This window comes from Doryrhamphus excisus, chromosome 4, assembly GCF_030265055.1.
Source record: "Doryrhamphus excisus isolate RoL2022-K1 chromosome 4, RoL_Dexc_1.0, whole genome shotgun sequence".
NCBI classification, from domain to species: domain Eukaryota; kingdom Metazoa; phylum Chordata; class Actinopteri; order Syngnathiformes; family Syngnathidae; genus Doryrhamphus; species Doryrhamphus excisus.
Genome location: NC_080469.1, coordinates 20,885,202 through 21,026,905, shown reverse-complemented (window position 1 = coordinate 21,026,905; position 141,704 = coordinate 20,885,202). Strand labels below are relative to the sequence as shown.

General features: G+C 41.7%; 9 protein-coding genes across 28 annotated transcripts in view; 4 read left to right on the top strand and 5 right to left on the bottom strand.

Annotated features, from left to right (window-relative positions):
* Positions 1-45,794, bottom strand: part of pcsk5b (proprotein convertase subtilisin/kexin type 5b) — a 114,686-nt gene extending 68,892 nt beyond the window's left edge. For 2 of the 3 annotated variants that reach the window (XM_058069530.1, XM_058069531.1), the window contains exons 1-7: positions 45,262-45,778; positions 29,130-29,234; positions 16,842-16,997; positions 12,939-13,082; positions 11,144-11,220; positions 6,734-6,822; positions 6,481-6,653 (exon numbers count right to left, since the gene is read on the bottom strand). In XM_058069530.1, the coding sequence (XP_057925513.1) occupies positions 6,481-6,653; positions 6,734-6,822; positions 11,144-11,220; positions 12,939-13,082; positions 16,842-16,997; positions 29,130-29,234; positions 45,262-45,435 (918 nt within the window). In that variant the 5' untranslated portion in view covers positions 45,436-45,778. Of the gene's footprint in view, positions 1-6,480; positions 6,654-6,733; positions 6,823-11,143; positions 11,221-12,938; positions 13,083-16,841; positions 16,998-29,129; positions 29,235-45,261 lie in introns of all 3 variants that reach the window. The other variant, XM_058069532.1, reaches the window with a different exon arrangement.
* A 6,209-nt stretch (positions 45,795-52,003) lies between these two features.
* Positions 52,004-72,124, bottom strand: LOC131127665 (ubiquitin-associated protein 2-like). Of its 4 annotated transcripts, none has more exons than XM_058069768.1 (29): positions 71,997-72,124; positions 70,729-70,867; positions 70,123-70,200; positions 69,921-70,034; positions 69,670-69,829; positions 67,804-67,881; positions 66,398-66,461; positions 66,159-66,247; positions 65,360-65,412; positions 63,650-63,714; positions 63,354-63,561; positions 63,018-63,276; positions 62,813-62,953; positions 62,598-62,734; positions 61,790-61,998; positions 61,386-61,635; positions 61,273-61,312; positions 59,516-59,642; positions 59,377-59,434; positions 59,091-59,310; positions 58,912-59,003; positions 58,784-58,834; positions 58,085-58,163; positions 57,300-57,500; positions 57,043-57,213; positions 54,892-54,996; positions 54,504-54,574; positions 53,053-53,241; positions 52,004-52,811 (listed from the first exon to the last, which is right to left on the bottom strand). In XM_058069768.1, exons 2-29 carry the CDS (start codon positions 70,822-70,824, stop codon positions 52,716-52,718), a joined length of 3,501 nt encoding a protein of 1,166 aa, XP_057925751.1. In that variant the 5' UTR covers positions 70,825-70,867; positions 71,997-72,124; the 3' UTR covers positions 52,004-52,715. The 4 variants fall into 4 exon arrangements, with proteins under 4 accessions (XP_057925751.1, XP_057925753.1, XP_057925752.1 ...); XM_058069770.1 differs by having other exon boundaries at positions 58,784-58,831; XM_058069769.1 differs by having other exon boundaries at positions 62,813-62,950.
* Positions 72,125-72,551: 427 nt separating this feature from the next.
* Positions 72,552-85,027, bottom strand: LOC131127667 (kinesin-like protein KIF24). Of its 3 annotated transcripts, XM_058069773.1 has the most exons (16): positions 83,423-85,027; positions 83,312-83,328; positions 82,178-82,265; positions 82,004-82,107; positions 81,358-81,939; positions 80,359-80,521; positions 80,192-80,289; positions 79,170-79,382; positions 79,002-79,089; positions 77,955-78,076; positions 77,780-77,885; positions 77,624-77,695; positions 77,441-77,550; positions 74,579-75,868; positions 72,905-72,998; positions 72,552-72,829 (listed from the first exon to the last, which is right to left on the bottom strand). In XM_058069773.1, exons 3-16 carry the CDS (start codon positions 82,184-82,186, stop codon positions 72,674-72,676), a joined length of 3,207 nt encoding a protein of 1,068 aa, XP_057925756.1. In that variant the 5' UTR covers positions 82,187-82,265; positions 83,312-83,328; positions 83,423-85,027; the 3' UTR covers positions 72,552-72,673. The 3 variants fall into 3 exon arrangements, with proteins under 3 accessions (XP_057925756.1, XP_057925755.1, XP_057925758.1); XM_058069772.1 differs by having other exon boundaries at positions 83,312-85,027; XM_058069775.1 differs by lacking the exon at positions 83,312-83,328 and having other exon boundaries at positions 84,514-85,027.
* Positions 83,476-86,364, top strand: LOC131127673 (Rieske domain-containing protein). 3 transcript variants are annotated; one of them, XM_058069786.1, is made up of 4 exons: positions 83,476-84,118; positions 84,855-85,067; positions 85,136-85,170; positions 85,247-86,364. In XM_058069786.1, the coding sequence occupies exons 2-4, from the start codon at positions 84,872-84,874 to the stop codon at positions 85,529-85,531; spliced, it is 516 nt and encodes a 171-aa protein (XP_057925769.1). In that variant the 5' UTR covers positions 83,476-84,118; positions 84,855-84,871; the 3' UTR covers positions 85,532-86,364. The 3 variants fall into 3 exon arrangements, with proteins under 3 accessions (XP_057925769.1, XP_057925768.1, XP_057925770.1); XM_058069785.1 differs by having other exon boundaries at positions 83,480-84,118; positions 84,852-85,067; XM_058069787.1 differs by having other exon boundaries at positions 83,961-83,967; positions 84,852-85,067.
* A 235-nt stretch (positions 86,365-86,599) lies between these two features.
* Positions 86,600-93,733, top strand: gtf2h3 (general transcription factor IIH, polypeptide 3). The gene is made up of 13 exons (XM_058069783.1): positions 86,600-86,832; positions 86,903-86,982; positions 87,059-87,165; positions 87,240-87,379; positions 87,492-87,554; positions 89,670-89,699; positions 89,802-89,830; positions 89,918-89,992; positions 90,078-90,131; positions 90,210-90,278; positions 90,399-90,534; positions 91,502-91,538; positions 92,881-93,733. The coding sequence occupies exons 1-13, from the start codon at positions 86,823-86,825 to the stop codon at positions 92,945-92,947; spliced, it is 897 nt and encodes a 298-aa protein (XP_057925766.1). The 5' UTR covers positions 86,600-86,822; the 3' UTR covers positions 92,948-93,733.
* psmd9 (proteasome 26S subunit, non-ATPase 9) lies at positions 89,859-96,502 on the bottom strand. Its single transcript, XM_058069784.1, has 6 exons — positions 96,334-96,502; positions 96,169-96,268; positions 94,427-94,620; positions 94,246-94,347; positions 93,525-93,613; positions 89,859-93,436 (listed from the first exon to the last, which is right to left on the bottom strand). Exons 1-6 carry the CDS (start codon positions 96,457-96,459, stop codon positions 93,409-93,411), a joined length of 639 nt encoding a protein of 212 aa, XP_057925767.1. The 5' UTR covers positions 96,460-96,502; the 3' UTR covers positions 89,859-93,408.
* A 1,415-nt stretch (positions 96,503-97,917) lies between these two features.
* Positions 97,918-103,493, bottom strand: LOC131127669 (rab5 GDP/GTP exchange factor-like). Of its 3 annotated transcripts, none has more exons than XM_058069782.1 (9): positions 103,176-103,274; positions 102,486-102,667; positions 102,282-102,406; positions 101,225-101,376; positions 101,056-101,125; positions 100,830-100,965; positions 100,645-100,739; positions 100,316-100,572; positions 97,918-99,147 (listed from the first exon to the last, which is right to left on the bottom strand). In XM_058069782.1, exons 2-9 carry the CDS (start codon positions 102,641-102,643, stop codon positions 98,752-98,754), a joined length of 1,389 nt encoding a protein of 462 aa, XP_057925765.1. In that variant the 5' UTR covers positions 102,644-102,667; positions 103,176-103,274; the 3' UTR covers positions 97,918-98,751. The 3 variants fall into 3 exon arrangements, with proteins under 3 accessions (XP_057925765.1, XP_057925764.1, XP_057925763.1); XM_058069781.1 differs by having other exon boundaries at positions 103,060-103,208; XM_058069780.1 differs by lacking the exon at positions 103,176-103,274 and adding an exon at positions 103,276-103,493 and having other exon boundaries at positions 97,921-99,147.
* Positions 103,494-103,781: 288 nt separating this feature from the next.
* On the top strand, positions 103,782-117,973 carry cfap251 (cilia and flagella associated protein 251). 4 transcript variants are annotated; one of them, XM_058069777.1, is made up of 22 exons: positions 103,782-103,991; positions 104,267-104,346; positions 104,504-104,674; positions 104,745-104,885; positions 104,960-105,069; positions 106,276-106,384; positions 106,462-106,542; positions 106,607-106,684; positions 106,759-106,800; positions 107,879-108,150; positions 108,222-108,398; positions 111,339-111,589; positions 111,668-111,819; positions 112,871-113,047; positions 113,181-113,365; positions 114,247-114,361; positions 114,605-114,768; positions 116,622-116,712; positions 116,802-116,945; positions 117,013-117,241; positions 117,452-117,559; positions 117,633-117,973. In XM_058069777.1, the coding sequence occupies exons 3-22, from the start codon at positions 104,516-104,518 to the stop codon at positions 117,761-117,763; spliced, it is 2,916 nt and encodes a 971-aa protein (XP_057925760.1). In that variant the 5' UTR covers positions 103,782-103,991; positions 104,267-104,346; positions 104,504-104,515; the 3' UTR covers positions 117,764-117,973. The 4 variants fall into 4 exon arrangements, with proteins under 4 accessions (XP_057925760.1, XP_057925761.1, XP_057925759.1 ...); XM_058069778.1 differs by lacking the exon at positions 104,267-104,346 and having other exon boundaries at positions 111,668-111,816; XM_058069776.1 differs by lacking the exon at positions 104,267-104,346.
* Positions 117,974-118,140: 167 nt separating this feature from the next.
* Positions 118,141-140,834, top strand: mlxip (MLX interacting protein). Of its 6 annotated transcripts, none has more exons than XM_058070995.1 (17): positions 118,142-118,757; positions 121,974-122,080; positions 122,151-122,233; positions 124,949-125,038; positions 125,174-125,215; positions 126,456-126,579; positions 127,518-127,610; positions 130,247-130,347; positions 130,952-131,465; positions 131,533-131,588; positions 131,685-131,778; positions 134,322-134,416; positions 134,526-134,627; positions 135,907-136,031; positions 136,135-136,258; positions 137,651-137,780; positions 140,188-140,834. In XM_058070995.1, exons 1-17 carry the CDS (start codon positions 118,441-118,443, stop codon positions 140,313-140,315), a joined length of 2,325 nt encoding a protein of 774 aa, XP_057926978.1. In that variant the 5' UTR covers positions 118,142-118,440; the 3' UTR covers positions 140,316-140,834. The 6 variants fall into 6 exon arrangements, 5 of the variants coding, with proteins under 5 accessions (XP_057926978.1, XP_057926975.1, XP_057926976.1 ...); XM_058070992.1 differs by having other exon boundaries at positions 126,387-126,579; XM_058070993.1 differs by having other exon boundaries at positions 124,949-125,056.
* Positions 140,835-141,704: the final 870 nt, after the last annotated feature.

The following is a 141,704-nucleotide window of genomic DNA, read 5'->3' as shown; positions in this document are numbered from 1 at the left end:
GACTTTGTTTTGACATTGCCGAGACATCAGAGAGGAAGACAAGGACGGATCAATAGCGATGAAAGGGAAGGAGATCAGAAGAGCTCTCTGCAGGGTTTGGCAGCACATTCGGAAGGAGGCACAAACGATTGAATTTTCCCTTTGAAAAAAACGCTGTGCGCTACGTTGTATCCCTGATGTGCATTTTTCATCTCCTGGCCGCCACTGACATCTCGAACTAACAATGACAAGTCTTAACTTTTACAAATAACATGAATGTTTGCTTTGGTGTCGCGTTTTATGTAGTCACCTCCGGCAGACTCCGCTGCTTATGACATTCCCAATTTCACCAGACAAAATCAAGACAGCTTAACAAGGCAGGATTTTCCAAACCTTTTCCAGTGAGGGCTACATAGTGGGAAAATTATGGAAATTTGCCAAATATTCATTCATTTTCTACCGCTTTTTCCTCACGAGGGTCGCAGGGGGTGCTGGAGCCTATCCCAGCTGTCTTCGGGCGAGAGGCGGGGTACACCCTGGACTGGTGGCCAGCCAATCACAGGGCACATATAGACAAACAACCATTCACACTCACATTCAGTAAAGTGTTTAAAGTTTTTTAATTCTAATACTATGAGCTTTGCCTCTGTGGCACGGGGGGTGGCCAAGTTTCGCCCGGAACTCCTGTGGATGTTGAGGGACTGTCTTGTTTGACATGTCTCTTCAACATTGCGTGGAAGTCGGCAACCTTTGGATTGGCAGGTGGTGGTCCCCTTCTTTAAGAAGGGTGACCAGAGGGTTGTGTTCCAACTCTATGGGGGATCACACTCAACCTCCCTGGGAGAGTCTATTCCACTGTGAGAAGGACATGACTGTTGGTTGAACCTCTGCTACAAGTGGTTCAATGCGGTTTCAGTCCCGGTCGTGGAAGACTGGACCAGCTCTACACCGTTTGTCCAACCGGTCTACATGTGATGTAAGGAGTTATCACATACTACAGTATTAATTGTCCCTGTACCCTAGAAAGCGCCCATGAATGATACGGGAAAAGGCCCAAATGATACTGTGTCAAAGCCCAGGGCAGTGATACTGATAAAATATAGAGTTTAACCATGTCCAGTATCAGCCCCCGTAGCTGTCCACTGGTATCGTGCCTGTGAAACAACCAATCAGAGAACAGCTCACGAGTGCTTAGTGCCTAGTGCTTCTCCAGTCACCAAAAAACCCAAACTTGATTAATGGAACTTTAATTGTCAGACATTGATAAGATAAGACTGTTGATAAAATATTATTGTTGAAATATTTTTGCAATTATTGTATTTACACTGTTTAGATATAATACATGTAATAAACTGAACATTTTCTGGAAACAAAATGGTCTTTTGATTAAATAGTACGTGATAATAAGCTCATGATTAAATAGTATGTGATAATAAGATCATAACATGGTTTGTTACACATATCGCTATCGGAAATTGTCTAATGATTATACAATTTAAGGATGGTATTTCTTCAAGACCTCAACCCGCACGGAAGGCTCCACAATGACAGTATAGAGTTTTTAACATTTTGGAGTGAATAATGAATGAACCTTAATAACAATCATTTGCATCTATTTTGCATGAATTATGCAAATACTACATTCAGTCTGTGTGGGTTTTATGTTACTTTTATCTGCTCAGACAGTCGCAAATGCTGACAGATGAGAGCAATGGCGAGTGCCCTAGTGAGCAATTAGCAAAAGAAGAAAAGACTAAAAGGGAAGTTAAAGTTTTGACAGGAAGTGAAATGTTCCACTGAGGCAGCGATAGATGATCTAATATGTACGGTGGAACCTTGGTTAGCAAGGTTTTTGGTTAAGGTCGGATTTTTTATTTTTTTTTGAAAAGAAACTTTAAACTTTAAACTCAGTTTGTTTCTATGGTGACTGATTTTGGGTTTTAGTGACATCCCAAACATCTGAACAGTTGTTTACTTCGATGAAACAAAATATTTTGATGACAAAATAACTACATTTAGAACATAACATGTTTGAACATAACACATGTTTGAACTATTTACAGATGTGTGCGCGTGCAAACTATTTCGAGACAAACAACAACAACGGCGTCATATCCTTCGCTATGGCGAGAGATCCACAGCCAGGCAAATTCTGTCCCAGTGGAAGCTGTGTATTTTTGGCTCTGCCGGATTTGTCACCATTTCCCTCTGTCTGCCCGCATTTCAGCAACAACTGCCTTCATCATATCCAAGCTGTTGCTGCCCATGCGAGAAAAAATAGAAGCGTCGCCCCCTACTGGTACGGAAATACATTACTTGGTATGCATCTCTCCCCTAGAAATCCATGCTCCGCAGCAACCAGGAAGTGAAAAGGCATCTCAGCGTGTAGCACACAGGAGGTAACTCACAAGCAGTTCAGTTGCAAATGTGAAAATTGTAAAATTGTAAATAGCTCCCAATTTTTAAGAAAAAAAAAAGGTTATTTTCATCCCAAACTTTACCAACTCAGGGCCCACTTGAAAATCTAAAAAAAATGTCCGCAGCCGACCTTTGTCCTATAAACAGTACATAGACGAAATGCTGCGTTCTCAGAGCACTTAATAATAATAAGTTATTATTATTATTATTATTATTATTATTATTATTATTAGAAGATTCAGGATTGAAATGAAAGCAGTGGGATAAACGAAGCCCTAACTTTTAAGACAGAATTTATTCTCATACTTTTCATAACTGCATAACTGCATTCAAGGCATGATGACCAGAGAGCCACGTTCCAATCATAAACTGTATAAGGTTCCTAAAATATTGTGACAGGTAAATAACACTATTACAGGTTATTACTTAGGCCTATAAATATTTTTTAAATTGTGCAATAAATATTTTCCACAAAAAATAATTTTTAAAATAATATTTGCAAAAATTTATCATATTTTTAATTACCAATACTTTGGGAATCACTGATCTAAAACGGGCGGCACGGCATTCGAGTGGTTAGCGCGCAGACCAAACATGCGTGGGTTTTCTCCGGGTACTCCGGTTTCCTCCCACATTCCAAAAACATGCTAGGTTAATTGGCGACTCCAAATTGTCCATAGGTATGAATGTGAGTGTGAATGGTTGTTTGTCTATATGTGCCCTGTGATTGGCTGGCCACCAGTCCAGGGTGTACCCCGCCTCTCGCCCGAAGACAGCTGGGATAGGCTCCAGCACCCCCGCGACCCTCGTGAGGAAAAAGCGGTAGAAAATGAATGAATGAATGATCTAAAACGACTTTTTTTTGTGGCATTGTTTTTTTTTGGACATTTTGGTATATAGTATATATATATATACATATATACCGTATTTTTGGACTATAAGTCGCTCCGGAGTATAAGCCGCACAAGGCCAAAAATGCATCGTTAGGTAGAAAAAGTCGCACTGGAGTATAAGTGGCATTTTTTGCGGGTAATTTATTTTCCAAACTACTTGACCAAAACATTACGTCCTCTTGGAAGGCAAGTTCTAACAATAAAAGAATAGAGAACACGCTGAATAGGTGTAAGATATGCTAACACAATGCTTATTCAGCTACACCAAAAATAAACATGAACAGAAAAGGTGTCCAGTTTTTTCATTTAAAAGTCGCTCTGGAGTATAAGTGGCAGGAACAGCCAACCTACGAAAAAAGTGCTACTTATAGTCCAGAAAATACTTAGTATATAAGTATATATGGCTAAATTTGTTAAGTTTGCTAAGTTATCTTATAGAGTATGACCAACCACAGCAGAGTGGGCATGCCTGGGGGTGGGCCGTGGGTGGAATACATTAAAACAGACCGTTTTTACGGGAGTCACAAAATCTAAAAAAATACAGTGGAATAGGTGCAGATTCTTGAAGAACTAGAAAGCTTTCAATACAAATGAGCATAATAGGACCCCTTTAACATTTTGGGCTTTCTGGAACCGATTCATTGATTCACATTCGGTTGGAGTCAGACCACCTGGAGGGAATCAACGACTCTAATCAGGGTTCCGCTGTAGTCAGTTCAGCTAAAAGTCGTTTTCACAAAGAACACTGAAGAGGAAACTCCAGTTTGAGTCACACCGGCAGCTGCAAAGTCCAAAGATTGCACGCCCTTGTCCACAAACGTCAACGTTGTTGTGTGTACCCAACAGGACAGTTCCCTCTGCAGTGAAGTGTTTCTTTGGATTGTCGCTACGCTACGAGCAAGCCTCGTCAGATCAGCCTCAAACAAACAGGAAACAAACAAACAAAGGTCCCGTCTCCTCGCCTCACACGTCCTGCGAGGTCCGACCTTTTTGACTCTCGCTCGTCTCCCGGCCTAACTCTGTGCAAGTGTGACATGTGACCACAAGTCCAAGTCAACTTTTCTTTCAAAGTGGCACAAAAAGACCGATTCCGAGGTTCTGTTGTGCGTTACGTCACACGGGACTTCAGCTCAGCGAGTAATTAAAGCAGGCATGTCCAAAGAAGATTTTTTTGGTTGAATTGATCCACAGCATACAGCCGATTCCTGCACATTCTCACATTTTTGGTCAAAAAGATTTTTTTTGTTCCGTCCCAAAAGTGGCTGTTTGATCCCCTAGAAGTTGGCTGTACCAATTACTGGTGTTGTTTGGACTTAATTCTTGTAATGTAACTTTTTCCCCATCCTAATTTTCCCAGAATTCCAATTTTATTATTTGTTGTTTGTTAATAAAAATAAAATATAATATAAATAATATGAAATATACACTGTATATATATTTTTCCCCAATTTCAACATCTATATTTATGTTTATTACAGTTTTATTAGTAAAATTACAACCTTCTTTTGGGTAATATATATTATGGCTTTAGCGGCACGGTGGGCGAGTGGTTAGCACGCAGACCTCACAGCTAGGACACCAGGGTTCAATTCCACCCTCGGCCATCTCTGTGTGGAGTTTGCATGTTCTCCCCGTGCATGCGTGGGTTTTTTCCGTGTACTCCGGTTTCCTCCCACATTCCAAAAACATGCTAGGTTAATTGGCGACTCCAAATTGTCCATAGGTATGAATGTGAGTGTGAATGGTTGTTTGTCTATATGTGCCCTGTGATTGGCTGGCGACTAGTCCAGGGTGTACCCCGCCTCTCGCCCGAAGACGGCTGGGATAGGCTCCAGCACCCCTTGTGAGGAAAAGCGTTAGAAAATGAATGAATGATATTATGGCTTTATTCTACGGATGCTCCAATCAGGGTTTTATGCTGCCAATTCCGATACCGATCATTCCTTCATTTTCTACCGCTTATCCTCACGAGGGTCACTGGAGCCTATCCCAGCTGTCCTCAGGCGAGAGGTGGGGATACCGATCATAAAGGACTGAAATTGCCTGATATTAATTATTATAATTGCCTGGATTAATCATACATTTTTCAATGTGTGCTATGAGTGCTATTGACCGCTTTAAGGAGGAAAAACCAGAACAATTCCCATATCCCTTGACTGCCAAGGGACCAAGGTAATTACTAATAAAATGTATACATTTACTACCAAACATGTATTTAAACTTGTTTTTTCCTATGCAAACACTCGCTGCCAAAGACGTATTTTATGTTTTTTTGGTGCGTCATGTGCTGGCAGCGAGGTACCACACGGCAAGACATGAGTGTTATTGTTTTAAAAGGAAAGTGGGAGGACGGCGCCACCAAAGACGTGAGAGCCTACATTACACGAAAGGATCGCTGCGGCCTGTAATAAGATGAGCCACGGGTTCGGGCATTTATCTGCATATACTGATCACATGATTTTTCACCTGCTCTACAATTGGCTGGCGACCAGTCCAGGGTGTACCCCGCCTCTCACCCGAAGTCAGCTGGGATAGGCTCCAGCATACCCTAATGAGGATAAGCAGCATAGAAAATGAATGGATGATTTTTTAACAGAATTGGTACATTCGAGCATCCTTATTTCATTCTCATATTTTAACTTTCTTTTAGTAAAATTACTGGTGCTTTTTAAATTTGAACACTTTCTTGATGAATTGTTCGTTCATTTTCTACCGCTGCTTCCTCACGATGGTCGCGGGGGTGCTGGAGCCTATCCCAGCTGTCTTCGGGCGTGAGGGGGGGTACCCCCTGGTACACCCTAGACTGGTCGCCAGCCAATCACAGGGCACATATAGACAAACAACCATTCACACTCACATTCATACCTATGGACAATTTGGAGTGGCCAATTAACCTAGCATGTTTTTAGAATGTGGGAGGAAACCGGAGTACCCGGAGAAAACCCACGCATGCACGGGGAGAACATGCAAACTCCACACAGAGATGGCTGAGGGTGGAATTGAACCCTGGTCTCCTAGCTGCCGTGCCGCCTCTTGATGAATTGGATTTTTAGAATGTGCCACGGCCGTTGGATACCCCCGCCCAATGGGAAAAGTTGTTTCCAAATTCCGTTTGTGGCTCCAATATACAGATGTGCTGTTCAATTTCCACATTGTTTTTGTCTTTCAATGTTTAGCTGCATTGTCTCACCATACGGATGCCATTCTCAAACGCCTGTCTGGCCAGAGACGCCGGTCCATCCACCGTCTTGCCGTCGTCATCCGGCCCCCAGCTGGCGCTGTAGATGTCGATGTGCTGCGGCTGCAGGCTGAGAGATTTGGCTTCAACCATGTCCGTGACGTCGCCGTCCAGCATGCGCACACCTGACACACAAAAGAGCTCGAATGTAATCACGCCAACATCCATCTGCTGAATAAACATCATGCACAAAAAACACGGATACCTCCAATTCTGGCGTTGTAGGCAATTCCCACAATGCAGTGGGAGTTGTTTGCAGACGCAGCAACTTCTCCCGCACACCGTGTCCCGTGTCTGAACAGGGAGGGGGGCGGGGGGCAAACGCACAAGTTATTACACAAATCTACACACACACTACACAACACAGCATGTCACGGGAGGTCAACGCTGGCGGACACAAGAAGGACCTCTACCAGATAAACATGTAAACATCAACACATGCATTTTTTTGTTTTTGTATCTCTCTCACACTCACACACACACTCACACACTCACACACACACTCACACACACACACACACACACACACACACACAACAGGGTAACATTCCACCAGTAAATGCAGTGGTGACAATGGGCTCGGGTCAGCGACCTCAAGTGCATTTGCGTCCTCCTCCTCCTCAAAAACATCACTTCCTAGATCGGCACAAATGCACACTCCTACACACACACACACACACACACATACACAAAGTCACACACTTCCTGCAGAGAACATCTGCATCTCCTGCTCTCACCCCTGCTATGGCGACGCACAATCTTGCTAACAAAAACCTCCCTTCTGGGGCCGTGGGGGGGACCAGGGTGTTTAAAAGCGCAAGATAATACTGAGCAAATCTGTTTGATTACTCTTGAAAGTACGACTGAAGACACTTGAAAGAACTGCTGGGGGGGGGACACATTTTGTCTTGTATACGACGCACTCGCTTTCAACTTTGACTTCAGCAAATAGTCAGAAAAATGACAAATTCAGTCAGAAGCACTCTGCTGTTTTTAAAGGAGCTACTGTTTTTTTCTTTTGCACAACAAAGAAGACTGAAGAGGAAACTCCTGTTTGAGTCACTCAAAGATCCTCACTATGACAGAAGCAGTCCTATTCTTTAAGGATGTGCTGCAAAAAAGCTGGTCAAAGATCTACTACAATATGACAGAACCACTCCACTGTTTTAATAATGAATTGCAGAAACGCTGGTCAAAGATCCTCTACGGTGTACAGTCCAGGACAGGAGCGTTCTGCTGGTTTTAAATACTGACGGTAAAGAAGGAAAACCCTTCTCTACACACTGGAATAGGAACATTTACTCCTTACTGTTTAGAAGGAGCAAAAAATGTTAGCCAAAGATCCTTAATATGAAAGAAGCACTTGTTTTAAGGACCTACTGCAAAAGCACTCATCAAAGATTCACCAAATAGCAGGAACACTTTGCTCTTTTGCAGGACTTGTTGTGAAAATGCTAGCCAAAGATCCTCTAAATGACGGGAACACATGACCTCCCCCTCCCCCCAAAAATAATGCTAGTCAAGGATCCTCTATATGACAGGAACACAAGACCTACCCCCCCCCCCCCCAAAAAAAAACTAATGCTAGTCAAAGATCCTCTATATAACAGGAACACAAGACCTACTCCTGCCCCCAAAAATAATGCTAGTCAAAGATCCTCTATATGACAGGAACACAAGACCTACCCCCCCCCAAAAAAAATAATGCTAGTCAAAGATCCTCTATATGACAGGAACACATGACTTACATCTCCCGCCAAAAATAATGCTAGTCAAAGATCCTCTATATGACAGGAACACAAGACCTACCCCCCCCCCCAAAAAAACTAATGCTAGTCAAAGATCCTCTATATGACAGGAACACAAGACCTACTCCTGCCCCCAAAAATAATGCTTGTCAAAGATCCTCTATATGACAGGAACACAAGACCTACTCCTCCCCCCAAAAATAATGCTAGTCAAAGATCTTCTATATGACAGGAACACAATACCTACTTCTCCCCCCTAACAATAATGCTATTCAAAGATCATCTATATGACAGGAACACAAGACCTACACCTCCTCCCAAAAATAATGCTAGTCAAAGATCCTCTATATGACAGGAACACTCTGCTGTTTAAAGGACATTCTGCAAAAGACATTAGTCAATTAGACATTAGATCTCTGAATGTCAGAAGTGCATTGCTGTTTTCCAGGACCTCTTGTAAAAATGCTAGTCAAAGATCATCTATATGACAGGAGCACATTGTCGTTAGTAAGGACCTACTGCTAAATAAAATTGATAATCACAAATCCTCATAATTCTGTTTTAAAGGATCTGGTGTAAAAATGCTAGTCAAAGATCCTCTATATAGCAGGAAAGCTGCGTTAATTTTGAAGCTAATTTTGAAGCTTTAAAATGTGTGATATACAGCATATCCTGTTCCAGGCTGCGGCAGCGGTGTACAGTACGTGTGTGGCCTCGGTATTCAAGGTGCCACACATGTCGCCATTCGGGCATCTGGAGTGGAAGAGTTGGTGCTCGAAGCCAGCAGATGTCGCTTCGTTTACAAAAAGGCAGCCACGCATCCTCTCCACTGTGTCATCGTCCCATGTCCACAAAGTTAACACAAAGCATATTTTGAGTAAAGTAAAACAAAAAAAAGTTCAACTTTGCAAATCGCTAGTGTTCCCCTTTAACGGTGCTTAATGAGCCAACTGGGCACCCCCCCACCCCGTACACCCCCCACCTCAAATGCTTCAACAGTCTTCCCTCAGTTCATTTCACTTTACTAATCCATAAAATCTCCAGCCTGGCTGTCATTCCACTCTTTGTACTTGCCTGGATTTTCCATTTTCTACACATCTGTGTCTGGCTTACTCGGTGATTACGCCAGAAGAGAATCTTGTGCCGTAGATTACAGTCAGCGGAACAACAGGCTCACACGCGGCACTCAAATCCAACACCTCGCGCTAGATTTTTTTCCATTTATGCCTTTTTCTGATGCTTTTATTCCTTTCTAGCTCCCCAGGGGGGATGAGAGCGTATTGTTCTGTTTAAACTCATGTCATCTCCAGTCTCTGGTCCCATAAAATAATCATAAAAAAAAGTTAAAACACTTGCAGTAACACTACCAAGTACATTTCTGTCGATGCACATAAAACACGGAAGACATCCATGAAATCGGCGAATGAAGCGACATCTGTCAGCCTCGTGTGTCATCTTAAAGTCTTACGGAGACGAAGTAAGACATTGCGTTTGATTTCTGAAATAGTGGCATTCGCCTATGCTTATGTATAAACAAGGAATGATCATCTTAGTCTTAGTCTTTCGGTGGAACAGGGCAGAGATAGTAATCTGCCACTGAAACTGCTCTTGAATGATGTCGACCATTTTTACCGTATTTTACTAAAAAAAAAAAAGATTAATGACAGAACACAATGATCTGTATCCCTATAGTAGGGGTCTCAAACTCAATTTACCTGGGGGCCACCGGAGCTAGGTTCTGGGTGAAGCCGGGCCGCATCAGGTTTTCAAAAAAAAAAAAACGCATTTATTAAAAACTGGGAAAAAATAAATTAAAAAAACCTATCTTCAATGCTTTTGCTTCTGCTATACCCTACACTTTTTCAGTACTTTGGTTACGGTTTTCCACACCAAAATATCTGATAAAACTAAAAAAGATTAAAAAAATAAATAAATAAAAAATTAAGAATACAGTAGACAATAAATCAATCAATCAGTAATATATAAGTAACATAATAATAAAACAGCAAATAAGAAAAACGTAAGAAACCACATACAGTAGGTAGAGAAATTATTTTTTTCAGATTCAAATGTACAGTATTAACAGTTATTTAACCTTTAACATGAACATTAATGAAACTTAATAATTTGACCCAATTAGCAAGTTAGCATCGTACTCAGTTCCATCTGGGAGCAGCGTCGTAACTTTAACAACATGTTTGATGAGATGCTTTATCTCGACGTGTATTTTCCGTTTTATTCCAAAATCATTTCCTGCATTTATTTGTACCCAGCGTCATAAGCCTTTAGCTTCATTGCTAATCCAAAGCAAAACAGGGCGGGGGTAACAGGGTAGGGTAACAGTATGGGCGGGGCAAAATCATGTTAATTGTGTCCGGTGTGCACACAGCTTTAAGCTGTCATTTCAACATTAAACTTTGGTATCAAGGTGGGGGCCTCAAACTAGCGTCTTGCGGGCCGCATTTGGCCTGCGGGCCGCGAGTTTGAGACCCCTGCCCTATAGTGTCCTTACTAATAACACAACATCTGAATCACACTTTATGAGAAATACATAGTTGCGTTCAAAGGCATCACGCTACATTTGACGCCATCTGCCATCATAACTTGGCTTGCCAGAACGTCACACAAAGAATTTGAATGTGCTAGCAATGAAATACATGACTTTCTGCCATTTTTGACAGCCCCGATTATTTTTAAAATGCATTTCTACAAAATGGGTCGCCGCCCGAATAAACGCCGTGCCACCCATGCTCCAATAGAAGCCTGGTATTCTCTGCAGTTGAGTAAATAAACACCCAAGACATGCGGTCAACATGTAACGCAGGAAAGAGCAGACGTACTGATTGGAAAGTTCTGTACACACTTACTTGTTCTCGTTGGTTGCGTCATATCGCGGCATGGGATCGTTGTCATTGCCGTTGACGTCAAAGCTGGCTTGGTGGTCCTGGAGGAGGCACAGTGGTTAGAAGAAAGGAAAGAAAATCCAAAACATCAGAGTAGATGAGAAAAAGCTGCAAGTTAAAAAAAAAAAAAAAAGTGGATCCTGGAATCATCAGCATGTGTGTGCTCCCGGCACGTGTACGAGAAAAGAAGAGAAGCCGCTTGAACCCGATCAAAGTGCTCACATCAGCATGAAACCTAATGCAAACGGCACTGACGAAAGCTCGCCCTTCAGCGTACACAAATTCAGGCGCTAAAAGGTGCCGGCGCTGTCAAAAGGGGAGAAGGGGGGGTTGTGAATTGCTTTATCGGCGTGCTTGATTGATGGCCTCGCCGGCAGCCTCAGGCCGTGAAGTTCCAACCGGGCCTCTGTGGGAGGCTGGCATACCTAAACATGCACGTACAGCGTAACCACAGACAAATGAGGACGTACGCGCGGCATACCTGCGTGCTCGCAACTAGGAGGAATGTGATGTCGTTTATGAGCGAGTAATCCAAGCTTAGACCTTATCCGCTGGAGTCCCCTCGTGTCACTCCTCACCTTTCATTTTATCTTCTTGAGGGACAGGACAATAGAAAAACTTTAGAGTAGTCAGTGTGCGGCTTGCATAGCAGTATAGATTTAAGAGTCAACACATTATTGTGTAATAATTGGCAAAACAAGTGAGTACCAAGAAGGTAGTTGTGTTTTGCCTACAGTTAAGCATGATGCAGGGTTGCACGAGTGCTGCCAGGCACTGGGGAGCTGTGGTTCTTCATTTAGGGGAAACATTCCAACATGTACGGTGTTCCATTTCGCTATCGTGGTTCACTTTTTGCAGATTTGCTTTAAATTTTTGTGCTTTTTATAACAATTTTACAGTGCAACAACAAGCCAGGCCTGGCCCTTTAAGACGAATTGCACTCTGGGAAATGTTGCAGTCTTCTGCTTCCTGTTAGCTACTATTGTTTACTGTATTGGCAGCCAGCTGTTGCTCGCCGCTAATACAGTAAACAATAACCAACCGTGCCGCTATCAAGGCTGCACGGCTGCAAGCCCTCCCTCTGACAAACGCCACAATACCGAAACGAACTACATAAGAAGCCAGCCAGACCCCCGGACCGAAGGAAGGCAGAAGCTACGCAGCCGGTGTCTGGACCTTCGGACCGAAGCAAAGAAAACCACACAGCTGGAACAAGGGATTATGGCGAGGGGGAAATCGTTACATAATTGCAGATGCGACACGCTTCAACAAGGACACAAAAACGCCACAGCCGTTTGGCTGTCAGTGAGTCAATCATTTCTTGTGTCTAATTAATTAGGTCGTTCATTAAAATTCAAAGAAAATGTAAACAAAACAAAAGAAAATGTAAACAAAAGAGAAAAGTGAGGACATGTTAATGCTTAATAATAATATAAAATAATAATAATAATAATGCCAGTAGGAAGGCAGAAGCTACGCAGCCGGTGTCTGGACCTTCGGACCGAAGCAAAGAAAACCACACAGCTGGAACAAGGGAGTATGGCGAGGGGGGGATTGTTACATAATTGCGGATGCAACACGCTTCAACAAGGACACAAAAACGCCACAGCCAGTGTCAGTGAGTCAATCACAGTGAGGACATGTTAATGCTTAATAATAATATAAAATAATAATAATAATGCCGGTAAATTGTCATCTATTACCCCCCTCACGCTACACCCCCCCCCACACACACACACACGCATACATACACACTCACGTAGTTCTGAGCAAGGTCAGGGTGGTTGCGCTCAATGCCGTCATCCAGTATGGTCACCACCACGTCTTTGCCCGTGTAGCCTCTCTTCCACGCCCCCATGATGTTCATGTCCGACTGGCAGTTGTGGGCGTCGTCTTTGCAGTGCTGCGGAGACGGTGAGACAAGGCGACGGTCATCAAGGAGATCCAGAAGACGGACAAAAAGGAGGAAGAAACACTCTTACAAGTGGAAAAATACGTTTTACGCTCCTGGTTGTAGCATTATGAATCATACAAAAACAACTGTTTAGCGACAATGATAGTTAAACCTCGACAAATCGCTATTATTAGCTGACACCAAACATAATTAATGCGCATGCATGTGTTAATGTGGGGCGTGGAATATGATGTTCGAAAAACGTTATTGCCCTCAAAGCGTGGTTTCAACAGTGCCTTTATGTTTGATTTTAAACAATGCAGTTGTTTGACGACTTTTATGCAAACCATATTTTTCTCTTAAATTATAGTGGAATTCTGAATTGACGTCGACTTTAAATGTTCCTATAGCTCATCAATGTTTTCAGTAGTTTATGTCTAAAAATAGATTATGTGATCATTTATCGACTTCATTTTGAAAACCTGCAAGGCAACGATGTAGCAAGGGACGACTGTATATAACAAGTTATGTTGTTTACTTTGATAATGATTTGGACGGCATGAGAAAGTGGGAAGGAAAACAACTCTCTTTGGTCGATGCATGACCAACAGCAGGAGTCTCAAACTCCCGGCCCGCGGGCCAAATGCGGCCCGCAGGACGCTAGTTTGAGGCCCCCGCCTTGATATGAAAGTTTAATTTTTTTTGGATTTGCTTATTTATTTTTCCATCTTATTTTGTGTTGAAAAATAAAAATTAACATTAAACATTTATTTAATAATTTAATAATAAATAAAAATTAATTTGTTTCACTTGTTTTTTGATTTGCTTATTTATTTTTCCATCTTATTTTGTGTCGAAAAATAAAAATTGACATTAAACATTTATTTAATAATTTAATAATAAATAAAAATTAATTTATAATAATTTATTATAATTTTATGTTTCATCAGAGCTTTTGCAAAGAACCAAAGCACTGAAAAAGTGGAGGGTATAGCAGAAGCATTGAAGACTATATATATATATATATATTTAATATAATTAATATTTTGTATTATATTTTTATTTGTATTTCTTTTTTTAATATATATATTTTTTTTTTTTTTACCTGATGCGGCCCAGCCTCACCCAGACCCTAGCTCCAGTGGCCCCCAGGTAAATTGAGTTTGAGACCCCTGACCAACAGTGTAGCACCAACCTCCGTTTTAAAGCACATGTAGCGGTAGACTAAGCTGCTGGACGCTGACCACTTTGGTAGAATCACGTCGGGTGATTCATCAAACAGAGGCGTTTACGGTATAGTATATGAATGTGTTCACCACTTAATGGTGTCTGGAATCACATACATTATGTATATGTATATTATGTACATGATAGCAAGGTGTTAGGGCAACGTATCCTGATCATAAAAGGATAGCAACATGCAATGTTTAACAAAAGCCAACCCAATTAGATTGACGTTGGGGAATAACTTCTAACCCAATACTTCCTCACACACTCATAGTTCAAGAGTTACGTTCAAAAGCCAAAAAAATCGTAAAAGCGGCGGTCAAAGTATTAGGACTTATCTACAACTAGTTAACGATTGACAGCGCTGAGGACGCGCCACAGCTACTAAACAGCAGAAAGAGCAATGATCTAAAGGTGTATGCAAACAACCTGCGATAAACCCCGCATATCACCGCTGTACTCTTTCACTATGTCCTGTACCACAGATAGACGTAGGGGATGCTTGGGGGGGTGTTTGGGTGTCTGCTACCACTGGTCTCTATACTCTGCTGCATCGCTTTCCTTGTCTTTGCCCGTCCCCGGTCTGTCTTAGGGCTCATCCGGGATGGTTCTCCGGAACATGGGTGGTGCTCTGCTGGTTGTGGGGGCGCGGGGGAGATCAGGCCTCTCGGTGGATGGTGAGGTCCGTTGGTGGACTAGCGCTGGTCATGACTCCTCGGCTCTGGTGCTTGGCCTCCCCGTGGCACTTCCTCTCCGGGAGTTGAGCTGCCCGGCGGGTGTCGGCCGGCGCGGTGGGGTGCCTTGCTGCTCGCCTGCGCGCCCCCCTCCGCTTTCTCATGCGCAGGACTCCCTCCCTCGCCCGCTCCTTTGTCTGCCTCACAGCTGTAGCCCCGATGCCCGGGTAGAGGGGGGGGCTGGGGTGCTATCCCTTGACGGTCCGTGTCTCCCTGAGCTCGAGTCCTGGTTGTGGATCTGAGACCCCTGGGTCCCCCGCCCTATAACGCCCCGGACACCCCACCCGGGGACATCCACGGTGTGTGCTTGCGTGTGTGCGTATTCAGTGGATGGGGTGTGTGTGCGTGTGTCTGAGCTATTTTTATGTATTTATTGTTTTAAATACTAATTATTAGTTTTATTATGGTTTTATATATATGTGTGTGTGTGTGTGTGTGTGTGTGTGTGTGTGTGTATAGCTATATAGATATGCGAGGGGTGGGCTTTGCGAGGGTCTGGCGCTGGGTGTCCCATCTCTGCCGCCTGGTCCTCCATGGGGTAGTGGGTCCGAGCCAAGGCGGTCCTGTGTCGGTGGTCCGGCCTGGGGTTACCTAGGCCGGGCCGGGTTCCGCTTCCTGGAGGTGTGTGAGGGGGCCGGGGGGTGGCGCCTCCAGCCGTGGGCGGGTTCCCTTCCGGTTGGCGGGGGCGCCCTTGTGCCCACAGGTGTGTGGCCCTCAATGCCCTTCTGGGGTATGGTCTCCCGCCGGTCTCGGGGGTGTGGCTGTCCTCCGGCCTGCTGGCGCCCTGTTGCTGGTTGGCATTGCTCCTCCATGGCCCCTCCCTTGCTGGTCTCTTTGGTGGGATGCTTTGGGGGCGGGTCTTGGGGAGTCAGCCCTGGCTTTGCCCGCACCCACGGGGCCGGTGGATCTCTGGCGGTGAGAGCTTGACCTGGCTGCGCGGGGCGGAGTTTACTGGGTGGTAGAAGGCAGTCCCTCCCCTTTTGTCATTCTCGGTGACAATTACACATTCACACATATATGAATATGCACACCAACAGAAGTACACACCTCCATATGCGCACTCACAGCACATGGGTGCTTCTCTACACAATCTACCGTCTTATCCCTGATGTCGTTATGCTATTGGTATGCTACTATTACAGTAATAATGATGTCAAGCAGTGAGATTTTAAATTACTGCAACTGTATGGCTGTAATTGTGTTTACTATCTTCATTGTTACTATTGCCACTGGTAAGTTGGACTGTTTCATTTCACTGATATCATCTCCATTGTGACCCTTAGCCATCATTGACATTTAACTCATGCAGTCCTGTTTGTCACTGTTGTTGTTATGGGATTTGTTTTTGATGCTGTTTTTGTCTCCCCAACCCAGTTTCTCTTCTTCTTCTTGTCTGTATTTCTTCTTGTTCCGGTCGGGCCGCTCCAAATTCGCATTAAAAAAACATCAAATAATTGCAAATAAAATTTCATAGTACCGGGATTTATATCAGCATTTAGATCAACAATACTATCTGCCCCAATGGCTGGATGGGACACAAAAAAAAACCCCCAAAAACACAACAAAAAAGAAGTAAGGGATGTCTTCCATATGTGTCTATTTCCTTTAGTTTCAGTCTGAAAAAACAAACAAATCCCTCCGTGCCTCTGACCCCCCCCCCGCCACTGATCAGGGCCACAGAAGGACCTGAGCTGACCTTTCACCTACAAACTACATAAATACTGGAAAAGGGTGTCATGGAAACGCTCCTAGAAAACCAAACACTGCCAGGCGTTGCGTTGCGTTGGTACTACGCGCATATACTCACAATATACCACATACTGCCCCACTTGGCGTCGTTATAGAATATGTTGTTCTGGGCCGTCGTGCTGCTGTGGGCGTGGCTCGACAGGGAGAGGGGCGGGACCGGTTTGTAATCCCGCTTGATCCTCCTCTTGACCACCTGCTGCTGTATCCATTCCACCTGAAACGCACACAGAACGGCTGCCCCTTAGAACCAAAGTTGAATATTCAGACACAAAGCAATGCGAGGAACGTCGACTTAACGCTAGCTTAAGTAACAATCTGGCATCAAAACACATCATCATCAACATGGTGCAATGGCGTCAAATGTTTTTGCTGTCACATGACCTCAGTGCTGGACTAGCTAGGACACCTCATGTTGAAGGACTCCTCATTTCAAGATATTATATCTTATTATGTCTTTTGTAGGGGCGGCACGGCGGTCCAGTGGTTAGCACGCAGACCTCACAGCTTGGAGACCAGGGTTCAATTCCACCCTCGGCCATCTCTGTGTGGAGTTTGCATGTTCTCCCCGTGCATGCGTGGGTTTTCTCCGGGTACTCCGGTTTCCTCCCAGGTGGCCGAATCATGCGCTCCATGCTCAGCCTCATCATCTGTGCAGGAGGACACACTAGCGCCCACCGTAACACAATCACGTAACAAGTTTTCACGCTGGTGGAAGCGAATAATTCAACAGTACTGACACTGACGGGCGTCATCTGCCAGTTTTGCCAGCTTTAGAGGTTCTATCAGAGGTGTAACAGAGGCAGGACAGCAGCTGTGTGAAAGGGTACAGTTCTGCATTCGCTCCTCAAACAGCACAACTCCGCAGCATCTAATGATGGAGCAGGCGTTATAAAGAGACCACAAAGGGAATCATTTCCAGACAAGCATGAGTGATTTTCTTCTGCATGAACACTGTCCGTCTGGGAGGGGGGGGGGAGAAAAATATCTCTGTCGATACGACTTGAGCAGACAGTGAAAGGAAGCGCGTAGCTGACGACTGTAATGACTGCAGTGTGATTATCTGCTCTCGTGCACAGAAACAATTTGCCAGGTTCTTTGGAGACTCGGAAGGCAGCGAGACTCTAAGTCGAGAGAAGAAGAGGTTTGAAGAGAATGAGTCCCCGGAGAATCAATAAAATATATATATATTTTTTTAAGACTCAGCTGGAGGAAGAAAAGCGAAAACAAATAGCTGTAGAGAGCATGTAATGGCAGGAGAATTGAATTGAATAAATAAGGCTGATGTAATAACTCGAGTGAGTGACATTTCAGGGTCTTCCATAGGAGGCTGCAAAGACAAAAGAAGAAGTGAAAGAGAGTTTAGCGCTCCTGGGTGTCCGTCACGTCAGCCTCAAAAACAATGGCGTCATCAGAACGAGCACGTCTACTTAAAACCACTGGTGTATGATTACAATTTGCATACATTAGCATTTCAATTTCACCCCCTTGTCCACAATTCCGAGGGAGACAAGTGAAGGCATCGCCGCCTTTCATGCCTTATCTCTGATGGGCCTGTGTGTTTTGGTTTGTTTTCCTCGAGTTGGATCTCACTTTAGAGGCACGTTTCACTCTGAAGGGACAAAACCGCGGAATGTGAAGGACTTGAAAGCATTTTTGAGACGTTATAATGAGCAAGGATGGCTGCTAATAGCGGATTTTATACACCGTATAAAAGCTCCGACCCATATTCAATGAAATGCAGGTGCGTGGTCTACAAAAGAAAATAATATCTTGGGTTTTCTAATTAGCGTCCGGTCAAAAAAACACATTAACATTAACAGTTGTGGCTGTAGGCAACCTCATGGTGTTGTTTGTCGGTAACACTACTTAGCTATTAACGTGAAACAGCTGCATCCAGGCTGAACACGAGTGATATTCCGCCAAAATGCTACGGGCAATTTGTCCCGGGAGTCAATTCGGCGAGCAGCCATGACAACTTGTTGTGTATTCGCTTCCTTTGTGATGGGCAAACAAGGGCAGAGTCACTTTTATTGCAAATGTTGATCTGAAATCAGAGGAGAAGGTGTTTGCCAAGGCAGGCTACACACCGTTTGAACGAGTAGTACACAGGCAGGAAATATAATGAACTGAATGTTGACCAAAAACATTGGTTCTGTTGCTAATTAACGATGGCTGTTTCATAGTTGAATACTACCCGTTAAAAATATTAATTGCATATCCAAGCAAATTAAATTTTAGAATATTTAAATATTTTATATATAATAATTATTATTATAATAATTATTATTTATTTATGTATTATTTACGGATTTACAGTCCACCTGGTATTATTGTATCTGTAAAAGTGTCATGCAATCTGCTATTATTATTTATTATTTTATATTTAAATATTTTATATATAGTAATTATTATTATAATAATTATTATTTATTTATTATTTACGCATAACAGTCCATCTGGTATTATTGTATCTGTAAATGTGTCATGCAATCTGCTATTATTATTTATTATTTTACATTTATATTTAAAGATTTTATATATTATTATTATTATTATTAATTATAAGTATTATTATTATTATTTATTCATTATTTACGCATAACAGTCCACCTGGTATGATTGTATCTGTAAAAGTGTCATGCAATCTGCTATTATTTATTATATTTAAATATTTTATATAATAATAATATTTTATATAATAATAATAATAATAATAACAATTATTATTATTATTATTATTTATTATTATTGGAAAGAAAGAACGGGTGGGCCATATTCAAACACTTGGCGTGCCGGATGTGGTCCCCGGGCCGTAGTTTGCCCACCCCTGCTATATAGGGTAATACGAGTGTAAAGCCATTTAAAGCTGCCATTACAATACAATGATGAGACAATAAGCAAGCTTAGAAGCTTAACCTCAACTCTGAATCGTAGACATCACTTCCTGTCCACCACCCATTCTGCTACCTTACGAACACCACGACATATTTACTGGGACACACATCCAAGCACTTGAGTTTTCCTCTACACTTTTTCATGCACTCCAAATCCTTACTATATGTCATGAGTTTTGACATTTGTAAATAAGACCACGTCTCTAATTATCACCGGCTTCCGTCCTATCTGGCAAATAACCACGCCAGCTATAATTGGAGCCGTTGCGGTACATTGAAGCTCCACTGAAGTCCAATGCCCTCTATATGTTGGTACGAATCAGAACTGGATGTCTCCAAAGTCGCACCACCTTCAGACTTTGAACCGGCCTCTCGGGTTGTGATAGTTCCTTAACTATTAAACGATGTACACAGTGATTAAGACTAAATGTGTAGAGCAGGGGTCTCAAACACGCGGGACACTAGTTTGAGGCCCCCACCTCGATATGAAAGTTTAATGTTAGTGCGGCCCGCGCAAGTTTGATATGGATGCTGTATGGTATCATGTACCCAGAAAAAATGATTATGTTTGATTAATGTTCATGTCTGTTTCAGGTTAAATAACTGTTATTAGTTATCCTCCCTATCCGTGTGGAAGTGGTAAGTTTTTGGCTATTTAAGTTTAAAGGAAATAACTTGAAGGCTACCGTTTAGGTCGCTGGCTCTCTAGTTTGCGAGTTAGCATGTGTCTCAAGACCCTGCAGTTGCGCAATATGTTGTAAATAAAAAGAGTATAAATGTGACTATAGTCGTGTTTTGTCATGTCTACAGGGCTCTAATAATGCTTTGTTAATTTTAATCTGAAAAAAATAATTTGTCTACCCACCAACTATATGTGGTTTCTTAAGTTTTTATTTGCCGTTTTATTATTATTATTATATTTATTTATTTATTACTGATCGATTGTTTTTCTTTATTCTTGATTTGTTTATTTATTTTTCATCTTATTTTGTGCAGAAAAATAAAAAGTAAGATATTTGAGTGGAATGTTTTATCAGAGCTTTTCTTGTAGAAAATTGGAACCAAAGTGAAGTTTTTTAATTTTTTTTGTTTTCAATAATTGCGGTGTTTTTGTTTTTTTTTTGAAAACCTGATGCGGCCCAGTCTCACCCAGATCCTAGCTCCAGTTGCCCCCAAGTAAATTGAGTTTGAGACCCCTGGTGTAGAACATGTACATATGTATGTCTATTGTTGCTAGTTCGAGGCCCTTTTTTTAACCGATTTTCAGGATGACCCACTGCAGTCAACGCGTTCTTTCCCCCAAAGTGATGACACGCTTTACTCCCACAATAAGCGCCTACACTAACCACATGGCTCGAGCCCCGTTAGCCAATCCATACACGCACAAAGACAATATTGCCCTCAAACTCCTGCACAAGCATCAGCGCCTTTGTTGCTCTGCCAGGGGTGCGAGGCACGGCCATTGGATGCGCTCCATTCCGTTTTATTTACTCGCTGCTTGGTGGAGCACGGGAATGACTTTCTGCCTCGCCAAGCCACATTCCTCCAATCTCCCTGATCTCGTGCTGTCGATGCCCATTTGGTTGGAAACTTATCTGTGAGCTGGCCCGGCCTCTGCGGATCACATCCACCCTCCCCACTCCTGCTCTCTTGGAGGGCTTGCAGGTGGCCCTCGCCGCCTGGGTCAGTAACCAGGGGAAAAACTGGGGAAGAGTTCACTTCAGTGGAACAAATTGCCACAAATTGATCCCCTTTCGCTGATGTTTTTGTGATGGCGTTTTAGTTGAACACTAAAGAAAAAGTCAAAGGTTGGATGCAGAAGCTTTTTAGGACCTGCTGTCAAAAACGTTTGTCAAAGATAGGATGGCACCATACGGTTTGTTTCTTTTAGAAACAAGCGTTCTGTTTTCAAAGATCCTATATGTGACACAACCACTCTGTTTTTAAAAAGAGACTGCAAAGAAAGCAAGTCTATAATATGTTTCCCGAACTTTTTTTTAGGTATAACCATGGTTTTTATTAAGATGACCACAGACACTGTAAAAGATGGCGACCAGCAATACGCATCCGGCATTAAAAGCTAAATGTCTCATAAAAGGTAGCTTCCGACTACATCAAATCACAGCCAACAAAAAGGGATTACCGAGCCTGGAGTTTGTTTTCCACATGCGGGTGACGTCCAGTGTAACATAAATGCGATATAATAACATCATCAAAGCTTACCTTTATACATCCGCACACAGCATCAGCATTTGGAAACAACAATGAGATGAAAGAACGGGGGGAATAGACTCTCCCCGCAAACAACTATGGCCCGTTCATAGACAAAGTGGGAATACACGTGAATGACAATGAAACATAAGAATACAAAAGAAATATTTGAGTATACAGTATATTATTTTTCCAATAAAATAATTGCTGTTATTTACACGGACTGCCAGTTGAGTAGTAAAATAAAAAGGCTGTGGCATCATTGTTTAGACCAGGGGTCTCAAACACGCGGCCCGTGGGCCAAATGTGGCCCGCAGGACACTAGTTTGAGGCCCCCGCCTTGATATGAAAGTTTAATGTTAGTGCGGCCCGCGCAAGTTTGGATGCTGTATGGTATCATGTACCCAGAAAAAATTATTACGTTTGATTAATGTTCATGTTAAAGGTTAAATAACTGTTAATAGTTATCCTCCCTATCCGTGTGGAAGTGGTAAGTTTTTGGCTATTTAAGTTGAAAGGAAATAACTTGAAGGCTACCGTTTAGGTCGCTAGCTCTCTAGTTTGCGAGTTAGCATGTGTCTCAAGACCCTGCAGTTGCGCAATATGTTGTAAATAAAAAAAAGTATAAATGTGACTATAGTCGTGTTTTGTCATGTCTACAGGGCTCTAATAATGCTTTGTTCATTTTAATCTGAAAAAAATAATTTGTCTACCCACCAACTATATGTGGTTTCTTAAGTTTTTATTATTTGCCGTTTTCATTCATTCGTTCATTCATTCATTCATTTTCTACCGCTTTTTCCTCAAGAGGGTCGCGGGGGTGCTGGAGCCTATCCCAGCTGTCTTCGGGCGAGAGGCGGGGTACACCCTGGACTGGTCGCCAGCCAATCACAGGGCACATATGTTTTATTATTATTATATTTATTTATTCATTACTGATTGATTAATTTTCTTTATTCTTGATTTGTTTATTTCTTTTTCATCTTATTTTGTGCAGAAAAATAAAAATTAAGATATCTGAGAACAGTGGAATGTTTTATCAGAGCTTTTATTGTAGAAAATCGGAACCAAAGCACTGAAAAAGTTTGTATATTTTTCTATAAAAACCTGATGCGGACCAGCCTTGCCCAGACCCTAACACAACTATAGTCACATTTATACTTTTTTATTTACAACATATTGCGCAACTGCAGGGTCTTGAGACACATGCTAACTCGCAAACTAGAGAGCTAGCGACCTAAACGGTAGCCTTCAAGTTATTTCCTTTAAACTTAAATAGCCAAAAACTTACCACTTCCACACGGATAGGGAGGATAACTATTAACAGTTATTTAACCTTTAACATGAACATTAATCAAACGTAATATTTTTTTCTGGGTACATGATACCATACAGCATCCATATCAAACTTGCGCGGGCCGCACTAACATTAAACTTTCATATCAAGGCGGGGGCCTCAAACTAGTGTCCTGCGGGCCACATTTGGCCCACGGGCCGCGTGTTTGAGACCCCTGCTTTTCACTGATGAAAGATGAGAGTCTAGTTTTACTTTTGGTATAAACCATGGCAGTGTAGCCCGTGGACACAACATTCTGTGTGCCTTGAAAAGTCAAAATGATCAAAAATGGCCGTCTGGGATTGAATGAGTGACGTATGTCGCCTTTAAGATGATTTTATGCTTCCTTATTTCAGATCATTATCATGTAATAATTACTATGGCTGTCCGATATTGTCCTACTCTCAATTTTCGATACCAATATGACTGTGGTGGAATGAACACGTATGTGTTGGGAAAATGAGCAGTTAAGCCATGTGATTGGTCGAAGTTGATCTCAGTGATAAATGACCGGTATTGGAATCAACAGCACAGAACCCCGATCGATGTAGCATGGCGATAATAGACTAATCTAACCTTCGATTTAGTGCACCTTCTGGTTAGCATGCTAAGCATTTAGTACTCAGAAATCCAGACTACATTTCTTTGGGAAGATGTTTTTAAATCCTTATTTCACTTCCATGTACACCCAATCAATGTAATTGTGTTTATTATTACCTCCGCCAGGGACAAACACAAGGCAAGAAGCTGTTTTTTGTTTTTTTTTAGTCTGTAAGTGTGTTTGTATGCATGCGTCGTCGTCACTGCGGCGGATCCACAAACGTTATCTATCATTTATTATTGTGAAAACGTCCGATCCGCAGAACGATGCGCTAAGTAACGCCTACAGTCACAAGCGCATTCAATCAACATGCTTTTCACATCCCATAATCAGATTCAGGTTGATTACATTTAAATGAAAGTAGTTAGCATTCACTATTGCTATGCTACACTTGTTATGACCTGAGAGGGAACAGGAAGGATCAGCTTTCTAACATACGTAGCAGCCTACACTAGACGAGGCGACTTTCGTTCCCGGCGTCTGAGACCCTTTGAGACGCAAATGCCTCCGGCAACAATTTTTTTTCCTTCTGCAAATCTGTGCCCTTTTTTTTTTTTAAAAGGAACTGTTGGTTAGAATGAACCTGAAATGAATGCATAAGTGGCAGATTATTGCAGTTTCCCGTTCTGATAATTAGGGGTGTACATCATGGTACACCGTAGTCACCGTATGGTAGGTACCTCAGTTTTAAGATCACGGTTCGGTTTATTTTTGGTACAATAAGGCAGTGATTTTCAACCACTGTGCCACGGCACACTAGTGTACCCTGAGAAACCGTCAGGTGTGCCGTGAGGAATTATCCAATATCACTTTTTATAATTAATGATTAATCATCATTTGCAAATATTATGTCAATAGCCATGAATATATGGAACCAAATATTCCAATTGGTTTATTTGGAAAGAATTGAACAGGGATGGAATATTCCTTTAACCAATCCGATTGAGGGATCTTGTAACGGAAAGTTGTCAGGGTGCGTTCTTCTTCGTGGTGTTTTTCTTCTTCTCTTGTTTATTGGCGGTTGGCAAGCAGCTTTCGTGTGCATTAGCGCCATCTGTGGAACAGAATCTAAACCCTTCTATACTTTATTCACAAGTGCAGTTTTATTCAAAAAGAAAATATATATCTATATAAAACATGTCCTGAGTTTAATTATAAAATATTAGCAAGATTGAATTTGATCTTTTCCTGTTTAAATTTATCCCGGGTGCGTTCTTTCAGCGCATGCTCAGATATGACGTAACACGCAGATCCAGACGTTCTTCACTTTTAAAAATGGAGGCCAGCAATCGGCACTGGACTAAGCAAAGTTTGTTTTTGATTCAAACTAAATTTCAAGACTGGACAGATGAAAAACTGTCAATACGGAGTTATTCCAACAAGTGAAAGAATAACTTGGGGAAGTCGGTATCACGTGATGTTGATGTTTACGTTTTACTGGGCATGCCCTATTGACTATTCTGGTTGATTTTCACGGCGCATGTAGACAAGAGATTGGAATATTCCTTTCTATGGATACCATTGTTTCCCAAAAGGTCATTCGGAAAGAGAAAAACTGGTCATGTAAAAACATGGCTACTGTCGAGTGTCTGTGGTGTAAAGACTGGCAGAGCAATGTAATATTGGTCCGTGTGGCAACACCTAGCTTGTTCCTCCGATAGACTTATTGATGCACGTGTGAGGTCGTGGTGACATTTTGTAACATTTTTGGTTAGTGGTGTGCCACAAGATTTTTTCCAATGTAAAAAACGTGCCGTGGCTCAAAAAAGGTTGAAAAACACTGCAATAAAGGGATGAAAACTAACAAAACTGCTTATAAGCTTATAAATGACTATAATCTACGTCACAGTGTTACTTTGTTCAGCAAGTCAACGCCACTAAATGCTCTTTGACCTGACAGGTAAGCAACGCCACCGCACTTAAGACGCCATAAAGTGACACGTCTCTACGGTAACCCGCTCGAATGCGCTAGGACAAGTTCACGGCACCGCTACACGCCCGTCTGACTCACTGCCGCAGACTAACTAGCCCTCACGTTGATCCCACAGACAAGCCCCGCAGATTACACAGCCTAAATTCCTCCGCACGCAACCTTTCCTTCTTTCGTCTCGCCCCCCTTTGTATTTTTTTTAAGCTCTCAATTTCTAATCAGGCCAGAGTCTCTATGCTAGCTAGTACCGGGATATGAACCTCGCTCCACAAGGGCACATTGTCGGGGCCAGGAAAGCCAATATGTTGGCGGAAAGACTTGGAAAGCTGGTGGAGATGGTCTCTGAGGAAGCTTGTGGAAGATGGCCCACTGAAGAATCTGACTTAACCTACCGTAAATTCCGGACTATAAGCCGCTACTTTTTTCCCCAAACTTTCAACCCAGCGGCTTATTCAGTGATGCGGCCAATTTATGTAATTTTTCTAATGACCGCCAGGGGCTCTCGAGTAGAAAAGGTAAAATTAAGACCGGTGGAATATATGCGTCGAGAAAAGACTGTAACTTCTTGTCTTGTGCATAAATTAAATTAGCGTGAACATACCCTCATCATGGAAAATGCAAAAAGAAAGGCATATGATGCAGCTTTCAAGATAAAAGCAATCGAGCTGTCCGATAAAGAAGGAAACAGAGCTGCTGCACGTAAACTTGGCATAAACGAAATCGATGGTGAGACGCTGGAAACGGCAGCGGGATGAAATGGAGCAATGTAAAAAGACCGCGGCGTGTTGTTACCGTTTTACTGCCGCGTCACAGGCACCGTTTGTGAAGAAAGTTATATTATTATTATTGTTAAGTTATATGATTAAAACTTTGAAAACTCTCTCTGTGTACCGTCTTTCTTTGTAAATATGTTTACATGTTTTAATGTGGGCACATGCTGCTTATATACAGGTGCGGCTTGTGTATGTACAAAATCGGTTTTCCTCTAAAAATGTAGTGGGTGAGGCTTATAATCAGGTGCGCTCAATAGTCCGGAAATTAAGGTAATATAAAAAAGGTGGAGGAAAATAAAGGCACACACATCCAACTCGAGAGCGCTACGGGTGTCACAAGACGAGACGGACCGAACCATGAGGTTTAGTCCAGTAGAACAAGGCAACATTTGAAAAAAAAAATGTTTTTTAGCCCGTCACAAAGTGTGTTATTGTCCCACAAATTGACGCTCAACATTTTTTGAGACCAAATAAACCATTAATGTTATTTATTCATTCATTCATTTTCTACCGCTTATCCTCACGAGGATCACAAGGGGTGCTGGAGCCTATCCCAGCTGTCTTCGGGCGAGAGGCGGGGTACACCCTGGACTGGTCGCCAGCCAATCACAGGGCACATATAGACAAACAACCATTCACACTCACATTCATACCTATGGACAATTTGGAGTCGCCAATTAACCTAGCATGTTTTTGGAATGTGGGAGGAAACCGGAGTACCCGGAGAAAACCCACACATGCACGGGGAGAACATGTAAACTCCACACAGAGATGCCCGAGGGTGGAATTGAACCCTGGTCTCCTAGCTGTGAGGTCTATGCGCTAACCACTCGACCGCCGTGCTGCCCCCATGTTATGATAATATATAATAATTAAAGGTGCCTCCATCGTTCGCCCATTGGCCGACCCCTTCAGCGTATCAGCTCCGCCCCCCTGCAGCATCCAGAACAAGCATGTCTGCCATGTGTGGGACTTCCTGTCTTTGTGACAATGATGTATGAATAACAAATAATGATGTTTTTCACTTTTGGAAATGCTGGCCCGGTCTTAACTGTATCGTAAAAGCATTGGTTGGTATCGTAGTTTACGTCTCTTAGGTCATACACAGGACTTAAAAAAAAAATATTAAAAAAAGGATAACATCTATTAATAATAAGTAGAAGTTTGGACAAACGCAAATGAAAGTTTACTGGCAGAGGTCTGAGGGTTTTTTTCTTTACATTTGTCACAGTGTTGTGTGCATTTCAATGAAGTGGATGGTAGACTCTGGTTAATCAGCCTTGTATAACGTATTGTCTATTGTGTCTGGGTTGGAGCAGTGTGGGGGGGGGTTCAGGCGGCATCAATAATGGAGTCAGGGTCTGATGCATGACCTGCTGTTGTGGACGAGGACTGGGGAGGGTTTATCTCGGGTAAATCTGCTCTTTTTGAAAGGATTAGCTGGACCCAAAGGGAATAAATGACACCTGAGAAGGTAAGCGTGTAAACAGGAAGTAAACAGGAAGTAAATTAAGCTAAAACATACCGCAGTGGAAGTCTGGGGTTCTTTTTCAGATTCTAACGTCGCTGTTTGATGTGCATGGTAACAGGCAGTGTGTTAGCATGAATTAGCGTGAGTTTGTGCACTGAACAAATATGCACATGTGCACTGAATAACGTCATCAAATCTTACCTTTGTGCATTCCCGCACAGTATCAGCGTTTAGGAGCAAATATGAGTTGAAAGAAAAAAATGAAAAATACACTAAACCTCGGATATATCTTATTCAATTGTTCCCACTGGTTTTGTCCGATATAAGCGAAATCCGTTATATGCGTATAACGGAAAATGTCCGTTTTCGGACATTTTTTTTATCCGTTATAAAAAGGCACTTCCTTGACTATGTTTCCAATGTACCTGGACGCGCAGGCAACGCTGCAAACGCTGCAAATGACGTCGTATAGCGGCCTGTCACGATTCGGCGAATCGGAGCGCCACGATGCGGCCATCCGATATATGCGAGGGAAATTTAATGGAAATGCATTGGAACGGGACTGGAGATTTTGTCCGAAATAGGCGAAATCCGTTATAAAAAATCCGATATATGCAATGAATTTTTATTGGAAATGCATTACAGAAAAATTGGTTCTTTTTTATCTGTCCGTTGTGAGCGAATTTCCGATATATCCGAGTCCGATATATCCGAGGTTTACTGTACATTATAGTATAGTCTATCTGTGTAGCGAGGGAGAATGTTAGCACATGCATATAGCGCATGCAAGGACTGTTGAACAAAGTGTGATGGGTCTGCGTGTATGTAATTCAATGTATTTATTTCAAAATGTTTTTTTAATAATCATTTGCTGAAACTTACCAATGTTCTACTGCTGATGACTACAGAACAGAAAAAGATTGAAAGAAATATTTTCGATGTAGCCTTGAAAAATCGGTCAACAATGGCCGGTAGCATGAGGGACGGCTATTTGAAAAGTGGCTGGGATCGAATGAGTTAAGAGGAGTCAAAAGGATAGTCACATGACCTGGGTCGAATCGGAGAAAATAAAACTAAAGCAAACGACAACCATGATCGTGGAACATCTCCAAAGCGGACAACGTGCTTACCTTGGGCTCCATGGAGATGAAACTATGGCGGCCGCGACTGGACAAAGTTGACCTCTTAATGGTCCGACTGTGGAAGAAGTGATAGTGGTCTTTCAAGTCTCCAATCTGTGAAAGCATAAACATGTTGCATTGTTATTAATTATGCCCCATAAGCAGCAGTCTATGGGGCTTGCATTACTGAGCAAGCCCATATTGTTATTCCTTGTGATGTTTAGCTATTATATCTTAATCTTCCCATTTTTGTACGCGTAATGCGGCCAAAACCGCAAGAAGGACCCCCACACATGTTACACCGCCAGAATCCTGACGCTCAGGACTACAGCAGTATTTATTTTTTGGAACGTTTTGTGTAACCATGGCGACGCTAGTCACCAAAACATTAAAAAATGGGCCACTAGATTAGATACACCTGTTCTATTTTTAGAACAGCCACATTCCAGGGAAAACGAGAATTTACAGACTTTTCACAGCCTTGTAGCTCAGCCATACGGCCACGTAGAAACGTGATTAACGGCTCATTTTTGAGATAGACTTCTCAACTTTCCCTGTGGCTAAATGCTAATTGCTAGCATGTTAGCATTTAAGCTAATTCACTCATGTCTAAAGGCAAATACACACATGGCATGATGTAGGAAGGTTATAGGACAACCTTGGCACTTTCTAAACTTGAGGCCATCTTGCGAGGTGCTAGCATGATGACTGTTAGCATTTTAGCTAATTTACTCATAGACACATAGACACATGACATGATGTGGGGACACTATGGGACTGCATCAACCTTTTCGGTACTTGAGGCCCTCTTGCTAGGTGCTAGCTTGATGACTGTTAGCATTTTAGCTAATTTACTCATAGACACATGACATGATGTGGGGACACTATGGGACTGCATCAACCTTTTCGTTACTTGAGGCTGTCTTGCTAGGTGCTAGCACAGTAGCCGTTGGCGCACAGGTGGCAAGCCCATCAAAATTTCTGCGGGAATTTTCTAGTTTATTGTTATTATTTTTATTAGTAGTCAGTAGCAGTAGTGTCACTATTGAAGACACTCGGTGTGTGCAAACCACTCCACATCCCCCTCCCCAAGAAAAAGATAAAAGGTTAAAACACAGCAAATGCACACTAGTGACAGACGAGTGAGGACCTGAATAGAAGGGCAGCTGCTTGGCGGCGATTAGTATTAATAATTGATAAAGACCATACAATCCCTCACATGACCAGAGCGTCATGGCTTCCAAGGCCCCTGCGGTCGCATCACTGATCCGTGGCTGAGCTCCAAAGCCACACAGCCCCCATTAGATCAGCTTTCAGCTCATGAAGCAATCCGCACGCACCCACATGGGTGTGTGGGGGGGCGGAATGGCAAAGTCACCACAAGGGGATGCTTTCATTAATTAACAGGCAAACAAACCAAACTGCAGTGTTTCTCCTACCAATACATTATAAGGGGGTGCATGAAGCCCTGGGGTTTGATTTTGTGGCTTATTATTTAGTCTTCCCATTGATTGTTGTTATAAAAGGTGACAGTTGCAGAGGAATCGTATTTAAGAATCAAACATAAGCAGCATGTGAATGACATAACGTCAAAGTCCGGAGAAGGAATGTTTGTGTGGGGGAAATATTTCCCTGGCGCAATCTCATCACAAATGCTAACCCGCCCCTTTTCACGAACTAAACAAGAGTTTACATACCTGAAGCACCATCAAAAATTGGCGAAAAAAAACTTTGAAACGTCTCTCTTAGGGAGCGTCAATGAAAGCTAGCTGGGTTAGCTTAGTTTAGCAGAGCATGCTAGGGCGGCTGTGTGTGTGTATGAGACTAGGGTGTGTATTGGCAAGAATCTGGCGATACGATACGTATCACGAAACGATATTAAGATTAAGATCAAGATCAAGATCAAGATCAAGATCAAGATCAAGATCAAGATATGCCTTTATTCGTCCCTCAGTGGGGAAATTTGTATTGCACAGCAGCAAGAGTACAGAATCAGTTAAGCAGTACAAAATAATACACAGCAGTACACAATATAGAAAAATAAACAAAATAAACAACCCAAGTATTAACAAAATCAACAGTTTTTCCCAGAGTTATATACAATACAGTATGTAGATAATATGAAACGAGATGAGATATATGACCAGTCTATACACTGAGATCTTGTTAGAGAGTTAATATGAGGCATTATGGAAATACTTCACATAGAATATTGCATTTAGAGCCCTTAATATTGCACATGGAGGTTGATCAGATATTGCACAGTGAATGGGGTCTGGAGTAACTATACTGACTATAAAAGCAAGTATTGCACAGATGTACATATATCACGATACTGGGTTTTTTTGTAGTTAAAGATTATTTCCTGGAAAAACTGAATTACACCAGCAATATGCACTTACTAAACACATTTTTATTCAATTAGAACAGTATGTTATGCTGTATCACAAACTTTCCTCTGTAAAAACTTAAAGTGTAGCATTTGGATAAATAAAGCTTTAACATCCAGCTTTAAATTTACAAAAAAAAAAAACATAAAAAACAAATAAATTAAATTATGCCTCAAAATCCTGCTCAAATGTTCACATTCTATTAGCTGTGAAAAACTGCAGAGTATACAGTCCCTGACTTATCCACCATCAGAACAGTATTTTTGTGGAACAAAGTAACTAACATCAGTAAAAAGTCCTTTTAGGATGCTTGAAATAAGCATTATTTAACAAAATAGTGATATCAATTTGAAAAACAAAATACCTGCAATATCACAGTACTACTTTTGTATTATACAAAAGGACCTTGGCATTGCTTGCTAGCGGCAGGTCCTCATGGTGTCTCGCTAAGTGGACTCGCAGATTTGTCGTGTTTTCCGAATACTTTATTCGAGAGAAACGACACATTTTCCAAACGGCATGGGTTTTGTCAATTTCTGCACACCCTACTTTGTGTAGAAATCCAAAATGTGTCCACACTTCAGCCTTTGTACGCCGCAGGGACCGCTGTTATGTGCCGGCATTCTGCCATGTTGAACTGTGTTTATGTGTGAGGACGTTTCACTCGTCAATCTCGTTCAACGTCCTTGCCTAATTGACTACGTAAGTGCTGTCACCTAACCATCGGAGGTTTCAATTCAAATCAGAAATGAACCTTGAATAAATACCATATACAGTCTATGATAAATGTCTAAAAATATCTATATCATACTTTTTAATATCGATACAGTATCGCGATATATCGCCGAAACGATATTTTCTTACACCCCTATATGAGACTCGGCCTGCATCCAACGTGTTGCACACTGACGCCATGCAGGTTCTGAGAAAAATAGGGCCGAGTTCGCTACATTACAATGGTGATGATGCAACTGCACAATAGAAAGATCATGTTTGGTGCAGTTTTAAGCTGTAAAAATGGCCACAAGGTGGCAAAATTGCACATGATAAGAGTTTCCACATTACTCTTTTTTAAGTATTAAAGCGCTCCACTGCGAGCAGGAAGTGGAGGAGTATAGCGTGCAAAAAAAGTTAAAAGTAATTTTAACGCATGCACACGCACACATGTTCATACACATACACAGTTAAGTTCCAAATGTGAAAACTGTACATGGTTTACGTGGTATATTTGCAAATAAACTGTTATTTTCATCTAAAACAACCGTTTAGATATTTTAGCTAAATATGTATATATTTTTTAAAGGAAAGTTATGCTGGAAATGGGTATTAAAATGCATGAAAAAACTGTACAGCCATAAATATGAACGGTACAGCCCAAGGACTTTATTGTCCCCAAATGTCAACATTTCGATGTTTATCTCGCCAAGTGGTGATCTTATACGCTTAGCTACAGTTGCAACTCGGAAGCTTTGGTTCCTTGGCATCGCTGCAACAACACCGCCTGGAAAAGTCATGGCCATATACCGGCTTATGTGTCGCTTTCTTCGTGAATGGCATAGCTAACAACCATCAATAAATAAACAGAAGGGTCCATATAGTGGATATTTAAAAGATGCTTTATGTCATAGCCAGTACAACCAGTTCAGGATATGCCTGGACAAGTGTGCTGCTACATTCAACAACAGGCTGCCTGGCCGTTAAATGCAGTGCTTTGTGTGTGTGTGTGTGTGTGTGTGTGTGTGTAGGTGTGTGTGTGTGTGTGTGTGTGTGTGTGAATGACAAAAATGAGAAAACAGCAGCATTACAGAATTCCATTACAAAAATAGCACTCGCATTCCAAACAACTTACATTTAACGCCATTTCTGTGCCGTCTATGGCTTATTCCACCAAGAAAGTAATAACCAATTAGCTAAAAATGTCATCCAATACTTCTCTACAAGAGAGAAGAAAAAATGATCTCAGGGAAGAACTAACTCTGAGACACTTATACTACGTTAAATGTGTATGTATGTGGAAATGTATGTGGAATATATGTATGTATAATTAATACGATACGTATGTGGAATCAAACTATGGAGCGGATTGAGTAAGACCCTCAAACAATGCACAACGATGAGCCAATTCAAGAAACAATACAAGCAGTCTTGAACCAGTCATGATGTGCTATATATATCACTATATTGACACTTACTATGGTACCCATTATGTCATTGGATGGTCATATCACCTAGTACTTCGGTACGTGACAAAAAAATAATAATAAAATTAAATAAAAATAAATAAATAACAAATAAGTTAAAAAAATAAGTAATAAAAAAACATAAAAAAATAATAATAAATAAATGATAAATGATAAATAAGAAATAAGAAATAAGAAATGAGAAATGAGAAATGAGAAATGAGAAATAAGAAATCATAAATCATAAATCATAAATCATAAACAACTTAAACTATATTAGGAAAGCAGGAAGTGAACAAATCTAACAGTTACTGATTGTTAAACTATATATATCACTATATTGACACTTACTATGGTACCCATTATGTCATTGGATGGTCATATCACCTAGTACTTCGGTACAAGACAAAAATAAAATAAAATAAATAAAATGAAAAAATAAAATAATAATAATTAAATAAATAATAAACAATAAACAAAAATAAATAAATAAAAAATAATTTAAAAAAATAAGTAATAAAAAAACATAAAAAATAATAATAAATAATAAATGAGAAATAAGAAATGAGAAATAAGAAATAAATCATAAATAATAAATCATAAACAACTTAAACTATATTAGGAAAGCAGGAAGTGAACAAATGTAACAGTTACTGATTGTTAAACTATATATATCACTATATTGACACTTACTATGGTACCCATTATGTCATTGGATGGTCATATCACCTAGTACTTCGGTACGTGACAAAAAAATAATAATAAAATAAAATAAAAATAAATAAATAACAAATAATTTAAAAAAATAAGTAATAAAAAAACATAAAAAATAATAATAAATAATAAATGATAAATAAGAAATAAGAAATAAGAAATAAGAAATAAGAAATAAGAAATGAGAAATGAGAAATAATAAATCATAAATAATAAATCATAAATAATAAATCATAAACAACTTAAACTATATTAGGAAAGCAGGAAGTGAACAAATGTAACAGTTACTGATTGTTAAACAATATATATCACTATATTGAACTTACTATGGTACCCATTATGTCATTGGATGGTCATATCACCTAGTATTTCGGTACAAGACAAAAATAAAATAAAAAAAATAAAATGAAAAAATAAAATAATAATAATTAAATAAACAATAAACAATAAACAATAAATAATTTAAACTATTAGGAAAGCAGGAAGTGAAAGTAAAGTAAAGTAAAATAATAATAATTAAATAAATAATAAACAATAAATAATTTAAACTATATTAGGAAAGCAGGAAGTGAACAAATGTAATAGTTACTGATTGTAAAAGTACCAGATGGAGGGGTAGGATTTAATAAGCATTGCTTCTTCCTACTCCTTTAGGACATGTGGAACTGGGAACTGATTATGTGATGCATTCAATTGTAATCTGATGCATGTTCAAATGAAATTAAACCATTACCAAAGTTGTGTTTCTCACCTACGTATGTCAGGGCTCGACAATAACGATGTACCGATGGCCCGGGGCAAGTTAAAACAAAATTGGGGCAAGTAAATCCAATCAGTGATATTCCAAGTGTACTTTGGCATGCCATACTGCCAAGAGTTTTTTTTTTTTCTTGTTGGGTGTTGGTAAAACACGGACTGCGTAATTTCGGTGGTAATTTGCAAACCAATCCTTGCAAATCTTGAAATGGACCAATCAGAATCGTTTATTTAGACCGCGGTCTCAAGTCCACAGTCCGCGTTTTGTTCGCGATCAACCAATCAGTGATCATTTGACTAGGAAAACATCTATCATGGCGTCCTTGCCAACATTGTCTAATTCTTCAACAACTTGTGAAGGAAAACAGCAAAAACTGATGAACCAGTGCCTCCTAAACAAGTATTTTATTAGCGGCAGCAAATCAAATGATGGCACAGGTGAGTGAATCACATTGCTGTGACAATTTTAATCGGTCACAATGAAACACCACCCATTAGATCCGATACCAAATGCTGATTTTGCACAAGCTACAAAATATAGCGCTTCCATTTCTCTGTGGATTTTTCTCACCTTTGCTTCACAAATTATTGTTTGACCATTGAGCATTTTTTTCTGGATTAAAAACACTTAACTAGTACACAAATGTGTCTATTCAATAATGTTTCATTGTGGTGCACAACTTATAAATATCACTGCTTACTACAACTACGATGTGTAAGGTAGTATGGCATGCCATGTTAACATACATCACAATTTTTCAGACATTCCTCCAAATTAAATGTGTCAGTGCTATTATCTGATGAATTATCTATGATGATCTATGTAGGAAAACAACCACAAGAAATGATAATCATTTCATCTTTATTTGAAATTCTTATGTGACGCCGCAAAAATTAGATGATATCATTATATTATTTTCATTTTACATGGGGCAAGTTCGGGCAAGTCGTTCTCACCTTAAGGATTCCCCATGGGCAAGTCATTTTTGTTTTTAATGTAGAGCCCTGACATCACTATTGACAGTTACTATGGTAGCCATTATGTCATTGTATGGTCATATCACCGCGTACTTCGGTATGTGACAAAAATAGAATTAAAAAAAGAAGGAAGTGAACAAATGTAACGTGACAAAAATAAAAATAAAAAACTATATTAACTATTATATTATATTAACTATTATATATAATATTACTATAATAATAATAATTATTATTATTATTATTATTATTATTATTATTATTATTATTATTATTATTATTATTATTATTATTATTATTATTATTATTATTATTATTATTATTATTATGAAAGCAGGTGAACAAATGTAACAGTTACTGATTGTAAAAGTACCAGATGGAGGGGTAGGATTTAATAAGCTTAGCTTCTTCCTACTCCTTTTGGACATGTGGAACCGGGAACTGATTATGTGATGCATTCAATTGTAATCTGATGCATGTTCAGATGGAATAAAACCATTAGTTGTGTTTCTCACCTATGTATGTATCTGTGACCTCCACCAAGGCTAATCAGTAACCCCTCTGATGTCTTCACTGCTGTGTTCTGTACCATTTATCTGCGCCTACTAGTTTGTTTGTTTTTATTACCTCCAACAAGTTCTGATTTCTGATGTGTTATTTCTCCCAGAAAATGTTTTATGTGCTTATGACATAATTTCCTACTGCTCTTGTTTGTTAACCACCACGGCCTTGTTGTGTTTTCATGGCTGTTATTTTGTGTGTCGCCTCAGCCAAGAAAGTTATGGTTTGTAGTTGCTTTTGTTTGTTACATTGACCAGGGTTATTTTCTCATCAATGTTTTGTTTTGACATTTGTTCAGTGCTACAGCGGCAACAACCTTTTTTTTTTCTCCAGGCTCTACAACTGCGTTCCACCAAGCTCCACCAAGCTCCACCAAGAAAGTTACCATAAATTCCTCCACCCCGCCCCCTTTGCTACGAATCTCTCCCCGTGCATGCGTGGGTTTTCTCCGGGTACTCCGGTTTCCTCCCACATTCCAAAAACATGCTAGGTTAATTAGCGACTCCAAATTGTCCATAGGTATGAATGTGAGTGTGAATGGTTGTTTGTCTATATGTGCCCTGTGATTGGCTGGCGACCAGTGCAGGGTGTACCCCGCCTCTCGCCCGAAGACAGCTGGGATAGGCTCCAGCACCCCCCGAAAATGAATGATTAATCCCCAAAATAATAATAATCATTAGTTGTAGCCCAATAGAAACATGTACCAATACAAGTTTAACCCCTGAGAGCCCTTAAGACAAAACATTGGTTGATTTGAATTTTAGGGGGATGAAACTCAGCCACACGTTTTCCCCGTTTTCCTACACTTCTCCTGTTTGGAGTCTGAAAAAGCTAACCTACCAGGACCCTAGCGGCCCATTTGGGACGCAATATACTCTAATTATAAATGCACATTTTTCATATGTAATAATCCTGATATTTTTTCTGAATCGTGCGCAAAAAGCAGATATTTTCGATGCTTGGGCTCCCTCTGGTGATGTCGTGCTCTATGAAGTACTTTGTTGTAATTTTACTTTGAAATTTTATTTGGAAACATTGCACATTTTGTGATTTAGCAACTTAAAAAGTGTGGGGGAGGGGTTTGGACAGAGAGAATCATAAAAATGAGATCTGAATTGATCGAGTGATGTAAAAAAAAAAGAATATATGACTTACTTATACACTCTTTATGGGCGTGGCACTTATACACTCTTTATGGGCGTGGCCCAAACAATCCAACAGAAACTTGGTGTGATTGAAAAGAAGTATCACATTTTTTAATATTAAAATGTTCCCATAATGCATTTTGTTTGAGAAAACCATTTCAGGAGCACAGAAAGCATGGAAATGATGTTGCGATGCTGCTTCTGTCCACCAGAGGGACCCAGAGCCCAAAGCCAAGAGGGCAGCTGACGTCAATGTAGCGCCCGACTGAATGCATTGCTCAGACGCAATGCCTTATGGGAGAACTTTAAAATGTTGGGGGGGGGGGGTTCGTATTGGGGCATGTTTTCATATTTGTATATACGCCCAGTGTTAGCAAAAATTGTTCTTTGAAAGATGACACTGTCAGTCAGGGTGTTATGCTCGTGATTGGCTCCTGTCAAAGAAAGAGGTATCATTTCCTCGCCGACTCGCGAGCAGCACATTGTTTAAACCAGTGATTTTCAACCTTTTTTGAGCCACGGCACGTTTTTTACATTGGAAAAATCTTGTGGCACACCACTAACCAAAAATGTTACAAAATGTCACCACGACCTCACACGTGCATCAATAAGTCTATCGGAGGAACAAGGTAGGTGTTGCCACACGGACCAATATTACATTGCTCTGACAGTCTTTACACCACAGACACTCGACAGTAGCCACGTTTTTACATGACGACTTTTTCTCTTTCCGAATGACCTTTCGGGAAACAATGGTATCCATAGAAAGGAATATTCCAATCTCTTGTCTACATGCGCCGTGAAAATCCAACAGAATAGTCAATAGGGCATGCGCGGTAAAACGTAAACATCAACATCACGTGATACCGGCTTCCCCGAGTTTTTCTTTCACTTGTCGGAATAACTCCGTATTGACAGTTTTTCGTCTTTCCAGTCTTGAAATTTAGTTTGAATCAAAAAAAACTTTGCTTAGCAGTCCAATGCCGATTGCTGGCCTCCATTTTTAAAAGTGAAGAACGTCTGGATCTGCGTGTTGCGTCATATCTGAGCATGCGCTGAAAGAACGCACCCGGGATAAATTTAAACAGGAAAAGATCACATTCAATCTTGCTAATATTTTATAATTAAACTGGGGACATGTTTTATATAGATATATATTTTCTTTTTTAATAAAACTGCACCTGTGAATAAAGTATAGAAGGGTTTAGATTCTGTTCCACAGATGGCGCTAATGCACACGAAAGCTGCTTGCCAACGGCCAATAAACAACAGAAGAAGAAAAACACCACGAAGAAGAACGCACCCTGACAACTTTCCGTTTGAGCGGGTACAAGATACCTCAATCGGATTGGTTAAAGGAATATTCCATCCCTGTTCAATTCTTTCCGTTTGAGCAAATAAACCAAATGCAATTGGAATATTTGGGTCCATGTATACTATTGACATAATGGCTATTGACGTAATATTTGCAAATGATGATTAATCAATGTTAATGCTATAAAAAGTGATATTGGATAATGTTTGTTAGCAGGATTATATAAAAGCGGCGTAACAGACATTGATGAAAACAGAGCAGTGGACGGGTGAGACGTGGACGGAAACATGGCATATTTGGTACTTGACGGGTGTAGTATCCTACGCTTCTTAGCAAATTAAACATGAATCTTCATGACACATGCCAAATTAAGACAGTTCTGTACTCGTATGCTGAATTTGTGGGCTCAGAGTGAAGGAATAACAAGTTTAATCCATCAAAGTCCAAAAAGACATCCACCCCAGCGATGCCAACAGTGCTTGTCCATCTTCAAAACAACACTTTGAAGAGACATTGTGCCCGTGACCTTGTCAGCTGATTTAGACTCAGTTTGAGCCACTGTCTTAGTCTGGGAAGGGGGCTCCACGGTTAAGAGGATTACCCAGAATTCCCCAACGAGGTGCTCACTCACTGGATGCCAACTCTTTTCATCCATCCATCCATCCACCTATCTAGCTGCGGTCCTCTCTCCATCTCCCAATGTGTGCTTATCTTTGTGTCCCCCCTCTCCTCGCAGCCCCCGTGAAGGAGACCATATTGTCCTTCTGTCACCATTTCCCAGCCGAGCAACAACCCAAGCGGCCCCCCACCTCCCCCCTTCTTCCTTCTCATCTTAAACTGCGGCTGATTCCCGGCACAACTTAAAAGTCCATTCTTCCTTATTGGCTGTGTTTCTAAATTGTTGAACAGGCCGGTAAAGTGGATTAAAAGAATCCTTGTGAAGTTTGTCTTGAAATGTAAATACAGTGGAACTTCTCCGCTTGTATAATTGGGAAGCCCGCCCAAATTTGGAGAAAGGGGGTGGCGGGGATGCGCCTCTAAATTTGCATGAAACACTTGCAAAAGTAGAACATAGACAGTAAGCTACACAAAGCTAGCATACATTTGCGAAATGACACGTCAAAAATGGCAAAATGCATGCCTTAACATTGATTTGAACCGTTTTTACTGAGACGCTTTCTTTTTTCTACAAAATGTGTCGGATTACAGCGGTACCTTGGTTAAGATCCGCTCCAGTTAGGGTTTTTTTTTGGTTAACAACGCAATTTAGATACCGTCCACCTTCTTGGATCACCCGCATAAGATGAAATCTTGCTGTACTCCTACGTGATCGCGCAACTCATTGTGGGTCAAGGGTGCCATTTTAGAGCCGGATTACAGCGGTACCTTGGTTAAGATCCGCTCCGGTTAGGGCATTTTTTTGGTTAACAACACAATTTTTTTTTTTAATTTTGCCCGCTTATTTAGCATCCAAAATACCATCCACCTTCTTGGATCACCCGCATACAATAAAATCTTGCTATACTCGTACGTGATCGCGCAACTCATTGTGGGTCAAGGGTGCCATTTTAGAGGCGGATTACAGCGGTACCTTGGTTAAGATCCGCTCCGGTTAGGGTTTTTTTTTTTGTTAACAACGCAATTTAGCATCCAAAATACCGTCCACCTTGGATCACCCGCATACGATGAAATCTTGCTGTACTCCTACGTGATCGCGCAACTCATTGTGGGTCAAGGGTGCCATTTTAGAGCCGCATTACAGCGGTACCTTGGTTAAGATCCGCTCCGGTTAGGGCGTTTTTTTTTTGGTTAACAAAACAAATTTTTTTGAAAATTTTGCCCGCTTATTTAGCATCCAAAATACCGTCCACCTTCTTGGATCACGCGCATACGAAGAAATCTTGCTATACTCGTACGTGATCGCGCAACTCATTGTGGGTCAAGGGTGCCATTTTAGAGCCGGATTACAGCGGTACCTTTGTTAAGATCCGCTCCGGTTAGGGCGTTTTTTGGTTAACAACACAAATTTTTTTGAAAATTTTGCCCACTTATTTAGCATCTAAAATACCGTCCACCTTCTTGGATCACGCGCATACGATGAAATCTTGCTATACTCGTACAGGATCGCGCAACTCATTGTGGCTCAAGGGTGCTATTTTAGAGCCGGATTACAGCGGTACCTTGGTTAAGATCCGTTCCGGTTAGGGCGTTTTTTTGGTTAAGAACACAAATTTTTTTTTTTAATTTTGCCCGCTTATTTAGCATCCAAAATACCGTCCACATTCTTGGATCACCTGTATACGAAGAAATCTTGCTATACTCGTACGTGATCGCGCAACTCATTGTGGGTTAAGGGTGCCATTTTAGAGTCAGATTACAGCGGTACCTTGGTTAAGATCCGCTCCGGTTAGGGCGTTTTTTTGGTTAACAACACAATTTTTTTTATTTTGCCCGCTTATTTAGCATCCAAAATACCATCCACCTTCTTGGATCACCCGCATACGATGAAATCTTGCTGTACTCGTACGTGATCGCGCAACTCATTGTGGGTCAAGGGTGCCATTTTAGAGCCGGATTACAGCGGTACCTTTGTTAAGATCCGCTCCGGTTAGGGCGTTTTTTGGTTAACAACACAAATTTTTTTGAAAATTTTGCCCACTTATTTAGCATCTAAAATACCGTCCACCTTCTTGGATCACGCGCATACGATGAAATCTTGCTATACTCGTACAGGATCGCGCAACTCATTGTGGCTCAAGGGTGCTATTTTAGAGCCGGATTACAGCGGTACCTTGGTTAAGATCCGTTCCGGTTAGGGCGTTTTTTTGGTTAAGAACACAAAATTTTTTTTTTTAATTTTGCCCGCTTATTTAGCATCCAAAATACCGTCCACATTCTTGGATCACCTGTATACGAAGAAATCTTGCTATACTCGTACGTGATCGCGCAACTCATTGTGGGTTAAGGGTGCCATTTTAGAGTCAGATTACAGCGGTACCTTGGTTAAGATCCGCTCCGGTTAGGGCGTTTTTTTGGTTAACAACACAATTTTTTTTATTTTGCCCGCTTATTTAGCATCCAAAATACCATCCACCTTCTTGGATCACCCGCATACGATGAAATCTTGCTGTACTCGTACGTGATCGCGCAACTCATTGTGGGTCAAGGGTGCCATTTTAGAGCCGGATTACAGCGGTACCTTTGTTAAGATCCGCTCCGGTTAGGGCGTTTTTTGGTTAACAACACAAATTTTTTTGAAAATTTTGCCCACTTATTTAGCATCTAAAATACCGTCCACCTTCTTGGATCACGCGCATACGATGAAATCTTGCTATACTCGTACAGGATCGCGCAACTCATTGTGGCTCAAGGGTGCTATTTTAGAGCCGGATTACAGCGGTACCTTGGTTAAGATCCGTTCCGGTTAGGGCGTTTTTTTGGTTAAGAACACAAAATTTTTTTTTTTAATTTTGCCCGCTTATTTAGCATCCAAAATACCGTCCACATTCTTGGATCACCTGTATACGAAGAAATCTTGCTATACTCGTACGTGATCGCGCAACTCATTGTGGGTTAAGGGTGCCATTTTAGAGTCAGATTACAGCGGTACCTTGGTTAAGATCCGCTCCGGTTAGGGCGTTTTTTTGGTTAACAACACAATTTTTTTTATTTTGCCCGCTTATTTAGCATCCAAAATACCATCCACCTTCTTGGATCACCCGCATACGATGAAATCTTGCTGTACTCGTACGTGATCGCGCAACTCATTGTGGGTCAAGGGTGCCATTTTAGAGCCGGATTACAGCGGTACCTTGGTCAAGATCCGCTCCGGTTAGGGCGTATTTTTGGTTAACAACACAATTTTTTTTTTTTAATTTTGCCCGCTTATTTAGCATCCACAATGCTAAATAATGATCTGACGCTATTAATTAAGAATACTGAAAAATTCCCGTAATGGAACTAACTATGTAACTATGTCTTTTCCATTAAAGTTATTTGTTTCCTTCATATTTGACTGTGGTTGTATTATTTTTACACTTGCATGGTGGTTAAGACATTACTCCAAAAATGATACAGTACGTCTAATATCGGGATCTACCAGAGCTGCACCGATAGTCAAGAGTTGGTTGTCACTGATGTCAAAATACAACTTACCAAAGTATGAGAGAAAGCATCTTTCAGCTCACGTGCCCCCCCCCCCCCCTCGTCTCTGTCCCCCGCCAACCAGGAAGTGAGGTAAAACTCTGGTCTATGAGGTGTCAAAGTCCAAGGAACGCAGCATATTGAGATGGAAATGAGGGCGAATTGTGGGGGTTGCACTCCACAGGGGAATTCCTATGGTGAGCTGGTATAGAAAATGCAGGCGGGGGGAGTAGGGTTGGGGGTGGGGGGGTGCTCTACACATTAGTTCCCGTCAAAGAAAAGGGGATAAACGAGGCCATTAAGGCTTCTCTCTGGGGAGTATAGTGGGTGGGCGGGCTCGGCTGAGATAGAGGAAGAAGAGGAGGGAGGGAGGGGTTCAATAGCTGTTGACTAGGCTACCCCACAACAACCTGTCAGAATGCCCCCCACCACACCCCACCTCCGTCCCCTCCTCTGTTCAGTTCTACACCATCCTCACGGTGAGCGCTGGCAAGTGGCAAGTGCAGGCTTGAACTATATATTAGTTTGGGGGGGTGGGGGGGCAATACGTGTGAGGTCCCCACGTTGAAGGCGTGTATTTCTTTGCCCCCTAGCCCTACAAAACTGTCAACACACCTCCTCCTCTGTTGATGCAGAGCTTGTTCTTTATGGATGTATGCTTCATTGTGGCCCTGGCAGAGAATAGTTGACAGTTTCCAAAGTGGCTCCGAATGGCCTGGAGGCATGCATGTGTAACAAGTGTGGATATGAATGGGAACGCCGTCTTTTTTAGATGACCCACATAGGAAAGGGAGCACATCCTATTTGTATCTCGGCGCATTTTAGGACAGCAGAATAGGACAAATATGCAATTTGAACCTGTTACCAGTGGTTAGCTTATTTTTACACTTGCATGACATTTAAGAAGGTTAAAGAATTAGCGTCCTACATATCAGGGTGACACCTTTTTCACTAAAGTTCAGACCGAGGGTTTTTTTCTATGTTTTGGAGCATTTGTTACATCTTTGTCATTCCTGTTTACATTCCATTTAAGGATGTTACAGGATTAGCATAAGCCATTCACTTTTGTAAAACACTATCTTCACTAAAATTAAGCTGCAGTGGGTTCTTTTTTTTACTTTTACGTGTTAGTGCTTGGCTTATTTTTACACTTCTATGACAATTTATGTTTAAAAATGCGTATCTGCGACGCAAATCTTTGTACTAGTCATCATTTAACTTGAAACTTGTTGGTTAGCTTATTCTTTTGGTGATTAAGAACGTTTAAAAATGAATTAAATGAATTAAATAAATTTGTAGTCCTTGATGTTGAATTTGACTTTGTTATTGTTTAACACTTTACTGATAAGTTATTTTTATATTTGTATGACTGAAGAATGCGACAGAACAGCGACATTTTTAAAGAACTGAAGTTTTTTTCTACACAGTAAGAACTGAGAAGTGCAGTACAAAGCGTTTAAAACAAACGTGAGGCAATGTATCTAAAAACTACTTCAAAAAATAAAGTAAACTGAATAATAACAGTGTATCTAATTACTGCAGTAAAAAAAAAATACAATCACTGCTATTTGTTTGCCACAGGTGCCTCAACCCGGAAGTACGACGGCAAGTACGGTGGTCTTTAAGGCACAAAAAGGCTTTTGGTCGCATATACAAATTTTGCGTCATAATCGAACAAAGTTTAACATTCCTATGTGTTGAAAGAGCACCGCTTACTTTCACAAGCTAAGAAAAGACGAAGTGAGGACTTTTTTCCAATTCTTTCTCAACGTCTCCGTCCGACCCTCCGAACCCATACAGTCAACGCCAGTCGTGAGGGAAAAAATGGACACAAGCACCTGTTGTACCGTCCAGCTCATCATAAAACATTAGCTACTTTCTCCCCGTTAGCGGCTGGCCACCATGACACTTTGACAAGTGGACAAGAGGCGCGAAAGAGGCAATGGAAGCTTCGCCTACCTGCCCCATGTTCCTGTATCCGTACTTCTCCGCTATCCGCTCGGCCACCGCGGTTCCCCCGGCGATCCTCACCGCCCAATGGTTGGTGTATATCCGAGCTTGGCACGGCGGCGGCGGCGCCAAGCCGACACTGAGTGCGAGGACGCACAGCAGGCTTCCAGTCCAATGGACCATAGTGGACAACTTTTTTTAATTGATCCCCACCACTTCTTCTTCTCCTCCTTCTTTTCTTCTTATTTAGCTCCTAAGTTGAGAAGGAGAAAGACAAGGGGGGACAGGGTGGAAGTTTTGTCTCAACGCTGTGGTGTCCACATGGGAGCAAGCTGGAAGTTCAAGGGTTCCTCCGGCGTTCCTCCTTTCCCCCTCCCCTCGTAGACAGCAGCTGATAGCAGAGGAGGAAGTGGACACTGTTGGCTTTTCTTGTCCTCCACGATGGCTGTGATGTGGTGAAATGTCCTCGGCGTCACCTCCTCCTCCTCGATAACAACTACCGACTAACAAGATCACCGCTGCCAGGCAAAGCCTACAAGGGGGGGGGGTCCCTGAACGTATCCGTCGGGTCCTAAAGACCGTCGTGTTAAGGTCACAACACAATTGATGGGTAGGGGAAGGGGGGTCATCCTGGGCCACTACCATGGCAGGGAGACCCCCTCTGTAAAATCATGTTTTACAGTAGAAAAGAATAGAAAAATGGTAGCCCGGTGGTTAGCATGTCTGCCTCACGGTCACGAGATCCGGGTTAAATTTTATCCGTCTGTGAATGAATGAATTGATTCACTGACTCGAGTCAGTGAGTCGAACCCATAAGTAAATTGACTCATGCGATTCGAGTGAACCGGATCACTAACCCGAGTGCATGAACCACCATCAATCAGCTTCTTGTTCTTCTTCTCTTTAATTAGTTTTGATAGTCAGCAACAGTTAGACGCATGCGCGGTGTGGCGTGTCCATGTTTTTCCTTTTTTTGTGTCGTGTTGGTTTATTTATTTAATATATATATTATTTTGTCAAGGGGAAAACCGCTTTAATAGCAGCTCCATCTGCATGGTGCAAAAAGTAACGAAATACATTCTTTTTTGGGATTCTCAACAAAAAATGTCATTATCAACTTTTCATTTCTATTGATCAATAACTAGTGATACATAAAAACATTCAATGAAAAACCAAAGAACGCTGTAGATTGACCTTGCTGCCAATGTATTCCATTTTCCTGGCTCCACGCACATTGAGATCTGGCTGCTGAATGCAAGCCTTGTCAGCGTGCCGGGGCCGTTATTGACACACACATACCAGAGGAAAGTCAGCTCAACTATGACCTCCAACCTGACTGACACTGCACTGACATGGAGCATCAGTGGTAAAAGACAGCAAAAAGCACGGAGCAATGGCGGATATTTAACAGCAAATATGCCAGGGAAGGCTCTCTCTCTCTGTCACTGTCTTGCTTTCATTCAATACATTTTAATAACTTACTTTAGAACTAACTTTTTGAAATATCTGAGGTGGTAAAAATATCATGTATAATAACACGTCATAAATATTTGTGAATTGGCAATTAAAAAAAACTGCGTCTTGTTTCTTTTGACACACGGGGGACGGAGAGGGTCAATAAAGCTGCTCGATTCAATGGCACCATCTGGTGGACACAGTTTAGTATTGCACTCACTTTTTGCACAGCTTTTGTTCAATATGCAGCCAAAAAAGCCACGCAAAATTGCATGTAAAGTCAAATCTTTAAATAAAAAGTTAAAAATAAGTGCTACATCAATTATGCTATGCTAACACACCAAGTTTAGCTAGTGAGGCTTATTAGTAGCTTTCTAGTAGAGTCAATAAATCTGATCAACTCAATGGTACCATCTGATGGACATAGTTTAGTATTGCACTCACTTTTTGCACAGCTTTTGTTCAATATTCAGCCAAAAAAGCCACGCAGAGTTGCGTGTCAAGTCAAATCTTTTTTTAAAAAAAGTCAAAATAAGTTCTACATCAATTATGCTATGCTAACACACCAAGTTTAGCTAGTGAGGCTTGTTAGTAGCTTTCTAGTAGCGTCAATAAATCAGCTTGACTCAATGGTACCATCTGGTGGACATGATTTAGTATTGCACTCACTTTTTGCACAGCTTTTGTTCAATATGCAGCCAAAAGTTGCATGTTAAGTCAAATCTTTTTTTTTTAAAAAAGTAAAAATAAGTGCTACATCAATTATGCTATGCTAACACAAGTTTAGCTAGTGAGGCTTGTTAGTAGCTTTCTCGTAGCGTCAAGAAATCTGCTCGACAAAATAAGTGCTACATCAATTATGCTATGCTAACGTCAAAACAAGAAATTTAGCTTTAGCTAAGGCTTGCTAGTAGCTTTCTAGTAGTGTCAGGAAATCTGCTCGACTCAATGGCACCATCTGGTGGACACAGTTTTGCACTCACTTTTTGCACAGCTTTTGTTCAATAAGCAGCCAAAAAAGCCACGCAGAGATGTGTGTCAAGTCAAATCTTTTTTTTTTTAAAAAAGGTCAAAATAAGTGCTACTTCAATTATGCTACGCTAACACACCAAGTTTAGCTAGTGAGGCTTGCTAGTAGCTTTCTAGTAGCGTCAGGAAATCTGCTCGATTCAATGGCACCATCTGGTGGACACAGTTTAGTATTGCACTCACTTTTTGCACAGCTTTTGTTAAATATTCAGCCAAAAAAGCCACGCAGAGCTCAAATCTATTTTTTTAAATGGTAAAAATGAGTGCTACATAAATTATGCTATGTTAACACAAGTTTAGCTAGTGAGACTTGTTAGTAGCTTTCTTGTAGCGTCACGAAATCTGCTCGACAAAATAAGTGCTACATCAATTATGTTATGCTAACGTCAAAACAAGAAATTTAGCTTTAGCTAAGGCTTGCTAGTAGCTTTCTAGTAGCGTCAGGAAATCTGCTTGACTCAATGGCACCATCTGGTGGACACGGTTTAGTATTGCACTCACCTTTTGCACAGCTTTTGTTCAATTCATTCATTCATTTTCTACCGTTTATCCTCACGAGGGTCGCGGGGGTGCTGGAGCCCATCCCTGCTGTCTTCGGGCGAGAGGCGGGGTACACCCTGGACTGGTGGCCAGCCAATCACAGGGCACATATAGACAAACAACCATTCACACTCACGTTCATACCTATGGACAATTTGGAGTCGCCAATTAACCTAGCATGTTTTTGGAATGTGGGAGGAAACCGGAGTACCCGGAGAAAACCCACGCATGCACGGGGAGAACATGCAAACTCCACACAGAGATGGCAGAGGGTGGAATTGAACCCTGGTCTCCGAGCTGTGAGGTCTGCACGCTAGCTTTTGTTCAATATTCAGCCAAAAAAGCCACGCAGAGGTCAAATCTATTTTTTTTAAAAGGTAAAAATAAGTGCTACATCAATTATGCTATGCTAACACAACAAGTTTAGCTAGTGAGGCTTGCTAGTAGCTTTCGAGTAGCGTCGATACAAGGTAAACAGAGGTATCAGGTATCCCGCAAGGATAGGGAAAGGAAAAATGTGATGAAAACCATAGAGCAAAAGTAGCTTTAAAGGATTGATTAAAGTAAGACAAAATATTATTTTTAAGATTAAAGAGATTAAAATGATCTTGCAGTGACTTGGAAGTGGAATTTCCAGCTCCCACTGATGCAACACACAGGTCACAGCTGACTAAACGCTGCCATTATGGAATGTTCCGGAGATGCTCATTCATGGTTGATTGATAGCTTTTTGTTGTCGCTGCATGCGCGCTGACAAAACTCTTTCTCGTCTGCACAAAATCAGCATAATTGTTCTCTAATTGCGGCCAATTGCTCCCTGAATGAACCCCGCTGTCACACAAAAAAGTGGGGGAGGGGGGGGGGGACAAGAGCATGTCATGCACCCTCCCGCTTCCAAAATTAAAGCGACAGAAAGAAAGTGTAAACACACACACGGTGATTTTTCTTCATTTTAATGTCGGAACCCTCCGTGCCCCCACAGCCCCAAAATCCTCCAAGCGAGTGAACCAAGTGAACCCCAACAAAACGTCTTTGTCGACATCACCAGTGTCAACAAACACTACAGGGACATTCCTAGAGAGGCGGGTGGGGGGAGGGGGGGTGGCTTGGTGTGAAAATAACGCCCCCACACAGCCCCTATGACGCAACACAGTGAGTGTAGTACCCAACTACCACCGGCAGATGGTACTGTTGTGTGTTTTTATTAAGTGTAGCGAACGGAGATGACCACAAAAGAAAGGCAACCAAGAGGGGCCAAAGGAACAGAACGCGTTGCAGACAAACCACAGTGACCCCTGCTGGCACAATTAAGCCACTGGCTACATATGTGATGCTAACCTGTAGCCAAGGGGTCTCAAACTCAATTTACCTGGGGGCCACTGGAGCTAGGGTCTGGGCAAGGCTGGGCCGCATCAGGTTTTCAAAAAAAAAAAAAATAACGCATTTATTAAAAACAGAAAAATGAATAAACTTTGTGGGCGGCACCACATCGAGTGGTTAGCACACAGACCTCACAGCTAGGAGACCAGGGTTCAATTCCACCCTCGGCCATCTCTGTGTGGAGTTTGCATGTTCTCCCTGTGCATGCGTGGGTTTTCTCCGGTTTCCTCCCACATTCCAAAAACATGCTAGGTTAATTGGCCACTCCAAATTGTCCATAGGTATGAATGTGAGTGTGAATGGTTGATTGTCTATATGTGCCCTGTGATTGGCTGGCGAATAATAAACGGCAAATAATAAAAACTTAAGAAACCACATATAGTTGGTGGGTAGACAAAATTTTTTTGTTAAAATTAACAAAGCATTATTAGAGCCCTGTAGACATGACAAAACACGACTATAGTCACATTTATACTCCTTTTTATTTACAACATATTGCGCAACTGCAGGGTCTTGAGACACATGCTAACTCGCAAACTAGAGAGCTAGCGACCTAAACGGTAGCCTTCAAGTTATTTCCTTTAAAATTAAATAGCCAAAAACTTACCACTTCCACACGGATAGGGAGGATAACTATTAACAGTTATTTAACCTTTAACATGAACATTAATCAAACGTAATATTTTTTTCTGGGTACCTGATACCATACAGCATCCATATCAAACTTGCGCGGGGCGAATTAACATTAAACTTTCATATCAAGGCGGGGGCCTCACACTAGTGTCCTGCGGGCCACATTTGGCCCGCGGACCGCGTGTTTGAGACCCATGCTGTAGCCAGCTAGCATTGTGATATTGTGGTATACTGGGTGCGACCCATTGGAACCTTGCATAGAGTAATTCATTCCAACCTAAATAATGTACATCCAAAAGCCTTAAATGTTAACATAAAACATCGTTTTACAGTTTTACAATTATACTTTGACATGCAGAGAATTTGAAACGCACATAAATCAGCCGCCCCCACACAAATCTAGCATGAAATGTGCTAGCATGAATTAACTTGAGGTTGCGCACCAACAAATATTGCACATTAGCACCAAATAACGTCATCAAAACTTACCTTTGCGCATTTCCACATAGTATCAGCATTTGGTACCAAATGTGAGGTGAAAGAAAAAAAGGTAAAAAGAAAACATTATACTCGTCTGATCTGTACAGTGTGGGAGAAGGTTAGCTAACACATATGATGGTGCGTTCAAGTAACTGTGAACATTGTGGGACAGGCCACCGCTCGCAGCAAATAACATATACGTGCAAAAACTATGAGCTTTGTGACTGTATATTATTTTTGAAAAAATAAATAGTGGCCCATATTTCCAAAATTGATAGCCATTTCCATAAAATTCTACGCATTTACAAATGCAAATGTATTAAATGTAGTAGGTGATTTTTTTTTATCATTGCACCTGAAAGCTTCACAGCCAGCTACTGATATAAAAGATGAATGGAAGGAGTACATGAACATTTAAAGGGGACCTGTTGTGCTTTTTTCCATTTTTCTGTTATGTTGTTAGACGTGATCCCTGAAAGACGTTTGGGATATGCTCTGAACGCTCGGGTTCAGGGGGTTGTGACGTCACAGTGAGTTGGACTTCCTTGTAAACTGTACACTGTATTGGCTGTAAGAGCTGAGTGGACCGATCCCAGCCCAATGACGTTAAATTTTAAATTGACGTTGTTGTAAAATCTGCCTAGCAACAAGTAGTAGAGCAAATTTTACAGGAAAAGCTAAAAATAACTCCAAATACTTTTTGATCCATTACTAATCAGTTTTGATAAATCCACTTGAATGTGTTTTTGCCTTTCTAACCGCTGTGTGTTCCAAACTTGGGTGGGCTTTCCACAAGTTAGGGATTGACCTTTCAACTTCACTTTGACCTTTGACCGGGTTTCTCTCGGCTGCTGCACTTCCAAACCACAATGGCGCTCGTCAACTGAGCAAACATCTTCCTCTTGAAGCACACGGCAGGCTTAGACAGGGTTCATTCATTCGTATTAAATTACTAGCACATCCAACAGGTTAAAATATATCATACATAAATATTAATAAATATTGATAAATTGGAATAGCACGAAGAACTATTGCGACCACAGCGATAACGGCCACGTTAGAAGTACCCACATTGCCATCTAGCGGCGAAGGATAGTAATTCACTATAGACTATAACTGTAAAACCTTTGTGCATATTTAGCTAGTTTAAATGTTTATTAAATGTTTAATTGGACTCTTCCCTCCAAATAAATGAAAGGATATCCCAGAAAAAGGAAAAATGACACAAGGCGGCTTAAACTTCCAACTGCTCAGAACCTTTATTAGAGGGCAATGAGGATTAAAATTAAATTAAAATATAAAATTTTGATGGGCCAAGGGAGAAAACGTGGAGCTACAAAATGGAGGAGGGGAGGGGAAAAAAGGAGCCTAGACATTATGGGAGGGGCCGAAGAGGAGTGATAATGTATATAAAAAATATATATAAATGGAAAATGAAGAAAATGAACGCAGTTAGTCGTCATGAAGCCCACCCCCACCTGGAAAGTCCTCATAAAAAAAACAAAAACATCAGTGCTGTCGTTCTCTCCTCGTTCTTGTTTGGCTAACTGTCTTTTTCATGTAACATCTCTTCCTGTTGTGTTGAAACAAAACAAAAGTCCAGAAAAAGTCCTTCAAAAAAAATAAAATGCAGCCACCACGTCATGTTCTACTATTACATATACAGTATATATATATTTATATAAATACATACATAAATATCTTACATGTACAACCAATTGGGAGGCAGTGGGGAGGGAGAGAACCCAAAAAGACTTATGAGGACTTGTGGAGGTGGGGGTGTGGTTAAGGGGGCGGGGCCAGGGCACCTACGGTTGCTCGTTGAGGGAGTAAATGTGTCTTTTTCTTGGTTTTCTTTTCCCTTTCCGCAAACAGACACACAGCCTTTTGAACAAAAGGAAAGAGGGAAATGGGGAGGGGGGTCATGATTTGGGGGGGGCAATTCCTCAGTTTCCCCAGTAGTGGGAGCTGCCGTAACTGGACTTGCTCCCTTGGCTTTTCTGCTGCATGCTGCTGGACTGACTGCGTTGACCTGGGCCACCCTGAGGAGGGGAGGAGGGGGGACAACATTGAGGCTTTTTTTTTTTTAATCATGTCTGGTACTTGTTTACCCAACTGCAGCGAGTACCTGGCATCTCCAAGTACATTTACGAGGAGGAAGCTTGTACATATGTCATTTAGTCTGACAATTTTTCGACAAAAGTAGGCAAAGTATTGACTGAAAAAGTGTGTTCACCCGTGCAGACCCAAACAGGAAACTGGGGGGCTGGGGTGCGACGTTACCTGCGTGTCCTGTGTGAGGTGGTGGTGTAACAGCTGCGAGTGGGGCTGTTGATGAGGCAGGATGTGCAGGAAGGGAGCGGGAGCGAAACCCGGGGCACCCCCGGGGTTCATGGGCCCCGTTCCTCCGAGGGCCGAAGGCAGGCTGAAGGGGGGCGGTGTCCCCGTGTGGAAGCCCTGCTTGTCAAACGACTGTTTAAAAACAAACAACAGGTCCAAGATCAGATATGTAAGAAGGTGTACATATTTACAAATGAGTCATTTAAAGTAATCAGTATTATCACATACTACAGTATTAATTGGCCCTGTACCCTAGAAACCGCCCATGAATGATACGGGAAAAGGCTGAAATGATACCATGATACCTGGCCTGATACCAGACAAACCATGTGATAACCTATAATTGTCAGACATTGATAAGACTGTTGATAAAATATTATTGTTGAAATATTTTTGCAATTATTGTGTTTACACTGTTTAGATATAATACATGTAATAAACTGAACATTTTCTGGAAACAAAATGGTCTTTTGATTAAATAGTACGTGATAATAAGCTCATGATTAAATAGTATGTGATAATAAGATCATCACATGGTTTGTCTGGTATCTGTCTCGGGCTGATACTGGCACGCGGGGGCATGATACCTGGCCTGATACCAGACAAACCATGTGATAACCTATAAATAGCGGCCCCACGCTCTATTGCAGTTTTTCCAAAAATGGTGTGGCGGTACTTCAGCTAACAAAATTGAATCCCCAAATTCCTGTCCACACATTTCATGGAAATGAACACACATACAAGCTCAAGTCTTTGATTATAATCAACTATATTGGGTGATATATATGTCACGGGGGCTATAGGGGTGTTACGTCATGCCTAGAGGGCTCTAATGATGGCAATTTAGAAAGTCATACACAGGTTTTTCTATGCTCCAACTGCAAAAGCATTGACTTTTAATCATGTTGAATCTTGGGCTGGGCGATTTTGGCGGTGGAATTACCGACACGGCAATTTTACATTGATTAGAAGCTCGAAATTCACTTTGACTTATTTCTCCAATGAATTGCTTGACCCTAATTAAATCCTACTTTGGAAATTCACGTATCGTGGTCAGGTATGGAAGCAATTAACCACGATAAACAAGGGATTGTGTTCCTGTCTGCTGTGACCGTGCTGAAGTTGGCTAGCTCTCCACGTTAGCATCTGGGCCACTAGCTGTTAGCCATGATTGAGTGAGGCACAAATACGCTGCACTCCTTGAAGGTCTTGACGCTCTTACTTCTTGATCTTACTTGGTGGTGAACTCGCGTTTCAAAAAAAAAAAAAAAGGTACCAAAGGCTTGAATCGCCCCTGCTTTGCTAGCCGCTTGACACTTAGCGCCAGGCTCTGATGGCTCGATATCGCTTCTTTCTCTATCGGTGGTTGTGGCAGCCTAAGAAGGTGAAGTCACCTGTGTTTTACTGTAGATTGATGCGCTCATGTCGGGTACTCCACTGGTGCCTGATCCCGACATCCCTGGTGCTGAGAGCAGAGGGAAAGACAAAGATAATATAGAATATGCAAGGAGGAGGTCGAAGAAATGATGAATGTATCTAACACTTGATGTTCAGGTCCGCTGTTAGTAAAAGGAGGAGGGGGGGGGGTGTCAGCCAGTAGGAAGATGCTGATTAAGTAAGGCAGTGCATAAGCCGGAACCACTCTGCTTTTTTTTTTTTTTTTTTAACATCCGTGCAAAATACACCGCAGAGGACGTGTGTGCTTATTGGCCACAGCTTTGAACACCCACTGACTGTGTGTGTGTGTGTGTGTGTGTGTGGTTGAGAGGGGGGGGGGTGTACCTTTCCCTGGGCCGCTGCCCGCCGCCTTGGCCTGAGACTGGGCAGAGCCTCCGTACCCTCCCTTACTGTACTCCCCACCGTGGGCTTGAGACAGGTCATCAAAGGCTGAAGGAGGAGGAAAAGAGAGAGAGAGATAGAATGTGTGGGGTGGGGGGGTGTTCAGGAAGATAAGGAGCCAGGAATGATGAAGTGACGAGAAGAACATCAAAAGGTGACAAGAGGAAGAGGAGGGGGGGGGAGAAAAGGCAGTAAGGTAACCTGACTACAATAGCAGCTGTGTCTATATTGAGCCAACCTCAGCAAGGGGGTCGTGGGGGGTGGGGGGGGACGCCGAGCTACGGCATGCAGCACAAGCCCAAAAAAAACCCCAAACACACAAAAGGCCCGATACCCGCAACCCACACACATGCAGCATTGGGTGATTGGAAGTGTGGATGATGGTCCTTGACCCCAGATGACCTTTTATTACACCAAATGATGTCACCTACCTGCCATACATCAATATGACAACTAAACCCTCCTATCACTAAAGGTATGATGGAACCTCTAAGGTCAGACACATTAAACCATTAACCGCAATACAATCGTCCAATCAAATAACCTCTTCAGTTAAGCAAAGCGTCTCCTATTGTTGCCAGGTCTGTGGCGAACAAAAGCAAATAGCCACCAGGGTCGCTAATTAGCACCGAGTCAACACATTTGCATTCCAGAAGTCATTTTTACAAGAGAAAAAATGGTAATGGTTTCATTTCATTTGAACATGCATCAGATTACAATTGAGTGCATCCCATAATCAGTTCCCAGTTCCACATGTCCAAAAGGAGTAGGAAGAAGCAAAGCTTATTAAATCCTACCCCTCCATCTGGTACTTTCACAATCAGTAACTGTTACATTTGTTCACTTCCTGCTTTCCTAATATAGTTAGTGTTTTTTTTTTTGTTTTTTTTGTCACGTACCGAAGTACAAGGTGATATGACCAGGTGACGCATAATGAGAGAAAGTCTTAATTTTAGGAGAACCGGTCATTTTGGGGAAAGTCAAAATATTATTGGAATAAAGTCATGATACTTCCAAAAGAAAATATACCAAGTTGGAATATTTTTGAAAATGTAAAGAAATGGGGGGGGGGTCAAAGGCAGCCATATCGTGGTTAGGGTTGCCCATTACTGTGAAAGCATGTACAGCACATGTATACAATTGCCTCACGATGTATTATTTATTGGGTTTATTGAGGTATTCTGTTACATTGACGAGACGTTAGCTTGGAAGACAATCTTCACACCACATGAAGTCGGCCTTGGCATTGCAAATTTCCCCACTGAGGGACGAATAAAGGCATATCTTATCTTATCTTGGCATGTACAACACTATGAAAAGGAGAGGAAAAAAATATGTTCTCCTAGTCTGTGTGGAAGTGGTAAGTTTTCGTTTATGTTGTCCTTCCATGCTACATTTGGTTTTGGTTTAGAATAAAATCGGAGCCTAACTAAGTAGCTTTTTAGTGGGGCTGAGCAATACTGTATTAATACTTTATACTGGATTTAATGTGGAGGTCTCAACTTTTCAAGCTGGCGCTGCCCGAGTGCAAGCTAGTTACAGCAACTCTGTATTTTCCGCCGCGTTTTTAGTGTTTAGCTGTGCTTTATTCATAACTTTGCTTTTCCTGCCATACCGACCCCTGAAGCAAGTGCCTCATTAGCAGTGGCTTTGAGCACCCCTTCGCTACGCCGAGTAACCGGAGATCCCCATGGCGATACGGTGGAGGAGAGGCTGTATAGCGGGAGTAAACAGCGAAAAAGGCGGTATGTTTAGCGTCTGCTGTCATGGGGAACGCGAGATGGAAGCAAATATATCAAAATAGATACAAAAGACCAAAGCGGCCCTAGCTGGAAAAAGCCCGGACACCCTTGCTCAAATCATACCAAAGTTCAAACATTAAATTGTTATATGGAATTAATTTGAATGTGGCTCTAAACTATCACTTGCTTACAATAAAAAAAAAATGCAGAAACTCCCAAGTAAATGTCAGTGTCAGTGGCGTTAAGACTTTAGAGGTTCCACTGTAAATTTACATAATCCGTCTAATCAAGTAAAATGACTTAATGAAACAAAGAAGAAAATACTGTGGTTGTTCCGTGTGGCAAGTCCTACCTGTGCCGTACGCATGCTGTCCATAAGTGGGCTGATGCTGTTGGTGGTACTGACTGGAGGGGTTAGCCAGGCCCATTGCGGGTTGCTTGGCTGAAGTCGGAGGCACAAAGACGGTGGGGCCATACTGGAAGGCCGAGGGCACCCCCGGCATGCCGGCATAGTATGGCAGACCTGTGGACACAAGCACAAAAACAAAACGGTGGCTCAACAGAAGGAAAAAAAAAAGTTTGTGCTAGCATCTCAAAAGCGATGTGTACCGGTGTATCCGTAGCCGGGCGGCAAGGGCGGGTTGAGGAAGGCCTGGTTCTGAGTCTGCTGCCCTTGGTTCTGGCCTTGACCCTGGCCCTGTGCACCAGCCTGGGGCGCCTGCTGGGGCTGAGACTGTACGCCGGCTGTGGACAGGCTGGTCGGCGGGGCTGGAGATGAAGAGTCATTCCTGCCGAACTTTGTGGCCTCTCCTGCACGAGAAAGAGCACAGCGAGTCATGACACAGACTTCAGAGAACATCTGCAATATTTTTGTCCCTGTTGTGTATGATACTACAGTAAACCTCGGATATATCGGATTCAATTGTTCCCACTGATTTTGTCCGATATAAGCGAAATCCGTTATATGCGTATACCGGAAAATGTCCGTTTTATATATCGGATTTATATCCGGTATATGCGTAAATCGGATTTTATCCGTTATAAAAAGGCACTTCCTTGACTATGTTTCCAATGTACCTGGACGCGCAGGCAACGCTGCAAACGACGTCGTATAGCGGCCTGTCACAATTCGGCGAATCGGAGCGCCACGATGCAGCCATCCGATATATGCGAGGGAAATTTAATGGAAATGCATTGGAACGGGACTGGAGATTTTGTCCGAAATAGGCGAAATCATTATTTTATTTTTATTGGAAATGCATTACAGAAAAATCGGTTCTTTTTTATCTGTCCGTTGTGAGCGAATTTCCGATATAAGTCCGATATATCCGTGGTTTACTGTATTGTATTTCAGGCAAGGATTTGTGAAATGATGCAAGAATAATAAGACTAACCTGTGTAGGGATTACTGGCAAGGCCGTCTCTTCCAGGCATGGTAGCCGCAGTACCAGGGAATGTTACACCATAGTAGTCCTGTGTACAGCATAAGCAACTATTAAAAGACATGCAAATAGACCAGCGGTGGTCAGAGTGCGGCATGCAGCTCCGTTATTGGCCCGCTGCATATGCTGAAAAATAAAATGTATGAGTTACGATTGAGATAAGTGCAGCTTAGCATATACTGGCTTACATTGGTTCGGTTTTAGCATCTTTAACCTTTTGGATTCCTGGGAAGGATTTGTCTTTGTGTGTTGACTTTTGTATTTCAGCTTAACATTCCTCTCACCTTTTTCTTTATTATTGCACTTCCAATAATGCCTTGCACACTGCCACTTCCATGTTATGTTTATTATCATTCATACTAGCGATGCCAAAGCTCACAGTCTGGTTGGCTTATGGTTGCCATGGTCTTGTGAGACATGTTTTCTACAAAAGGAGAAATCTCGCCAGGTTTTTTTATTTTGCGCGATCCCGTGAAACCTCACTAAAATTCTGAAGTCTGGTTTGACACCATTTAAAGACTTGCATGCAGTGTGAGGGCCGCACTTGGGCAGCATTTTCCGTGTTAATGCAACAAAATGTCAAACCTCATTGCATGCTCTCCTCAATATACAACATAAAGAAATGTATGCTTGCCATCACAGCAGACTCACCATAGGAAGGCGAGACTGCAGCATTTGCAGGTCCTCGTAGCCGTAGATCTGCTGTTTGGGGGAGGAGGGAAATTTTAATTTTGCAAATAAATCTAACTTTTGTGTTTGGGTTTGAATGTTAACATTACCGGATAAGCGGGGAGCAAGCCACCGGGGCCCATTATGTACTGACTGGCCAGCAGAGGGGGCACTCCTTGGGCCAAGTTGGGAGGAGCTTTACCTGAAGGAGCCGTCAAAAGATAGTTGCAGACCAACCACGTCTCATTGCAAAAAAAAAAAAAACAAACAACAACCTAAACATGCCTACCAGAAGTGGTGGTGAGCAGGGTTGCCGTGCGGCTGTTGGCAGCCGACGGTGGGCCATTTGTACCGTTAGAGGTCAGGCCTGGCGCTCCAGACAGGTGCGGGACATTGCCGCTTGAACTGCTGATAGCCATGGGAGCCGAGGAGGGATTGGTTGCATTGAGAGGCTGGTTGGACGACGTGGAGAAGCCGTGGAGATTGCTGGCGCTCTCCTCGTTATTCGTCTGAGGAGGAAACATCTTTACACTACATCTGTTGAACACACATCTGTTTTTTTGCTTTTTGCTCACCGTGAGGGAGGAGCTTGTAGTGTGGGTCGGTCCAGTTGAGTGAGAACTGCTCACATGGCTGGAAAGCAAGTTGCATCCATTTGTCAGAATGTGTCAATATGAGCCAACATTAAGCTACAACATGTGTAGCATGACTTACCTGTTGAGTGAGGGAATGGGCGCCGAGTGGGAGGTAGTGGCTGCAGGGGAAGGTGTGTGATGCGCGGGGCCGCTGTCACTGGACATGATTGGAGACTCCGTTTTCACAGTTCTGGGCGATTGTGTAGCTGAAAGAACATTAAGATAGATATATTAAGATATGCCTTTATTTGTCCCTCAGTGGGGAAATTTGTATTGCACAGCAGCAAGAGTACAGCGTCAGTTAAGCAGTACAAAATACACAATATAGAAAAATAAACAATATAAACAACCCAAGTATTAACAAAAATCAACAGTTTTTCCCAGAGTTATATACAATACAGTATGTAGATAATATGAAACGAGATGAGATATATGACCAGTCTATACACTGAGATCTTGTTAGAGAGTTAATATGAGGCATTATGGAAATACTTCACATAGAGCTTAGTATATTGCATTTAGAGCCCTTAATATTGCACATGGAGGTTGATCAGATATTGCACAGTGAATGGGGTCTGGAGTAACTATACCAGGGGTGTCAAACATACGGCCCGCGGGCCGGAACCGGCCCCCAAGGAGGTTCGATCAGGCCCGCAGGATAATTTGAAAGTGGAAAAAATGCATAAAAGACATGGAATTAATATTTTTAATTCGCTGCAATTCATGGATTATCCGCTAAGGGGCGCACTCTTTCCATCAGAGTAGAAGACAAGCCGCATCACTGAGACAGACTGAAAACAGCAGACGGTATCAATGCGCCATCTGCTGCTTGTTACGACATTGTTAATACCTTGGTCTCTACCTCTCCGCTACACCCTCATTAGCCAAAATGTCGCTATCCAAACGGAGAAAAGTAGATAAGTGTAGAATTTTAGAAAAATGGACCACGTCCTATTTATTTACAGAGATGCACGGAAAACCTTTGTGCTTGGTGTGTTTGCAACAAGTTTCGGTATTGAAGGAATATAATATTCGACGCCACTACGAGACTCATCACAGCGAAAAATATGACGGCTTACTGTTTGCATTGAAAGAATACAGCTCTGTGAAGATGAATCCTTACTGTGGTGATTTAAAAAATGTGCACTTTAATGTTAGTCAGCAGCTTCAAAACAAAAGTTGTGTGATGGAATTCTACTGTTCATACAACTCCATAAATTTTCAGTATATATTGTATGTGTATGTATGTTTCATGTATGAAGTTTACAGATTTACAGGACAGGCGAACACTTTCTTCATTACACATTTGAAATCACTCTCCTTAGTTTGTAAGGTGTACGCAGGGATTACATTTAGATTTTATATGCGTATGTGTAAGTGGTTTAAAAATCCCTTTCTTTAAAAGTCTCATTTAATCTTAAAGTGCATTACTATATTTTTCAGTACCAATTAAAGTTTTGTGCCTTTGTACAATCAGTAGGATCAGTTGCAATGCATATTTGTGAATGATAAAAGTAAATTGCACATTTGTCTAAGGAAATATGAGGTGTTTCATGAAATGTTTTGTAAAAGGATAGTTCATTACATTTCAACATTTCCCTAATGTTCTTGTGCTTCTTTACACCAAAACAAAGGAAAGACATGATATTTTAGTTATTTATAGCAGAGTATGGTATAATTTTAATGGTCCGGCCCACTTGACATCTCCCTAGGCCGTATGTGGCCCACGATGCGAAATGAGTTTGACACCCCTGAACTATACTGACTATAAACATGCAAAGAATGTTCTAATTGTATCCCGTGTGAGATGAGAAGCCATCCCCAAAGCAGACTCACCATCCTGTGTGCTCTGCGCCTTCATGCCACAGTAACCATTCTAAGGAGAAGTAAAAAAAAAAAAAAGTTATTGTTCAATTCCTTCTTTGGCTCTCATTCACACCATTCCTTACTGTGAGAGGTACAGCAGCAGATGCAGGGCTCTCTTTGTTCTGAGAGAAGCCCAAGTGCGGCGGCAGGGATCGAAGACCGGCGCTCTCGACGTGCTTGCTCGGTGTCGTAGCCGTGGTGGAGGGCGGAGCGGACGCACCGGGTAGACCCAGGGACGGGGAGGGCGTGACACTGGGCAAGCCCAAGGACGGCGAGGGGAAGCTGGACTCCGGCAAGGCGGAAGGAAGGGTGGGCAGGGTGCTCATGTGTTCGCTGTTTAAGTAACAAGACGATGCAAATTACAGTTTCCAAAATTCCACAAAGTATAGTAGATCCTGGAGCAAATGGTGAAATACCGCAAATAATGGACACAACCATAAAAAAACGGGAGAAACAAATGCGTATACATGCAGCATAGGACACATACCTGACAGATACAGGAGGCTTGGAAAACAGGCTGCTCTGTGGCTGCTGTGGGGGGGCAGCCATGGCCACCAGAGGTGCAGGAGTTTGCTCCTTCTGGGCCACATCCACTGTCCCAGTACCGGTCTCGGAACCAAAGTCCAGAGCTCCAAACTGAACGTTAAGGCCCGAAACGTCGGCCGAGCCCGGCATCTCCACTGCTGACGAGGGGATCTGAGGACCAGAAGTAAGTTTAGAACTAAACATACTGAATTAAAGATGAAAGCAAATTGTATACAACGCTGCATGGGACACAATATTGAGGTGTTCAGGTGCCTTTGTAACACCAGCAGCCAGATATGACACATTTGTACAGCTACTTTATTTTTCCAAAGATGGACAGCAAGCTAAAGATACAGGAGTGTGATTGTGAACTACAAGTGGTTGTAGATGACCACAATGTATCTCACCAGTGTTTTTGATGCTGTGTACGAACCACAAGAGTTACAATTACGTGCAATATGGTGACAATAATATTAATTCATTCATTTTCTACCGTTTTTTCCTTACGAGGCGGGGTACACCCTGGACTGGTCGCCAGCCAATCACAGGGCACATATAAACAACCATTCACAGTCACATTCATACCTATGGACAATTTGGAGTCACCAATTAACCTAGCATGTTTTTGGAATGTGGGAGGAAACCGGAGTACCCGGAAAAAACCCACACATGCACGGGGAGAACATGCAAACTCTACACAGAGATGGCCGAGGGTGGATGAAAAAATAAAAATTCTACAATAAAAACAAGATTAGCCACAATCAAGGCACCTTGGAAGGAGGCGGCACTCTGCGCTTCTGTGCCCTGAGCTGTCGCATGGGAGGTTCAGTGATGGGCGGATCCACGCCAGGCAGCTTCAATCCTGGAGAGGCCCCATCTCTTACAGGAAGGATTGAGGACTCGTGACCTGAAGAGGATTTGGAACTTATCAAGAACTTGCCAAGTACTCGAACTTTGAGCAAATGATGTTTTAATACCATCTCACCTGGTGGTGTGGGCACTTGAGGGGCATGCGGATGAGACAGACCCAGAGGATCTGAGGCGGGGAGGATGGATGATTGTTGGTACCTCTGCGCTAGCTGGCTGAGCACCGCTGACGGTTCGGGCTGAAGCTTCATCTCCACTACTGGGAACAGGAAACATTTTATACACAGAAAAACACACCATTTCGATCATGGATCAGAGCGTACTGTGGAGGCCAGCAGCAGGTCCGTTGTCCAGTCTCTGAGGTTTGATTTCCATCGAGGTGGCGGAGGGAGGAGTGGGGCTTGGTACCGCGGGCGGCACTGCATCTTTGGAAACGCTACCATTGCTGGTGGGGGCGGCCGAAGTCTGACCTGCTCTCTGACCGAGCCGTGGCCCGTTGAGCTGCTCTGCTGTCCTGGTGTCCGATGCGGGCGCCGGCTTTGGTGCACTCAGAGACCCAAATCCGGAGCCCAGGACTGAGGACTGGGAGGGAAGGGAAAACATCAGGTACATGACTGACATGCAGCAGGGTTTGCGGCGGAAGGAGTGGGTGTCCGTACCAGTGCGGCATGTGCATAAGTTGTGCTAGCAGAGGCGGCGTGGGCGTAACTGTTGGCTGTGGCGTGGGCATAGCTGTGCGTTGCTGTGCGTCCATTGTGGTGGGAGTTGGTGAAGACCAGGCTTTGGCCCAGATCCTCAGGCCCATCGACCAGGTCTGACTCCACAGAACCGCCCCCAGACTTTGGCAAGAGGCTCGCTAGGTCCACACTGGAAGAAGTGAGGAACAAAATGTATCAGTTTACAATTTTTTATTTTTTTTATAAATGGGTGTGCATTCAGTGGCAAGGAGACTCACTTCTGTCCATGCGGGATGTGGTTTCCTGGAGTGGAAGAGGAAGTGAATACTTTGGTCTCGGACAACTGTGGACAAGGACGGGCAAACTTTAACCAACACAGTTTCACACTTTCATGGGAAGGAAGTACAACATCGCAAATGACCACAATGTATCCTACAGGGTAGAACTGCACATTTCGAGCTGACACTTCCTCCTCACTCTACCACCCCCCCCCCCCAGTGAGGCTTTGGCCAACCTTTGGCTATCATTCCTTAGACAAAGACGGGCGTTAAACACCTCCGCTTACCTAACCTAACATACGGCCAATTCTTGCTGGGACAAATCGTTATGTCAGCAAGTGGGCAACCTGGTAGCAGATGGAAACACCCGCTCATAAAGTAATGAAGATACAGACAAGCGAGCCTGGGGGAACCTCACTGCTTTAGCACCATTTTAACAGTTGTCCCAATTTCACACTCACAGATCTACACTCAAATGAAGCGGAACATTCGGCAATAGCGCATCAGACTTGAACACCTCCATCAAAGTGCTTCAACCAAGTGCCACAACAAAACAAAGTGGGACTGCAAAAAAGTAACTGTGACTGCAAACTAGTTTGCCTAGTATTAATTGCGTCCATTGTTGGCTTTATACCTGAGACAATCAAACAACATAACTTTGATCATGTGATCACAGGGCAGGGCTCTACATTAAAAACAAAAATGACTTGCCCATGGGGAATCCTTAAGGTGAGAACTACTTGCCCGAACTTGCCCCATGTAAAATGAAAAGACTGCCATAATGATATCATCTCATTTTTGTGGCATCACATGAGAATCTCAAATAAAGATTAAATGATTATCATTTCTTGTGGTTGTTTTACTACATAGATCATGATTAAATATATCAAATAGTGGAGATGTATGTTAACATGGCATGCCATACTACCTTACGCATGGTAGTCGTACTAAGCAGTGATATTTATAAGTTGTGCACCACAATGAAACATTATTGAATAGACACATTTGTGTACTAGTTAAGTGTTTTTAATCCAGAAAAAATGCTCAATGGTCAAACAATAATTTGTGAAGCAAAGGTGAGAAAAATCCACAGAGAAATGGAAGCGCTAGATTTTGTAGCTTGTGCAAAATCAGCACTTGGTATTGGATCTAATCGGTGGTGTTTCATTGTGACCGATTAAAATTGTCACAGCAATGTGATTCACTCACCTGTGCCATCATTTGATTTGCTGCCGCTAATAAAATACTTGTTTAGGAGGCACTGGTTCATCACTTTTTGCTGTTTTCCTTCACAAGTTGTTGAAGAATTAGACCATGTTGGCAGGGACGCCATGATAGATGTTTTCCTAGTCAAACCATCGCTGAATGGTTGATCGCGAACAAGAACAGGTGTGGGTAAAACGTGGACTGCGGACAGCGGTCTAAATAAACGATTCTGATTGGTCCATTTCAAGATTTGCAAGGATTGGTTTGCAAATTACCACCGGAATTCCGCAGTCCGTGTTTTATCAACACCCAACAAGAACCGCTTTTAAAAAAAACTCTTGGTAGTATGGCATGCCAAAGTACACTTGCTCGACGGGAATATCACTGATTGGATTTACTTGCCCCAATTTTGTTTTAACTTGCCCCGGCCCATCGGTACATCGTTATTGTCCAGCCCTGACGGGGGGACTAAACGAAAACACATTTACCACAATAGTTACTTACGTCTTCATTCCAGTCTTCTGAAGTCCAGTCTTCCGAGTTGCCTCCCCATGTTGCTGGAAAAAAGGCAACATCAGTGACAGTTGGATGAATCTGACTTATCCGACTTAAAACTGCATGAGCCTGTCCGCCTCACAGCAGACACTGGGAGAAACATGAGGGCTGCTGGACTGTTTACAAAAAACTTCGGGGGGGGGGGGGGGGGGGGGTACAAAATTAATAATTTTGCTATCAAAATACTCACTTGTGTGCAAATACAAACAGAATCTACTGTTGAGCTCATGGAAATTGAACTGAACGTTTGTGTGGGGAAGTATTTCCCCAGCGGATCCCTCAATCATGGTGGAATCTCATCATAAACACTTGCCCCCGCCACCCCCTAACCCCCCACCAACCCGAAATCCCAGCAAAAGTTAGCAAACAAACACCGAAACTCCTTTTAAGGTGAATGCATGAAAGCTAGCGGGGGTTAGCTTAGAGCACGCTAGTGCGTCTGCATTTGTGCGACTCGGGTTGGATGTGTTTACACCATGTTGTGTTTTACCGCTTGTTAATCTAAACGAGTAAATTAAGGACGAGAGGCATATTTCTTCTCGCTCCCAACTCATCTTAAGACACTTCCCAACTTCCAAATAAGAGTGCTGTTCATCACGTCCTGTCTAATTATGTCAACAAAAAAGGTTTGTCGCAAAAATCCTCTATAAACATTAAATAAGGGTGAATAAGGCTAAACAGGGTTGCTACCACACAACACGCACACACAGTGAAAACGGTTCATCTCGTAGCCCAGCACGGTCCTTACCGGTTGCCTCAGCAGGCTCGTTGGCGTCACCGTCCCAAGTCTCGTGGCGACCGGCAGCGTTGGCGGCATAGTCGGCAGGATTGAAGGTGCTGAGAATATGAGCAAATGGCAGGTAGGGCATGTTACTGCTGATTTTCGGGGCGGTTCTGAGATTTTCTTGTCCAGATGTATAATTTTGAGATATGTGCTTGTAATAAACATCAGCACCTCCTCTCCTCAACAATAAAACGTGGTCTTACCCCATTCCCTGGGAGAACCTGCCGCCTACAGCTGCTCTTCCTCCTCTGCCTCGACCACCGGCCCCTGAGAACACATACAAACATGTGACTTTGTCTCACTTGCTGTTATTGTACTGAACTTGAAAGATTTGGACATTCTCCCCACCCCAAAAATGCGACACTAGACCGTTGGATCTCTAGGTACTACCCTGCATGTCAAGGAGGCCCACACCGTATTAGCACACACCCCCACTCAACCCCAATAGGGGGCAGCTGTGAGGACTAAGCTCATTCCACAAATGTCGAGAGCCAAAATACTTGGAAGGCTTGTCGACACAAATAGCCGTTGCCCGCTATGCTAAGTCTCCAAACATGTGATGCAATCCGCTGAAGACGGTGCATGGAGAAAACGCCGTCACGACACTTGCTTACAGAAAAGACAAACCCTCATCCAAGCACACATTCTGTTTTATAGCGTCTTCACACTTGACACTCATGCTTTGTGTGCGCGAGACTGCGGTCCGGTTAGCGTTCACTTCACTTTATGGCTACAAATCTACTCCATTAAAGCTTTGATTTTGGTCTGTAAATACCAGGGATGCTACAGTCGATCAGCCACCAACCAATCAAACCAACCAACCAATCAGTGTCGGCTGGTTTCCGTGATCAGCATATGCCGATAAAGGCCTCTCAACGCCGATCACCCGGGGCTAGCACTATCGCAGCCCGTATCAATCTCTGCATGCGGTGTCTGGAGTAGCGTCGTCCTCCCAATTTCCTTCACACTGTATGAAGTATTTTGTATTAGTAATTACCTATTTTTTTGGGGGGGGCCATGGAATTGCCCTGACTTTTCCCCATGACTTTCCCCCCTGGCCAATAGCACTCATAAATACACTGGATGGAAGACATGCTAGAGAACTAGTTACAGCGTATGTGATGGAAGAATACAGGAAGTGCCTTGAGTTAGTTAACTTTTTGCACTTCATTTAGTGACAGCCTATCAAGTGTTACGATGCGGTCAGTGGTCGACTTGCCTCAGTGAGCACTAGAGTGCGCTTGCAAGGCAACAGAGACCCACCTCTCAAGTGGTCTTAGTGCGCCTTATTTGCCCAGGCGAGAGGCCAGAGGGACTAGAGTTTGTTTCATCTGAACCAAAACTGACATGTGTGAACACACCCCGAGAGAGGATGCACAAAGTCACTTTAAAATGACACCCAGTCATCAAATTAGTCCCGAAGCTTACTACTAGTGAAAGCTGCTATGATGGACTGTCTGTCACCACCGATGTGAGAGACAGAAAGCAAACATGAGATCCGTGTCGGGTTTACAAAACACTCAAAGTGCCGAGAACAAACACAATCCAAGCTTGGAACGTTCCATTGTCCGTTCTGTCATGAAATCAACACATCTCGTGCAACGCTCACCTCTGCCCCGCCCCCTGCGTCCACGGTCCCCTCCCTTTTCTCCTGGCGCCACCTCGAGACCATTCTCCTCGGCACGACCTGGAAGCAAAGCATGAAAGGTTAGTAAGGTGTCACGGTAATGCTCATCAATGAATCAAACACCATCGAAAAGAAATGCATGAACAAAGTGAAAGATGCATATTATAATAATATAGCATAAGTCAGTGGTTCTTAACTGCTTGGGCTGTTGAGACACCACTCACGTAACAAGCGGCGACCAAATTTGCACTAATCTTCCAACTAACACGCAAATACCTTGTTTGCAACAAAGTTTGGAACTTTAGGCGGACTTCCCCACGTCTTTTTATAGCACGCTCTTCTCCAGCACATAAAAATGCTATCTGGCCGTGTGTCGGAGTGACGGCACTTTTCAGTTGACACTCAATGTCCCTCCTCTTCCTGTTCAAGCTTGGTCGAGTCACCCACATGGCATACACCTTGTGGGGTGGGGGAGGGGGGAATGGGCTTTTTGGGTCGAGACCCCAACAGTTGAGTGTTCCAAACTAAGGGTCGATATATCGGGCCGATATTTGCGTTTTTTTCCCCTTGCATTGGTATCGGCCGATACACGCGTGGGTTCGCCGAAATATTTTTCCACCGCATGATTTACAGAGGACCCCGCAACACACGTAGTCGCGGTTGAATCACTGTTGAATCACATCAAGGGCGTGTTTTCACAAGTAATAGAGTTAGCTTGCTTTTAACACTTACCAAGCCCATCACATTTCACTGGGTGATCGCTAGGCATAACAGTTTAAGTCACGGTGTGACAACAAGAAAGCCCAAAAACATCACATACCAACGCAACAGACGAATAAAAGCACTCTCACCAGTTGAGCAGAACAAGAATGAACAACTATGCAACTTTAAATGTGTGTCGTGTTGTGTGTGCGCTCTCTCCGAGCACGCACACTGCGGAGGAGCAGTCATCACATCGATGCTAGATAAATTTCAACTACGACAGAAATATTTTGCACTTGGTTGAATATTTATTCCTTTTAAAGTTGATAATGCCGTTTAAATGTGTGTTTAAGAAAGCTGAATCCTACTGTGTTCAGTGTTTACATTTCAATAAATATTTGTTTAAAAATGAGACCTGGAATATTTGTTATGGTCATTTTTTCATGTAAATTGAGGGATCAAAAGCAGTATCGGCCTCAAATATCGGCCCAAGCAAAATCGGCCATCGGCTAAGGGTGATGGAAAAAAAATCGGTATCGGCATCGGCCCCAGAAAAAACCATATCGGTCGATCCCTATTCCAAACCATCGCATCCCCGACAGGCGCTAGGTGCATGGTCAGAAAATGACCACCAGGGTGTCTGATTAGCTTGTCCAAGCATAATGAGACCACTCACAGTGGAGTGGGCGTGCCCAGACTGTTAAAAACAGACAGTTTGGGGAAATCCAAGGAAACACAGCTGGAATAGGTGAAGAGTCTGGAAAATCTAGAGAGCTTTCAGTGCTCACGTGGAGATCCTCAGGAGCTGTGGAGTCCACATCTCAATACAATAGGGCTAAAGGACCATAATATGCCCCCTTTAAGAAATGACCATGTGGTCCAAGACAGCTCCTTTTCTTTTATTTCCACTTTCTCTTCCCCTCTTCCTCTCATCCTTGTCCTGGTTTCGGCTAACAAACCAAGAACATTAACAGTACAAAACCTGAGTACTCACTCATTCAACCCTAACGTTGTAGAACCTTTTAGCCCTATATAATGTACTTTATATCTGACATTCAAACTTCTTCTCACAGCTGTCAAGGGCCATCAATGTTACGTTAAAAAAAAAAAAAAAAAACCTAACACAAGTGTCTTTTGTCCGCTTACCTTCACGGCCGCGGCTGATACCGCGACCCCTCTTGTTGGGACCCCCCCGCCCTCGACTGGCCTCCCGCTCTCCTCCCTTCTTTTCTCGGCTCTCCTTTACCTCCGAGGGGCCTCCTTCTTTGCCGAGGCTGCGCTTCTTCCCGACGGTCTCCCACGAGTTCTGACAATGCAAAAAAAATTTTTTTTAAAAGGCCCTCGGCTGTCAATTCAACTGCATTAAAGGATGCATAAAATAACGCATGACGGCATACCACTGCATCTGAGGTGCTCTCCAGCAGGAAGTTGATAGCTCTGTTTACGTCCTCGTTGCAGTCGTGGAGGGCGACCATGCACTCGTCTTGAGTCTTGCCGGTGACCTCGATCAGCTGTGGGATCAGAGTTATAGCTTGTTAATAACAATCCACCATGGAAGAGAGCGAGAGAACAGAAACAAGGGCACATCAACCCGAATACCTGTTTGACTTTGCCCTCAAAGATGGCGTCATTTTTGTCGTAGATCATTTGAGCCAAACGAATCTGTTCCGCTGTTGCCTGAGTGTGAAAGAAGGCGTCAGTGAAACAAAGAATCAAACCAAGAATGTTCTTTAGACAAATTTCCAGGCAACAAGTGTTGCACTCGCGCTGAAGCTACCTAGTTTGTATATTTCCAGGTCAACAGTAGTAAAGATGGTGACAGTATGTTCTATAATGGCCTAAATCACAGCACAAGTCATTTAAGGACACCTTTCCTTGTCCTAAAACAGTCATTGTCCTAGACAAATTATTGGCCCTACTGGGGGCCAGAAATGTTTTAGCACCACCCTGATATGAAATACTGTAACAGTATTAATAATAGTAATAGTAAATACCGTGTCATTAACGAGTTAACTTTGACAGCCCTACTTATTATATGAAAATGTGACTTATCATACATAAGCCGCAAGGAGCGGTCACATTACAGTCATGCTATGACTCATCCAGGCAACGTTGCACATGTTCATGTCGGTGTTTGCCTCAATTTGCCCCGGCAAAACTGTCAACCTATGGGGTCGGGCACAACAACACTCGTCATCCACTCACCTGTATCTGTTTTTGTGGCTGTGTTGTCTGTGCGGTAGTGGGCAGCGTTCTGTCCCGAGTCCCCCGTGCTTGATTGCTGACCACAGAAGTCATCATATACAGTATATACAAAACAATGTATGTACAAAATAGAAAAAATCTGGAGGGGAGAGAGAGAGAAACAGAAATAAGTTGAGAACTAACGGATATGTTTACAATTGACTACAAAGCATGGCTCATTACTATACAGGGAGCTGCCAGTGTAGTGGAGTATACCAAGTAAGACTATAACTCCATCTGTCACCTAGCAGGGTTAAATTTAGTCCCCCAGAGCGGACGGTGCGAGTGTCATCTTACAACCCTCCCCACTGCCACCCATACAAAAACACCACAAGTGTGCAGCAGCAAATGTTATACCACCATTTTAATAATAATAATATCAACGGCGAATTGTTTCGATTTGACATAAGTGCGAATGGTAAACATTGCCCTCAACATTGTCCACAACACACCACTGTTTGACTTGAATAATATTAGAAGCTTGGCACACAACTGAAAGTTAAAAAACAGTCTTCAACTGTAGTAATGGTGACATGGTATATACGTATGAGGAAGTAAAAACAAATCTACTGTACTTAAACGGCAAACGCCATACTAATGTTAGCTTAGCATGGCTGTGGCTAGCTAGCAAGCTAGCTTTAGCCGGGCTAGTGGCCACTTGTCTTTGTTCCGTGTGCGACTCTCACACGATACCCCACTCGAAGACTAACGTAGACTATAAGTTAGTTTAACGACAATCCACAGATCAATCGATCGCTACCATCCAGCTTGTTCTATGTCACTGGTGAATGGGTTTGAACCCAAATGTGCGTAGGTGCGCAGAAATTCGCCTCATTTCAAAAGTCCACATCATATGGATGCTAATGCTAGCGGTTAGGCTAACAAATGTGACTGACTGACGGGAATACGCAGTGTTTTTTCGCTACAAATAGGTGATATAAACACTATCGTAGTGTGTGGAATGTATTATGTGTAAATATAGCAATGTTTGACGTAAATGTATATAACCAGTTTCGGTATAATGCTTAAATAGCCCGTCATGTGAACGGCCTGTCCACATACACTCAAATAAAGAACAACGCAGGCTAGTTAGTGAGTAAAAGACGCCTCGTTCTGAAAGTCGCTCGATGGCCTCCCTCAAACTAAAAAGGTCATCATAATAACCTTGAAGGGCGTGTGTGACTAGTTGGTAATTAATAAAAAGACGCAGCCATTAGTCTTTTCGTTACCTGCTAACACGCTTCGCTCAGCCAGCAGCAGCAGCAGCAGAAGTCACGTGACTCTCCGCGCCGTTGTTGAACGTTGTGAAGCCGTCGTAGCCAACTGAAACCGGCCCTGCCTGTCACGTGGTTTCAAGCCGGGACGCGCGTATTGCGGACCAAGAGCGCGCGGCGTTACTGAACACTCACAGTGACACTTTAATATAGGCAATAAAATTAATACTTTTAACATTTCAATGAACATTTGTTATTTATGGTTTGCTATTGTGTGATGTGATGTATTCCGCTGTAACTTGTATGCATATTCAAATAAAATTCACATTACTGGCACAAAAAAATCTGAAATTTGTTGCATGTGCACAAGTTTCACAAATAAAAACATAACATATCCATGATATAGGATTATACATTGGATGAATGCACATACTGTACCAATATTTGTAATGTACAATGTTGTGTCCTTAATGTAATATGACTTAACAATGTACTATTATGTCAACAATCTTCACAAAGCTTTATGCACAAAACACACTGAAATGTAATTGTCAAACAGATTTATTTTTTTCAATAATAACTACAAATAAATTCAAATAAATATAGTAAATTTAGGTAGTCATAAGCAGTCAGCCATGTAAACACCTTTAAAGTAAATACAGCACGTGTATAGGCCTTCCTGTCAGCTTGGTTTATTCAAGCAACTGTTTCACTATTATGTTGTTGTGCTGAAGATCCCTCAAGGAATTGCTCATACGATACATGTGCAACTTGCTTCTCATGCTTTGCAGACAGCGAGCGTTCCTCTCCATGATCTCCTCCAGCTTGTCCACATAGTCCCCAAACGCCTGCAGAAAGAGCAGCATTTAAAACACAACTGTACCCATTGTGTTGCATTGCATTAAATGTGTATCTTCCTCAACCATATGGGGCTGCTTGCACAGAAGGGTCTGATCCTCCTGCAGTAGAGGCTCCATCTCTTGTAGTTTGTCCCAGTGGGCCTGGATGACACACCATCTGAAACGTTTGGAGAGAGGAACGCGACAGAAAAACATAATATGAAAATGGGAACATGTGCATAAAAGTCTTAGACAGCACATAGCCAACGACTGAGGACCACAAACTTCACATTAACGCCTGTAAAACTGTGGAAAATGCTGTTTGACCCCAAATCAACTGGTGATCAAAGTCATACAAAAAAATATAAAATTATTTAGGGGGGTGGCACGGTGGTTGAGTGGTTAGCACGCAGACCTCACAGCTAGGAGACCAGGGTTCAATTTCACCCTCGGCCATCTCTGTGTGGAATTTGCATGTTCTCCCCGTGCATGCGTGGGTTTTCTCCGGGTACTCCGGTTTCCTCCCACATTCCAAAAACATGCGAGGTTAATTGGCGACTCCAAATTGTCCATAGGTATGAATGTGACTGTGAATGGTTGTTTGTCTATATGTGCCCTGTGATTGGCTGGCCCCAAGACAGCTGGGATAGGCTCCAGCACCCCCGCGACCCTCGTGAGGAAAAAGCAGTAGAAAATGAATGAATGACTATTATTAATTAGCCTATTATTACTATCATCATTATTCTTCTGATTATTACTACTACTGGTAGTAGTAGTAGGCGAGTATTAGCCTGCTTATTGGCTTGCTTATTAGCCTGCTTTTGCCCTATTATATAACATTTGTCAATTTTTTTTTGTAAAAAAAAAAAATATATATATATCAATAAAAAATATCAAATTATTTAGGGGGGTCTTAGGGTCTGAAGCCCCCCTAAAATAGGCCTAATGACGCCACTGGTATCCACTCTCCGCCTTCATACAAACATGTAATGTGGGTCTGAAAGCTGCATATATCCCTCCACAATGCAATCCAGCAGCAGAAGGCAGAGCTTGGATACGATCCTCCCTCGCCATTCCGTGTAAATATGAATACAGTAAACCTCGGATATATCGGACTCGGATATATCGGAAATTCGCTCACAACGGAGAGATAAAAAAGAACCGTTTTTTCTGTAATGCATTTCCAATAAAAATTCATTGCATATATCGGATTTTTTATAACGGATTTCGCCTATTTCGGACAAAATCTCCAGTCCCGTTCCAATGCATTTCCATTAAATTTCCCTCACATATATCGGATGGCCGCATCGTGGCGCTCCGATTCGCCGAATCGTGACAGGCCGCTATACGACATCATTTGCAGCGTTTGCAGCGTTGCCTGCGCGTCCAGGTACATTGGAAACATAGTCAAGGAAGTGCCTTTTTATAACGGATAAAATCCGATTTATGTAAAATGAAAATGTCCGTTTTACGCATATATCGGATTTATATCCGGTATATGCGTAAAACGGACATTTTCCGGTATACGCATATAACGGATTTCACTTATATCGGACAAAACCAGTGGGAACAATTGAATCCGATATATCCGAGGTTTACTGTAGTAGCATTGTTCTTGAATTATTTGTTACTAGTGTTGTATTTGTAACACGGGGGGAAGTTGACCGGAGTCAAAATCTAAGCTGATTCTAATTGCTGAATTGGGTGTCTCGGACACCCCTACCTTGAACACAACAGGACAAAAGAGGTTGGACTTACTTGGCGTGATCCATGCGGCCCACATGGCACAGTCTGACTGGAAACTCCTGGTTGACGGCTCTTGCTTTACAATTTAATTTTCCAGTACTTTCCGTTTGGGTCTGAGAAGGATGGCCTGAGAGGACTTGGAGACGCTGGTCTGTCACAGGGTTTGAGGGATTTAGCGATGACTTCAACAGAACGGGTTGTGGTTCTTGGGTTTGCTGCTCAGTGGGCTTGGCGTTACAAGTGGGATCCCGAGGACTGTCAGAGTTTTCACGCTTTGCGGGCGTGAGAAGACAGAGATATTTCTCGTTGTGGTGTCTTTGACTCATGGTGGAATCATGGCTACCCCCTTCCTGAGACATCCTGTGTGTCTTTGGTACCTGAGAGTCTCTACCCGTGGTGGACGTTTTTTTCAAAAGTCGAGGTAGGTTTTTTGATTCCTTGTTGTTTTCATGAAAGCTACACGGGACTTGGGTTACGGACTTGTCAGCAGGAGCGGTCTTGACGTCCGTCTTCTGGATGCTGTGGGCCAACAGTAGGCTGTCAGTCCATAAGCCATCAAGCGAGGGATCCATTTCCAACGAGTCCTCACCAGTCTCGTCAGAGTTAGAGTACCCCAAATCGGCCTCCTCTGGTTCCGTTGTCGCCACCTGAGCCCACCTTGTTTGTTCCCTTTCAGCCCTGTCTTTCCCAACAGCGTCGCTCTCCTCATCTTTAAAAGGCGAAGGCGTACCATTGCTTCCGATCCCGCTATCGTACACATTCAACATGTCCTTCAAACCACGATACATTCGGTCTGAAAACGAGATGGAGGATGAAGCTTGAGATGACAGCGACTGTCGGCTCGATGAAGATGAGTTGAGTGAGAACGGCACAAACTTTTGCAGCTGCTGGTGATACTGGTGCAGGTGCATCTCTGCATTCCTCTGGTCCACCATCACCACGTCATCGTCATCATCATCATTATCCCTTTCGGGTTTGTATTGGTTTTCTTGCTTCCGCCAATGATCACGCTTGTCTTCTCTTTTGCAACCATCACCTTTTTCCGCTTGTTCAGGCCAGACCCAGCGTTTGGCCTTGTCGCTTCTTTCTTCGTCTGATCTGCTGGTCTTCGGTGTGGAACAGTGCATCATGTACGCCGGGGCTTTCTTTGGGGTGGGGGAAATGGTGCCACAAGACGCTCTCTGTGTCGCCATTTTTGGCTTCTTTGGGAGACTTTTATCTCTTGTGACATTCCCATTGGTGCATTTGGAAAGAGACGTGGTTCTGTTTTCTTTTCCTCCGTGAGCCCTCAACTCCTTCACACTGTGGTAAGTACAGTAGCATCATTAAAATATTTACACTTTTCAATCAGCTATCCAAATACTTTATTCACTCCTATTACTCCTATACCCACTATATTAGAAAGTGGGCTTCGTTCGTAGTTACGAAGCACCAATCATACCACCCATCGCACAGACTGTTTGCCCTCCTACCCTCAGGGAGGCGCTATAGGAGCTTATCACATACTACAGTATTAATTGTCCCTGTACCCTAGAAAGCGCCCATGAATGATACGGGAAAAGGCCGAAATGATACTGTGTCAAAGCCCAGGGCAGTGATACTGATAAAATATAGAGTTTAACCATGTCCAGTATCAGCCCCCGTAGCTGTCCACTCAGAGCGCGCTGCTCTGGTATCGTGCCCGTGAAACAACCAATCAGAGAACAGCACACGAGTGCTTAGTGCCTAGTGCTTCTCCAGCCACCAAAAAACCCAAACTTGATTAATGGAACTTTAATTGTCAGACATTGATAAGATAAGACTGTTGATAAAATATTATTGTTGAAATATTTTTGCAATTATTGTGTTTACACTGTTTAGATATAATACATGTAATAAACTGAACATTTTCTGGAAACAAAATGGTCTTTTGATTAAATAGTACGTGATAATAAGCTCATGATTAAATAGTATGTGGTAATAAGATCATCACATGGTTTGTCTGGTATCAGGCCCAGTATCATGCCCCCGCGTGCTAGTATCGGCCCTCGACCTTCGGTCTCTGATACTGACACTTGGGGGCATGATACCTGGCCTGATACCAGACAAACCATGTGATAACCTATAATTACGGACAAGAACCACCAGGTTCAGGAACAGCTTTTTCCCCAACAGCTGTCTCCTTGTTGAACTCTGTTCCCCATTGCCCACCCCTTCCACTAATTACACCCCCCCCCCCGCTTAACTCTGCCCCCCCAATCACTTCATTGCACTACTTCATTGTACATATTACTGTTATATCTTGTTGCATTCATAGATCATACTGTTTATAATTTATATAATCTGCAATAGGCGGCACGGTGGTCTAATGGTTAGCGCGCAGACCTCACAGCTAAGAGGATCAGGGCCCGATTCCAGCCTCGGCCATCTTTGTGTGGAGTTTGCATGTTCTCCCCGTGCATGCGTGGGTTTTCTCCGGGTACTCCGGTTTCCTCCCACATTCCAAAAACATGCTAGGTTAATTGGCGACTCCAAATTGTCCATAGGTATGAATGTGAGTGTGAATGGTTGTTTGTCTATATGTGCCCTGTGATTGGCTGGCAACCAGTCCAGGGTGTACCCCGCCTCTCGCCCGAAGACAGCTGGGATAGACTCCAGCACCCCCGCGACCCTCGTGAGGAAAAAGCGGTAGAAAATGAATGAATGAATGAATGAGTGTAAAGGTGACTATAGGGCTTCTATTTCATGTCTACAGGGCTCTAATAATGGCAAAATTGTACTTAAAACATTATAAAAGGTTTTCTACACTGTAACTATGGAAATATAAAATAATATAAGACAAAAAATGCTTGCTGAAACGTGAGATATCTTTTGTAAGATGATCATTTCCCTTACCGGTCAGCATATCGCAGTGTGTTCAGTGTGTGTTCTGTGGCAATGTGACCGGGTGAGATGTTGGCAATCATGCAAGTCATTGAATTACCAACAAACGAGTCTTTCAAGACCTGGAACACAAAATATTAAAAGGTACAAAATACAGAAAAAGACAAATAACACAAACCAGGAAAGTCTTGGTACCTGAGTAAGTTTGCTTTGTCGGAAAGGTGTATGCCGCTGCTCTTGATCGAGGGAGCGGATGCATTCTTTAAGCTGAGAAAGACGAATGATCAGTGTACTTCAATGATCAGTGTACTTCAATGAATGCGCTTTAGTAAAGGGTTTCTGGTAGCTTACAGCCAGCAGACTCTGGTTGATCTCCGCTGCCTCCATGCGGGTCTGCCAGTCTGTTGCTTTGGTGTCCGACGCCCTCTCACTCCCCGCCAAGTCAATGAACCACATTCTAAACACACACAAGCATAAAAATATTCATTCAGTCAGTCAGTATTAGACATTGTGATTGGTCTCTTACCTGCCAATGATCTGCTGGCTTGCAGATCTGAGCTGAATCTGAAGCAAGGCGTGGGAACGAGACGAGAGCGGATTCACGCCACTGACCCTCATGCTACGTGCCGCTAAACCCTGTGCCATCACCTGCAAACCCAAGAGACAGATTTTACATATATGTTTAAAAAATTACAAATATATATTTATGTTATTTTAGTACACATTATTTCCAGGCTATTATTTCGCACATATGCTGGGGTCGAATTTGGCATCTTTTGGGTACTTTTATTATTTTATGTAAATGAGTATAAATATATAAGTATTTATATATAAGTAATTCTAAAATATTAAAAATAAAAATAAAAATAAAAATAAAAATAAAAATAAAAATAAAAATAAAAATAAAAATAAAAATAAAAATAAAAATAAAAATAAAAATAAAAATAAAAATAAAAATAAAAATAAAAATAAAAATAAAAATAAAAATAAAAATAAAAATAAAAATAAAAATAAAAATAAAAATAAAAATAAAAATAAAAATAAAAATAAAAATAAAAATAAAAATAAAAATAAAAATAAAAATAAAAATAAAAATAAAAATAAAAATAAAAATAAAAATAAAAATAAAAATAAAAATAAAAATAAAAATAAAAATAAAAATAAAAATAAAAATAAAAATAAAAAAATGCGAAATGCAAAATGGGAGATGAATGTCAATGAGAAAATGTGAATGAGAAAATGAAAATGAAATACAAAAAAATTAAAAAATTAAAAAAATTAAAAAAATTAAAAAAATAAAAAATAAAAAATAAAAAATAAAAAATAAAAAATAAAAAATAAAAAATAAAAAATAAAAAATAAAAAATAAAAAATAAAAAATAAAAAATAAAAAATTAAAAATTAAAAATTAAAAATTAAAAATTAAAAATTAAAAATTAAAAATTAAAAATTATCGCCTTGTAAGAACATGCCCACCCCTTATGTTAAGTTGTATGTTGTATTTTTTTTTACTCCAGCATCACGACAAAATTTTGGACAACACACAAAGCCGTTGTTAATCATGTAGTCAAACCTTCATCAGTGAGTTGACCGAGTCCACTCTGACATCACAAAGTCCCGTAATGTGAACCACGTTGTGACCATCCTCCCTCACAAACAACCTAGCAAACACAGGAAGATGAAGGAGACACATGCAGCATCGTAGAAGCACATTCAAAGCATTCTAAAGCGCTCCATGCACCTTTTCCTGTTGTTCAGCAGGTCATAGACCTGGCGACAGTAGATCTCACAGAAGCTGACGTACACCAGCAGGTGGCTGTGTGAGGCCGACAGGTGCGCAAAGATGTCCTGGACCGCCAGGACGTACAAGCCCGGATCGTCGAGAGAGGAACCCATCATGGTGTGAGTCTTACCCGCACCCGTCTGTCCGAAGGCAAAACAGGTGGCCTTGCCCCTACACACACACACACACACACACACACACTAGGGGTGTGAATCTCAGCACTGAGGACGATTTGATACACATCTCGATGCCCTGCCAGCGATACGATACTTTAACGATACATGGAATTTTCTGGCGATACGATACGATTCACACTCTTCACGATAGGATGCGATAATCATTTAGTTCAAATCAATGCACTCCGATATGATATGGTGCAATTTCTTGCGATATGATGCAATTCAACATGATGCAAATAAGCAACAGAAAAAATGGAATTCAATATGGTCCTACAAAAAGGATTTTGCTTTATTCCTTTTAGGCACTTGGCAGTAAATTCAACTAAAGTGCAGAGGAGCAGAAATTGGAAAACAACTTCTACCCTTTTTAAATTGTTTCACAATTCAGGAAGAAGCCAACTGCTCTACTGTTCTAATGTCACCTGCTGTGCTGAACCCTTGTTCAGATGGGGGGGGGGGGACTTGTTGCAGGGACGTACAAATAGCTCCTGGACAATTTGGAAAGCAGCGGAAAAGATCCACTTGTTCTGACCTGATTTGCTTGGCTTCTGTCCGTATTCAATACAAAATGCGAAATAATGATGGTGCATTCATGGCGCCTGGGGGAAACAGCATATGGAGTGAAGTTGAACATTAACAAAACGGCGCTTGCATCGGATTTTACCGATACCCACAAACGCATCGCAAAAAGCAAGTGGAAAAATGACAAATAAAGCATCATGTTGTGTTCATGTGCTGGTTTTTCGTCAGGAAAATAAAGAGTATTTTTGTCTTGATGATAAAAGCATGCGGAAAGCATACCCGTTGAGCATGTGCTGCACAAGAGGATACGCCGTTTTCTTATACACCTCTTCGTTGGAATGATGCTCACCAAAAACCTGGTCAAAGTAGAAAGGATGCTGCAAAACAAGGAGCCAGAATTAGCTGTCAATCAAGACGTGGGTGTTTATTGTGTGTACCGTATCTACCTGTAAAATGTACTGAGTGAGGTCCACGGCTTCTTTGCCCTCTTCAACAATCACACACTCGGCACTGGGCGTCATCACAACGTCCGGCTCTTCTGTCCGTCTCTCTGCTGGGGTCAGAGGTCGCTTCCTCACGCAAACGAGAATCCTCGGCCCGTAGGTTTGCCTTAAATGCAGAAGCAAGGCAGTCTAAATCACTGGTGAATGGACTCCCATATGCAGATATAGAACATCAGGTTTGAAGGAAACAGCAGCATAGAGAGGGACGTGACCAAAATAGGAACGCCCATCCGTGTACTACACCTGGTGCGAGTTTGGTACTGATCGGATGATTGTTGTTGATCATGTAAAATCCCCACAGAATCTCAGTGTCGCATAAAAATTGTGGACTTCCTGTTTGTTTTCAGGCATGGGTTGTGCCTGTCTAGTGAAAGGTTTCAGGTTGGCGTTGCCACATACGTAGCTGTCATACTGTCAAATATGAGTGTATACGTGACTATAGGGGTGTTATTTCAAGTCCAGCGGACTAAAATAATGACAAAAATTATATTTAGAAAGTCTGAAGAAAGGATGAAGAGTCTTGAACCAGTCATGATGTGCTATATATATCACTATATTGACACTTACTATGGTACACATTATAAAATAAAAAATAAAAAATAAAAAATAAAAAATAAAAAATAAAAAATAAAAAATAAAAAATAAAAAATTAACCAAATTAAAAATTAAAAATTAAAAATTAAAAATTAAAAATTAAAAATTAAAAATTAAAAATTAAAAATTAAAAATTAAAAATTAAAAATTAAAAATTAAAAATTAAAAATTAAAAATTAAAAATTAAAAATTAAAAATTAAAAACGATATTAGGAAAGCAGGAAGTGAACAAATGTAACCGTTACTGATTGTAAAAGTACCAAATGAGGGGTAGGATTTAATAAGCTTCTTATTTTCGATTGTCAGTAATTAAAGCAAATCAGGCATTCACTGGAGCAGACAACTCACTTTTTTGAAGCAACGGGTTGCAGCGGTAGTCCGTAGTTGTATCCCGGTTTTCTCTTTGCTTCATAAACAGGTGTTGGTTTCGTAAAGTGTCCACCATGTTGTTTGGTATTTCTTCTATCCGGAAATGTCTTCTCCACTGGCTGGTTGCTGAGTGCTTTGGGTTTCGGGTGATGGGACGAGGCGTTTCTCTGTGAATGAGTATTGTACATGGACAATTGTCTGGTGATGTCTGGCTTGGTGGGCGGAGCAGCCGGCCTGTGGCTGCTGCTCCGTCCACGCGGCTGGTAATCATCATCAAGACGCCTGCGGAGGCGGTGAGGCAAAACCGCCACGTTGAGCTTCGTTCGGGCAGCATCCTGGTCATTTTTCATAATAGTATCCACCACGGTGGCTTTTCCATCACGCACATCAGAATCCTGTCCGAGTCCTAACCCAATCCCCTCCTGCTCCAACGTTTTGACCAGATGCACCAGACTCAAGAGACGACTCTTGTCTTCATTTGTGCGGATCTCCAACATGGGGAGGTCCTCCGAGGTGATGCATAAGAGGTGCGCCGCGTGGCGGATTCCCATGCAGGTGAAGCTGAAAGGAAAGGGATACTTGATGAGTCGTCACGCGGCGTCTGGACGTTAGTGAGCATTTTTACCGCTCGTAGCGATGCTGAAGTCCTACTGCCTTCAGGCACTCAAAGAGGCCGAGCTTCATGGCGCTGTTTCTGGTCTCCAGGGCCTCCACTTTCCTCCACAGACCCTGGGAGAGAGGAGGCAGATATTTGAATTTTGTCAAATATAATATTTTTGTCATGAAAAACCTCTCCTACCGCCGCCATGTTGACAATACGTCCGTCCTGATGTCCCGCCCTCGTCAATCAATCCGTCAATCCGGGTGACTGCCGGGTCATCACAGTACTGTTGAGGCACAAGGCACACAAGACATGAATACCGAACACCTCGGCTCAACTGGACGACATGGCAGACATGGCATCTGTAAAGCTGACATGTAGAGTGGCGTTTCAAGCCTTTAATTAATTAACTAGCATTAACGACCCCATAATATATGTCATGGAGATTGACTTATGTGAGTCATAAAGACCCAAATATATTTGCATACCAATTATTTTATGTTGCATAATTTATGTCCGAAAAATATATAAAAACACATGCATGCATTTTTTTTATATTTATTTATATATACATAATATTAAATAATTCATAATATTTTATAATATAATACATTTTTTTAAATAACAGAAATGTTTCATAATATACAAGAAAGTAACAATAAAATCAGATTATGGCATTTATTAGTATTAGTAGTATAATTTACAAAAAATCTTACATATTTTATATTTAGATTTTAATGTTTTTAATTTTTAATTAAGATGTTAATTAATTTAATTTAATTTAGATTAATTTAAGATTTTAATTCTTTAAGTTGTGTTTTGTGGGCCTTGATTTTTTCATATGATTGAATTAAATAGGCACCCGGTACTCTCTAGTACTATAATTTATAAAAAATCTTACATATTTTATATTTACATTTTAATGTTTTTAATTCTTAAGATGTTAATTAATTTAATTTAGATTAATTTAAGATTTTAATTCTTTAAGTTGTGTTTTGTGGGCCTTGATTTTTTCATATCATTGAATTAAATAGGCATCCGGTACTCTCTAGTACTATAATTTATAAAAAATCTTACATATTTTATATTTAGATTTTAATGTTTTTAATTCTTAGGATGTTAATTAATTTAATTTAGATTAATTTAAGATTTTAATTCTTTAAGTTGTGTTTTGTGGGCCTTGAATTTGTCACGCCATTGAATTAAATAGGCACCTGGTACTCTCTGTAGGTGAGTACATACACTCCACAGGTACAAAAATATGGTAGAATTATAAAGAAAAAGAGAAAGTAACATCATTGTTTGAATTTTGCAAGGAAAAGCAATACTTACCCCAGCGACTTGCATGCCTGCATGCAGGGGAGCATACGCAGCACACAGGCGGCGTTATGAGCCCACTCAACGACACAGAGGAAGATCGTAATATGTTGTCGGAACGTGTACCGCGAACGTCCTTTGACGCATCCTCGAGGGACAATCGTTGACTTATGTCGAGAGCAAAAAGTTGCAGCACACTTATAAAAAACAAAGCTAATGCTGTGGGGATACTGGCGAATAATAATATAACTTTAAAGAAGCAATGGAACGTTGATTAAATTACTCGCTATCTCTGACGTGTACGAATTCACAAAGTATCACAAAGTCGATATACGACCTTGGTCTCCATGGTAACGGTAATGCTGGGCGTCAAAGAGATATTTTATCCCAAGTGAAATCTTACACACACGGCAGAAGAGGATAATCCAATATTAGAGTTGACTTATCTCGGTCAAGCAGGGCAGATGTCTTGAGATTCCACAGATGGGGGTATTTTTATGCTAACTCTTACTCGCAATGTATAAGAAGCATATATAATGTTGCTATGCTGTCACAGGCAACAGAGCTGGCTTTTTTTTATTTATGACCGAAATACGGAAATAACTATGCGGTAGAGTTTCAGTGGGACAATAATAAAGGAAACACAAAACCGCTTCCGGACCGTATTGGAGGTAGCACACAACAACGAGTTCCTCCGCTGCTAGCGAGTTAAGCTAATCTTCACAGCCACTTTTGCGCTGAAATTTAGTTTGCTTTTCGTTAACTTCGAATGTCGAGTTATGGAGAAAAATAAGATATATAATATGGGACCAGCATTATAAAGTATGTGGTTTTATTCTCGTTGTAATTTTGCCAGAGTTACCGCCACACTTGTCTTTTAGCACACCGTTCCCATCAGCACTTTCATGTGTTTTCTGGTTTCGTTTGTTCACTTAGCAAAAACACACATTTTTAATGATCACGTTTAGTTTCGTTAAATATATCAAACCATCGAGTAATGGAGAAAAATAAGATATATAATATGGGAACAGCATTATAAAGTATGTGGTTTTATTCTCGTTGTAATTTTGCCAGAGTTACCGCCACACTTGTCTTTTAGCACACCGTTCCCATCAGCACTTTCATGTGTTTTTTGGTTTCGTTTGTTCACGTAACAAAAACACATATTTTTAATTATCACGTTTAGTTTTGTGAAAGATATCAAACTCGCTTTTTACATTTTCTGTCGCCGGTCAGTCTGGAAGGATTTGTGTAAAATATAGCGTTTTGCCTGTCAATGGCGCGTCCTATGGAGGGATCGATACTTCCATGACCGCCCCACACCATCTTCTCCGCCACTTGGTGTCCTCATGGTCTTTTCGTGTACTCCTCGGATTGTGCCACTTGACCCCCCATTTTTCCACAGACCTTGAACGACCACACGCAGCGCATGCGCACATAGCATCCAGAGCAGTGCCAGGCATCATTTTATGGAAGCTTCCTTCACCAAACTGTGAACTCGTGCTGCCTTTTATAAATTCACACATTTGAATTTTTCTGCATTTTTGTTCTTCAGCAGGACAACAAGTGGCCAACATGTCCTCTGAGGATGAGACCTCCTCTCCTTCTCCTCCCTCCTCATCTCAAATGCCCCCGCCCTCCTCTCACTACGTGGGGAAGAGGGATGACATCATCAGATGCGGTCATGTCACCAAGCTAGTCAATGGATGCAGAGACGTGCTAGTCCTCTACCACGAGGGGAAGTTCCACGCCATGGACATGCGCTGTTACCGTAAGGAAGAGTGGGATCTGGAATGGGATCTGGATGTCAAACTGACCGTGATGATTTTGCTTTGACAGATGCAGGTGGAGCATTAGAGCATGGAGACATTGAGGTGAGTTATATACAAATAACAATACAATAGTACGAGTATTACATCTTTCCATTTCTGCATGCTTGGCCGCCGTCAGGAGTTCAATGGCCGGGCGTGTATCGTGTGTCCGTGGCACAAGTACAAGATCACGCTAGCGGAAGGCGAAGGGCTCTATCAGGCCGTGGACAACCCAACCGTCAAACCTCTGAGGACACATTGGCGCTCCAAGGGTGTCAAGCAGAGAATCCACAAGATCACAGAAGTGGACAAGGACGTGTATGTCACGCTGAACGACTCCCAGGAGGCGGTGGAATCGGACTACTACCAGACGGGGAGATACAGGGCCAACTTATGCAAGGTTCAGGTCAAGAAAGTCCACTGACAGACACAATAAGGGATGTCTTGGATGTGTCACTTCACATCATTTCCAAACTATTCACTTAAATCCTAAATGTTTGTTTTTAAGGTGTCCCAATCGCAACTGAGTAGGTGTGGTCAGGGGTAGAATAAGAATGCCAATTTACCATATACACAATCTTGGGATTTATAGTCATTTATTAAAAGACACTTTCAGACTGCACTCGAAAAATAAATGTTTAGCCTCAACAACAAAAAATCAACGCAACAGTTTCCATTAGTCTTTCTTAGTTACGACAACTTAATTTGAAATTGCTTTGAACCAACAAACAATATTGCATTGCACAAATTAGCGTTTCCTCTTGCCTAATGCTTACTGAATAATTGTTGTCATAGGGACAAGTTTTTAAGTTCGTAACTCAAGGAAATATGTTAAGTCAACTGACTTAATCATTTTATTCAAAGTAGTTTAATTTGTTGTCTACTTAATTATAATAACAATGCACACAGCTTTTTAAGTAGCAGTAACTTAATATATATACTGTGTGTGTGTGTGTGTGTTATGTTACCAAGCTAATTTTATTAAGTCATGGCAACTTGAATTTTGTTTTAAGCTTACCAACAATAAAATTTGAGTGTATATGACATTCTAAATTAAGTTCATGTAATAGCCAACATTATTATTTGAACATAACTTAAAAAATAAAGTTAGCAACTTAGAAAGTTTATCTAAATCAATTAATTACATTTTTTACATTGCATTTATGTATTAAATCAAGTGGTGTCAACAGATACTCTGAATTACTTTTTAGAGTGTGTGATATTGCAAAGCAAATATGGTAATGTCTACAAATTGACCTATTTACTAGCAGTTTGTGCTGTTTTTGTAATTTCTAATCATTTAAATTGCAATTCTGTGTTCTTATTTGTAGATCCATAGTTGTTATTTTGTTGCAGTTGTATATATTATATGTTTACTAAAACACGTGTTGATATCATATCATATCGCCATATCATATGGCGTTGTATTGTGGTACACGGCCAAATGGCCACTACTACCGCTTTTACGCTAGATGGTGGCAGTGTGTAATCTACGTGAGAACAAACACGCGAAGAAGAAAACGCGGAAGAACATCAGTCGCCGACAAAAGATAGCGCTAATGAAAAGCTGGAGTAAACATTTACATCGTAAAACAAACATAATTTGACGGAATATACTTTACGTTTCAAACTACTCGTTAAGTAGTGTGGTTTTTCGATGAAAAATGGATGCTAATGGACTGTAAAATTGCAGGCGCAGATAGTAATCAGTCGCCATGGCATCAGGTTTGTGTATAATGGGACTACAAGAATAAGTCAGCCATTTTAAGTGTTAATGTGACATTTGTTTCCACAGAGGAGGAGATCAGCTTATTGGTCATCGTGGTGGACGTTAACCCGATATGGTGGGGACAGCAAGCACAACGTGAGCCGCAGGTAGGTAGGACTGCATCAGGCCACCCAATTCATTTCATATTTATCCAAAATAAAATGTACTTTTATGTCGGTCCAGTTCACCTTGTCCAAATGTATGGACGCCGTCATGGTGATGGCCAACTCCCATGTGGCTATGAACAGGAGCAACAAGCTGGCCGTCATCGCCAGCCACTGTGAAGACAGGTGACCTCCACGCTGACCTTTAACACAACATCAACGGCGTGAGAAAAACAATAACTTTGTCTATGTGACTTCAGTCACTTCCTGTATCCCAGCACCAATCACAGAGCCGGCGACAATGCAGACGATGTGTGTTCCGGTGGCGACGGAAAGTACGAATTACTCTCTGTCGCCAATAACGTCATGGCCGAGGAGATCAGGACTCTGATGTCCAAAAGTAAGTGAACGTCACAACATTAGGGACACCTAATACAGAGATGATAATGTGATGAAGATGGACACTGTAAGAGGTGTGTATGTTGAATATTTGTTTTTTTATGCAATTGCAGTTGAAGTAAAGGGAAGTTCCACCGACACGTTGCTTGCGGGATCCCTCGCCAAAGCGCTCTGCTGTATCCTTGTGCTTCAGCCAAATGATAAACGTAGAAGGATGCAGTCCTGAATTCGTCATAAAACGACAAACTAATTATAAAATACCATGAAATTACATCATTTAAAACATATTGTTTAAAATATAAGACCTGGGTTCAATTCCACCCTCGGCCATCTCTGTGTGGAGTTTGCATGTTCTCCCCGTGCATGCGTGGGTTTTCTCCGGGTACTCCGGTTTCCTCCCACATTCCAAAAACATGCTAGGTTAATTGGCGACTCCATAGGTCCATAGGTATGAATGTGAGTGTGAATGGTTGTTTGTCTATATGTGCCCTGTGATTGGCTGGCCACCAGTCCAGGGTGTACCCCGCCTCTCGCCGGGATCGGGACAGCTGGGATAGGCTCCAGCACCCCCCGCGACCCTCGTGAGGAAAAAGCGGTAGAAAATGAATGAATGAATGTTTAAAATATATAACAAAATGCCACAAGGGGAAATAATTATTTCATATATAAAATTAAATTATTTAAAAATCTATGCGGTTCATAAAATTACCAAATTAAATATAATTAAATATTTTCACATTTTATTTTAATTAAAATAGTGCCATAAGTGGGAATATATTTTTTTACAGTAACATTAATTACTAAGCGCGTACTGTGGGTGAATTGTTAATTGAAATGTCTATGCAGTTCTTAATTCCAGAATAATTTATTTCTTTAAACATTTTTAAAAATATTAAAAATATTTTTAATTAAAAAAATCTTTCAAATCTGTATTGTACAATTGAATTATTGTGGATTGTATTTATTAATAATTATTTAATTTATTAACAAAATAAATATAATTGGATTGTGTTTTAATTGAATATAAAAAACAGTTATGTAGTACCAATAATCATCGGCCTGGGCAAAATCAGTTCTGAAAAAAAAAAATATATATTTATACTATGATGTTTATATAGTTTCTAATTTAGCTGTTTTTTAAAATATGTTGTATGAATGCTTTCCTCTTAGAGTGGGCCGTTACTCATTTACTTAACTAGTCTTTATTTTTTCATAGTATGAATAACCCCATTTACCAACTCCAACCCCATTTATAAAATTACCAAATTAAATATAATTAAATATTTTCAGATTTTATTTCAATTAAAATAGTGCCATAAGTGGGAATATATTTTTTACAGTAACATTAATTACTACAAAATTATAATTTTAAAAGCGTACTGTGGGTGAATTGTTTATTGAAATGACTACGCAGTTCTTAATTCCGGAATAATTTTTCCTTTAAATATTTTTAAAAATATTAAAAAATATTTTAAATAAAAAAAAATTCTTTCAAATCTGTATTGTGTAATTGCATTATTGTGGATTGTATTTATTGATAATTATTTAATTTATTAACAGAATAAATATAATTGGATTGTGTTTTAATTGAATAAAAAAACAGTTATGTAGTACCAAATTACCAAATTATATATAATTAAATATTTTCACATTTTCTTTTAAATAAATTAGTGCCATAAATGGAATATATTTTTTACAGTAACATTAATTACTACAAAATTACAATTTTAAAAGCGTACTGTGGGTGAATTGTTTATTGAAATGTCTATGCAGTTCTTAATTCCAGAATATTTTTTTTCTTTAAATATTTGTAAAAATATTTTTAATTAAAAAAATTATTTCAAATCTGTATTGTGTAATTGAATTATTGTGGATTGTATTTATTGATAATTATTTAATTTATTAACAATAAATATCATTGGATTGTGTTTTAATTGAATTAAAAAAAACAGTTATGTAGTACCAATAATCATCCCTCTGGGCAAAATCAGTTCTGAAAAAAAATATATATTTATACTATGATGTTTATATAGTTTCTAATTCTAGCTGTTTTTTTTAATATGTTGTATGAATGCTTTCCTCTTTAGAGTGGGGCATTACTCATTTACTTAACTAGTCTTTATTTTTTTCATAGTATGAATAACCCCATTTTATTTGTAAGAGATTTTTTTTTTAACCAAGAGTCAAACAACACATGCATAAAGAACGTCAGCCTTCCATGTGTATGACTATTATTACACGTGTGTACGTTAACATTGTAGTGTAATGTTTCCTTCATCTTTGCAACTCAGATATCAACAGAGTCTCAAAGGAACTTGAAGGTACTTTTGATTTATTACCCATTTTTCTAATAAAGTTGTTGCAAATATCCTCCAATGTAAACATGATCCCTTTACTGCATTTCCTTTTTTTTTTTTTTAAAGCGGGACAGGAGATCAAGTCGCGGATTTTGGTGAGCTTCCACTGCCGTTCCAATAATGTTGTAATTTGTTTGTAAATATATATTTGAGTAATAATATTGAATGAAAACGACTGTTAGGTGATAAAGGCAGCAGACGACTGCGCCCTGCAGTACATGCACTTTATGAACGTCATCTTTGCTGCCCAGAAGCAGGTTGCTTCCTTTAATTCTTCATTTCCTTTGACACTTCATACTTTATATAAGAGTATTATTGAGTAGTTTTCCATTTTTAAAACAGAACATCTTGATGGATGCGTGCGTGTTGGAGTCAGATTCCGGTCTCCTCCAGCAGGTATGGTTATAGTTCTTTAATGGTGAATTGTTGTTGTTTTCGGTAATTATTTGGTGTCGCTTGTTATGTTCTTGGTAGGCATGTGACATAACAGGAGGCTTGTACCTTAAGATACCGCAGAAGTTGGCCCTTGCTCAGTACCTGCTGGTGAGAACACAGCATCACTCCTTCAATAACCCAAATACGCTTGTGTACTGATAACCATAGAAATAATGCTGCATTGTTCACATGCAGATCTTAAACTTTTTGTTGTGTGCCCGCGAACAGTGGGTGTTCCTGCCCGACGCGGAGCAGCGTTCCCAGCTGGTGCTGCCGCCGCCGGCCCACGTGGACTACAGAGCGGCGTGCTTCTGCCACCGCAACCTCATCGAAATCGGCTATGTCTGCTCCGTTTGCCTGTCGAGTAAGTGCTCGCCGTGCCACGTTTTAGGGTTTGTTTGTTGTTGTTTTGGGCGACACGGTGGAGTAGTGGTTATCGTGCAGACCTCACAGCTAGGAGACCAGGGTTCAATTCCACCCTCGGCCATTTTTGTGTGGAGTTTGCATGTTCTCCCCGTGCATGCGTGGGTTTTCTTCGGGTACTCCGGTTTCCTCCCACATTCCAAAAACATGCTAAGTTAATTGGTGACTCCAAATTGTCCATAGGTATGAATGTGAGTGTGAATGGTTGTTTGTCTATATGTGCCCTGTGATTGGAGAAGTTTCCCTGGCCGCTCTCCACCGTGGTTCTCCTGACCTCTAGAGCAGCATTCAAGCTGGAAGCTGTGGTGGGGATCCGGGGCGTGAATCCGGCTAAACCGGTGCTCGGACCCCATCATCCTAGACTAAGAGCTTGGCTAGGGAGCAACACTTTGGCAGTGCAGCCAAACTATAAAGTACACATACAAGAATGTGTGGTGGAGAACACAATTCCTATGTTAATTACATCGTAAAATAACTGGAATCGGGCTGCACGGTGGTCTAGTGGTTAGCGCGCAGACCTTCAATGCTTCAAGTTCAATCCCACCCTCGGCCATCATACTAGGTTAATTAGCAACTCCAAATTGTCCATAGGTATGAATGTGAGTGTGAATGGTTGTTTGTCTATATGTGCCCTGTGATTGGCTGGCCACCAGTCCAGGGTGGACCCCGCCTCTCGCCCGAAGACAGCTGGGATAGGCTCCAGCGACCCCCGTGAGGATAAGCGGTAGAAAATGAATGAATATCTGAAATCATAATGTGTTGCATTAATCATATATGATATTTTTTGACGTAATAATGAGAGTTTTTATTTAATGGCCACTCATGTCATTGATCTGATATCATGTCTATTGATTTGTCTGCTTTTATGCTGCTATAATAGTACATTTTATGCTGCTTTCTCCCAACAGTATTCTGCAACTTTAGCCCCATCTGCACAACCTGCGAGTAAGTTTAAAAAAATTTTTTTTTTAATGTAGTTTAAATACAGCAATCCCTCGTTCATCACCGCTAATTGCTTCCACACCCGTCCATGATAAGTGAATTTCTGCAAAGTAGGATTCAATGGAGCATTTCATTGTTATGGCGTAGAAAATGTGTTTACTGTAAACCAGGGGTCTCAAACTCAATTTACCTGGGGGCCACTGGAGCTAGGGTCTGGGTAAGGCTGGGCCGCATCAGGTTTTCCAAAAAAAAAAAAAACAACGCATTTATTAAAAACAGAAAAATATACAAACTTTTTCAGTGCTTTGGTTCCGATTTTCTACAATAAAAGCTGTGATAAAACATTCCACTGTTCTCAAATATCTTGATTTTTATTTTTCTGCACAAAATAAGATGAAAAATAAATGAACAAATCAAGAATAAAGAAAATCAATCAATCAGTAATAAATAAATATAATAATAATAATAAAACAACAAATAATAAAAACCTAAGAAACCACATAGTTGGTGGGTAGACAAATTATTTTTTTCAGATTAAAATGAACAAAGCATTATTAGAGCCCTGTAGACATGACAAAACACGACTATAGTCACATTTATACTCTTTTTATTTACAACATATTGCGCAACTGCAGGGTCTTGAGACACATGCTAACTCGCAAACTAGAGAGCTAGTGACCTAAACGGTAGCCTTCAAGTTATTTCCTTTCAACTTAAATAGCCAAAAACTTACCACTTCCACACGGATAGGGAGGATAACTATTAACAGTTATTTAACCTTTAACATGAACATTAATCAAACGTAATAATTTTTTCTGGGTACATGATACCATACAGCATCCATATCAAACTTGCGCGGGCCGCACTAACATTAAACTTTCATATCAAGGCGGGGGCCTCAAACTAGTGTCCTGCGGGCCACATTTTAGAGCCCGTTAGAGATTCAGTAACACCCCTATAGTCACACCAATATAATCAGAATACAAGCAATTGATCTTGTAGGGGAGGAAGTGACGTCAGAGGTTCAGAGTTGAGTTTCAGCTTGTTGTGGGCTATGGCAGCGCGTACCGAGGTAATAATAATAAAAAAAAACATCAGATGAACAAGTCTGCTCATTGTCTCATTAAACAATCACAGAGTGACCCATGTAGAATATTTCTTTTTTAGTTCATTTAACCATTTTTATGGTTGGGAAAAAATCCATACAATTTGCTTAAATGTAATTTTATTTGACTAAAAATAGGCGGAGCAATGTTGGAACCGTGATGTAGCGAGGGATGACTGTATTGACATTTTATACCGAACAAAACTATTGTTTTAATTGATTTTTTTTTTATTTTTTTAGGACTGCCTTCAAAATCCAGCTCCCGCAGATGGTTAAAGGCAAAAAGAAGAAACTCAAAGCATCATGATATTATTATTATTATTATTGGCCTAAAATAATCATTAGTGCATGCATCTGATTTTTTAAAATGTAGAAGCTATTTTTTGTGGAAAATATTTTCCTTACTAAATGCAAACATTCAGTTCCTAATATCTGACGTAGCTCAACAAATGACTTTTTTACCTAATAAAATCCACATTACAACCAGCTTTTTGTTTTTTTTCAAATATAATAGTGTGCTTTCTAATAGGTCATGTGGATAGCTAAGGTAACCAAACCACTATAATAAACATACTGTTGCATTACTTTCAGAAAGGCTGATTGTTTTTGCGTTAGAGGGTGCCTAATCAAATGTCCTGTGGACGTCTCATCCCAATGTGACATTTCAGACAAGTCAGCCCAAATGTAACATCGCAAGGTTTTATTCCTGGTGAATAAAGCAAACAGATGGGTAAGAGGCATGGTCTATTGTGATGTTGTGGTTGATGATCACCGTGGGATTGGGACAATATTGCACCTGGACAACAAAAAAGGCAAATAATGAGCGTGTGTGTTTGTTTTTTTTTGTTGTTTTTATCAAGGCAGGGGGTGTCGTGCAGACTCACCCCAGTAGACCTCTGCCAGACCACCTCTGTGGGGTCAGACTCATGTGAGCTTTCTGACCCTCCCGGATCACCGTCACTCGAAGTGGCTTCTGCACAGGACAAGGAACGTGAATCAATATGTGAAATGAAACAAAAAATAGTAATTTTGAAAAAAAATTGGTTGGGGGAAAAAAACGTATAATATTACAGGAATAACGCCATAATATACAAGAACAAAGTTTAAATATTTGGAAAAGTAGCAGGTGCATAATTTAAATATTGAACTTTTTTTTCATAATATATTTTTTTATAATACTACTAAAATTGTAAAAAAAAAAAAAAAATAGGGAAAAAGTATTGTGAAAATTACATTGAAATATTATGGGAATAAAGTCTTTTTTTTTTTTTTAGTTGAAACAGCAGAAATAGAAGAAAGAGCTGTCATTTTGTGAGAACGAAGTCAAAACAATACGAACAATAAGCCTAAAAATTTAACAATAATATATATGTGTAATAGCATTTCACCTAAATCACAAAGCTAAAATCCATTTTTTGCAAAAAGGATGGGACACCCCTGCATTAAGACATAATTACATAATAATAAAAAAAAAAGACAATTACACATCCAATGTGTGATTTTGATGAATTTATTAAGGCATTGTGTCAAGGATGTCATAACTGCATGCAAATAATGCACTAATTAAAATCAAATTTAAAGTTATTTTTTAAATTTGAATCTTACCCCTTCGCTATGCTGCACCACGGAGGCAATGTTGTGGAGACTTTGAAAGTTCTCTGTATTCACCGAACCAAACTCGATGACTTCATCACCGACTTTGAGGCCCTTTGCATAAGCACAAGCAACATCTTTAAAAGATGAGAAGAAGAATTCGTCTTTTACACCCAAATGTCTTGTCACTCACAGCTCCAGAGGCCGGCGAGCCCTGCGTGACGGTATCTACGCGTGCAAAGGCGGGGGGAAGCGTGACCTGCAGCACCATAGCCTCCTCCTGGGCTTCTGTCTCGTCACGCTGCCTCTTGGCCTTCTCTCGAGCGTGCAGCCTGTGCAAGGCTTCTTCTATCTCCACCATGATGGCCTTGTGGTCATTCTGCAAGCCTGATGGAACAAACACACATCATTATTTAGACCAGGGGTCTCAAACATGCGGCCCGCGGGCCAAATGTGGCCCGCAGGACACTAGTTTGAGGCCCCCGCCTTGATATGAAAGTTTAATGTTAGTGCGGCCCGTACAAGTTTGATATGGATGCTGTATGGTATCATGTACCCAGAAAAAATTATTACGTTTGATTAATGTTCATGTTAAAGGTTAAATAACTGTTATCCTCCCTATCCGTGTGGAAGTGGTAAGTTTTTGGCTTTTTAAGTTTAAAGGAAATAACATGGAGGCTACTGTTTAGGTCGCTAGCTCTCTGGTTTGCGAGTTAGCATGTGTCTCAAGACCCTGCAGTTGCACAATATGTTGTAAATAAAAAGAGTATAAATGTGACTATAGTCGTGTTTTGTCATGTCTACAGGGCTCTAATGATGCTTTGTTAATTTTAATCTGAAAAAAATAATTTGTCTACCCACCAACTATATGTGGTTTCTTAAGTTTTTATTATTTGCCGTTTTATTATTATTGTTATATTTATTTATTTATTACTGATTGATTTTCTTTATTCTTGATTTGTTTATTTATTTTTAATCTTATTTTAAGTAGAAAAATAAAAATTAAGATATTTGAGAACAGTGGAATGTTTTATCAGAGCTTTTATTGTAGAAAATCAGAACCAAAGCAAAGTTTATTCATTTTTCTGTTTTTAATAAATGCGTTTTTTGGCTTTTTTTTTGGAAAACCTGATGCGGCCCAGCCTCGCCCAGACCCTAGCTCCAGTGGCCCCCAGGTAAATTGAGTTTGAGACCCCTGATTTAGACCATATACAGTACATCACAGGTGTTTCCACAGGGAGCTAAATGAAGCAAAAGTACAGGTTTTTCAAAAATGAATAAATTGTTAGTCTTATTATTAGTCCCGGAAAAGCATATTTAAGCAAATGTTAGGTATTATTGGCCAATGTTCAAGCTTCAAAACGTTCTCAATGAACGAAAAATACAAATGGAGTTTAAGGCAATATAGATGTTAATGAAGAGTAGTGTGCACTGGCCACTAGGTGTCACTAGTAACACGCACCGGACTTGATCGCCAACAGTTTTTTTTTTATTTTATAACTATTGATCTCACAAGAGGCACAACATAATAATAATAATCGTCATTATCATAATAATAATAATAATAACACGGGGCTACTGTTGTGGGCCGTACTACAGCTATCCCCTATCGTCACTTCCTGTCCACACGGAAGGCATTGACTGAAACACACACACGAGTCCCAGTGTTATTTTTGTCTTAAATGTCTTATTTTCTCGGATTATAAATAGTATATTGGCTAATATGAGCCTAAGTGTGGCTATATGTGTTTTATTTTATGTCTCGAGAAATCTCGAAAAATCGTATTTAGAAAGACATAAAACAGGCTTTCTGTGCTTAAATTACGAAAATATTACATTTATTAATATTGAATCATACAAATGGCGGTCGGGTCTCGTGAGCCTATTTGACGTCACCCACAGACCAGAAAAATTGTAGAAAAAAAGGTCACTTACATGAAATGTTGTGTCTGGCGGTTCTTATCTGGTACAAGTTGACGTCGGACCTCGGGTAGCCTTCTGTGTCCACCAAGGGACCGTCGAGACCGACACCTTGCTGTTAAATACAATGTTGCAAAGAGTTTTCACGTGCGACATTCGTCGATTATCGGTTCAACTTACATCTTCCAGAACATCGTAGTAAGCTCTTATTTGCTCCTCGATGTCGTCTTTCTTTTTAATAAGGTTTTTAACATCATCCGTGGAAATTTCTGGGCTCGCAAGATTGTTTTCGTCCGTCATCCTCATGGTCACTTCCGGGATGTGTTACAGTTTATTTATGTCGGGTCGGGTTTTTAGCAGGAGGCGGACCGTTGCTTTGATACGGTAAAATTTACTGCCTCCAATTGGTCAGCGTCTTTTAGTAAATTATGGAAGCCCGTTTTCGCCACTGAAAAAATATCCCAATGGTAAATCGAAATTACGAGCTAATAAAGGCGAAATTACGAGATAGAAAGTCGAAATTACGAAATAGAAAGTCGAAATTAAGAGATACCAACTGCGCATGTGCCGCCTTTTTCACAGTCGTCTTAGACCAGCTTAGACCGGCTGGGCCGCATCAGGTTTTCAAAAAAAAAACAAAAAACGCATTTATTAAAAACACAAACATATACCAACTTTTTCAGTGCTTTGGTTCGGATTTTCTACAATAAAAGCTCTGATAAAACATTCCACTGTTCTAAAAATATCTTAATTTTTATTTTTCTGCACAAAATAAGATGAAAAATAAATCAAGAATAAAGAAAATCAATCAATCAGTAATAAATAAATATAATAATAATAAAAACGGCAAATAATAAACTTAAGAAACCACATATAGTTGGTGGGTAGACAATTATTTTTTTCAGATTAAAATGAACAAAGCATTATTAGAGCCCTGTAGACATGACAAAACACAACTATCGTCACATTTATACTTTTTTTATTTACAACATATTGCACAACTGCAGGGTTTTGAGACACATGCTAACTCGCAAACTAGAGAGCTAGCGACCTAAACGGTAGCCTTCAAGTTATTTCCTTTAAACTTAAATAGCCAAAAACTTACCACTTCCACACGGATAGGGAGGATAACTATTAACAGTTATTTAACCTTTAACATGAACATTAATCAAACGTAATCATTTTTTCTGGGTACATGATTCCATACAGCATCCATATCAAACTTGCGCCGGCCGCACTAACATTAAACTTTCATATCAAGGCGGGGGCCTCAAACTAGTGTCCGGCCGCGTGTTTGAGACCCGTCTTAGACAGTGACCAGCCACATCCCTTTTATTATTTTGATGCCTCAAAATTCTTTCCAATGCGCATTTTCTTGGTACAATTTCATGTGAATTCACCAGCTAATGAAGTATTTCATCACTTGTAAAGCCACATTAAAATACTCAATGTCTGAACAGGAGAGAGGAGCTGCTGCTGTCACTCTTCTACAAAGCTATCTCAAAATTTGGACTTTTTATCTCATTATTTCGACTTACCAATGGGATAATTTTTTCAGTGACTGAAACGGGCTTCCATAGTAAATTAAAAACTGTCTTTATTGGGGAAAAAAAAGAGATTAATTTTCAATTTCGATACTGTCAGTGATATTTAACAAGAGTTAATTGCATTTAAATATATATTTGTATATATTATACTGATTACAATCCCGCAAGAGGGAGATTTGATTTATTAACAATATAAAAATATTCTAGTGTTAATACTAAAAACCTTTTAAAAATACAAACAACTGACTCAGTAATATATATATGTGTGTATGTATGTATGTATGTATGTGCCCTGTGATTGGCTGGCGACCAATATATATATTGTGCAGTGGGGGAAACAAGTATTTGATTCCCTGCTGATTTTATAAGTAACTCTTCCCCAAATGTGAACAGTCCAGAATTTGTGGCAGGTTCATTTTAAAGGAGACAGAATGTTTAAAAACCAAATTACTTTGACCTTATACAGATATAAATAAATAATCGAAATATTTTTCTGCTTGCCTGTTGGAACATTTTGCTCTCTCGAAAAAAAAAACTACAAAACACATTTTATCACATATCAAGTTTAATATATCATCATTTATTATGAAACAACCCTACTTTGGTTTTCCTAACAATGTGTAAATAAAGTGTACCTGCACACTAGCATAGACTGTAAATCCATTAAAGGTGGGTTACTTCATGTTCCAACATGTAAAGTTAAAAGTTTGTAAAATAGACTCTAGAACATTTTTTCATATTAATTTCACATTTTTATATAGGCACACTGGTTAAGATTGTTAATGTGGGAGGCGGGGGGAACCTGAGTGCTTATTACAGTATTGCTGGTAATTACACTGGAATGTGTTGATAGGTGCCTTCATTGTCACACGTTAGGAACCAAGTGCAAATCATTCATGCATAGAAAGTGTAACTATAAGCTCCGCCCTCACCACCGTGTGTGTGCTCTGTGCTATCCTTCATCATGACAATCACTATAACACTATAAACATCAGTGCCGAGGATTTGGGTGAGGAAAAAAAATAATCACGTACCAGATGGGAGGTTCTGATTAACAGTCCGAATCATTCGGCCCCGCATATTGATCAGTAAGCACCACCTGCTCTTTGAGATCTTCTCCCGTTGGCGCAGAATCCGGAGACAATAACGACGACTCCGTCGGGTCCTTCTGCACCGTGGAGAACTGGGAGGCAGCCTCGTCCAACTGGGAATGAACCGTCTGCACCCACTTCTGCAGCTGTATGTTGAGCGCATCCACGCCGCGGTCCAGCTTCTCCTGCCGGCATGTCAGCTCGTCCAACAGGTGCTGAGTCGCTTCCGCCACCTGCTGCCTCGCGCTTCCTGCGGCGCCCGGGCCCCGTCGGTGCCTCATGTAACCTTCAAACTCGGCCGGGCTCAGATTAAGGGCTGGTCCGTCCAGTTTTTCTATGAAGGCCACCGCACAAGACTGAAACAGACCAGTTGCACATTTAAGGTGGACCAGTTAAGGGAATATCCCACTTTACTGGAGTTAAAGGGATATACAGATGCAGGACAGCCTGTGCGTGTCCAAGAACTATTTTAATGCTGTCTCTGCCCACTGGAAGGAGCCAGAGGGAGGCTGACGTCATTGCAGTACCATAATGCATCGCTGAAAGAGTTTTCGTTCCATCTTAAACTCATATTCATACATGTTTGTATATTTATCAGATATTCCTTTTGAGTGTCAAGTTGCTGTGTGATGAATTTATTGTGTTATTGGCACCATGAATCAGTTATATTGTTATGCTGTAATAGAGCGTTGACAAGCTTGTGTACTAAAGAAATGACTACGTTTCCTCACTGACTCGCGATCGGCACAATAGTGCAAGAAGCAATGCAGTGAGGCGGGATATACAGGTGGCAGGGCAGCCTGTATGTGTCCAAGAACTATTTTAATGCTGTCTCTGCCCACCAGACGGAGCCAGAGGGAGGCTGACGTCATTGCAGTACCATAATGCATCGTCAAAGAGTTGTTTCGTTCCATCTTGAACTCATATTGATACATGCCTGTATATTTATCAGATATTCCTGAATGTCAAGTTGCTGTGTGATGAATTTACTGTGTTATTGGCACCTTGACTTGTTGTGAAGCTTGTTGTGAGTGCACACATGGCTCGTGACTGGTTCCTACCAAAGAAAGAACTAAGTTTCCTCACTGACTCGCGATCGGCACAGTAGTGCAACTGCTCTCAACTGTAGTAGTTCTGATGTAAAGGAGAGTGATAGCATCAAGCTAAAAGGCCAAGCCAAGTCCAATTCTACAGGCTCTGGCAAAAAAATACAGCAAAGCTACAACCATGTGCACTTTCAGACTTAAACCAGACAACAAAGGGCCAATTTTCCGCTTTTTGAGGTACTAGTATCAGAGCCGTAGCACAGTATTTTATATGTCTCTCAAAAGGCTATGGTTGACATTGCTTTCAACACATCTTAGCAGGAGTGAGTGTCAGGTTCTTAAAAGTCACCCCTTGTGAATATCCTTATACACAAGTGGTGCCCCGCCTCTCATTCTACCCCAGAAAGAGGTACATTTCTGCTGGTGTCGTTTATAAAAATGCAAAAACAGCATCTTTTTTTTAAGCCGATATACTGACCAGGTTGGTGAAATAGTATCCGCTCTCTCCGGCCATGAGACTGTGAGGGAGGCCAAAGCGGATGACGTACTGCATGTTGGAGTGCAGGCGAGGCGGGTTGGCCTTGAGTACCACGTACACCAGGGCAGACAGGAAGTCGTCGGCGTTGGCCGGCTCGCTGTTGGAGTTGGAGAGTGCCTCAAAGACGTGCTGGCTGCACTTCGACACACACACCAGTTTGTCCTGTGGAGCCCGCTTGGCATCCATCTCTATAATGGCTGTCAAGGAAGGGGGGGGAGCAATGTGAAATATTACAATACAATATAAAATCAAAGAGGTTTGTCTTTTACCTGTTATTGCAGGAAGAAAGGGGTCGCCTGTGATTGAACTCTGTACATCAGGAAAAGGCACACTGAGCATCTGTGGGGTGACCCAGGTTAAAGAACTGGAAAAACACAACAAGATATTATGGGCGAAATCATAAACAGGAAGTTGCATGCAAACAAACCCAAGTGAATACAAACAAGAATCTAACCGTATCCTCCTTTGAAGAGCCAGGTCCTTCTGTTCGTCATCACAGCTGTCATGGCAGAAGACCCATTTGTGCAAGCGGGTCATGATGAGCTTCTCCACGTGCTCCATGGTCTGCGTGAGCTCAGCTTCTGAAAAACCTAAAAAAAAGAAAGCAACATGAAAGCGCCACCATTGATAGGTTTGTTTGGACGGAGGACTTGAGGCATGGAGAAAGCAAAGGTACTCACTGCTGAAATATTCTGCATAGGACTGGTAGAAATCTTGCACAAGGTCCGACTGCTTCTGTACCGGCAGATCCTGGAAAGAAGAAAAAATAAAAAACAACCTGACATCCATCCACGCTGTTTTGTTTTTTTTTTAATATGAGACAGTGATGACATCTAATAAGCTATTTACATGGTAAGCTTCCATCGTATTCAGGAAGGTTGTGCATCTGGACTGCAGCCGCTGGGAGGACGGGCTTCGGAGTACCTTTAGGAAGCCGGTAAAGTCTCCTGGTTGGAGGTTCTGGAAGGCTTTTAGCACACTCATGTGGCTATCGGAAGGCTCTGTTGGGGATAAAGAGCAAATTGTTTATTTTGTCATCTTACAAAACTCCTCTCAGTGGTTGGTACTTTCACCTAGTGGTCTTTTATGGATTTTGCTGGTAAATGTGTTGTGTACAAGTACTGAGTAGTCAAGTGCTTCTGCTGGAAAAGGTTTCATTTCCTACTCTATGGCTATCATCACATATTTTCTCATCAACGCCAGTGCCCTTCTGTGGTGCAAGTTGACATTTGAGATTTAATGAGGGTTTACTTTTTTTATTTTTATTTATGAGGAGAGGGCGGTGGACGAGTGGTTAGCGCGCAGACCTCACAGCTAGGAGATCAGGGTTCAATTCCACCCTCGGTAATCCCGGATTCTACACCATGAGGCCGGTGGCGCTCTCTCCTCACATACATGGAGTGACGTTGAAGCCGTTGCTGAGAGGAGAAGGGGGGCGTATAACCCAAGCCGTAATGGTAGGATTCATGTGGGGAGGGAAGAGTGTGAGTGGAGGGCATCCCTGCACCTCCTGGATCTAAGAGCTCTGGAGCTTTGGCCTCGTCTGTTGATGAGAGTGGTTTGCATGTTAGCCACAGGAAGACCTGGGCTCGAAATTCTGCTTGGGCATCTCTGTGTGGAGTATGCATGTTCTCCCTATGCGTGGGTTTCCTCCCACATTCCAAAAACATGCTAGGTTAATTGGCGGCTCCAAATTGTCCATAGGTATGAATGTGAGTGTGAATGGTTGTTTGTCTATATGTGCCCTGTGATTGGCTGGCGACCAGTCCAAGATGTAAAACAGCTGGGATAGGCTCCAGCACCCCCGCAACCCTCGTGAGGATAAGCAGTAGAAAATGAATGAATGAATTAACTTGAGGCATATATTTCAATATCAGACCAAACCGGGTTGGACGAACAACTGCACCTTGCTTAGGAGGGGACGGACCACCCCAGAAGAGTCTCCTCATGGTGTTGATACGACGGCTCTTCTCCATATTTTTCTTCTCCTCAAATTTTGAGAAGGTCGGCGGAGTTGCATCACTGCTCGGCCTATAAGGGAATGAGAGTGACAGCTATCACAGAAAACACTTGCTGCCAGGCAGAGATCATGGGGCATAGAGTCAGATACCTGGCGTCTTGTCTGTGGGCTTCAGAGGACCGCATTCGCTCCCTCCAGCACTTGGAGCAAAAGCCTTGCCATGCAGGGTTACCATAGTAGCCACAGGAGTTTTTGCACAGAAGCTCTTCCTGAGAAAGTCGGATTCCTCTTTGCTTGTCTGTCCACATTGTAGCGCATATAATCAATCCTTCCTGTTTGTTGGAGGAAATGTTTATGTCAAAGACATTAGAAATGAGTAGCATATTTAGTCATACTGGACACTGCGTCAGTGCTTTGACCTTCCAAGACATGATATCAATGACTAAGTACAATTAACTTCTCCCTCCATTGGACCCCAAGTAAGTGTTATGATCCTCTAATAGTGCTACATCAACGCCTTTTCTTGCATTTGGTCTTGGAGCGAAAAAATAACACTCATTTTGACGCAGAATAGCGACATTTTTCTCAACCAGCTCATTTAATAAATACCAACAACTAAATAACCGCTTCCCCATTTTTATCAGACAAACTTACAATAAATCTGGGTCCTACAACATTTTTTTAACCGACCGTATTTTTATTAAGTTTGGCTTTCGCTAACCACCTTGCTAGCATCCAACAGGTAGGCAGCAGCTGACTGTCATCTGAGAAGTGACATAAGAGCTGACGAACGTTGTAAAAACGAGTTACCAAACCATTTCACTTAAATGTTTAACGAACCCCATTCCATCCACGTCCGAAATTAAAACGTTTTCAGTTACGAAGATGAAGTAAAGTGGTAGAGTTGACACCGAATGATAACAGCGAGCTCACTACTCACCAGTCAAAAAGAACGAGCACCTTAATAACTTCCGGGTGCACTTTAAATTCTTTTTTTACTTTCCCACGACTCCACACAGTAATAAGCGTTTAACAATAATAAAATGTACAAAAGCGAGCAATCAGCCTCAGCAATAAATGTCTAAAGAATAAATAAATAAAGATCGAGAAGGAAATGGCGACTTTAAGTATCCATAATTAGAGGGTTCAGAACCGGAAGTCACGTGGGAAGCAGCCTGACGTCGACAGCCGAAATACATAGCGATGATTTTTCACAATAAGAAAACAATGGCAAAATAATCACCTATTCGCAATTTACTTCCCAAATTCACATGCTCAAAAATATTAGTGACTTAAATTAAGAATCAAGTGCCTCATAATTGAATAACATGTAATTGTAGATTCAAGTTTTAAACAGTCGTGCTTTTAATTTGAAATGATTAGCAAAGTCGTAATATGTTTCGTGTACGGTCGCCAGGCAACAGTAACTAACTGGGTACTCTTCTCACTCATAGGACGTTTCGCTGTATATAAATATTGATAATATAATAGGGATCATTCGAAATTAAAACAATTAAGAATTGACACACATGATTCTTAATGATGACGAACGTGCATTATTCTGTCTAATGTCTAATGTCCTGTGGTAACCAGGCGATTTAACACCTGAAGAGGACTATTTGTCAACGAAACTGTCAAGTTAAACTGCATGCAAAGGTATGTTTATGTATAAATTAACTTCATGCCTTTAGTACAGGAAATTGGACTATAACCTATGCGTTTTTAATACCACAAAAAAGTTGCAAATCTGTAAATTTCATTGACAGATTCGCAGAATTGTCACTCAGTGGTACCTTGTAGCAAAACCCAATGCTGCTTTGCTTTAAATATAAAACTTGAATCATTATGGATAAAATATCTTGTAATATGTAAGATGTTTGACAAATGTGTATGTAATTTATTAATTTAATTTATTTTTGACATTTATACAGTGGACGACCACGGTACCACTGTGTGACGAATCTGCCAATTGGTAGAAGAAACTGAAAAAAACATCTTAAAGCTCAGTGAGGTGAAAGATGACAGGTGGTTTTGTATGGCAAACATAATTATAGCTGTACAGTGTTGATTTGGGTAAAAGTATACTGACGAATGACGCATTTTATTAGAAGTTAAATGTTATTTATTCAAGCTTTCCCTTTGATATAAAATAAATACATTTGACTTAGCTTTCAGGCATAATGTCAGGCGCAGAGGCACAGAACCCTGAGACCTCAAACATCCCACAATGCCAGAGTGAGGCTGACAAACTTCGACTCACCAGGGAGTCACAAGTCTACACTGCAACCAGAGAAACCCTTTTCCCCAAGGAGATAACACGCACTAGAACACATGCATTGGTATGTATTAATAGAAAGACTGATACTCTTATAAAAACTTGTATTGTCAATAAAGTCTTCATCCGTACAGTCACTTGACTGGGTCAACGGCGTGAATTCTACCCTTCCTGTATACATGCTGCAAGACCACAATCAACTGGTGTTCCTCTATGCTGGAGCTCACGTTGCGATCATCTATAATCACACCACAAACTCCCAACACATACTTGAGGTAAAAAAAAAAACAAACAAAAACATTGTTCAGTGAGATACATCATAAAAGTCACATTACCGTTCACATTTTAGGGTCATAGCAGTTCCATTTCGTGTTTGTGCGTCAGTCAAGACAGACGATGGATTGCAACAGCAGACCTGAGCACGAAAAGCACCGTAATCATCTGGGATTCATACTCTGGGTAGCTACATTCTTCATGTTTCGAATTCAATGTCACTCATTCAAAACCCATTTTAATCTTTCACAGAATATTGTCTTCTATGGCTATATACACATAACCCTACCAAAGGAAAGATTAGATCATCAGGAAAAAAAATTGTTTATACCTTTTATCGTTCTTTAGTAATCAGCATCGGTAAGTTTTATTCAAATTTAAGTTTAACTTTGACAATTTTTTTGCTTCTGTGAAAGCTCAAATATCACTATATAGTATATATAGTAACACATATATGTCACTATGTTCATTCATTCATTCATTTTTTACCGCTTATCCTCACAAGGGTGCTGGAGCCTATCCCAGCTGTCTTTGAGCGAGAGGCAGGGTACACCCAGGACTGGTGGCCAGCCAATCACAGGGCACATATAGACAAACAACCATTCACACTCACATTCATACCTATGGACAATTTGGAGTGGCCAATTAACCTAGCATGTTTTTGGAATGTGGGAGGAAACCGGAGTACCCGGAGGAAACCGGAGTACCCGGAGAAAATCCACACATGCACGGGGAGAACATGCAAACTCCACACAGAGATGGCCGAGGGTGGAATTGAACCCTGGTCTCCTAGCTGTGAGGTCTACGTGCTAACCACTCGATCACCGTGCAGCCTGTCATTATGTATATATCATTCATTCATTCATTCATTTTCTACCGCTTTTCCTCACGAGGGTCGCGGGGGGTGCTGGAGCCTATCCCAGCTGTCTTCGGGCGAGATGTGGTGGCCAGCCAATCACAGGGCACATATAGACAAACAACCATTCACACTCACATTCATACCTATGGACAATTTGGAGTTGCCAATTAACCTAGCATGTTTTTGTGGGAGGAAAACCGGAGTACCCGGAGAAAACCCACGCATGCACGGGGAGAACATGCAAACTCCACACAGAGATGGCCGAGGGTGGAATTGAACCCTGGTCTCCTAGCTGTGGGGTCTGCGCGCTAACCACTCCCACACCGTGCAGCCTGTCATTATGTATATATCATTATATCACAATATTATTAACAACACAAAAAAGATTGGTTTACATCAAAATAACACGTAAAGTTTCACGCAAGGTTTTTTCTCACGTTTGTTGCACATAAACAGGCTTGCACCTACAAAAGTTACTTTTTTGCACAATAATGCAACATTTTCTTCTCATGACCCTTTGTTGCATGTTACAGCATTCCTGTGAACACTTTGTTTGACTGCCATCGTGACGGGGGAGTCATTGCCATCGCATTTTCGGGAGACACAAAGCAACTGGTGACACTTGGGAATGAAAAAAATCAAGTGAGTCATCAAGACTGCTTTGTCAAATGTCAGATTTTGATTTTTGTAATAAGAGAATGAATGCTTTTTGTCCACAGTGTGTGTGCGTCTGGGCTTGGACAAATGACTCAAATGAGCCATTGTGGGTCACTGAGCTCATCCCTGAATATGGTTATCAGGTAAGTCAAAATGACTTCTACTTTATTCGACCTCACAGATAATTTGTGTTGACATGTTTTTCAGAATTACATAATTTTTAACCCAAACAACAGCACCCAGCTGCTGAGTACCAGTATAAGTCAGGTGCTGTTTTACAGCACGGTAAGTGACTGTGATTGAAGTGATTTATTGCAATCAATAATTTATTGCAATGTTGGTCTTTTTTTTTTTTTAAGGCACAGGGCAATCTGCAGTATGTTCCGCTCAGAATTATTAAGGTAAAGTGAGTCATCAAGTACACTTAGGCTGCATTCACGCAGAGGGTTTCGGTGCTTGTGCACACTTTAGTGCGGTTTGTTATGCCTGCACACTGGTATTTTAGTCATGTGACCAAAGGCTGTGCAGTAAAGCAGGGGTGTCCAAACTTTTTCCACCAAAGGCCACATACTGAAAAATGAAAGCATGCAAGTGCCACTTTAACATTTTGTAAAGCAACACAAATGGATGGGTTGCATGGCGGGCGAGTGGTTAGCATTTGGACCTCACAGCTAGGAGCTAGGAGTTCAATCCCACCCTCGGACAGTTTGCATGTCCGGTTTCCTCCCACATTCCAAAAACATGCTAGGTTAATTGGCGACTCCAAATTGTCCATAGGTATGAATGTGAGTGTGAATGGTTGTTTGTCTATATGTGCCCTGTGATTGGCTGGCCACCAGTCCAGGGTGTACCTCGCCTCTCGCCCGAGGACAGCTGGGATAGGCTCCAGCACCCAGCATCCAGCATCCACACAAGGGTCGTCCCTTGTGTGGATAAGCAGTAGAAAATAAATGAACACAAATAGATATGCTAAGACGTTACATATATTCATATATTCATTCATTCATTTTCTACCGCTTTTTTCTCACAAGGGTCGCGGGGGGTGCTGGAGCCTATCCCAGCTGTCTTTGGGCGAGAGGCGGGGTACACTCTGGACTGGTGGCCAGCCAATCACAGGGCACATATAGACAAACAACCATTCACACTCACATTCATACCTATGGACAATTTGGAGTCGCTAATTAACCTAGCATGTTTTTGGAATGTGGGAGGAAACCGGAGTACCCGGAGCAAAACCCATGCATGCACAGGGAGAACATGCAAACTCCCCACAGAGATGGTGGGATTGAACCCTGGTCTCCTAGCTGTGAGTTCTGTGCGCTAACCACTTGACCGCCATGCCACCCCACGTTACATATATAAAAAATAATCAATTTCAGCTTTGGGAAAAAGGCTATTATTAATATAGTCTTGGCTCTTTGCCCTTCATTTCTTATATCTCGTTCAACTTTGTTCTTCTTTGTTCCGCTGTTTTTGCAGCTGGGTGATGCGGCCACCCTGGAACTGAACGCCTCTCTGTTTCCACACACCACACCCGAGTACTGCAACATCCTCAAATTGGCCCGCGGGCCTCTAAATCCCTCTGTGTTTCACTGGCAAGATTTGAAGGTGTTAACGCCCACAATGTCAGGCATCATCATGATCTGGGATCTGATGGAGGACCTGGCCTCCAACCAAAACCTGAGCAGAGACAGAGTCAAGGTCATCTCCCTGCAGGATCATCCCATCACATTGCTCACCGTAACAGACAGGTACTTCCAAGTGGGCATGTGCACTGTCGTTTTACTGTACGTTAACCTCTTTTTTTTGTTTGCCGTAACAGTTGTATTGTCACCGGAGACACCCGTGGTCATATCAACTTTTACGATGAAAACATGTTGCTCCTGACGTGGTACAACCAGTTCAACCTGGACACCATTGCTTCCATTTCCTTTTCCAAAGAGTGCTCACAAGGACACCTGGAGGATTGCACTATTGAAGCCAAACCACTACTGAGCAGGTGAAAGGAAGAAAAGACCTGTTGTTGCTGTAGTTGGAATGAATGCATTGTGCACTACTTCTTCATTTCTTAACATATGCTAGCATTTTGATCTTAATATTTTGTACAACACTGTATTTATATATCTTGTTCTACAGTATTTATGCTGTATTATATTGGATATCGTTTATTGCCATTAATTGGTTCCAGACCGGCGGCCAAGTGGTTAGCGCACAGACCTGACAGCTAGGAGACGAGGGTTCAATTCCACCCTCGGACATCTCTGTGTGGAGTTTGCATGTTCTCCCATGTGCATGCGTGGGTTTTCTCCGGGTACTCCGGTTTCCTCCCACATTCCAAAAACATGCTAGGTTAATTAGCGACTCCAAATTGTCCATAGGTATGAATGTGAGTGTGAATGGTTGTTTGTCTATATGTGCCCTGTGATTGGCTGGCCACCAGTCCAGGGTGTACCCCGCCTCTTGCCCGAAGACAGCTGGGATAGGCTCCAGGACCCTTGTGAGGAAAAAGCGGCAGAAAATGAATGAATGATATTTTAGACTTCTAAAAATGTTTTTTAACACCATTTAGTCCGCTAGACCTCCTATAGTCACCTTTACACTTCTATTATCCGATGCCGTTGACTTAATGATCGAACCAGTGGCGTCATTACGCCTATTTTAGCTGAAGCCCTCCTAATTAATTTGATATGTTTTATTGATATTTTTTAATGGATTTTTTTTTAATCTCTGACAAATTTCATATAATAGGACAAAAGAAGGCTAATAAGCAAGTCAATAAGCAGGCTAGCCTACTACTACTACAGTAAACCTCGGATATATCGGATTCAATTGTTCCCACTGGTTTTGTCCGATATAAGCAAAATCTGTTATATGCGTATACCGGAAAATGTCCGTTTTACGCATATATCGGATTTATATCCGGTATATGCGTGAATCGGATTTTATCCGTTATAAAAAGGCACTTCCTTGACTATGTTTCCAATGTACCTGGACTGGGCAATGAAAAGAGACGTAAGGTAATGAGAATTTAACTTTATTGGACTCTGAGCATAACGAATTGTTAATTAAGCTAGGCCCTGTTACGCCCGTCAGGCCTACGTTATTTCCAATAGTGAGGTTAAGATCTCATTCACTGCTGTGCTAGTATTATTGACGTCACTCACTTTTATATTTGTCCTAAATCAAATCAAATCAACTTTATTTGTAGAGCACTTTTCCTGCAAGGAGATGCGACACAAAGTGCTTTCCAGAATTAAAACAATTACCACAATTAAAAAGGAAAACAATGAAGAAAAAAGAAAGCCCCTCCTTCCCACCCTCCATACTAGACCCACACACACACACACACCCATCCACCCACACACACACACACGCAAGCACACAATCACCCACATTAGGGAGACATGGCATGGTACTGAGGAACAAGGAAACGCCACCTTTGGGGCCGTCCACACTGGGAGAAGCTGCAGGCCGTGCCATCGGAGGACCAGCACCCGGGCCCTCCGACTCCGTTAGACGGGCGGACCCCCACATTAAAGGGAGGAACCCCCCAGCCGGCCGTGTCGAAGGGACCCAAGGATGGCACCCCCTCAGCATACCCAAACAGCCCCCAGTGTGGAGGACCCCCCTGAGGAAACACTGGAGCTGGAGCTAAAAACTAAGACCATAAAATAGGACTAAAAGGTAAAACATAACACTGGAGTTAAAAACTGAAGATTAAGAGCATAAAATAGGACTAACAAGATAAAAACAAAACACTGAAGTTAAAAGGTGAAGAATAAGAACATAAAATAGGACTAAAAGGATGAAAACATAATAAAAGCTTAACAATATTAGTTAAAAGCCTGAAAGTCCTAAATCTGGAGCCAGGAGAAAGACAATAGCCAGTGACATCAACAAGATTAGCATAACGATGCGGCCATCTGATATATGCGAGGGAAATTTAATGGAAATGCATTGGAACGGGACTGGAGATTTTGTCCGAAATAGGCGAAATCCGTTATAAAAAGTCCGATATATGCAATGAATTTTTATTGGAAATGCATTACAGAAAAATCGGTTCTTTTTTATCTGTCCGTTGTGAGCGAATTTCCGATATATCCGAGTCCGATATATCCGAGGTTTACTGTAGTAGTAATAATCAGAAGAAGAATAATGATGATAGTAATAATAATAGGCTAATTAATAATATAATAATGATTATTATATCAATCATCACTGTCCACTGGACCGAATGGTTGCAAGAGCTTGAGCAGCGGTTTTGCAGTGTATATTGTGTGATTGTGTGACGCCCCTGCATAGAGCATAAAACATCTAACCATAAATAAGACATACATAAGACATAATAATAAGACATTACATAGACTCACAAGCTAGCATCGACGAGCTACCTGTTGTCTCATCAATGTAATGTTCCTGACACCGAGTGGCAAGTGTGGTATAAAACTACTGCCATGGCACAGTGAACATTCCCACAGGAGCGGCTGTCAGCCACAACTCACTCCCACACACTGCTAATCACTCTGTAATGCTACTTCGTAGCAAAGCATTTCACTGGTGGATGGAGCTACAATGATGTCCGCCAGAGAGAGGCTGACGCAAATGCAGCACCCCAATGAATGCATTGTTCAGATACAATGCATTATGGAAAAACACGTTTCGCCAATTTTAAACTCATATTGGTACATGTTTGTTTATATACCTTTTGAATGTTAAGTTTCTGTGTGATGAATTTAGTGTTATTTGTAAGATGACACCATGAGTCAGACTGTTATATTGCTATACTGGTTTATGTGTATACTGTATGTGTATAGTACCTGCAATTGCCAACATTATGACAACATTATTTAGTAGTAGTTCTGAAGTTAAGGAGGTCTCATGTCATAATCCCATCTCATCTCATTATACCGTGGCCCATTATCTGATATATCTTCCACAGGAACTTTGTGGTGGCCACAGTCAGCTCCATGATGGTTCACGTGAACGTTCAAAAAGGCACCTGCCAGGTCATCCTGCAGGAGAACTGTGACACTATCAACGCGGTGGCCTGTCATCCCACACAGCCACTGATGGTCATGGGCAACCACAAGGGCACCTTGAAGGTCTGGGACTACGAGCAGAAGCGGACGGTCCGCAGTAAGGTCTTTGAGAAAGAGAAGGAGATTCAGTGCGTCATGTTCGACCCTCAAGGTTGGGACGGTGTCTTGTAGCTTGTTGGTTATTTATGGTATACTTATGGTATGAAGCACCATTCCGTTCCTTCAACAGGTCGCCACCTGGCTGTCGGCTTTGGAAGTGGAGCCATTCACTTTCTGGATCCTAACACTTTGCAAAGTAATCCTAAGGAATGCTTTGATACTCCCAAAGACAGCATCAGCCACATGAGTTTTTCCTCAGACTCCAGATACCTTGCCACGGTGGTATGCAAAATTTACCGTATTTTTATCTCTGTCAGGCGCATTTTCACGGGTAGACACGTATACATCATAAACACTGGGAACTGTTGTGCTAGGTGTTAGCATGCCAATTTTAGCATGTTAGCATTGCTAGCATGTTAACATTGACATAACATTTTTGCCATTTTTATAGCTAGACACTCAGGCCGTTCCAGAGTTAAACTCCTCAACTCATTCGGGTCATTTAGCCTTGCAGGAACATTGCGCTATCATGCTAGGTGTTATCATGCTAATGTTAGCATGTTAGCATTACTTTCATTTTTAGCTATTTTCACAGGTAGACACGTATACAGTACTACTATGCTTGGTATTAGCATGCTAATGTTAGCATTGCTAGCATGCTAACATTGACATAACATTTTTGGCCATTTTTATAGCTAGACACTTAGCTAGAAATAGCTAGACATTCGGGCCGTTCCAGAGTTAAACTTCTCAACTCATTCCGTGTCATTTAGCCTTGCAAGAACATTGCTCTATTATGCTAGGTGTTATCATGCTAATGTTAGCATTACTCTCATTTTTAGCTATTTTCACGGGTAGACACGTATACAGTATAAACACTTAGAACTGTTGTGCTAGGTGTTGGCATGCCAATTTTAGCATGTTAGAATTGCTAGCATGTTAACATTAGCATTTATAGCCATTTTCATAGGTAGATACTTAGACATGTTTACAGTATAAACACTTAGCACTACCATGCTTGGTATTAGCATGCTAATGTTAGCATGCTAACATTGACATAGCATTTTTTGCCATTTTTATAGCTATACACTTGGCACTATTATGCTATGTATATGCATGCTAATGTTAGCATTTTAGCATTGTAACATCAGCAGTCTAAATATGTAGATAAAATAAATGTAAAACTAATATTCATGATGTAAATGACAACATTGGGGAACTATGGTGCTCCAATTTTTAGCATGCTATGATTTTCCTCGAAAGCGTCACTGAAATTTTCGTACACACAATAATCCAATGTAACTGAGACCTGGTGTTGTTATCTCACCACTAGGATGTCGGGAAAGCCATAACTATATTCCGCTCACAAACCAATGACGACTCCCCTCCGCTGTGGATCTACCTGGGCAGATATCGCTCCCACTACAAGCCCATTGCGGACCTTCTCTTCGGGGTGCACCTGGACGGCATCAAGCCCAGGCTGTTCACCCTGGGTATGGACCGCATGTTGGTGAGTCCATCTCAACAAATAGTAGGATGTGGCGTACGCACATTTGTTATGTGTATGCATGGTTTATACATTTGGCACCAGGTCTTGAGCTTTGATTTGGTGCGTTGATGCTCAACTCTCTGCTGGGTAATAGGTGGAGTATGACCTGGAGAACAGTGACATGGACCAGATTGTCATCTCCAGCACGAAGCGGATTGAGCAAAGTGCTGTGCCAAAGTGCATGACGTGGTACCCCCCCTTCAGCGCCGAGCAATTTGTTGTCATTTCTTCGGACCAATACAAGATGAAGCTTTTCAACAGCACCACCAAGAAGTGCCGGTAACAACTTTATTCATAAACATTCATTTCATTTCAACATTCAATTCCAAGTATGTCCACTTTCTTCTTAAAAGGGAACTACACTTTTTGGGAATTTTGCCCATCATTCAAACTTTTTTCTGCAAGCTAATTTTCCAAAATTGGCAACTTAATTTGCTTTTTTGTTATTGTTTTTATAACATTGTTGTTATAACATTACAACTTCTAAAAAATCCATAGATTTTTTTTTTGTTAATATTACTATTGCGACTTGCTCTCTTAATATTTTGACTTTATTTTTTCAATTTTTTTCCATTTTTGCTGTTGTTTTCTTTTTGGGAATTTTGCCCATCATTCACAATCCTCATGTGAAACATGAACACATATTTCTTTCCCTTTTCTGTACATATGAAAAAATGAGTTTATATCAGCTTGCTAGCAACAGTCGTCATGGGAAATAGGAGAGCGGACATCTTAAATGTTGCTGTTGTTGTTGACGGCACTAGCATAATTATGTGTATCAATACGCCTAGGAAAGAAGTAGCACCTTAAGTCATCAAATATTAAATAATCAACCTAATTTTCAAAAAAATACAACTTTCTTTTGTTTGCTTCTAATAATAGAACTTTAATTTTTTTTTTGATTTTCTTTAATATTTCAACATTACGTTATTGTTTTTATAACATTGTTGTTATAACATTACAACTTCTAAAAAATCTATAGATTTTTTTGTTAATATTACTATTGCGACTTGCTCTCTTAATATTTTGACTTTATTTATTTATTTTTTCAATTTTTGCTGTTGTTTTCTTGTTAAATTATATTTATAATTAAAAAAAAACCCTTGGGCCACATGTTGGACATCACATTATTATATTCAACTTTTGTTTGGTTACAACAGAAAGACTCTGCTGGGCCCAACATATGGAAGTCCTGTTAAGAAAATGGAGATTTTACCGACATGTGAAGGCAATGAGACCGGATCGTATTACATGGCATACATCACAGACGACAAGGTCAGTAATGACATTTGTAGCATTTAAATGAATGACATTTTGGATGATTTCTCACAATATTGTAGTCATTTTCCAGTTTGTGAGAATGCATGAACACGCTGCTATGATAAGATGCTCTTCCATGTTTTTCTTGACTGAGGCTTCCCAAGAACGCCCTTGCTAAAAAATAGATTCAGTGACTAGAATTTGCTGAAAGCCAAATGACTAAGACCGAGTCCGAGTTGTTTATTCTGCATCCATCAGCTCGGCCTCCAGATTCTGCCTCTGGATGGGAACCCCTTCAAGTCCCACGCTGTCGTCTGCCACCCGACGGGCGTGTCCACGTTTGCCTACTCGCATGACGGACGCTTTCTTTTCACCGCCGGGGGAGGGGACTGCACTGTGCTGTCATGGCAGATAAGCTACAAGTAACATATACGTAACAAGTAACATATTTTGGACTTATATGTATGTATATATATCAAGAGGAAAAACTGCATTTCATCTTTGTGATATACAGTTGGTGAAATGCTGCATTATTTTTTCTCATAAAATTGACTTTTTTTCGTAATATTTTGACTTTATTGTCGTAAAATTAAATTTTTATTTTTGCATTAAATGTATTAAATTAAATGAATTAAATTGTATTTTGAATCTAAAAATCTTGTCATAATCAGGACTTTATTCCCAAAATATTTTGGCTTCTTGTAATGTAACTTTTTTTCCCAACCTAATTTTATTGATTGTTTTGTAATACTACATATTTAAAAATATATAAACAAACAAACAAACAAACAAGCAAATAAATAAATAAATGTAAAAATAAATGAATGAATGAATGAATGAATGAATGAATGAATAAATGAATAAATAAATAAATAAATAAATAAATAAATAAATAAATAAATAAATAAATAAATAAATAAATAAATAAATAAATAAATAAATAAATAAATAAATAAATTCTTTAATATTTCAAATTTATGCTATTCAAATAACAGATTTTTTCCTCATAACATTACAAGTTTATTCTTGTGAAAATGTTGTGACTTTTTTGTAATATTTTGACTTAATTCCCCCCAAATTTCTGCTGTTTCGTAAAAAAAAACAAAAAAAAAAACAAATATTTCAACTTTTTTGAAAGTATTTATTTTAACTCCTTTCCATTTTCTTCCGCTTCTCTGGGTTCTTAATGAGGACTTTATTCCGACAACATGATATATTTTTCCCAGAATTACCACTGCATTCTTTCTTTCATTCTTTGTAAAAGTCATAATATTACATGTACTACATTGAGAAAAAAAAACAGCTCAGCTTGCTTCAGGCAAGTTTTTATTTCTAACGTGGTCACAAAACAGAGCAGTTGAGGTAGCTGTGCACAGATTAGCATGGCTAGCTTGCCCTTCTCACTTCCTTGCCCCGCCCCATGCACATACCGGAGTCCAAGGGTCACATAAGTCCCTCCTTTTTCTAGCTGTCTCAGGCAATGCCTGTAACATAAAGTTGACATTTTTTCTCGTAAATTTGCTAATTTATTATTATAATATTATGAGTTTTTCTCGTAAAATTTACTACTTTGTTTTCGCAGTGTTAGGATTTTTTCGACTTAATTGTTGAAATCTCAAGATACAAAGAATACTCAGTCGTAACAGGCGTTTCCTGAGACAGCTGCGTCACCTTTGGCCTTGAGCAAAGATAGTGTTATGACTTTTTCTTGTACATTTACGATATTTTTTCTAGTAAATTTATTTTATTTTTTCTCGTAGATGTATTCATTATTTTTGTATTATTATGAGTTTTTTCTCATGAATTTACACATTTATTCTCGCAGTATTATGATTTTTTTCTCTTACATGTACGACTTAATTGTCGAAATCTCAAGATTGTAAAGAATACTCAGTGGTAACAGGCATTTCCTGAGACAGTTCTGATTTTTTTTCTCGTAAATGTATGACTTTATTCTCCTAAATGTACTTATTTTTCCTGTGAATTTGCAACTTTTCGATATCGTTGATCTCATTTTCTACCGCTTTTCCTCACGAGGGTTGCGGGGGATGCTGGAGCGTATCCCAGCTACACACTGGACTGGTGGCCAGCCAATCACAGGGCACATATAGACAACAATTCACACTGATATTGTTGATCTTTTTTTTTTAAGCACAAACCGTAGGGGAGCGCCACAACCCAAATATCATTTTACTATACTGTAAAAAAATACACATTGATAGTGAATGTTGTATGAAATAAAATAAGAAATGTTTTGCCCTTGTTCCGAGTGTAGTGCACTGGAGGGAGCAGCAGCTTTGGGGGGAAAGGACTTGATGCCTTTCTACACTCTTTTAGAGGGAGGCAAGGATGGCAAGTTCTACAGAGTGAGTATACCTTTTGGGCAAAAAACCTGAGAGAAAGAGAAACCTGTCCGCTTTTGCAAATGTTGGTTACGATTGTTTCTGTGCTTTAGGAAATTGAGGATTTTTTCTACTATTGCCAAATTCATAATCAAGGTCTCGAATCAATGGACACACGGCAGCTGTCTACTAAAATTCCTCTGACGGAAGTCATCCCGTTAATGCGGGCTTTGGCTTACTTCCCTACTGAAGAAGAGGTATGCTCTGGGAATTCTGTGATGTGTTTGTGTCAGCGTAGACCCGTTGTTGACGTTTTTGTTCAAGGTGGAAGACATGCTAAACGAGATCAAGCTCAGCAAATACGCCGAAACGGGAGAGTACACGACTGACATTAACTTGGAGGAGTTGATCAAGCTCTACATCAACCACCGGCCGGCCTTTGGCATCTCTATCAGTGAGATCACAGAAGCGTTTCGTGTCCTCGGCGATGCTAGCAGGGGAGGACCGCCTGTTCTGCCGAGAAACGAGCTGCTGGAACTGTTGCAGGTCCGAGGTATGTTGGCCTAAATCAGCCTTATTATTAATGAACTACAAAAGCACAACATTGACTTGCCTTGGTCTTGTCAGAGCGCACTCAGCTAATTGCGGAAATTGCCAAGTGCCACATTACAGTTGGATAAACAGATGCAAAAACTGCGCTTTATACTCTTTTCACTTTTGTTGGTGTGTTTATTTTCAAGCCCTGTGTTCTATTCTTCAACAGGGGAAGCCATGACAGAAGATGAGCTGGCAGAGTGTTTCACTTCACTTTTGGGCTTCATCGAGGTCCAAGAAGGGGAGAGTCCCGAGCAACAGTTTTGTAAATCTGAAGGTACATACAATTACTACAGTGTGTATATTATAATATACATTATTACAATTGATTTTTGGTGTTTTTTTCATAGATGAGAGCCAAGAATATTCTCTGGAGAGTGTCATCCCGGAGGAGATATCCATGAAGATATTCACAGATCACATCCTGGGCCTCCCACCGTCCACTATGAGGGGCGGACACTTCAGTCAACTCGCAGAGTGATGAAGGAATGTACTGTACATATGTTGAGTGTTAAATAGGATGGAAAACTGTTTAGGAATAGTACGGTGTAGTTTAAGACATGCTTAACAAGTTACACTGAGGAACACCACATTGAAGCTTATATAATCCATTCTACTCATGTTATTTGTTCATGTTGACACTTGCAATAATGAATGTATTTTTATTTTGTCATTAAAATGTTTGTTTGGGTATTTACATGGTAAGGGACAGATATCAAAATTTGCTTTGGTCCCCCCCGCCCTACCAACCTTCGCTCAGTGACTCTTGACCTACAAAGCGACCTGGGCTGTATTTATATGACATACCGAAGTGGGTGGGACTCGGCTCCCAACCAATCAGAAACATTGGTACAGGAGCACTTCCTGCTTCAAGCTCCAGAGAGCCCGCCCCATTTTTTAGGCAGTTGTGTCAGCTGGTCTGTTGTCAACTGTCCATAAAGACACCGAGACGTTCCGAGTTAGTATTACCGACGAGCTGGCGGTCTAAAGAAATGGGTTAAATGGTTAAATGGGCGACAACCTAAGTCTTTGAACGAATAGCCACGTAGTCGTCGGCCAGCCTCATGACGGGTCCCTGGGCTAGCTAGCTAGCTAACTAGCTGGCCGGCTAACGTTAGCTATTTGTTCGCGGTGCAAAGAAGCGTCATCACGGCTTCGATGGAGCTCGGCGCAAGGCAGCTGCACCATCGCACGCCGCCGGGCGTAAAGCAAGAGCAGGATGACGACTCGGACGCGGAGGAGGCGAGCCTGGGTCTGCGGAGGACCGAGAACGGGCTGGAGTCGCAGATCATCCACAGCGGGCACTTCATGGTGTCGTCGCCGCACAGCGAGCACCCCCCAAAGAAAGGCTACGACTTCGACACTGTCAACAAGCAGACCTGTCAGACTTACCACTTTGGCAAGGCCAGCACGTCCCACATCTCCATTGACGCATCCCTCACCAAGCTCTTTGAGTGCATGACACTTGCATACAGGTACGTCACATTTAATGACCCATACAATCCTCTAATGGACAACAGAGTTGTCATTTAGTGTTATGCAGGCGGCATAAATGTTCACACAACAGAGGTGAGCACTCTTATAGTGAGTGTACAGTGTACACTAGACCTGAGAGTAATGACAATGGCTTTATTTCTTTCCATCATGTGTAATATGTTTACAGTTAAACCCATTCATCATGTCTGAAAAGGAGCAGGAAGAAATGGAGTTTACTCAAGCCCAACCCTTCTCCAGGTGTCAGCAATGACTGATAGTTTATTCATATCTTTAAACGTCAACATTTTCTAATGGGGAGGGAAATACTAGATCATTTGTAACAGTAAATAGCGCGTGAACTGATAAGTGGATGAATAAGGTCAATTTTTTGTTTTTATCATTACAATCAATACTCATCTGCCAAAAAAATTTCAAAATGTAATGAATAAATGATTGCTGTCTTATGGTTGAAATGGCCTATTCTTGGTCAGCAAATGTTGGTAAACAAGTCCTGTGTAGTATTCTGGTCACTAGACGTTACCTTACATTACATTATCTTGACACTGCATGGAGTCAGCCATGACATAATGAAAATACGTTCTCCTCTCATTCTGTGTGGAAGTGGTCAAACCGGAGCGGCAGAAGTGATACGTTTGTTGGCTTCTTATTTCGTCCTTCTTTCCGACTCCGTTTGAAATCCTTTTAAGTTTACAATAAATACATTGGAGGCTAACTTGTGAGCTTGCTAGCATAATATGCTTTTAGCGGTGGCCGTCTCTTGTGTCCTTGTAGTGATCCAGTAGCCTGCGTTGATGTTGCTCAATGTGGTGTAAACAAAGAGTAACAGGAGTGTGTAGGTGACTGTAGGGGTGTTATTTCATGTATACAGGGCTCTAATTATACTCAAAAGCGTGTAACATCTTATTATGTAGCTCATTAATAATGAATGTGGGAATTATTCATTTATTTTTAGCAAATGACAGGTTCTTATTGGCTGAACTGTAGCATAAATTGTTGTACATTGCATACTGCTTTTGTCTTATCCACTTTGTCAGTTTGCGTGATTCACCGGGAAAGTGAAAAGTGTTCCCGAACAGGAGATGTGAACAACGGAAGAGGGTTTCTCCTTGGCACTATCCTTAGGCATCACTGAAAGGCTGGGCTACACTGTGATTGTTACGAGTAGATGCGTGACGCGTGGCATGCTTCCTGTCCCTCACTTACTGTGTACATTGTGGGGAAGTACGAATACGTGTAATGTTACACCCCTAACAGACATATGTACCTAATGTTGTGGCCGTGTCCTGAATGGCACAAAAGGCCAACGAAACAAAGTTGTGAATTACTGCTTTCATTTGAAACTTTCCCTTTCCGGCTAAGTACTCTCCGGGGACTTTACATCACGGCCCTTAATTGAATACAACAAGTTCCTTGTTCCTAGTCGTCACGTTGAATGAACATGCAAGACTTAAGGCGGAAGCCAAGCAACACAACACAACAAGCCTGATCAAACTGGAAATGTGGCCCTAATTGTTTGAAAGCAGACGGATGACGCACTTTGATAGCGCAGGGCCAGCAGGCCCCGGGCGTGTTCACTCGCAACAGTTCACTCGCAGAGTTGTGGGGCGAGGTGCTGGTCAGGGGATTGAGGAAGTCATGACCTCTGCTGTGAGATGAAATCCGTCGGGAAATGCATTGGTGCTCTGAGTGACTGGCGTCAGGCGCATCGTCCTGCATTGATAATCTGATGAACAATTTAAGGGCGGCACGGTGGTCAAGTGGTTAGCGCGCAGACCTCACAGCTAGGAGACCAGGGTTCAATTCCACCCCCGGCCGTCTCTGTGTGGAGTTTGCATGTTCTCCTCTCCGGGTACTCTGGTTTCCTCCCACATTCCAAAAACATGCTAGGTTAATTGGCCACTCCAAATTGTCCATAGGTATGAATGTGAGTGTGAATGGTTGTTTGTCTATATGTGCCCTGTGATTGGCTGGCGACCAGTCCAGGGTGTACCCCGCCTCTCGCCCGAAGACAGCTGGGATAGGCTCCAGCACCCCCTGTGACCCTTGTGAGGAAAAAGCGGTAGAAAATGAATGAATGAATGATAGTTGATGACAGAATTTACACAAATATTTCATGCTTTGGAACGATATTTGTATTTTATGTTATTTTTTTATTGTAATTTGTGTTTGTAAATATATTTATATTTGTGTTCCACATTTTATAGTAAATAAAACATACCAATTTTTGTTGTACATTGAATTCTGTCATCATGACACAAATGTTGCCTCTATTTTTTTCTTGGCTCCCTCACAACACATGAGATTTCTTTTCATATTTGCACATATTTCTAACTGTTTACTGCGTGTACAGTCACTGAATGCTGCTGTCTTCATGGAGTTAGTTAGCGGCAGACACGACGAGGCTTTCTATTTACAGCAGCAGTGTCACAACAAGAAGAGGATTCCCTCTGACTTTTTGGAAATGGCACCGCCGACTTGGAATCGCTGGCAGGGCTAATAATAGAGCAGGGAAGCACTACCACCACTACTGCAAGCCTCTAACTACCAGGACTGCTGTTGTTGTAGTGCATATTTGAAAAGGTATTATTTGTCATGTCGGCAGGAGAGAGTTCAAAATGCAATCTATAGGGAAAGAAATCAGGCAGGAAAAGGGCAGCACTGGAAGGAAACTGGGCGGTTACAACTTGGTTGGTGTTGTTGAGTCTGCAGGAAAACAAAAATCACCCACGCAGGCAGAAAAGGAAAATAAAATCATGATACAATCAGGTTTTCCCTCTTAAGCCTTGCTTATATCTGCAGACACTTTGTCCCGCAATCACTTTTCCACCATCTTAGTAATTTCGGTGAGAATTCTCAAGTCATTTGTGATTCCTTGTGATTTTCTGTTAAGTGATCATAATGCCGAAAACCATGTCTTGGGCAGCAATTCCCTCTCCCACACCACCCCTGTCTCTTTTGATTCAAGTTTATCGTCCACTTCCTGCTTTGCACATTCTCTACCTGCAGCTCTGAGATAAAATAAACATAACTTTTGTTGTTACCTCGGCCAAGGAGGTTACGTTTTTGCAGGCTGTTATCTGTTTGTCTGTCTTCAAAATGACATTTTTCAGGCCTTCGCTACATTCTCCTTCTATGTTAAAGTGCTGGGTGTGTCTGTCGTCTTCCCAATATGACTGTCTGGTCATTTTTCTCAGCGGCGAGCTGGTGTCCCCCAAATGGAAAAACTTCAAGGGTCTGAAGCTGCTTTGGAGAGACAAGATCCGCCTCAACAACGCCATCTGGAGGGCCTGGTACATGCAGTGTAAGACACAAGCTCTGTTTTATTTATCAAGTGGGGGACCAAAGTGACTTTTTTTTCCCCCCATTCGCAGATGTGGAGAGAAGAAAGAATCCAGTTTGCCACTTTGTGACTCCTCTCCATGGAAATGTAGACCTGGAGCATCGTAGTACAGAGGTGAACATTTGGAAAATAACATCTGACTGTCCATGTCATCATCATGTGGTGACCATGAAGGAGTAAGATCTCGACGTGTATGGGGGATATCTGACCCTGCGTTGCCACACATGGGGGCCATGACACACACTAGAGGTCTACACGGCTGTGCTTTTCCTTGGCCGCCCCGCCCCACAGCCGTGGCACGACAGCCACAGCTGTCATTAAATTAAATTACGAATTAAATGACCTCTTTTCAGCTCAAGATAGTATAAATTGTGTGAAAAAGATGATATAAGGAAGGATTATGGACAAGAAACAAATGAGGCTATCAATATTAAAGATCATTTTTACAATTCCAGAAGGTGCACCTCAAGTGTCTTCTGCAGCAGTGGCTTGTGCAAAAGTTCTACGCATGTTGCACTGTTGAATGTTATATTTAATGGTGAAATGTTAAGACATTCAGTGATTTTTATTATCTACACAAATTTCTAAACCATAATTCAATGCACTAAGACATTAGTGAAGAACTATCGCGGAAAGCAAAAAGTCTAGAGTTTTCCATAGCTGTGGCCGAGGAGTCCGGCCAGCCGTGGGGCCAGCCGCTCCATGTAGACCTCTAACACACACACACACACAGGGAGTACACAAGTGCGACGTAAGAAAATATTGACATTTTGTTCAAATAACCCCTGAGTCTCCTTGTAGTTGCCAGATAAATATATATTAGGTATTATTAAATAAATATATTATTAAATAAATATAAATATATATACAGTGAAGAAAATAAGTATTTGAACACCCTGCTATTTTGCTATTTCTCCCACTTAGAAATCATGGAGGGGTCTGAAATTTTCATCGTAGGTGCATGTCCACTGTGAGAGAGATAAACTAAAAAGAAAAATCCAGAAATCACAATGCATGATTTTTTTAACAATTTATTTGTGTGATACAGCTGCAAATAAGTATTTGAACACCTGTGTATCATCTAGAATTCTGACCCTGAAAGACCTGTTAGTCTGCCCATTAGAAGTCCACCTGCACTCCATGTATCATCCTGAATCAGATGCACCTGTTTGAGGTCGTTAGCTGCATAAAGACACCTGTCCACCCCATACAATCAGTAAGACTTTAACTTGTAACATGGCGAAGACCAAAGAGCTGTCCAAAGACACCAGAGACAAAATTGTACACCTCCACAAGGCTGGAAAGGGCTACGGAGCAATTACCAAGCAGCTTGGTGAAAAAAGGTCCACTGTTGGAGCTATCATTAGAAAATGGAAGAAGCTAAACATGACGGTCAATCTCAATCGGAGTGGAGCCCCATGCAAGATATCACCTCGTGGGGTCTCAATGATTCTAAGAAAGGTGAGGAATCAGCCCAGAACTACACGACAGGACTTGGTCAATGACCTGAAAAGAGCTGGGACCACCGTTTCCAAGGTTACTGTAGGTAATACACTAAGACGTCATGATGTGAAATCATGCATGGCACGAAAGGTTCCCCTGCTTAAACCAGCACATGTCAAGGCCCGTCTTAAGTTTGCATATGACCATTTGGATGATACAGAGGAGTCATGGGAGAAAAGTTTTATGGTCAGATGAGACCAAAATAGAACTTTTTGGTCATAATTCCAATAAGCGTGTTTGGAGGAAGAAGAATGAAGAGTACAATCCGAAGAACACCATCCCTACTGTGAAGCATGGGGGTGGTAGCATCATGCTTTGGGGGTGTTTTTCTGCACATGGGACAGGACGAGTGCACTGCATTAAAGAGAGGATGACTGGGGCCGTGTATTGTGAGATTTTGGGGAACAACCTCCTTCCCTCTGTCAGAGCATTGAAGATGGGTCGTGGCTGGGTCTTCCAACACGACAACGACCCGAAGCACACAGCCAGGAAAACCAAGGAGTGGCTCCGTAAGAAGCATATCAAGGTTCTAGCATGGCCCAGCCAGTCTCCAGACCTGAACCCAATCGAAAATCTTTGGAGGGAGCTCAAACTCCGTGTTTCTCAGCGACAGCCCAGAAACCTGACTGATCTAGAGAAGATCTGTGTGGAGGAGTGGGCCAAGATCCCTCCTGCAGTGTGTGCAAACCTGGTGAAAAACTACAGGAAACGTTTGACCTCTGTAATAGCAAACAAAGGCTACTGTACCAAATATTAACATTCATTTTCTCAGGTGTTCAAATACTTATTAGCAGCTGTATCACACAAATAAATTGTTAAAAAAATCATGCATTGTGATTTCTGGATTTTTCTTTTTAGTTTATCTCTCTCACAGTGGACATGCACCTACGATGAAAATTTCAGACCCCTCCATGATTTCTAAGTGGGAGAAATAGCAAAATAGCAGGGTGTTCAAATACTTATTTTCTTCACTGTATATATAAGGTCTAATTAGCACTGGATCAAAAAACATTGGCATGCACAGCTGTGGCTGTAAGCAACCCTCAATATAGTTTAGGAGTTGCTGTATTTGAAGTATCTACCTCTGCATGCGCTTTAAAATACTGTTTGCATGACTCAGCTTGTCGGTGTGCGCGTTCCACTTGCCATTGCATTGTTTGAAATGAACTCATCAGCTAAACGCCTGCCAAGCAATTTGTTCCTTATCGCTATTACAACATTGGTTCTGTTGCTGCTGTGTTGTGCAGTATACATGTTCGTAAGGCCTTGTCCTCTTTGATAAATAAATAACAATAACATCACCCCCCCCCCCTCCCTCCACCGCAGATGATCACCACAGAGGGCAAATGCTGGAGGAGAAGAATCGAGATTGTCATCAGAGAGTATCACAAGTGGAGGACGTACTTCAAGAAAAGAGTTGAGATTTCGTTAAATGTACACGTCATACAAGTCACACTTTTTTAAAAATTTTCGGTGGTTTTGTTTTGCTTGATTGGGCAAAGCATTCAGTCAGTGCCATCGTAACGTCGTGTTCACCAACTTGTCTTTCAGTTGCAGAAGCACAAGGATGACGACCTGTCAAGTCTGCTCAAGGTTTGCACAGACTAAAAATCACGCATGCCACATGTCAACCTCACCTAAGTGCACCAAAGCATCAACGCATTTGTCAATTCAAACTATGGAAGGGCGTTGGAATCAATTTTTTTGTGAGTCAGAAAGATAAACAAAGATTTTTTCCTCGTAGGAAATAATATAAAGTGATTAGGTCATCATAAAACCTGTATGAGGGCTGCACGGTGTTCGAGTGGTTAGCGCGCAGATCTCACAGCTAGGAGACCCGAGTTCAATCCCACCCTCGGCCATCTCTGTGTGGAGTTTGCATGTTCTCCCCGTGCATGCGTGTGTTTCCTCCCACATTCCAAAAACATGCGAGGTTAATTGGCCACTCCAAATTGTCCATAGGTATGAATGTGAGTGTGAATGGTTGGTTGTCTATATGTGCCCTGTGATTGGCTGTGATTGTACCCCACCTCTCGCCCTACACCCTGGACTGGTGGCCAGCCAATCCCAGTGCACATATGTTTGTTAAAATTGCTAACTGAAAACTATAATTTCATTATAATTTATGATTCCACCCATCCTTAATTTGAATTCCGTTTTTCACAGCAAGCGCACGTTTCGTAATTGCACACCTGTAGGCCTCTTACGATAATAAGTCAATCAACCGCACGACAACTAAGAACGATACTTTTGCCGGACCTCTGTGCATCCGTCTCCACACATGGGTGCGTTGGTTTTATAGCGGAATGAACGGCGTGAAACCCTCCTGTCAGTCATTCAGTGTCTTTGTCTCAGTGAGGGGCAGGTTGCTAGCGAGTGAACGGCGTTGGTAGCGAGCAACCAGCAACAGTGTGGTTACTTAAAGGGTCATGACACAAGGACTACAGTCAATTGAAGTGTGCTGCAAACATGTTAAATAAGCAGGGGGAAACGATGTGAAATACTTTATTCAGCCCGTTTGCGTATTGTTATTTTGTTTCAACTGCATTTTGCTGCTTCCGTACACGTACAAATTTATGCAAAACCTTATTAAACTGAAACTGCGTACTCCACACACAGTGTTCCTAAAAGTGACTCCAATTGAAATGTAGATCATATTGTTAATCGGCAAGAAGCAATTATCGTGACAGGCCTACACACCTCACTCAGCTCTGCATGCTTGTGTCATTAACCAGCTTGGTGGTTGCATTTCTAATGCCTAAAGGGGCCCAAGGAGCAGTTATCGCTGTTTGGGGAAGTCCCTCCAGCCATGCACCGTGTCTCCCTTTATCAGGATGAAGAGAGCGAAGTGGACCTGGAGAGCCTCTTTGACATGGAGGTTCTGATTTCGGAGGTTTCAGACACGTTGTTCAGCACCTTCCACCAGCCCACGGCGTGGCCCAGCCCCAAAGAGCCCAGTAGGGATTTCATTTGATGTATTTTATGCCAAAACAATAGCCACGTTTACATGGACCCAAATATTCCAATTCCATTCAGGTTATTTGCTCCTTTTTTATACATCTCATTCCCAAAAAAAAGTACCAATCCGAATGAATATATAATCGGATTCACAGGGGTTTAATATTCATTTCTCCAATCCGATTGAGGTATCTTGTACCCGCTCAATCGGAAAGTTGCCAGGGTGCGTTCTTTCAGTGCATGCTCAGCTGTGACATAACACACAGACGTCTCACAGGTTTTAAAAATGGCGGCAAGCAGTCGTCACTGGACTACAGCGGAAAGTTTGTTTTTGATACAAACTTTAAAAGAACTGAACGTTCAAGTTGCTGCTTTAAAAAAAAAGCGTAGCAACTGTCCCAACAACCGCGGTAATCACACTCTCGTCCGCCATCTTTGATGAATCACGTGATGTTGTTTACGTTTTACTGCGCATGCCCCATTGACTATTCTGTTTGATTATAGTGGTGCATGTAGACAGGAGATTGGAATATTCCTTTCCATGTATACACTGTTTTTGGGACATCATTCGGAAAGAGGAAAATCTCCTCATGTAAACGTGGCTAATGTGCCAACATTACATTGACATTGTAACAGCAACATCATGCAAGGTTAGCCTATTTGATTAAGAAAAAACAATGATAAAACCTACATCTCCCTTGTTGGTATAGCCCCAGTCTTTATTTTACGATATGTTGTGAAGCCTGTTTTTTTGACAAACATTGGTGCTCATAAACAAGCTCTAGGGACACATCATTCAGTCTTTTGCATAGTACTGTAAGTAACAATGTACAGGTAGTGTGTGTCATGTTGGTATTGATTTAAGCCCAGATAAATGAATTGGGGGGGGGGGGCAAGAAGGGAGGCTCCTGTTCAATGAACCTAAATCTTTTTGCAGCGTATGCAGGGAATGCAGACATGATCCAACCAAGACTCAACCCCTTACAGCCCAACCTCGACTTTATGGAGGACTCTTCTGACCCACTACAAGGTACTCTTAAAAACAACAGGGATTCGGGGGAGGGGGGGCAGTACAGTGCCCGAGGATTCAATTTAGCGAGAATGTCAGCATGCAACACAGCACGGTACCCGTTACGGCGTACATGACTTGAATTATGGCGTCATGGACGTAAACTGACTTGGTGCTTGCTGTGGTTATTATGCACTCAGCTATTCTTGTTTATTTAATTATGTATTTAATTATTTTTGTCTTTTTCTGACTTGTTTCTCCCGCTGCTCCCTGTAGTAGGTGTTCCAGTCTCTAGATTGGCATCCATCATATATGCTGCTACCTTCATTATAACTGTTCAGCCCTGTTGATCATAGTTATGAGCACTCTTGTAATCTCACAATTTTGGCTATATAAGCCACACCCACTATATTTGAAAGCTAAAATATATAATAATATAAAGATATAAAAATATAATAATATGTAATGATGTCTGGACTGTTGGCCAGCCAATCACAGGGCACATATAGACAAACAACCATTCACACTCACATTCATACTTATGGACAATTTGGTGTCGCCATTTAACCTAGCATGTTTTTGGAATGTACACACGCACAAGGAGAACATGCAAACTCCACGCGGAGATGCCCAAACAGAGATTCAAACCCAGGTCTTCCCAGATCTCCTGACTGTGTGGCCTACATGCTACCCACTCCCCCACTGTGCGACCAGTGTCCATGTCGTAACATGGGACATTTCGTACACAAAGATTTTTCTTTTACTTTTAATTAAATAAATGTTGGATGGCACGGCGGTCGAGTGGTTAGCGTGCAGACCTCACAGCTAGGAGACCAGGGTTCATTTCCACCCTCGGCCATCTCTGTGTGGAGTTTGCATGTTCTCCCCGTGCATGCGTGGGTTTTCTCCGGGTACTCCGGTTTCCTCCCACATTCCAAAAACATGCTAGGTTAATCGGCGACTCCAAATTGTCCATAGGTATGAATGTGAGTGTGAATGGTTGTTTGTCTATATGTGCCCTGTGATTGGCTGGCCACCAGTCCAGGGTGTACCCCGCCTTTGCTGCCCAAAGACAGCCCCGCGACCCTCGTGAGGAAAAAGCGGTAGAAAATGAATGAATGAATAAATAAATGTTGCCGAACAGTGTGTGTCACACGGCTGCTTAAACAGTAGCCTACCAGAAAAGTCATTCAACGCTGTCTTCACCCTCCTCCTGGGAACTAAAATCACTATAAAGTCGTCCTCTTCACTGTCGGACCCAAACAGCCACACAATTCCCTCGCCACACATGCTGCCAGTCGCTCTCTCTTTTGTTGCCCAGCCCCTGAAACCCGTCCACACAGCCAAGATCCTACGGCAGACTCGAGCAGAAACCGCTAGGTGTGTGGCCTTCAACCTGAGGGCCACATGCACCTCTCTACGTGTTCTCCATGTGCGCATCAGTACTGAAATATCAAAACATCCAATACCAGTTCTTTAGGCTCTAAAAGCCATTCTCAAATCAAAATAGCAATATCTTGAAGTAACGTATGTCATTAACAGGAACACGGTTTAACCTTGTCTAAATGAAATTAATTTTTTTAAATAAACAAATAAATAACTGATTTATCGTATTCCAATCAGAATCTAAATCAGGGGTCTCTAATTCAATTTACCTGGGGGCCACTGGAGCTAGAGTCTGGGCAAGGCTGGGCCGCATCAGGTTTTCCAAAAAAAAAAAAAGCATTTATTAAAAACAGAAAAATATACAAACTTTTTCAGTGCTTTGGTTCCGATTTTCTACAATAAAAGCTCTGATAAAACATTCCACTGTTCTCAAATATCTTAATTTTTATTTTTCTGCCCAAAATGAGATGAAAAATAAATAAACAAATCAAGAATAAAGAAAATCAATCAATCAGTAATAAATAAATATAATAATAGTAATAAAATGGCAAATAATAAAAACTTAAGAAACCACATATAGTTGGTGGGTAGACAAATTATTTTTTTCAGATTAAAATGAACAAAGCATTATTAGAGCCCTGTAGACATGACAAAACACGACTATAGTCACATTTATGCTCTTTTTATTTACAACATATTGCGCAACTGCAGGGTCTTGAGACACATGCTAACTCGCAAACTAGAGAGCCAGCGACCTAAACGGTAGCCTTCAAGTTATTTCCTTTAAACTTAAATAGCCAAAAACTTACCACTTCCACACGGATAGGGAGGATAACTATTAACAGTTAACCTTTAACATGAACATTAATCAAACGTAATATTTTTTTCTGGGTACATGATACCATACAGCATCCATATCAAACTTGCGCGGGCCGCACTAACATTAAACTTTCATATCAAGGCGGGGGCCTCAAACTAGTGTCCCCGCGGGCCGCATGTTTGAGACCCCTGATCTAAATCAAACTGTTTACAACAAGGGAAGCGAGCGATTTTTCTGTGAGGAGGGCTTTGAGATGATCTTTGTCATGTGGTGCTAGTATATTTATAAACACACTAATGGCGCACACTTATAGGAATCACGCACGTTTTGTAGTAACTCAGCTACACAGTAGATGGCCTAATCTAACCCAAAAAGTAGTGTGATTGTGTTTTTTTTTTTATTTTTTATTTTTATACTAACCGCTTGCTAACATAGAGCCTCTTGTTTCCAGACTTATTTCACAGCTACCGTCAGCCCGTCTTCCCCTCTGTTTCCCCTACCGCACCGTCAGCCCCCCCTCTGCCCAGCAGCAGCTCTCCGTCCCCGTCCCAGGTAAAAAAAAAATGGGGCTCTCAGCGCCTTTAACACACCACAACCACCACCCACCTTCACGACTACCACCACCACCAGCAGGAATTGTGTAAGAGTCTGTGCCCCCATCTTCTGTCTTGCTTTTCTCTTCCTTAAAGTAGCCACACCAAGCCAATCCATGTAACATAGTAATCATACTAAACTGAATTATCACACGCGACTTGTCGTGGAAATATTGTTGTCATCGACAAAATGGCGCAAAAATCACGGTAAATTGGTCCCAGACATAAGTGAATTCCCCTCAAATGAAAACCTGTTTACGACATTCTAAATATGAAAAACCAGTATCTACCAGTATTTCAAACTGGATGAAATTGCGATAAAGGTTACCCATTATACAGTAATTGATGGTGATACTTTTGGAGTGTGTGCATGTGTGTGTGCGTTGGTGGATTCTTACCAAAGTTTAGTGGGAACTCACTCCCACTCCTTACCTATCATAAAATCTATCCTGATTTATACTGTATATAAAAACCTCTAGTCAGGACAACAAAAGTGGCCTTGGCAGAGGTAATAAATAAAAGGCCAACCACCAATGAGAGAGTTCATGTGTTTTTGTCACCAGGTCCAGTTAATGTCATCCATGCAGCTCCCAGTCAGCCCCTTGGCGATCCCCTCCCCCCTGACCTGTCAAACTAGTGGAGACAGTGATGGCGCCATTGTGGAAAACTACCTGCCTCTTTATCCGGGTCAGGTGGTGTTGGGCAATCACGTCGCAGTCTCCACCCACAGTCCCCTGGTGTCTCAGTGCCTTCCCATTCAGGACGTGGGGGCGCCACCCCTGGTACCATCCCCCTCGGAGCCGTTGGATGTGGCCTTAGCGCCCTCCGTCATCACGCACTCTTCCTCGGCGGCGGCGGTGGCGGCGGCGGCGGCGGCCGCCAGCTCCACATGTACCCAGACCCCACCTCCTCCATCGCGGCTGCTGTCCTTGAATCAGCTCACTGCCCCCGCCGTGCAGCCCCAGCAGATGTTCGCCGTCCCTGTGCGGCCACAGCCGACCAGCCCTCACAAAAAACGGCCATTAAAGAAAATCGTCCCAGCCAAACCACCTACCCCCCCGCAGCTTTACTTCACAGGTATGTAGTTTCTTTCACATTTCATTCACATTTTTATTATTTACTTTTCATTATTCATCCTCGCTAGCCATGATCCCAACGATGAAAGCGGACGTGACCCCGCCTCCAACGGTGATGATCGCGGTACGTACTCATCAGACACATAATTAAGTACACGGTGTGCGGTGTAAGGAACTGTGCCGGAGGCGGTGACATACTCTGTTTATGTATCCCCCTCAGGCCTGTGGAATTCCCGTCGTACCTCAAACACAGAAGTCTTCCCAGCGCATCGCCCCCTCGGACAACCGAAAGCAGGAATCGCCATCCAGTATCGGTGAGGGTTACCTCTGACTCTGTGACACCTAACCTTCCTCTTGTGTTAGGGTCGGCACCGACCCGTTTTACATTTTAATGCATACAAAGAATCACATAACATTTGTTTATTGCAGCAAGGCTTTTTGACTCAGGAAAACTCAGGAAACTCAGGAAACTCTTATTTCAACAAAATAAAACCAAAAAATAATTTTTACTACATTTTAAAATGGTCTGGTTGAAATTATGACCACTGTATTGTTGGGGTCGGTTTCGACCCGGTTATAATAATATGACTATAAAGCAATATTTTGAGCCAAAACTGAAATCATAAGTGTACAATTAGCCAATACAATGGCAACCAGCTCCTCTTCTCATCATGTAAGCTTCAGGGGATTCTCATTTTGACCGCTTTTCCAATATACCAGCAGAAAAACAATGTCCAGACATGTGAGGTGAATTCACTCATTTGACTGGCTGATTTCATATTTACAATTTGAACAAGAAGTACAGTCAACCAAGATCTGGACCAAATGTTTGGTGACCAGAGGGAGATCTGACAAGCTTGGTCCCATCAGGGATGTTTGGTAGAAATGGGTGCAGCTCCTACATCTGCTGATGTTCAAACCACGGCAACGATGACCGTGGATGAACATCTTGTCCTTTTCCAAGGAAAATGCCTGTTCTGCTTTTTGATTTCAGTTTATACTAAAGTTCTGTTGCTGAAAACAATAACTTTTTTTTTACCTTTTCTTGACATTAATATGTATAGGTCAAAATTAACCCGAACACCATAGATGTTTCTTTAGTGATTAGTACTAAAATGTGGAAATAAATAAAACTAATTGATTTAAGAGATATGTTCTATAGCCCTCAGTAATCGCCAGGTAATAAAAGAACCTTCAATTTATTAATATGATTCTTTTGAGGTTCATTTGACCGTTTTTGGAAATTGAAATCGAGGGGTATAGTGACAAAAAAAGGCCTACATGCCCACACTAAAAGTATTAAAACCAACATTTTCATGGATGAGAAAGCCTAAGAAGGTAACCAAGAGATGAGAAGCAAATTTGATGGTAACTTATTATTTTTAGTGTATTTTATAGCTGATTTAATACATGGGTCAAAACCGACCCATTAACATAAGAGATGATACCAGAAAGCTAACACAAGAGGAAGGCTAACCACACCAAAGCAGAGCGTACTCAAACTCTTTCCACTGAGGGCCATTTTGATGTTTTTAATAGCCGAGCCCTGTAGATACATTTAGCGGAAAAAAACAACCTGTACGGTAATCCCTCCTCCATCCCTTATCGCGGTGAAATGTCTGGTTCCACCTGACTGTGATAAGTGAAATTCCACCGCGTAGGAGTCACAATTACTAAACAGAATATCCTCGCAGTTCGATTAGAGAAAACCAGTTTTTGACTTTGTGAGTACATTGTACATGTTGTCGGGTCATGGAAACTTACAATCACAGCCTGTTGTTCCAGTCCAGTGCTTCAGTGGTGGGCTCACCCAACAATTACAGACACCTGGTCGCTGATGCCAAATAAGCCCTTCTACCTGCCCACATGCATAACCAAAACTTTAAATTATTGTTATTTATTCTAAATTATTTAAATTATTTGTACAAATTACTTTACGCTGTACATTGTTCATATTTGATGTAATCTATTTATTCTCCACATTTTTATTTTTTATTTAAATTTTTTAATTTTTTTAATGTTTTAATTTTTTATTTTTTATTTTTTTATTACACGGGAGCCAGGCAACGACATTTCGTTGGCAATTTCACTGCTGTGTTATTGTGCAATGACAATAAAGAAAGTCTATGTCTATCTATGATGATGTAATTTTCAATGATGTAATGTTATTCTTATGATGAATAAGTTCATCCACAAGTCTTAAAGGCTCACATTCAGTATTTTTATATTAGTTCATTTAACCATTTTATGTTTGAAAGTGCTTCATCTGGGCAAATATATGTAGATTGACTTAAATATGCATATTTTCTGACTAACACTTGGCCGTAGGCAACCACATAACAGCGAGGGACGACTGTATCTGATATTGGTAAAAAGCCGATATGTTCGTTCGTTCATTTTCTACCACTTTTCCTCACATGGGTCGCGGGGGTGCTGGAGCCTATCCCAGCTGTCTTGGGGCGTGAGGCCGGGTACACCCTCGACTGGTGGCCAGCCAATCACAGGGCACATATAGACAAACAACCATTCACACTCACATTCATACCTATGGACAATTTGGAGTCGCCAATTAACCTAGCATGTTTTTGGAATGTGGGAGGAAACCGGAGTACCCGGAGAAAACCCACGCATGCACGGGGAGAACATGCAAACTCCACACAGAGATAGCCGAGGGTGGAATTGAACCCTGGTGTCCTAGCTGTGAGGTCTGCGCGCTAACCACTAGACCGCCGTGCCGCCCAAGCCGATATGTAGCATTTCTAATTTTTTTGTTTAATTGCATTTTTGCATAAGCCACGTGTCGCACCTTGGACATGCTTGTATTGTAATTTGTTTTTTGTTTTTTTTGCTTCTCCAGTCCAGGGTCAGTCTGGGTCAGGTCAAAGTTCACCTTGTTCTTTTGATCAAGTTCCCAGTCCACAATCTCTGATCAGCAGCAGTACAATACCTCAGGTAAAAAAATAATAAACACACACTTGTACCCTAAATTCATGTTTGGCCTAGTGCTACTCAACTGCAGCACATTTTAACGTCAGCGTGTGTGTTTGTGTGTCATTTCCAGAGCCAGAGAAGAGCACACCAAGCCGAGCAAAACAGACGCTTAATGAACTGTCGCTACAAAACGCTCTGCAGCCTCGTTCCCACCCTCAACTCCAAGTCCCCTGTGAGTGTGTTGTCGCAGTTGAACACCCGTTGTTGTTGTTATTGTCTTCACGCCTGTTTGTTTGTTTGTTTGTTTGTTTCTCAGTAAGAAGGATTGTGACAAAACCTACACACTCAGTCGCCATTCAGTGTATCTCACAGTATCTACTCAAGGGACAATACTATAGAATGCAAAGTACTTGGAGGAGTCAGTGTGCAGCTTGGAAAGAGTTATGAGTCAGTATACAGCCATGGCAACATAAGCGAATAGCAAGATATCAAACTCTTGGCGTCACAGTCTGTGGCTGTATGAGTGCTGCCGGAAACCGGGGAGCTGTGGTTCACAGAGGTGAAAGATGAATTGACATTATTCTTGCTCATAATATTATGATTTTATGCTCGTAAGATTGCCATTTTGTTTTGGTTAGAATGGAACTTTTATTCTCTGCTTTTTTTTTTATTTCAACTATTTCGTTCTCGTAATTATGACTTCATGCTCATAATATTTATTCGTCATTCCCATAACATTGTAAGTTTTCCTGCAACCCAGAAATTGCAACTGTCTTTTTTTTAAATAATGCATTTTTTTCCTTCAATATGACCACTTTATGCTACTAAACATGATTTGTCCTATATCACAATATTGCTATAAATGTTTGCATTTTTTTCAAAGCTTTTTTTTATATAAATTATATTTTAGAATGGGCTGCACGGTGTCGAGTGGTTAGCGCGCAGACCTCACAGCTAGGAGACCTGGGTCCAATTCCACCCTCGGCCATCTCTGTGTGGATTTCGCATGTTCTCCCCGTGCATGCGTGGGTTTTCTCCGGGTACTCCGGTTTCCTCCCACATTCCAAAAACATGCTAGGTTAATTGGTGACTCCAAATTGTCCATAGGTATGAATGTGAGTGTGAATGGTTGTTTGTCTGTATGTGCCCTGTGATTGGCTGGCAACCGGTCAGGGTGTACCCCGCCTCTCACCCTAAAGACAACTGGGATAGGCTCCAGCACCCCCACGACCCTCGTGAGGAAAAGCGGTCGAAAATGAATGAATATTTTAGAATATGCCGTGGGCCACAAATGACCTCCAGGCTGCACTTTGGACACCCTTGCTAGAAATAACCACAACAGCCTGAATAGTCCAGTTGTTCAGGAAAGTCATGTGGTGTCATGCACTCGTGGACATGCTGGTTGCTGGATGCGGATGTGCTCGTCATTTTTCTCAGTGAACGCACTTTGAGTCTGGTGTGCTTGAAACGGTTCTTTCATGCGCCGGTGTTTGTCTCCGAAACTCCCACAGACGAATGCGGTCACAATCCAGAAGACTGTGGAGCACATTGAAAAACTCAAGCAGAAGAGGGAGGAGATGCAGATGGAAATTTGGAAGCTGCAGGAGGAGATTGCCGATCTCAACGCCTCCATCAGGTACGGACGTGGCGCTCATTTGGTAGGTCATGCCCCCACCCCCACGCCGGCACCCGCACAGTGGCGTCACCGCTTGTCTCCTGCCTTTTTGTTTCTGTCGCAGCCTGTGTCACGACCAACTACCTGAGAGCGGGGCGCTGATAACGCAGGAATACTTTGAGCACATACAGTACAAGTTCAATGAGTATGTCAAGCGGCGTACTCTGCAGAACTGGAAGTTCTGGATTGTATCCTTTTTCAGTCATGAAATATCTTGAATGCATTAGCTAGCTAGGAGACCCGAGTTCAATCCCACCCTCGGCCATCTCTGTGTGGAGTTTGAATCTTCTCCCAAATAATTTATAAGCAGCTGGTGCCAAACCTGCTGAGGCCTAAGTCTATTGCATAAACAGACGCCATTTTGATGTAAAACTGTGTCATGAAATATCTTGAGTGCATTAACTAACTAGGTGGCCTAGTGGTTAGCTAGGAGACCCGAGTTCAATCCCATCTTGAATGCATTAGCTAGCTAGGTGGAGGAGTGGTTAGCGCGCAGGCCTCACAGCTAGGAGACCTGAGATCAATCCCACCCTCGGTCATCTCTGTGTGGAGTTTGCATGTTCTCCCAAATAATTTATAAGCAGCTGGCGCTAAACTTGCTGAGGCCTAAGTCTATTGCATAAACAGACGCCATTTTGATGTAAAACTGTGTCATGAAATATCTTGAATGCATTAGCTAGCTAGAAGACCCGAGTTCAATCCCACCCTCAGCCATCTCTGTGTGGAGTTTGCATGTTGTCCCAAATAATTTATAAGCAGCTGGCGCCAAACCTGCTGAGGCCTAAGTCTATTGTATAAACAGACGCCATTTTGATGTAAAACTGTGTCATGACATATCTTGAATGCATTAGCTAGCTAGGCGGCCTAGTGGTTAGCTAGGAGACCCGAGTTCAATCCCACCCTCAGCTATCTCTGTGTGGAGTTTGCATGTTCTCCCAAATCATTTATAAGCAGCTGCTGCAAAGCCTGCTGAAGCCGAAATCTATTGCATAAACAGATGCCATTTTGATGTAAAACTGTGTCATGAAATATCTTGAATGCATGTGGTGGTTAGCGCGCAGGCCTCACAGCTAGAAGACCCGAGTTCAATTCTACCGTCATGGAGTTTGCATGTTCTCCCCGTGCATGCGTGGGTTTTCTCCGGGTACTCCGGTTTCCTCCCACATTCCAAAAACATGCTAGGTTAATTGGCCACTCCAAATTGTCCATAGGTATGAATGTGAGTGTGAATGGTTGTTTGTCTATATGTGCCCTGTGATTGGCTGGCCACCAGTCCAGGGTGTGTACCCTGCCTCTCGCTCGAAGACAGCTGGGATAGGCTCCAGCATCCCCCCCCCACCCTTGTGAGGATAAGCGGTAGAAAATGAATGAATGAACTTTAGCCGCCAATAGGCTCGACGACGCATCCCTCGAAGGCCCCATCAGCCCACTTGGCCTTGTCAATGTATAATGTTGATGTAACACTGCCCCCTACTGGGTATGGCAGACACACTCACCTGAGTTTTTTAAAGCTCAAGTCGGGGCCCAGAGTGTCTGAGTTTGGCGTTGTCGTGTCGAGCCTTGACATCACGCTCCCTCAGTTCAGCGTCATCATCAAGCCTCTCTTCGAGTCCTTCAACAAGATGGTGTCCACCACGAGCCGAGGCGAGCTTGGCAAGACCACACTGGAGTGGCTGGAGCGACACTGCTCCCTCGTTGCCCTCAGACCCAGTGAGTACGGTCTCACACACACACACAATATTCATTCATATTTCTCCAAGATTTATCACACTTTTTATGTATACATAATATATATACAGTGAAGAAAATAAGTATTTGAACACCCTGCTATTTTGCTATTTCTCCCACTTAGAAATCATGGAGGGGTCTGAAATTTTCATCGTAGGTGCATGTCCACTGTGAGAGAGATAAACTAAAAAGAAAAATCCAGAAATCACAATGCATGATTTTTTTAACAATTTATTTGTGTGATACAGCTGCTAATAAGTATTTGAACACCTGAGAAAATGAATGTTAATATTTGGTACAGTAGCCTTTGTTTGCTATTACAGAGGTCAAACGTTTCCTGTAGTTTTTCACCAGGTTTGCACACACTGCAGGAGGGATCTTGGCCCACTCCTCCACACAGATCTTCTCTAGATCAGTCAGGTTTCTGGGCTGTCGCTGAGAAACACGGAGTTTGAGCTCCCTCCAAAGATTTTCGATTGGGTTCAGGTCTGGAGACTGGCTGGGCCATGCTAGAACCTTGATATGCTTCTTACGGAGCCACTCCTTGGTTTTCCTGGCTGTGTGCTTCGGGTCGTTGTCGTGTTGGAAGACCCAGCCACGACCCATCTTCAATGCTCTGACAGAGGGAAGGAGGTTGTTCCCCAAAATCTCACAATACACGGCCCCAGTCATCCTCTCTTTAATGCAGTGCACTCGTCCTGTCCCATGTGCAGAAAAACACCCCCAAAGCATGATGCTACCACCCCCATGCTTCACAGTAGGGATGGTGTTCTTCGGATTGTACTCTTCATTCTTCTTCCTCCAAACACGCTTATTGGAATTATGACCAAAAAGTTCTATTTTGGTCTCATCTGACCATAAAACTTTCTCCCATGACTCCTCTGTATCATCCAAATGGTCATATGCAAACTTAAGACGGGCCTTGACATGTGCTGGTTTAAGCAGGGGAACCTTTCGTGCCATGCATGATTTCACATCATGACGTCTTAGTGTATTACCTACAGTAACCTTGGAAACGGTGGTCCCAGCTCTTTTCAGGTCATTGACCAAGTCCTGTCGTGTAGTTCTGGGCTGATTCCTCACCTTTCTTAGAATCATTGAGACCCCACGAGGTGATATCTTGCATGGGGCTCCACTCCGATTGAGATTGACCGTCATGTTTAGCTTCTTCCATTTTCTAATGATAGCTCCAACAGTGGACCTTTTTTCACCAAGCTGCTTGGTAATTGCTCCGTAGCCCTTTCCAGCCTTGTGGAGGTGTACAATTTTGTCTCTGGTGTCTTTGGACAGCTCTTTGGTCTTCGCCATGTTACAAGTTAAAGTCTTACTGATTGTATGGGGTGGACAGGTGTCTTTATGCAGCTAACGACCTCAAACAGGTGCATCTGATTCAGGATGATACATGGAGTGCAGGTGGACTTCTAATGGGCAGACTAACAGGTCTTTCAGGGTCAGAATTCTAGATGATACACAGGTGTTCAAATACTTATTTGCAGCTGTATCACACAAATAAATTGTTAAAAAATCATGCATTGTGATTTCTGGATTTTTCTTTTTAGTTTATCTCTCTCACAGTGGACATGCACCTACGATGAAAATTTCAGACCCCTCCATGATTTCTAAGTGGGAGAAATAGCAAAATAGCAGGGTGTTCAAATACTTATTTTCTTCACTGTATATATATATATATATATATATGGACAAAGTCACAAAAAACACAAAGTATTATTTACTTGATTGGAATCCATGCTAGGTTAATTGGCGACTCCAAATTGTCCATAGGTATGAATGTGAGTGTGAATGGTTGTTTGTCTATATGTGCCCTGTGATTGGCTGGCCACCAGTCCAGGGTGTACAGGGTGTACAGGGTGTGAGCATAAGCGGTAGAAAATGAATGAATGAATGAGTGTAAAGGTGACTATAGGGCTGCTATTTCATGTCTACAGGGCTCTAATGATGGCAAAATTGTATTTAGAACGTTATAAAAGGCTTTCAACGCTGTAACTATGGAAATATAAAATAATATAACACAAAAAATCATCCAGCAAGTAAAAAAAATTGACTTTTTCCATTGGATTGTCAGACCCGCAAGGCATGCTTGGTAACCCAGAGGTAGCTCCTCCTCATAGTAACAGGGCTGAGTACTTTATGAGCTGCTGTAGAGCTGCAACAACCCCTCACCTTAACTGCTGTTTTTGCAGCAGGTCCCTAAACCAACCAAGCGCTCCTGTTGTATAGAGGATCTTTGACAAGTTTAAGCGAACATATTGTTTATATTTAATATCTATATTTTATGTATGAGCCTCGTTATATTTCCAACAGAAGAGTAGCGACGGGTCCTTAGCTTTTTACCCAAATGTTGACTGGACTCGGACGTGTCTCGTTCCAGTGGTCCGCAGCACCCTCTGCCACCTGAGCACCAGCACGTCCATCCTCAGCGACCCGTCACTTTTGCCCGAAGAAGCCCTCCAAGCCATAACGCGTGCCGACGCCAGTCCTCCCCCTCAGGCCAGGTGATGAAGCTCCTCGTCCTCCTCATCATCACCCCCACGGAGGACTTGCCACGTCTTCCTCGTGCCCCCAGGAGGCCTTCTATTTGTTGTATTGTTCCCGTGAACAATATTTCAATGACTACTGCCAGGATGCAAACAGCAGCAATACGATCAAAAGGGAATTGCAGGGCGCTTGTTTCAGGGCTCTGCACGACTAGATTGGAGATGTGTGGCTTTTTGCTTTTTCTACAGCAGAATGTTTGTGCTTTGTTTTTCCGTCCTTCACATTTGGCTTGCTCAGCTTTGTTCTGCTGAGCGACGTGACCTACAGCCCTCATAGGGAGCTTCACTGAAACACAGCAGTACCCATTGGACATACGTTGGACATACGTTGGAGTAGCAGTATACATTGGAGATACGTTGGAGTAGCAGTATACATTGGAGTAGCAGTACACGCAATGCCACAGGCTTTGGCATTGTACAAAAACACCACACTGACACTGAGGGGAAACAAGCATTTTATTTGAATGGTTTTGGGTTAGGGTTGGGGTTAGGATTGGGGTTGGGGTTAGTGTTGGGGTTATGGTTGGGATTGGGGTAGGGGTTGGGTTTAAGATCGGAGTTAGGGTTGGGGTTAGGATTGGAGCTGGGGTTGGGTTTAGGGTTGGAGTTGGGTTTAGGGTTGGAGTTGGGTTTAGGGTTGGAGTTGGGTTTAGGTTGGAGTTGGGTTTAAGGTTGGGGTTGGGTTTAGGGTCGGGTTGGGTTTAGGGTTGGAGTTGGGTGGGGGTTGGGGTTATGGTTGGGATTGGGGTTATGGTTGGGATTGGGGTAGGGGTTGGGTTTGGGTTTAAGATCCGAGTTAGGGTTGGGGTTAGGATTGGAGCTGGGGTTGGGTTTAGGGTTGTAGTTGGGTTTAGGTTGGAGTTGGGTTTAAGGTTGGGGTTGGGTTTAGGGTTGGAGTTGGGGTTGGGTTTAGGGTCGGGTTGGGTTTAGGGTTGGAGTTGGGTGGGGGTTGGGTTTAGGGTTGGAGTTGGGGTTGGTTGGGCGTTAGGGTTAGGATTAGGGTTGGGTTTAGGGTTGGAGTTGGGTTGGGTTTAGGATTGGAGTTGGGTTTAAGGTTGGGTTGGGGTTAGAATTGGAGTTGCGTTTAGGGTCGGCGTTAGTGTTGGGGTTAGGATTTGGGTTGGAGTTGGGTGGGGGTTGGGGTTAGGTTTGGAGTTGGGTTTAAGATCGGAGTTAGGGTTGGGTTGGGGTTAGGGTTAGCATTGGAGCTGGGGTTGGGTTTAGGGTTGGAGTTGGGTGGGGGTTGGGGTTAGTGTTGGGGTTGGGTTTGGAGTTGGGTTTAAGATCGGAGTTAGGGTTGGGGTTAGGATTGGAGCTGGGGTTGGGTTTAGGGTTGGGTTAGGGTTGGGTT

Bases quoted from the DNA above. Each gene is read 5' to 3' on its own strand.
- LOC131127665 (XM_058069768.1), bottom strand. From the start codon at position 70,824: ATGATGACTTCTGTGGTCAGCAATCAAGCACGGGGGACTCGGGACAGA. The intron at 66,462-67,803 runs GTGAGCGTTGCA...ATGTGTTCTCAG, and splicing joins ACGCAGGGGGCGGGGCAGAG to GGGCCGGTGGTCGAGGCAGA. The intron at 58,835-58,911 runs GTAATGTTAACA...TCCCCCAAACAG, and splicing joins GCTTGCTCCCCGCTTATCCG to CAGATCTACGGCTACGAGGA.
- LOC131127667 (XM_058069772.1), bottom strand. The intron at 77,886-77,954 runs GTAAGAGACCAA...GTGTGTGTTTAG, and splicing joins AGCCAGCAGATCATTGGCAG to AATGTGGTTCATTGACTTGG. The intron at 72,830-72,904 runs GTTGAGGAAGAT...CTCTTTCTGCAG, and splicing joins TGTGCAAGCAGCCCCATATG to GCGTTTGGGGACTATGTGGA.
- LOC131127673 (XM_058069786.1), top strand. From the start codon at position 84,872: ATGTCCTCTGAGGATGAGACCTCCTCTCCTTCTCCTCCCTCCTCATCT. The intron at 85,068-85,135 runs GTAAGGAAGAGT...TTGCTTTGACAG, and splicing joins CATGGACATGCGCTGTTACC to ATGCAGGTGGAGCATTAGAG. The intron at 85,171-85,246 runs GTGAGTTATATA...GGCCGCCGTCAG, and splicing joins TAGAGCATGGAGACATTGAG to GAGTTCAATGGCCGGGCGTG.
- gtf2h3 (XM_058069783.1), top strand. The intron at 87,555-89,669 runs GTATCCTTGTGC...TTTGCAACTCAG, and splicing joins CCTCGCCAAAGCGCTCTGCT to ATATCAACAGAGTCTCAAAG. The intron at 90,279-90,398 runs GTGAGAACACAG...GCCCGCGAACAG, and splicing joins CCCTTGCTCAGTACCTGCTG to TGGGTGTTCCTGCCCGACGC.
- psmd9 (XM_058069784.1), bottom strand. From the start codon at position 96,459: ATGAGGATGACGGACGAAAACAATCTTGCGAGCCCAGAAATTTCCACG. The intron at 93,614-94,245 runs GTAAGATTCAAA...TGTCCTGTGCAG, and splicing joins TGGTGCAGCATAGCGAAGGG to AAGCCACTTCGAGTGACGGT. The intron at 93,437-93,524 runs GTGAGTCTGCAC...TTTGTTGTCCAG, and splicing joins TCTGGCAGAGGTCTACTGGG to GTGCAATATTGTCCCAATCC.
- LOC131127669 (XM_058069780.1), bottom strand. From the start codon at position 102,643: ATGTGGACAGACAAGCAAAGAGGAATCCGACTTTCTCAGGAAGAGCTT. The intron at 101,126-101,224 runs GTAAATAGCTTA...TCTTCTTTCCAG, and splicing joins ATACGATGGAAGCTTACCAT to GATCTGCCGGTACAGAAGCA. The intron at 99,148-100,315 runs GTCAGTATATCG...GGTCTGTTTCAG, and splicing joins GATACTATTTCACCAACCTG to TCTTGTGCGGTGGCCTTCAT.
- cfap251 (XM_058069776.1), top strand. From the start codon at position 104,516: ATGTCAGGCGCAGAGGCACAGAACCCTGAGACCTCAAACATCCCACAA. The intron at 106,385-106,461 runs GTGAGTCATCAA...TTTTGTCCACAG, and splicing joins TTGGGAATGAAAAAAATCAA to TGTGTGTGCGTCTGGGCTTG. The intron at 108,399-111,338 runs GTGAAAGGAAGA...TATCTTCCACAG, and splicing joins GCCAAACCACTACTGAGCAG to GAACTTTGTGGTGGCCACAG.
- mlxip (XM_058070991.1), top strand. From the start codon at position 118,441: ATGGAGCTCGGCGCAAGGCAGCTGCACCATCGCACGCCGCCGGGCGTA. The intron at 126,580-127,517 runs GTAGGGATTTCA...ATCTTTTTGCAG, and splicing joins GCCCAGCCCCAAAGAGCCCA to CGTATGCAGGGAATGCAGAC. The intron at 134,628-135,906 runs GTGAGTGTGTTG...AAACTCCCACAG, and splicing joins CCCTCAACTCCAAGTCCCCT to ACGAATGCGGTCACAATCCA.